The 130,611-nt window shown below is 33.9% G+C and overlaps 14 protein-coding genes across 23 annotated transcripts; 11 read left to right on the top strand and 3 right to left on the bottom strand.

Moving 5' to 3' along the window:
• The first annotated feature begins 10,112 nt into the window (after positions 1-10,112).
• LOC110728958 lies at positions 10,113-12,851 on the top strand. The gene is made up of 3 exons (XM_021908634.1): positions 10,113-11,230; positions 11,331-11,520; positions 11,899-12,851. Exons 1-3 carry the CDS (start codon positions 10,880-10,882, stop codon positions 12,477-12,479), a joined length of 1,122 nt encoding a protein of 373 aa, XP_021764326.1. The 5' UTR covers positions 10,113-10,879; the 3' UTR covers positions 12,480-12,851.
• Positions 12,852-22,960: 10,109 nt separating this feature from the next.
• Positions 22,961-34,112, top strand: LOC110728957 (guanylate-binding protein 5-like). The gene is made up of 17 exons (XM_021908633.1): positions 22,961-24,570; positions 27,594-27,696; positions 27,919-27,988; positions 28,083-28,121; positions 28,223-28,340; positions 28,427-28,484; positions 28,676-28,740; positions 28,928-28,934; positions 29,277-29,337; positions 29,661-29,720; positions 29,837-29,856; positions 29,952-30,017; positions 30,573-30,740; positions 31,211-31,468; positions 32,035-32,247; positions 32,929-33,200; positions 33,702-34,112. The coding sequence occupies exons 1-17, from the start codon at positions 24,479-24,481 to the stop codon at positions 33,841-33,843; spliced, it is 1,812 nt and encodes a 603-aa protein (XP_021764325.1). The 5' UTR covers positions 22,961-24,478; the 3' UTR covers positions 33,844-34,112.
• A 610-nt stretch (positions 34,113-34,722) lies between these two features.
• On the bottom strand, positions 34,723-35,718 carry LOC110729035 (protein ELC-like). The gene has a single exon (XM_021908735.1). It carries the CDS (start codon positions 35,716-35,718, stop codon positions 34,723-34,725), a length of 996 nt encoding a protein of 331 aa, XP_021764427.1.
• Positions 35,719-36,836: 1,118 nt separating this feature from the next.
• LOC110728956 (histone acetyltransferase GCN5-like) lies at positions 36,837-45,840 on the top strand. Of its 2 annotated transcripts, none has more exons than XM_021908632.1 (13): positions 36,837-37,570; positions 39,016-39,080; positions 39,191-39,271; positions 39,511-39,582; positions 40,073-40,241; positions 41,481-41,524; positions 41,702-41,801; positions 42,558-42,626; positions 43,367-43,418; positions 44,119-44,237; positions 44,947-45,040; positions 45,278-45,419; positions 45,507-45,840. In XM_021908632.1, exons 1-13 carry the CDS (start codon positions 36,941-36,943, stop codon positions 45,565-45,567), a joined length of 1,698 nt encoding a protein of 565 aa, XP_021764324.1. In that variant the 5' UTR covers positions 36,837-36,940; the 3' UTR covers positions 45,568-45,840. The 2 variants fall into 2 exon arrangements, with proteins under 2 accessions (XP_021764324.1, XP_021764323.1); XM_021908631.1 differs by having other exon boundaries at positions 43,364-43,418.
• A 599-nt stretch (positions 45,841-46,439) lies between these two features.
• On the top strand, positions 46,440-50,041 carry LOC110728955 (V-type proton ATPase subunit F). The gene is made up of 5 exons (XM_021908630.1): positions 46,440-46,661; positions 46,930-47,020; positions 47,739-47,820; positions 48,553-48,635; positions 49,673-50,041. Exons 2-5 carry the CDS (start codon positions 46,958-46,960, stop codon positions 49,832-49,834), a joined length of 390 nt encoding a protein of 129 aa, XP_021764322.1. The 5' UTR covers positions 46,440-46,661; positions 46,930-46,957; the 3' UTR covers positions 49,835-50,041.
• Positions 50,042-50,649: 608 nt separating this feature from the next.
• On the bottom strand, positions 50,650-54,963 carry LOC110728954 (tryptophan synthase alpha chain-like). The gene is made up of 9 exons (XM_021908629.1): positions 54,681-54,963; positions 53,317-53,463; positions 53,177-53,242; positions 52,966-53,074; positions 52,468-52,544; positions 51,690-51,767; positions 51,478-51,555; positions 51,187-51,246; positions 50,650-51,100 (listed from the first exon to the last, which is right to left on the bottom strand). The coding sequence occupies exons 1-9, from the start codon at positions 54,879-54,881 to the stop codon at positions 50,966-50,968; spliced, it is 951 nt and encodes a 316-aa protein (XP_021764321.1). The 5' UTR covers positions 54,882-54,963; the 3' UTR covers positions 50,650-50,965.
• Positions 54,964-56,115: 1,152 nt separating this feature from the next.
• On the top strand, positions 56,116-67,337 carry LOC110728952 (sec-independent protein translocase protein TatB-like). 8 transcript variants are annotated; one of them, XR_002512794.1, is made up of 8 exons: positions 56,116-56,321; positions 56,422-56,543; positions 57,256-57,391; positions 57,477-57,604; positions 57,693-57,891; positions 57,992-58,105; positions 66,375-66,710; positions 66,833-67,337. XR_002512794.1 is itself a non-coding variant. In XM_021908627.1 (7 exons), the coding sequence occupies exons 1-6, from the start codon at positions 56,261-56,263 to the stop codon at positions 58,099-58,101; spliced, it is 756 nt and encodes a 251-aa protein (XP_021764319.1). In that variant the 5' UTR covers positions 56,116-56,260; the 3' UTR covers positions 66,496-67,337. The 8 variants fall into 8 exon arrangements, 7 of the variants coding, with proteins under 7 accessions (XP_021764319.1, XP_021764315.1, XP_021764320.1 ...); XM_021908627.1 differs by having other exon boundaries at positions 57,992-58,101; positions 66,496-67,337; XM_021908623.1 differs by having other exon boundaries at positions 57,992-58,101; positions 66,375-67,337.
• Positions 67,338-69,435: 2,098 nt separating this feature from the next.
• LOC110728951 (transcription factor UNE12-like) lies at positions 69,436-75,070 on the top strand. Its single transcript, XM_021908620.1, has 6 exons — positions 69,436-69,923; positions 70,338-70,457; positions 70,828-70,893; positions 71,536-71,601; positions 72,170-72,247; positions 72,407-75,070. Exons 1-6 carry the CDS (start codon positions 69,576-69,578, stop codon positions 72,635-72,637), a joined length of 909 nt encoding a protein of 302 aa, XP_021764312.1. The 5' UTR covers positions 69,436-69,575; the 3' UTR covers positions 72,638-75,070.
• A 5,145-nt stretch (positions 75,071-80,215) lies between these two features.
• LOC110728897 lies at positions 80,216-81,548 on the top strand. The gene is made up of 2 exons (XM_021908565.1): positions 80,216-80,458; positions 80,543-81,548. Exons 1-2 carry the CDS (start codon positions 80,327-80,329, stop codon positions 80,921-80,923), a joined length of 513 nt encoding a protein of 170 aa, XP_021764257.1. The 5' UTR covers positions 80,216-80,326; the 3' UTR covers positions 80,924-81,548.
• A 7,136-nt stretch (positions 81,549-88,684) lies between these two features.
• On the top strand, positions 88,685-89,826 carry LOC110728896. Of its 2 annotated transcripts, XR_002512786.1 has the most exons (4): positions 88,685-89,069; positions 89,168-89,239; positions 89,390-89,622; positions 89,719-89,826. XR_002512786.1 is itself a non-coding variant. In XM_021908563.1 (3 exons), exons 1-3 carry the CDS (start codon positions 88,736-88,738, stop codon positions 89,485-89,487), a joined length of 504 nt encoding a protein of 167 aa, XP_021764255.1. In that variant the 5' UTR covers positions 88,685-88,735; the 3' UTR covers positions 89,488-89,826. The 2 variants fall into 2 exon arrangements, 1 of the variants encoding a protein (XP_021764255.1); XM_021908563.1 differs by having other exon boundaries at positions 89,390-89,826.
• Positions 89,825-92,007, top strand: LOC110729034. Its single transcript, XM_021908734.1, has 5 exons — positions 89,825-90,749; positions 90,831-90,990; positions 91,103-91,231; positions 91,578-91,778; positions 91,894-92,007. Exons 1-5 carry the CDS (start codon positions 90,598-90,600, stop codon positions 92,005-92,007), a joined length of 756 nt encoding a protein of 251 aa, XP_021764426.1. The 5' UTR covers positions 89,825-90,597.
• A 7,574-nt stretch (positions 92,008-99,581) lies between these two features.
• Positions 99,582-105,367, top strand: LOC110728950 (NADH dehydrogenase [ubiquinone] flavoprotein 2, mitochondrial-like). The gene is made up of 10 exons (XM_021908619.1): positions 99,582-99,764; positions 99,881-99,913; positions 100,038-100,103; positions 101,600-101,716; positions 102,666-102,743; positions 102,828-102,933; positions 103,033-103,079; positions 103,184-103,261; positions 103,351-103,416; positions 104,891-105,367. Exons 1-10 carry the CDS (start codon positions 99,699-99,701, stop codon positions 104,996-104,998), a joined length of 765 nt encoding a protein of 254 aa, XP_021764311.1. The 5' UTR covers positions 99,582-99,698; the 3' UTR covers positions 104,999-105,367.
• A 1,325-nt stretch (positions 105,368-106,692) lies between these two features.
• On the top strand, positions 106,693-113,189 carry LOC110728949 (protein OSB2, chloroplastic-like). Its single transcript, XM_021908618.1, has 5 exons — positions 106,693-107,183; positions 109,245-109,383; positions 109,475-109,559; positions 109,666-109,772; positions 112,684-113,189. The coding sequence occupies exons 1-5, from the start codon at positions 106,828-106,830 to the stop codon at positions 112,858-112,860; spliced, it is 864 nt and encodes a 287-aa protein (XP_021764310.1). The 5' UTR covers positions 106,693-106,827; the 3' UTR covers positions 112,861-113,189.
• Positions 113,190-115,143: 1,954 nt separating this feature from the next.
• Positions 115,144-117,257, bottom strand: LOC110728948 (auxin-induced protein 22D-like). The gene is made up of 2 exons (XM_021908617.1): positions 116,079-117,257; positions 115,144-115,953 (listed from the first exon to the last, which is right to left on the bottom strand). The coding sequence occupies exons 1-2, from the start codon at positions 116,297-116,299 to the stop codon at positions 115,578-115,580; spliced, it is 597 nt and encodes a 198-aa protein (XP_021764309.1). The 5' UTR covers positions 116,300-117,257; the 3' UTR covers positions 115,144-115,577.
• Positions 117,258-130,611: the final 13,354 nt, after the last annotated feature.

Raw genomic sequence — 130,611 nt, 5'->3', positions numbered from 1 at the left:
ATAAAGCTTAAATAACTTTTACTTATATCAGGATAACTTATATATACTGAATAACTTTAATTCATTATAGGGTAACTTTTAATCATTGTAAGGTAACTTTAGAGCACATGTATACTATTTTATTTTACATCCGATTTTTTTTTTTTTTTTTAAATGTTTGTCAACAAAATATGCCAAACAACAACACTATAGATAAGATAAGTTCAAACACTCACAAATTCAAATAACATTTAGATAATTTTAGATAAGTCAACATTTTATTTTTTTTGGACATATGCTTAATTGAACAAAAAAAATACAAACAATTAGTGTTCAACACAAAACTTAAAGAGTGACATATCTTAACCTAATTTAAGCAATGCAACTAAAATTATCGTTATTATATCCAAATGAACAAGGTCATTTCCATATTCCAATTACACCAGAACTAGTTAGCTTTTGTAAGATAACAAAACTATGTTTATCATATCCTATAATCCAATTGTATTATGAAAATGTTCCATATATCTAGTTCGTGTAGCATGTACTGTAGTAGGTTTTAGCATGTATATTTATGATCATACCCAAATTAACACTCTTTACATACGGAGTACTTGTATAAAATGCCTACCATTAAATTAGTGTGAAACAACTTCACGCACATTAAATAAATTGGTTTAAACGTGTGCTCCATACACTTAATCCTGTTTCCTGTAACCCAGCACCATTGGAACTATGCCTTCCACCCCTTTTTTAATCTCAAAGTCGTGTGGTTTTCTTGCCCACGGAATTCATCAATCTCCTAAAGTAGGTTTCTTCATCGTAACATTTGATGTCCTTTTCATGATAATATAGTTGCCCATGAAAAGAATTGTACCACTATACCCTATACGTGACTAACGTGATCTTTTTGAAACTTGATAGTTACAATGCATCTATAAAAATTTTTGTTTCAATAAAAACGCGTTATATTATTTTTTTTCTTCAGAAAAAAAAAATGTACTGTAACATTATCATTTTTAATACTTCGTATATATTTTATATTTTTCTTGATTATACATTTTATTTATCTCGGGATGAAATTTATACTCATTGCTTTTATGTTTCTTATGTTTCTTGAAATTTGTGTGAGAAGTAATTTAGCTGCAATTAAATAATAAAATTATGAGTAAAATTATTATAATAATAATAATTTATTAAAAAAAAAAAAAAAACTAATTGATGCTTAATAACAGATGGGTCCGGTCCGGAATCATCAAAATGTAAGTTGCTTTCACTAAATTTATTCGTCATAATCGTCAACTTAATTTTATTTTGCACTCATTACAACTCTAAAGTCTTACTAATTCTCAAGAGTTCTTACCGTTGATGCTTCATAATTACTTTATTTTACCTTGTGCTACACATTACACTTTAAGGATTTTAACTTTTTTTTTTTATTTTTCAAGTACTCTACATCTTTTTTTTTTTTTTTTAAATGACCTATTCTTTACTTTGTTTTTTCTATATGTTTGTTTACATATTATAGTTACCGAGTTAGCCCCGCACATAATTCATTGTAATATTGTTTTATTTGGTCAATAGTTCTCTCTATTCTCGTCATATTACTCATATGAGTCCACTTTTATATTTTTTATATGAGTTTAAACTTTAAATTTATGTTTATTAGAAACTTTAAATTAGGGTCTGTTCTCATACGTTAAAATTCAGTTCAGCTCTTAATTTCCTTCTCTTATAAAATATTCATTTCATTTCAGCTCAGTCAATGAGAACATGTCCTTACATTACTGAATGACAACGAATAGAGTACAAAAATGAGCAATTTTTATGATTTTATGTTTATGCGTGTATTAATTTGGATAAGAAAGAGTGCAAGCTAGAAAAAGCTAATTTTGTCACGAAATTTCTTGTTGATGTAACTTGTCTCTAATCCTAAAAATAAAAAAAGAAAAAAATGCTTTACAGAAAGGGATAAAGAGATGGGTCAGAGAAGTGGGCCTAATAGCAATAGGGAAATGTAATGAGTGAATGGGCCACTTCAGGATTAAAGTAGGCCCATTAGACTATAATGGCATCAGTTTCTTAGCTTTTCCTTATTTTGGGAGTATTTCTTTTTCTTTTTTATTTTGTTATCTTTTATGCTATTCTTTCTTTTTCCATGTTCTTGCTCCCACTTTTGAGTGAAATTGTTGGGAAAAAGTAGACATAGATCATTTGCTTATTGATCATAAGGTAACCCAATAGTTTGATATCATCATTAATCTAGATTTAGTAATTGAGTAGCACAAAATATTAAGAAATTTAATGCACATTATTATAACTTGATTTTGGCACAAACAAAGAAATAACAACTTTGTTAATTTTGTGTTTAATACACTGTTTATTTACTTCATGGTATGACACTAGTTTCATGCAAGGAACCAATTAAGGTAATTAGAATGTTACATTAATTGCATTGCTTCTAAGGTACTTAGAAGCTTCCCTCCTTCCTAATTAATTAAAGTGATAACTAATAGATGAAGATCTACATTAATACATGCATTTGGTGATGAGATTGCATAACCTTATTCTATTCATTTCCAAGCACGTTTATCCTTTTTTTTTTAAAAAAAAAAAGGTACTATATTAATAATAACAGTGTTTATATGACAACATTATACACTACACGTTTGGAAGGGGTAATAAGAAACAAAGTCTACACATCTTCAAAAAAGATGAGTGACCTAACCAATTGATCATTATTCTTGGTCTTAATCTCAAACCTCAACACTCCCAATTCATATTCATTCTACCCTTCTTAGTTTATACTTCAATTAATTAGGAAGGTGGGAAATACCGGGGAAAGCATGCAATGGATTGATATGGTACCACAGTAATATCAAATAGAAATAATAACTAATAAGAATGTTGTGTATTGTTAACTATTGATAAAATGTTTACTCTTTTTCAAAAGATAGACATTACATGTCACATGATCCTAAAAAAAATAGTGATAAATATTTGTTAACTATTTGCGACACTATTAATTCAAATGTTTAGGTCAGCAGTTAAGCATAACATAGATTATTATAATTTGATCATACTTGTCTTGTTTGAGCTTAAATTTGCATTATTAAGGGCCCGTTCTCTTACGTTGAAATTCAGTTCAGTTCAGCTCAGTTCCTAATGTCCTTCTCTTATAAAATGTTCAGTTCAGTTCAGCTCAGTTCAGTTCAGTTCAGCTCAGCTCAATTCAGTTCAGTTCAGCTGAGTTCAGTCAATGAGAATATGCCCTAACATTTGTTTAAAGACTTTTCTTCGATTGGGATACATATAAATTTCCTAGCTTGAATCTTGATTAGTCGAACTCGATCTAAATTATCAGGTGGGGTATCTTGAACAAAGCAAATCATTTCATGTACTCCCTCCGTCCCCAAAATTTCGATCCTTTTGGCCTAATTTTGTCTCAAAATGATCGTGCCATTTGCATTAAAATATCCACCAATTTACAACAATATTTGTGTAAAATTAGCTTTCCCATATAAAATCTTGTTTTTTCATGTATTTTTAATACTTTATCTCTCTACTTTTTTACAAACTCTATGTAACTTTTATCTTTACAATATGTTTTTATTTATTTTTATTTAAGTTTCTTAATAATCGCGAAATAAACCCAAAAGGATCAAAATTTTGGGGATATGGAGGGAGTAACATTTTAATTGTTGTACGGAGTAATAATATTTATTCACCAAAGTTGTACATAAACACATCAATTCATCTTTCTCCAAAAAAAAAAAAGAAAAAAAAAGAAAAAAAAACAATTCACGAACGACAAAATACATTGATTAATATTGCCTGAACCAAACTGATCATACATTCATACATATCATGAAAGTAAAAAAAAAAATCAATCATGTCTAGATTATATTATAGCAGACAATATAACACATGCCAACTCAAATGTATCTTTGAATAATAATCAGTATTAACATAATTATGTATCCATTTGAAATTTAGTAATGTATATACTATAATATAGTATGTCTTTGAATCCAATAATCCCTAACTAACCAAGATACATGTACAATTCCCTTGCCCCCTATATTGGGTTCAATAAGGATTGTATCAAAATAATAATTGGGCACAAAAAGAAATTATAGGGCAGTTGATCACCCACTTATGCAATGCAGTTGCCATTCATGTTTAAAGGTCCCACACCAAAATTTAGACTTCTCCTCCACTACCCTAAGCTTTGTTTTTTCTTCTTTGTTTTATATATACTCTCTCTGTTTCTTAAAAAATTGACTTATTTGAATTTTTTACGGTATTTAATATACATTTTTTTTTATTCCGAATATGTTTAATTAATCAATTATATTAGGTAAAAATTATAAAATATTTAAAAATTAAATATATACATTAGATACACCTAGTTAGGTTAGATTTTATATATTTATTTATAAGAAATGCTCAAAGTTATGTTATTATTTTTTTAAAAAAAAAAATAGTAATAAGTCCAAAACTCTTATGAATGGATGAAGTGGTATATATTGTGATTTATTTTCCCTTTTTCTTGATACATTTTAATTGACATGAAATTTAGTCTAATAAGGAAAAACATTATTGGAGGGGACCCAGCTAGTGGCTAACATCAAGCATCATATCCAGTTCTACTTCAACTGTAGTGACTTGATTGCAAAGGCAACATCTGCCTTTTTGAATCCTGGGATATACATTTTGCAGTCCTTGTGTGATTAACAAGGCAATACTTTTTTTTTTTAACAATTTTTTTACCAAAAAAAAAAAAAAAGGAAAAAAAAGAGAGAGGGAGAGAGAGTTCAATATGAAAGGGTAATTTACACACACAAAATTGATTTGATAAATAATTAATTATGAAGGATACTACTATTAGATTAATATTCGGTCTTTGGGTGAATGATTACTACGGAGTAGTTAGAAATGTCTTTTATTTTTCAATGATAAATGTGAAAGGGTCATTTAAACACCAAAATATAAAATTTTATAGTCGCCTTGATTGATTAGATGACACCCAAAGAAACGTTATTTCCTAATACATTATGTTATGGATCATAAATTCATAAGTAGAAATTCTTTGCTAAGCTATTTTGGTCATATATGCACATTTAATTTCTATTTATATTATGCACTCTCCATAAAAGATGGAGATGGGCAAAAATGGAAGGTAGGACCCTTCAATATAGTATTAGATATTTAAGCATTTTACATGATTAAACACCATATTACAAGTTTATTACATGGATGGGAAATATATTATCTCTTACACTACAATACGTATGCAACAGAACGAGAAAATCTAAATTGATTTTTCGTGATTGCAATAGTATTATTCTTTTTTGGAAGAAGAAAGGAAAAAAAAAAACATATTCCGCAAATTATAACTTATAAGAATGCACAACATTCTTCTTATAGCTTAGCATATACATATCCTACAAGAACAAGGTTACACTTTATGTGGACCATAAATCATAACGTTATCCTCTTAGTAACTTGCTCACTTAGTTTAGAATGCAATTCCATTATTACATTTATAATTCCTCTTTTGCATACAAATACTCAGAATGATGGAGTTTTCATACTCAGAGCTACTACATTTTATTTGTATACCAAATACTCAAACACCTTATGTATATCCGTAGTCAATAAGATTGTAATCTCATTTGTTCGGGATTTTACACATAAGATATTTAAAAAGAAAGTTAATTGGAACAATATGATAATTAAGGATCTATTTTGTTCAGTTTCTAATTTCTTTCTCTCATAAACGATTTATTTCAGCTCCAATCAGTTCATTTCATTTGTTTTCGTTAAATTGAAAACAGGTCCTAATTTTGATTTTAGCAAAATGAGTACAGTTGGACGAGCTAGCTAGATATTGTTTAAAACATCAGCAATCAAATAATAATGAGTCATCTTCGTAATGATCTGGCTTACCATAAGATAACATTTGAGCCACATAATCCCTATCTTAAACATGGACCCTACATAAACATTATTAATAATTAAATTTAGCTCTCGTATATAATTACTACCAACCACAAATTATTGGACTAAGGTTTATCCAATAGGAAAAGAGTGTGTATGTGGAGGAGTAGAGAGAGAAAGTTAATTATAATGGGCCGAACAAATTTTACTCCTACGGCCCATTAAGCGAGACATATTAATGAGCCCATGGGCCCCTAAAGTGGGCTCCCTTTTTCTTTCTTTTGAAAAATAGAGTATAAATCTATACTTAGTATTTAAAAACAAAAACCATCATCCTTATAATGCCATATGTACATTTCATTTTTTTTCTTCAATGCCACATGTCACCTCATTGAATCTTTTTTTTTTTAATCCCTTTTCTCATATGAAAAAAAAAACTTTATTTCAATACATGTATAATGATTGAAGGTTGTTTGGTTCACTTCCCTCCAGTTTAATTAATACTACAATTGCATTTAATTTTCACCTCTTTTTCTCCTCTATAAACTATTCATTTGCTAATATAAATATGTTATAAAATAATTATATATATTGTATACCTATAAATAAACCGTGCATTGCACAGGCCAGAAAGCTAGTTAATCTTAACAAAACCAAAAAACAAATTGATGCTACAGAATATACGATTACACGTCAGCTATCCTGTTTTGACCAAGAAGTTTTAGCTGTATTAGGTTGACTGACATACTTTTAACTTCGTAAATTTTATTTTTTTTTTTAATTTTTTTTTTTGGAATGGATTTAGGATTTTAGGATATGATGACTAAATTTTGGACCATTTCCAGGTTGGTCAATTGGTCAAACTAGATAATACGGTGCTTAGTTATTTTATAGGTTTGCAAATTTGTAAAATATACTGTAAAATATTACTCCCTCTGTTTTTGAATACTTGCTCCATTTTTTCATGTGCGGAATTTTAGGAGAAATTGAAGAAGGTAATAAAATATAGAAGTAGTGAGCTTGGTGGAAGAATATAAAATTGTTCCACGTAAAAAACCAAAAGTAGTTGAGAGAATTGAAGGAGAGAGAATATGGAATCAATATTATTGGGTCCACTTAATGAGAGAAATTAATTAAATATTGTAAAAGTTTTCCAATTAAGGAAATGGAGCAAGTATTTAAAAACGGCCGAAAAAGAAAAGTGGAGCAAGTATTTAAAAATGGAGGGAGTAGTATGTTCTTCTTTGTAAATTTGACTCATATAACGTGGCCCAATGCCATATAGTATATTTTTTTGGACAATATATACACATACTAGTATAATATTTGAGCTTTTTATGTTTCAATACAACAATACATGTACAACTAATTTAATTATAGAGAGAATTTTAATGTGATTACTGATAATATGACAATAACTCTAAATAAAAACTTATAATATGGAAATAAATCAAGGAAAAATGGTTATAAGGTGTACTTAAAAGTAAGTGGAGTTAATAGGGTTATTAAGAGTTTAAGACTCATTATGTGAGACAAATTTGGGTAATTTAATAATGACAAAGGTGGCGGAAGTACTTAGTAGAGTAAATGTGATTACCTCCGTTAAAAAGAGAGACATTTCAACATAAAACAAGGAGATATGTGGCTATTTTAGAAAATAGGTAAATAAATTGCAATCACATTCAAAACGAAAATGAGAAAGTTTAAACTTAAAATACACACACAAAAAAAAGCCTCATTAATGGAATGGATTATTACGTTTGGATGTTTAAGAGTTATAGGTTCGAATCGCAATCTCTTACTCTAACTTAACTTTACCAGATTTAACGGCTTTGGAGTCAAATTAATGTGACAAATGTGCGGTAACTATGGAATGACGGAAAATGTACATTGTCGTGTCGAATTGCTAAAAGACAAATAACAAAAATACTATACCAGAAACAAAATATGTATATCGTCATTTGTTAGTATTTTCCATAGTATCCTCAACTTCTCAACTCGCTTTTCAAACAAACTCTCATTGACATCACAACAATACTTGATTTCTTCTAACTCAATCCCACTCTTTTTTCGTTATTTTCTCGTTCAAGGCCTACTTTTAACTCGAGTGCAACAACAATACATAAATCCAACCTCCATAGTTTACGTAAATAAAAATACATCTCAAAGCAAAAAAAACGAAAATAGTTTTCTAATTTTGGTATATATTGGATATTAAGCAATTTTTGTTTGTTCTATTGTGACAATTTATCTAAAAGATTATTCTTTAAATTCCCCCCCCCCAATTTTCTAACCTTCCAACCCTTCAATTTTAGACATTACTTTTCAACTTTAAGGGCGTGTTCGGCGCTAGCTTTTGAGTAGCTTTTAGGTAGCTTTTAGTGGTTTGACCAAGTCCAAACAACTACTCAACAAAAAAAGTGAGTGTTTGGCAAAGTAATGGTTCAAGTAGCTTTTAGTGGTGGAGGTAGCTTTTATTAAAAGCTAGGATTATTAGCTTTTGAAGTTAGAGGTAGCTTTTGAAGTAGCTTTTGAAAATTTAATGTATAGTTTTAAAAATAAAATATTGATTCTTAAATGTAACAGCTAGTCAACCACTACTTTACCGAACAATCATACCTAAATTATCTTTTTTCACAGCTAACAGCTTGTTGACAGCTAACAGCTATCTCCACAGCTCACAGCTATCTCCACAGCTACAACTACCTTCACAGCTACATTTTGCCGAACATGCCCTAATAATAAAAGTCAAATACGAATCAAGCAATAAAAAACGGTTTCAAAAAAAAATTTAAGTCTGAAATAAATTATGAAAGAAGTATTGTATTATCCATTTTTCTATGTCTCCACTTATTTATTGAACTAAATTTATTGTCTCTAGCAAAAATCTATTACAACTTGAAAAACAACAATTTAGATATGTTTTTTTGGATAGAAATACATTTTATTTTAGCACATCAAATTTATATACTTTCTATTTTTTTTAACGATTATGAAAATAAACATTTAATATACTTCCCTTTTTAGTATTAATTAAGTTGGAAATTTATCGACAATTCACGAGTAAATTGATGTAATAAATGTTTATTTATTGCCAATTTTTAATTTTTAACTTTTTATGGAGTACAGTATTATGTTTTCCCTTTTTTTAATCACTATTATTAGATTTCTTACCCTAATTCTTATATAATCCACCTTGAAAATTTTTTAATTTCAAAAAAAAAAAAAAAAAAAGGAAAGATCACCTTCTACTCTTATTAAATTATCACAACGTTGTGTTAAAAAAAAATGTCACAATGTTTGGGCCGGTTCTCATACCATTATTTTCAGTTCAGCTCTTATAGTTCAGTTCAGTTCAGTTCAGTTTAATTCAGCTCATTATTTTCTTCTCTTTCAGTTCTGGTCTAATAAATTAAATTCAGTTTAGTTAACAGAAGTCGAGAACATACCCTAAATTTTGTAATTATTTTCAATTCAGCTCTAATAGTTCAGTTCAGTTCAATTCAATTCAGCTCATTATTTCCTTCTCTTTCAGTTCTGATCTAATAAATTAAATTCAGTTTAGTTAACAGAAGTGGAGAACATACCCTAAATTTTGTAATTGTTGAGTGAATGTTGATCATAGTGGGACTTACCGATGTCATGTCACTTACACACTCCTTTTCAAAAATAAATAAAATAATTAAAAGTTGTCATATCACAATTTCACTCACAAAAATATAAAAAAGTTACAATCAACCCTCGAAATTACGATCGCACCCATCCTATAACTTTACCTTCCTAGACGAACTCCTGTCCACTTTCACCTCTCAATCACAAATTTCTCTAGGGGTAATTTCGACATTTCATCCCTCCAAACCCTACTTACATACATCCGCCACGTGGCACAGACAGTTTTGAAACTCCCCGCATTACGAGGGGGTTTGTAAAAAATAAAAATAAAATAAAAACACAAAAAAGGGGTTATTACAACATTGCACCAACTTCTTCCAAAGAAAAAACTAACAAAGGGTAGTTTGGTAATTTAACCACCTATGAAGCGTAACCAACACTAGACGTGGCTGTAAACGGTCGTACACTCGTACCACGAAAACACAAATATCCCCCCGATCCACAGCACGTAACATTCAGCTACGGAAATTCCGAACCTAATTCAACCCACCTGCCACGTAGGATGAACACGTGGCACATGGTCAATCCTAGTCAGCATTACTCCTATAAAACTCACATAGCCTCCATTGTCTCCTCTTTATCCTTCTTCACACATAAACACTCTCACCCTCTCTCTTCCTTTTTAAACAGATGAACTAAAACCACCAAACTCTAAAAATTTAAAGAAAAATTAAAAAAAAAAACTTCCATTTTTTTTCCACATTTTCTCTCTCCTCCATGAAAATTCAGTCTAACCGCTTCACCTTACTCTGAGAAATAATGGCAGCGAATTCGTGTGAGTTTGAATTTGAACACTGATTTTTCTTTTTTCTTTTTTTTTTTTTTGATTTTTTTTTTTCTGATTAAGAAAAAAAGGTTGAGTTTACTAAGCAGAGTTTACAAGTTATTCCATGCTTTACCTCGCAAATCACAAGGTGTTGAAGCATTTCTAGGGTATAATTTAAGCTTAATCTTTCTCGGATTCCGTGAATTATATATATAATTATAATTATAATTGTAATCAATATAATTAATATTTAGGATAAAAAAAAAGTTGGTAATCGGTTTGTTGGAAGATGCGAGAAATGGCGATGAAGCGCGATTTAAAGATTATCTACATCAATTGATATTCGAGAAAAAAAAAAGCGGAAAATCGAGCTGAAATTCGTGTTTTTTGGGAGGTTAAAATGACAAAAATGGAGTACCGAGGAATTGAGAAAAGCGAAGCTTCATCAGAGTTAGTGTAAACAAAGAGGAGAGAGAATTTTCAAGGTTTTTGGTGTGGAATTTGATCATCGATTTCATCATGCCGTTAACGATGAAGATTCAGCCGATTGACGCCGGCGCCGGCGAAATTCCGATGGCGGAGCCGGCAAAGCAGCCGATGGTGAAGTCGCGGCTTAAACGGCTGTTCAGGATCTCGGTTTCTGAGCCGACTGTTCCGGTGGCATCGTCGGAGATGTTTGAGCCGAGTTCAGTTTGTTTAGCTAAGATGGTTCAGAATTTCATCGAGGAGAGCAACGAGAAACCCTCGCAATCGTCTGCGGTTAGGTGTGGGAGGAACCGGTGTAATTGCTTTAACGGCAACGGAAGTGACGGGTCCGATGGTGAGTCGGATAACACTGTGTCCTCCGCCGATGTCTGTGACTTTCTCAAGGTAACTGATTGTGTGTGTATTCGATTGTCGTCTCTTCGTTTTTTAATCGTTTCGATTGGAACTAATTGTGGTGGTGGTTGTTGTTGGTTGTCGAGTGCAGAGTTTGGTGGTGTGCGCGAGTGTGAATGAGAGGAATGTGTTGGCTGATACGGCCAAGATTGTGGCGGAGAAGAAGACATGCAAGAGAAAAGATGAGCTTAGGAAGATTGTAATTGAAGGTTTAATGGCGCTTGGGTATGATGCTGCAATTTGCAAATCTAAATGGGAGAAATCCCCCTCTTTTCCAGCTGGTAATTTAATTTCCTCTCAATTCAATTAAATTTTAGCTTAATTTGGTAGTTTATTTGTTCTAATTGGCCTGATTATATTCCAAATTTGATGTCTGAATGCGAAATATGGAAGTTTTAGTTCTTGATTATTATTATTATTATTAGCAATTTGGAAATTTCCCGTGTTAATAGTAGTATTATACTGTAGTATAAAGATTAGATTGTAATTCTCTACATTTCTGCCTATATTATAGTGATTTCTGTTTTAGGATGATTTATGATATTGGTCTCTAAATTTATGCCTGAAAATCAGTGATTTCTGTTTAATTGGGGTTGTATAAATTAAATAATTTGCAAATAAAATGAATTGATTGAAGTTTTGGGGAATTTGTGGAACAGGGGAATATGAGTATGTGGATGTGATTGTAGGAGGAGAGAGACTGATAATCGACATAGACTTCAGGTCAGAATTTGAGGTTGCAAGATCAACCAAGACCTACAAATCAATCCTTCAGACACTCCCTCACATCTTTGTGGGAAAATCCGACCGCCTTTCGAAGATTATTTGTATTCTCTCTGAAGCTGCTAAACAAAGCCTTAAGAAGAAGGGTATGCACATCCCTCCTTGGAGAAAAGCTGATTATGTTCAGGCTAAGTGGCTGTCTCCACCCACCCGAATCGCCCCCGCCTCGACCACTACCACTGTCACCGCTACTCCGCCCCCAAGCCCACTCTCCCCTGCTAGCTTTGTCATCAATTCCGATGGGCCGAGCCCTAATAGGGCCGCGGAGTCTGATCACCACCAAGCTGATGAGTCAGAGCAGAGCCGGAGCTCGCCACCATCGGAGTCGGTGTTCGAGATGTCCGAGAGCTCAGGTGAGGAGGATGTCAAGGAGAAAAGGAACAATAATCCCAAGAAAGCCCCTGAACTTGAGGTTGTCATCACTGGTTTAGCTTCTATCATGGAGGAGAAACCATAGAGAATGAAACAAGATGAAATTTTGATCCTTTTTTTTTTGTTTCTATATTATCCCTTTTTTGGTCCAAATTTTCTTTTTTGAGGGAGTTAGTTTTTTGGGTAATTACTATTAAGAAGATGCAAAAGTTTATAGAGGGGATTATGTTTAACTACTACTTACTACTACTAGCAACAACTATTACTACTACTTGATAAGTGAATTGCATGGGTGGGTGGTAGCTTTTGACCTCTAGCTCTCTCTCCCTTCAATCCCTTCTGGTTTTTTGTTGTAAGGGTTATATTATATTACAATCTCTACCTACTGATATGAATCATATCAATAATATACAAAAAAGCAGCAAATATATTGTCATATATATTATTACACCTTCAATCTTTTTTGTTCATTCGATCTAATTTTTGATTATATACGCCTTTGATCTCGTTTTCCATCATTCGATATCTGTTTATTCAATTCGTTCTCGCTGTTCTCTATTTGTTCAATTGACTCGTAATGTTCGATTGTGTTGGTATGTATACCTTTGCTGTTTGTTAATGTTAAGGGTGTGAAGCTTAATTATCTGATTTGCAGTAGCTTAAGACAATTTGAGAATACAGCAAAGACAAAAGGGAGAAGAAGAAAAAGGGGAAGGAAAGTAAAAGAAAGGTGAGAATTCTGAATTCAGCTTTATTTTTGTTGTTTAGCAACTTCTATATCCTCTTTTCAGGCTAGTTTAATATTTTAATTAAATTACTTTCTTGGTAAGCTGGGAAGTGGAGAATCTAGTGAGAAAATTGAATTGAACCCTCGTGCTATCTCGATTATTGTGGGTGAGAGACTGAAGGTGGTGTGAGAAAATTTATGTTCATCACACTATTTGAACATTATTATAAAAAAAAAATAAACATTATTTTATATCTGTTACTGTTCTTTATTATTTCAATTATAAATTAATCTTAATTTTGGATAAGATCAAATAATTTTTAAAGTACATTAGAAACTAGTACTTCTAATTAGTTTTCAGTACAGATTCTGGGTTTGATCAGATAAATTTGACTTGATTTTTTTTTTTTTAATGTTTGACTAATTCTTCTCTGTTATGTTTTTTCATGTGAACACTTATAATAATATGGGGTTTTTGTTCTTTTTGTGTTTCTTAGCTTGTTACTGGGTAGGTTGTGAGTTTGATCTTTTACCTTCTTTATAAAGATGAAAAAAAAAAGATGGTTCTTTACTCTTTAGGGAAGCCTCCCACATTCAGTCAATCTAAGCTCTCTCTTTTTGTGGTTGTATGATTCTTAACTTGTAGCAATAAAAAGGCGGTGTTTAGCCTCGTTTTAATTCTGCTCGACTAGTCCAGAACTTTCTCGAGTCCATAATCAACAATTGAACGACATAGACTCGAATATTATTAGGATTATTATGTGGTGGAGGACTGGAGGTGGTGATGTTTAGATAACATGAATAATCTTGGTTATGGTTAAGCAATCCTTTTTCTTGATGTTTAAATATGTTCAAAATGTGTCTCCTTTGTGATGGGATGCCTGGTGAAACGTTATTCTCTACAAGTAAAAATAGGGATTTAAATGGTTTCAGGAGAAAGAGAAATTATTATTATTATGATAGGATTTATTTTTATCAACTTTTTTTTAGGCTGACAAATGGAGTATATTTGGTCACCAGGAGGAACAAACAGGAGGAGCCCACTATTTGTGACCCATTGTACACGCAAAGAGTTAATAGTCGGTGGGATCCATTTCCTTTTCTTTTCCTGTATTATTTTTACTCGAACCTTCATTATTTGTTTTATTTTTCACCTTTACCCCTTTTTTCAAATAAAGTTAATGTTACAGGAATATTTTTTTTTTTTTTTTTTTTACCACACTAGACCAAGGGCCTGTTCTCAATGACTGAGTTGAACTGAACTGAAATGAATATTTTATAAGAGAAGGAAATTAGGAACTGAACTGAACTGAATTTCAACGTATGAGAATAGGCTCCAATTCAATCAATTTTATGGTTGAAATTCACAATCGATTTGTATACTTTATCAACAACTGTAATTTCTTTGATCTGTTTTGTTTTACGTATAGGTAGAAGGGACCGTATATGATACGTTCGTATATAGTAAATGTGAGAGTAAAGTAGTGATCTCTATACAATATTAATAATTTATAGTATGGGACAAACAGAAATGAAAAGGGTATGGTTTTTTTTTTCTTTATTTGCTTTTATTAAATTAATTAATATTATATTGGTGAGGTGGGGTCGGAGTGGAGGGGTCACCAAATTTGGTTGTTTACTCAAATTTGAAGGAAGGGTCTATTTGAAATTGTACATAATTATAATTCCTGTGCTTCACTTTCAGGCTCTTTTACCTTTAGCTTTGGTCTTTTATGTGAACCTATCATCAAGGGTTGTTGCGCATAAAGTTTGCATAAGGTGTTTGCTTGTTAACGGCTACATTCCCCTGTTTTTTCTCTACCTTTTATTCTTTGAAGGTGATATTATTATAAACCTATCTACATGCTAAATATCTCAACTAATTAAGTTGGGTTAGATAATTGTTTTGAAGGTAATTTACTCTAATTAATTGGTTTGAGTCCTAATTAAGAGTCTCCGCTACTCTTTCTAATGATGGAAATTCGACTATAATTAGGAATTGCACCAAAATTAAACTTACCAAATGTGTCAAAAACTTGAATTACATATGCAGTTTTTTGATGAATTTTGTCGAAAAGGCTTTTACTTTAATGAGTAAAACACACAAACTATGTGCGATACTTTGAAGCACAAGTGATGGCTTCAAGTAATTACTCAAAGTCAATTTAATTATATTTCACTAAATGCACTAAGATTACAATTTAAAGCGAGTTAGAAACTTGCTGAGACTAATCAAACCTTTTAGGCATGTATTACAAATTTAAGCATTGATATAGCCGAACTTCATTAAGAAATGTTTGTCTAATTATAGGAGTTTCACCGATCTACATACATACCTAGTTCCTTTGTGTAACCTTTTTATTTTCACTCTCTAGAAGAAATATGGCCGTTCTATTTCATATTACTCCGTATCTCTTTATTGATTAAGTTCCTAAATCAAACTTATCTGAATCTATTTGTCATCATACGAACATAGATATCGTTGTAAACTAAATTGAACTTAATAATCGCTAATCACCTTGAATAGAAATTCTACTGAGCAGTGTTTTGTTATTAGTTTATGTGGATAATTGGCGAGCCACTAGTAACAAGACCTTCTTCAGAGAATCGAGCTAATGTAAACCCTTTTCCAATCCACATCTAGTGAATGTTCGCATTGTTTTCCTTATCATTCATGTAACCACAATATATAGTTACGTTGAGCATTGTTAACTTTCGAAACTTATCTTAACGTTACTTATTTTTAGAATATGAGATAATGATTAACCATGAATAGTTACAGACTGTCGTCTTCTTTTAAGACAATAACTCCGTTTTACCTTCCTTGTTTGACCTCAAAATTATCGTTGATTTGCAACAAAATCCGCAACTTGATTTGCCTCACGGTTATACATACTAGAGGTTGTTGATATCATAATATTGCACCAGGAATACTTTGCCTTAACATGCAAACTATAGACTCATAGCAGCACTGCATAAATTAAAAACTACACATAACTTCATCACACCACTGCACTCTTCCATCAACTCTGAAATTTATTGTAAGGAAATCGATCAGTAAATGTTCTTGTGTTACAAGTTACAACTTTCATGAATTTGAGTAAGCTTAGCTATTAGTAGTCTGATTATATATTCATACACCTCGTACTTAGGAGGGTCCACATTAATCAGGAAAAAATTAAGAATATCTTGGAAATTGAAGCTTAGTATATTTATGAATATTAGAACTGGTTGAACAATCATTGCATTTTTTTTTGGGGTTAAATAATCTAATTTGGTGATGTTCAATTTTTTTTCACCAAATTTTTTGAAAGCTATATACTTGTCTTTTTGTTATGGCTGAGTAAGTTGATTAAATTTGTGACGTAAGAAAGAGGTATAAATACAGAGTTAGTGGTTTTGGTTTATTCAGAAATTGGAGTTGTATATTATTGGCAGGAAAAACTAATCAATTTTACTCTCTTATTTAAGAAATTATTAAACCATTTTTATGTGAAGAAAGCAATGTTTCACCTAACTTTCTGACATTTATTTCTCAGACTTGGTAGTTTATCAATAATCTTGCCCCTGTCAACAAATTTAATTGCTTCTTGCCTGTCAGAATCCTTATTATTTCTGATTTATTTTTTTTATTTTAATTTCCAGTGTATGTATAATCCCTTTTACAGAAGGAATTCGACTTCAGATCTTGTGTGTAATACGGCTTGATTAGACTTTAACCAACTAAGGTAGTTGGAATTTACCAGAGATTAGTGAGCTTGGTTGACCTACATTGTTTTTAACAGTATATATTGTATTGATTTGTTAGAGATTATTATTGTTTTAGTATTGTCTGAGGAGTAAAAGTTTAATGTATGATTTTTAAAATACAAGGGATGTACAGAAAGTCAATAGATTCAGATGGTTGCATTGTCAAATCTAATTTGTACATTTTGTGCATTATTCTCACTAACTAACTACTTAACTGACATTTAAAGGGTTGAAAAAAATGATTAGAGAGAGGAGGTTATTGTAGTATCAAGTAAGGAATGATAATATATTAATAAATAGTGTTTATCTTGATCACTTGAAATTTAGGTGTACTATATGACCAACTTGTGGTTGTGGATGATCAAGCTCGGCTTAAGGCCAGTTTTAGTCGAGTTTAGACCAAGCCGAGCTCTTATAATTTATGAGATTCTTTAATGAAAAATCAAATTATGGATTGTAGATCAAAAACTAACAGAAAATTTATTGTAAAACAACTTTTTGTACTTATTTTGAAATTGGAAGAACTTTATTATAGTTTGATGTATGCTTTAATTGTGTTTGTTTTTCTACATTCTTTGTTGACTCTTAAAGCGAGTTAAGCTCGTAAGACTTAGCTTGAGTTTGAGTCTTCCTGAAGTTAAGTATATTTGGAATAATTGAGTTTTGATTAAGTAGCTATAAAATATAGAATTGATAATGGGTCATGAACTTGGTAAGTTAATAACAATATGACCTAGTTGAATAACCATGCTTTACTTTCAATTACCATTCATTAAGTGAACTCATCACTCTTCCATTAATTTTTTGTTGGTGGGTGTCAATGTACATTTTGGTTTAATTCATTCAAAATGATTAGCTAGATTGATTCTATTGTAGTAATTTCTCAAGTTGTTTACTTATTTATTTTTTAGGGATTTTACTCGATCGATCATAGGCTATCGTACGTGATATGATAAACTTGATCTGAAAGTAGGTTGAATGGCAAATCAAGATTACTTATCTTAGTTTCTTCCAATCTTCCTGACGTTATTATCAATCAATAAATGGCGGAAATGCAATTAGATCATAATCAAGTAATTAAATCTAATAAAGCTAATTATTCAACTATTATAATAGTCATGCAACTACCCTGAGTAAAGACTCTAAGGAGGGACACATATTTTGAGAGATAATATCTAAGAGAGTAGTTATTCCAATGTAAAGGGACTATTATTGTTTTGACCAAATTATATTTGATTATTAATTACAAGTTTATGCAAGACATAACACCATGCTTCATGTGTATGAAGCATTGAACAGATTATCGAGTGTTTAATGTACACCTAATTGTATGTAAGACCGTTTTAATTTAATACATACTCATCCGTAAAGTTATAATGAATTATATATATATATCGTGAGATTTGTCGTCTTATACGAGGATACGAGGTGATGTCGTTGAGAGGGGGTGGTTCTATACTCGTGAATTGTGATGTTGAAGGGGTTTCCTCTTTAGAGAAAACTGCCAAAGACACGAGAATTTCATCATCCTACCTCGGCTCTTAGTGCAGGTAAACATGCACTATATTTAGGTCTAAAGTATTTCATATAACATGCATTTTTGGACCACCTCTTCTTCTTCGTATGACGACATATATATCATGAGTTAGATAAGGTTTTAATGAGATAATATTTGTTTCTTCTTCATACTGTTAGTTAGGTAGAATAACATTATGTTGAACATTGTGTCATTGTTTGCTTGGAAAATTGTAGTTATGGCGTTTCCTTTAACTTTGGCTGACTTCTCGTCGCCTTTTTTTAATTTTTTTTATTATTATTATTATATTTGAATCGACATCTTTTAAAGATAAATCTAATTCATATTCATATTAGACTCATTAAAAGTGAGTGGATAAGAGAATTCTCACTTTAAATAGCTTTGACGTGATTTAATCTTGTAAACTTCAAGTCTATAAGTCTGATCCATCTCACCGGACTGTTAGCTTGTATACTTCTTGTATTTGATTAGAGGCTATACACTTTATATATAAATAATTATAATTTATAAATACGAAGTATTAAAGAGGGTGAAGTCAGAAAATTTGACTAACTATCCGTCGAAAGGTTGTATTGGATATATTGACTTGAATATACAATTATACATCCATATTATTGACTTTTATGACATGTATATGGTGGGAGAAAAAAGAAAAGCAAAATTACTCTTCCAAACTAACAAATTAAGAGCCAACTTGAAAACAATATATATCTATATTTCTTATAGTAATCTCGACTTACTTGTGTTAGTAATCAATCATTAAGATATTATTAATCGTAATTTAATTTTCTAATGGTTAAAGGCGATCAATTCCCTAACATTATGTAGTACTCGCAGTTGTTTAAGGCTTCAAATTTCAGTTAAATATAATAATATTCCTCAAGTAATATCGAATTGAGATTAATTTAATCAATGAGGTATCGTACGGAGTATTATATTTTATGTTTATTTAATGCTAATTGATGTTGACCTAAATAATTTTGAGCTAAGTATTAATTAAATTCTTATTGAGGATCAATAATCAAAATCTATATGGTATCACTGATGACACTATGATCACAGTAAAATCTCATTTATCCTTTTACTCGTTACTTTCTATTCATTTGAAGCTCCATCATATCAACAATAGTTGTAGTCCGAATTTTTGTATATCCTCCGTTTTATAAACTTCTTAATATTTTGACTATAATGTGATTAGAATGCGGTGTAATATTATGAAATGAAGGGTCGAAAGGAATATACGGTGGTAGTTGAATAAGTTGAGACATGAGTATACATTGTAGGAGGTGGATAAGAGACCTCCTTATTAATATCCTAAAATATTATTCTGAAATTTGTTCATTTTAATGCTAATAATACTTGTATAAGAGAATGTTAATACGAAGTAGTTAGTTACTTAGGACCTGTTCTCATTGACTGAACTCAGCTGAACTTAACTGAACTGAACTGAGCTGAAATGAATATTTTATAAGAGAAGGAAATTAAGAGATGAACTGAACTGAGATGAGCTAAGCTGAACTGAAATTCAAGACCCTTAGTTGTATTGTAGTGCAGTGCGTAGGTTATTAATTTTTCCAAAAATGAGTGACGTTCATCTTCAGTCTTGAGTTGGGATATGTACCAAACAAGAGTGCAAAAGCATAATGCATTCACGTGCAACTATATCTGTTACCATCTACAAGTACCGTAATATTCGCCAACTGTGTAACCAACTACTAGTATATTATTTAATTTATACTACTCGTATCACCAATGTATATACTATATACCATATAATAAAGTATTCTACAAATATAAAATGATGAAAAATATATTAAAAAAAAAAAAAAAAAAAACACTGCATTATAAAATAATGAAGTGAGGTAAAATAAAATTATAGGTGTAGTCACATTTTCAGCATGCATGGGATGGTAGTCTCGGTTAAAAATAAAAAAGACAGGTGCTAAATAAAATAAAATTAAAAAAACCAAAAAAAAAATAAAAAAAATAAAAAAAGGTGTAAAAGGCTGACAAAAATGATGTTAAAGTCGTAAGGCATTAACATTGATCACTCAATTTTAAAGGCATTGCTGCCTAACAAAAGTCATGCTATGATTAAAGATTACCTTCAAGTCTTCAACTAATGTCAATTTTCTAAGGTAAAAGTTTTAAAAAGTTTACGGTAAAAATTATATAGGGTTTTCACTGTTGTTTTGATTAAGTAGTTTTAGAAAATGGTACTCAAATACTTTACGTGTCCACTCTTGTTCTTTTAAACAACTAATTTAGAAAAAGCATGATACACACCGTATTCATGGAAAAACATGCAAATCGAAATAGAAGGAAAAAAAAAACATGTTTAATATAAGCAAATAAAAAATCTTATCTAACTTTATTTGTAAATTAAGGTACGGAGTATTTATATAAGACTATAAGTTAATCAATGAAGACATAATGCAATGACATATGGTATAAATAAATGAGCGTAAATATTTGATCAAGTTATTTAAGTAGTATGGAACACGAAGATATAAGATATGATCTTTTTTATTTTTATCTATATACTCATTCATTTTAGATATATAGTACGTGACTATACTCTTTCAAACAAAGTGCAATTTTGTCCAAAAAAAAAAGGTGCAATTGTGATGTAATATGTATGAATGTATGATGATGAATGATGAAATGTTGCAAACAAGTACTCTTCAACACTTAATTTAATTGCAGATAGTATAAGTCATTCTTAAAATTACGAATGATAATTCTTACTTGTATTAACTAAGGGCATGTTCTGATTTACTGTATTGAGCTGAACTAAACTGAATATTTGAGAGAGAGAAATTAAGAATTGAATTGAAGTTGAACTGAACTAAAAATTAGATGAAGAGAACAGACCCTAAAAGTAAAAGTAGCATAATTTATTATAGATTTATCTCAAGTTACGATCATTGCTTATTTTGCTTGGGTATATTAGACAACATAGACACATAGTTACCCCAAAACTGGCCATAAAGCCCACATTCTTATCAGCACTATAATTCCAAATAAATACATGGAACAGTTTTGGGCTTTCGATTAGGCCGAGCTTAATGAGTTAATAGGCTGAACGACATTCTGAGTTTTGGGCTACTAAAATCATATAGGCCTACTAACCTTCTGACACTTTAAGACACCAAGCTCTTTAATCAGGCATTCAAGTATTCAACATGGAGTACATAATTTTTTGGGTAATTTTAAAATAACCACCCAAAAATGTAATCATTTTCGAACTAATCACCCGTTTAATTTTTTATTTTAAATTACCACCCCTTAAATTAAATAAATACTCAGATTACCACCCACTTCAAAAATCCGGTGCATATTCCGTCTGTAGGCCCCACCTAACACTTATTTTGATCTTTTTGACTGATTTTCCTCCCGATTTTCCTCTTTAAAAACGCTCTCTATACTTTAATTTACATTCCCTTCACCAAATTTTACCAAATTTCAAAGAGAAAAATGTGAATTGAAGTTAGGAGAGCGTTTTTAAAGAGAAAAATCGGGGAAAAAATTAGTCAAAAGGGTCAAAATAAGCTTAGGTGGGGCCCATAGACGGATTATCCACCAGTTTTTTGAATTGGGTGGTAATCCAAGCATTTATTTAATTTAAGGGGTGGTAATTTAAAATAAAAAATTAAACGGGTGGTTATTTTGAAAATGGTTACATTTTTTGGTGGTAATTTAAAAATTTTCCTAATTTTTTTGGGTGCAAATGTGCAATATTCAAGATATACGAAGTACTTTGTATTACATTTGTAAATTGTAATGATGTATTAAAGTAGGCTATATCTTTAATCAAGTTTTAATTTAAAAAGTATGTGGAGTTGATATTTTGTAAATAGTACTATCAGAATAACAAATAGTACTATCAAAATAACAAATGATATTGCCTTGAGATATATTATTCTAATATATCTTTAGTCAATGTAGATAAATTAGTTTCCATGTTTTATAGCCTAGTATATTGTTCATAGTTAGCTCTTTCCTTATTGTTAGCTTAATTAGTGCCTTATGTTAAGGCTGTAATTTGTATATTGGCTATGAAGTGAATGCAATACTCACGGAATTATTTCCTTTATGGTATCAGATTTCCTAGGTTAACTTCCGCTAAATCATTACTAGTAATTAGTGGTTAGCTGGTTAATATAGTTGATTGTATTAATTGGTTTTGATTAGTTTGTTGTAAATAGCTGATTGTGTAAAAGGGTTTGGTAAATAATTGTTTGTTGTTAGCTATTTTAGTTTAGGGTTTTTCTATACAGTGAACCTGAGGTATTGACTTTTCCAAGCTGTGCCCACCCATTTTAATAATTTCACGTTGTACCCCCAAGTTACCTTTAGTGTCTACAATGTAACCCTACCTTAATCTTTCCGTTAACTTAAGTTAACATTCCGTTAACTTCAAAATAAATAAATAAATAATAATTAAAAAAAAAACAAAACAAAACCCCAAACACCTCTCTCTCCTCCCTCACAACTACCCACCAGCCACCACTACACCTCCAACCGTGCCACCACCGCACCTCCAGCCGCACCATCGCCGCACCCCAGCCGCACCACCGAGCCGCGCTCTTCTCTCCTCGACCCACCCCCGCGCGCGTCACCCTCCTCTCTCCTTCTTTCTCAACCGAGCCGCGACCGCACCACCAATCGTTCTTCATGCCCAGATTCGACCAATTGAACCATATATATATAAATGTGGGTTTGAGCACAAAATTGTCTTCTTTGCTCTCCTTTCTCAACACCTCTGTGCTAGTGTACTACCCCGTTAAGACCCCTCAAATTCCTTCAATTTGATGTGTCGGAGCAATAAGGAATTGGGGTACCTTTAAGACCCCTCTCTCCCTCCTTCACTCTATTTCAAGCTTGTGTAAACAGTTAAAAAAAAAAAAAAAAAAAAAACAGGATCAGTTTTAAGTCTTAATGCAAGATTATAGATCGACGCTTTTGGGGTGCGGCGGTGGCGGCTGGAGGTGCGGCTGGAGGGGTAGTGGTGGCTGGTGGGTAGTTGTGAGGGAGGTAAGAGGTGTTTGGTTTTTTTTTTTTTTATTTATTGGAAAGTTAACGGAGGATTAGGGTAGGGTTACATCGTAGACACTAAAGGTACCTTGGGGGTACAGTGTAGAATTTTGAAAATGGGTGGGCACTGGTTGGAAAAGTCAATACCTCAGGGGCACTATATACTTATTTAGTGCTAAAAAAGCTAATTTCAAAAAGCAATTTACCTAGAAAACAAAGTTAACTTTTTAAAATGGTCAAACCTCTAATAGTGTTTAATAAGCTAAAAGCTTTTTAAGTAACTCTTTACCAAACAAGGCCATTATACCGCTACATGTCAAATTCACATCAAGCGGCTTTGTTGCCTACATAAACACTTTCAAATCGCAGCATAAAAAAAGAATGCTCCTTCAATAAGGTCATTAGGCAAATGCTCACTTACACGAATTCATGATCAAGTCAACATGTTTCAAAAGATGAACTTATTGAAATTAGAAAGTCTCCTCTTCTTAAGCTCCATTGACCAACATCACTATCCAATAGATTCAAGCCACGTATAACAATTTACGTTATAAGTCTTATAACCAACATGAATCACCTAAAATACCCCTATCATTCTCCCAATTTACCCCATGGCCCAATCACCTCCAATGGCTCAAAATCTTCAAATCTCAAAGCTCGTTCTTCTCAAAACACTCTCTCTCCTCTTCTTAAGATCTCCAACATTCTCACTCGAAATAAATAATAAACTTATTAATCATTTTTTTCTTGAAAATATTTTATATTTTAATTCGGAAAATTTGTGGACGGAAACCTTAAACCGCCCGAAAGAGGAGAAGAAGAGGTGCAAGGCAAGGATTCTAAGCGTAATAAAACTTAACCCAATTTAAGCAATTTTGAGGGATTTTGATTTGATGCCAAATAATCCAATTGGGTTTTCTGGGGTTGTTATAATTATCAATTCAAATGATGGGTTCTTGATTTCAATTTGATACAACCCGACCCGACCCACCTGGGATCTTACAGCATCTGGGTTACATTTGAATCAAGAACAATGGTGAAGATTTGGAGTTGGGTTTTGCTTATTTCGATTCTTTTATCGGTTTTTGCAATTGGGTCTTCTTCAATTGATGATTTCCATCAAGCGTATGTTATAACTTCTCTCTTTCATCAAGTTTATAGCTTTCTTTTTTGGTCAATCAAGGTTTATGTTTTTTAGGTAGTTTTAAATTTTACTGAAATTTATCATGTGTATTTGTTTATAATTTCTGCTTTAATTGTGGATTTGAGTGATTTAGTATTAATTGCATGTATATCAGTATATGTTAATATGTATGCTCAAATTGAGTAAATTTCTATACATGACATAACTTATGTCACATTTTGTGTGAGCTACATACATTATACGTTTATTGTGCAACCGTGGGCAGGGCCGTGTGTGTCGAGAAATGACCGGCAAGACGGTACCTTGCTGGAGCAATGCCGGTGAAATTGATTAGGGTGTGGTCTTATAGGTTCTACCAAGAACTTAGTTTTTTGTATTGAAAAGAGAATTGGAACAAGTAACAGAGTTAGAGAGGAAGTGTGATCGTTTATAAGATTCAAGATACCACATTAGTTGTTATAGTTTGAGCATCAAAAAGGCAAAAACAGAAATAGAGGGGATTTTAAAGTTGTTAAACTTTGTTTTGACATACTAATTTTAGCAATTTGAACTACTTTTGTTTTTACTGATTGGAACAAAGAACTGGCATTTGACCTAATTGAAGAATATCAAACTTCAAATTCCACTGGACAGAAGATGAACAATAGTCGAATATTTTACTCGACTTGAGTTGAGTGTGTTTGTGCGTATCTTTTGACGAGTATCTTTTATAAATCGTGAAGATTATTGAAGTTATAAAATGAAACTCGATTAAGAAAGATTTTTTCTTTCTATTTCAGTTGTGTTCTGTTAGCACATAATTTCTGCTATGTATTATGCAGCTTCAGTATTCTGTGGTGGCTGCTACATGCATTCCACCTGATTTATACAATAGGTAGAGACTGGGTAGACTACAACTCTAATATTTCGGACCCTTTAAGATATACATCAGATAAAGACAAGCAAGAAAACCATTGATCACGTGACAGCATTGCAAGTTAAGAATGTCACATGATCCTAGGAGAATCGAGATAATTTCCTACAGACTAGTGCACCATATTAAGGTGTATACTGAGACATGTTCTCTATACTATATGTGTCACCGATTTGGAAAATTTTCTCTCCCTCTGACTTCAGAAAATTGTTACATATAATATGTTGGAAAATTAGAAACTAGTCATTACGTAAGGCAATGGTTTATAATAGGATGCCTTTACATATATAATTATATTGAGTGATGGAGTGAATGTGAGAGTAGTTCAATTAATTATGAAGGAAATCTATAAGTTTACAGCTTGTGCAGAAGAATTCTCATTTTCATACCTGTGTACAGTTATTACTATTTAATCGTAGAATAGGTCCTTTTATATGTTTGAAAGACTTTGAGTGACAAAGGAACTGAGGTAAATGGAAACTTGTTTAAGAGATGCTGCAGAATTGTCAAGAAGTTTCTGTTATATAATCATTAGCAAACAGTGATATAAACAGTAAGAGGCAGCTCTGCACATGGTGAAGTTGATGATTAATTGATTTACCTATTGGACCTCTTTGTAATGAGCACTTCACGCGATAAATAATCCAATCCTTCAGTGGTATAACAATTTGTTTGCTTCTCTACCCTTTCATGCAAACCTGTAAGATGAATAAGCTTTTTTCCTTAGCTACAGTATAATATTGTTCAAAAGTTGCTCTTTGAAAATGAGAATGCCAGTCATGCTGCCTGTAATTTAGATACTTGTCCTGTTTTCTCTTGGCAATCAGCGAGTAGTTAAGATTATGTCAGAGTGCATGCCAATAAGTAATGCAGGTCCTCAAAAGTTTGTGAAATTTTATGAATGAATTATTGCGTGGATCCCTCCCTTTAGGTGCATATGAGCTTCAACAATAGGGTTTTTTCTTTTAATCTTGAACCAGGGGTCATCTTTTTACTGTTGCTATTATGTCTTTGCAATCATGAAAGCAAAATTTTCTCATTCAGAACATAGGTTTCAGTACTTCTGATACTCTTATGTAGCTGTTTTGTATCTCCTAAATATATCCTTTAGTTGATACACTATTATGACTGTCATAACCATAATTTGGAATTTAGTACTTAAGTCTCAAACTAGTTTTCATAGGCGAAGAGGAGTATATTAACTTCCATGATGGGCTTGCTATCAGATTGTGTAGGGGAAATCCACAAACCTATGCTGTTTTACAGCATGATTTAGCATTGTAGACCATTAGTCATAGGTAGGGGCATACAAATGTCCATGAAGGACTTGTTATCTTATTATGTAGAGGAAGGTTAAAAAACTTATGCTGTTCTACAGCAAGATTGAGCTATGTAGACCATTAGTCATAGGTAAGACATAAAGCTGCATGGATGTGAATCATGTGATGTTGCTCCTGAATTACTCTCTCTCTCTCCTTCCTTTTTTTTGGAGTGGGAGACTGGGGGTAATGGGTAGGGGAGTGTTGGGTAGTGTCATTGTTTTGGAAGTGCGGGTATGTTTTTTCTTCATTGCTAATTGAACTGAAGATTTCAATTATCAAATTTACCATCGATTCGATTTGATTCAGCTGCTCAGCTTTAATAGATTGGTCATTGCTCATTTATCTTTGTATCGAGTCTTTGAAATATGCAAAATTGGCTATAATGGCTATAATGCTTTTATTTAACTAGTCAGGAATGAGCTATTTTAGTTCTAACATTTAGGGTACCGCTCATGAGATTTTGATATGTGCTACCCTTATCCTACGTGGTTGACAATTCACTTCTTATGTAGGATGTGCATTTTATTTTGGGGATCTTTGTTTGATGGTAGTTTACTCCATGAAAATATATGTCTGTTTGAGCCTAATATTAGTTCACTCCATACGAATATATGCTTGTTGACCCACATTTGCTCCTTTTGAATTTCTTTTATCTTTCACTGCATTTTTTTGTTTATTTGTTTGTGTGGGTGCTGCCCAGGAAGAGTGTTTTTGTGATTGAGGAATGTCATGATGGTGACAATACTGACATTGGTCTCTGTTTATACAGGTTTCCCATTGTAGAACCTGATCCTGGTCATACAAAATTACGCCTTTCAATGGAGGGATTGGAGGCCATTAAGAGAATAACAACACCAATTTCCGCTGTTGCTGTAAGCTAATGTTGTTATTTTAAATATTTCTTTCAACTTAGCCTCCATCTGTTCTCTGATACTGCTCGTTATCTATTTTGATTTTTTTTTTTCCTCCTACGTCAAGATGGTGTAGATAAAAATTAATTTTTAGCATTTCCTGTACAGAGATTATTGATGCTAAGCTTCTTGCCTATGTAGATTTACGTGCTTCTCTTGACTTCATTGTGGTTATATTTGTAGGTGATTGGACCCTATAGATCTGGCAAATCTTTTCTACTTAATCAGCTCCTGTCACTTTCTTGTAATGAAGGTGATGTGCTAATATACTTTAAAAAGTTGCTGCGAAAGTATAATAGCTTGAATTTTTCCTAATCATAATCACTTTTATAACTATTTTTTAACAGGTTTTGGGGTTGGACACATGCGAGATACTAAAACCAAAGGTATGATTTAATAAGTTAGAATTTTACTCTTTTGGAAATTTCATGATATTTATTGATTTCTACTATGAATTTTTTGTTTTTCCTGAAATTTCACTATGCAGGAATATGGGTGTGGGGAATGCCGGTGGAAATGATGGTTGATGGTGTCAAGACATCTGTACTCTACCTTGATACAGAGGGATTTGAAAGCATTGGTAAATCAAATGTTTATGATGACCGGTAAATATTGCTCTTTAATTAACTTTGAATCTGGAATTCATTTGTGAGTAAGTTTTTGTAAAGTCTTTCTGATGTTTCTTCCACAGGATTTTTGCTCTGGCTACTGTAATGAGTTCTGTACTTATCTATAACTTGCCTGAGACGGTTTGTTTTCTCTACCTGTATCACTCTTTTCTCTTTTCCTTATTATTGTGTATTTTCTATTTATTTATATTTCTTGTAGAAGTTAAAGATGAACTCTTTCTTTCGTTGACCCTGCCTACACAATGACGTATGTCATATGTGATCTTATGATGTACTTGTGCTGCAGAGTGATTGGTGTTTACTTGTTTCAGGTGCGTGAAGCAGATATATCACGACTTTCTTTTGCTGTTGAGCTTGCTGAAGAATTTTATGGAAGGTTAAGAATTTTGATTTACACATTATTTGTTTATAAACTGTTTCTCCATTATTTAATAGACTGCTTGTGAACGAGAATATTTATTTTTTTAAATCAACCTTTCTCCATTAATAAAAATTGTTAGCACTAACTTTATTTTTTTTCTATTTTTTTTTGGCCCATGTATGTCTTCTTACACACAAAGCAGAGTAAAGGTATGCTCTCCTTTTCAAGTTCCGATTTTTTGAATGATAAATATTATTTCCGCGTTTTATGTTATATTGTACCATTTTGACTTTTGAACTATTCACATACCCTTTTTGACCATATTCTTCCATATGCTTTAAGTTTTTTCTAGTCTATGAAAACAAAATTGAACATGTACCATGTAATCGGATTTTTTTCAAATGTATAAATTCAAATTAATAACCTTTTACAATTATTACTAAAAGATAGGTAAAGATAAAAGTTGTGCATTTTCCAATTGTGAAAGTCAAAATGATACAATTATAGTGGACTGAAATTTTTGCTATGATTTAATTGGCTCGTTTTTGTAGGGTGAAGATGTAGCTTTTGAACCTGCTAAGCTTCTATGGCTAATACAACGTGATTTCCTACGTAAGTTATAAGTTCTTAAAGCTTTTAATATTGATTGCTTTCAGATGGGGAATTAACGGTTATCTAACAATTTAAAACATGCAATTAATGATTTTGGACAATCAAGGGTCTCTATTGCTGCTTGAGGTCCCACAGCCTTTGAAAATGAGTTTCCAAAAAAAAAAAAAAAAAAAAAAAAAAAACTTTGGACAAGGTTAACTTCCTATAAAGTTTAGGCCCTACTGTAGTTGTTATTTTAGTTGTAAGGGATTTGATGATTTTATTTTTACAACAAGGATGATATTGAGTCATGTTAAGAACTAATTCTTATTGGTGCTTTACAGAAGGGAAATCTGTTCAAGAAATGGTAAATGAAGCTCTTAGGCGTATCCCCAATCAAAATGGTTTGTCTAGTTCCTAGTTGCACCTGTCTATTAAGTTAATGAGTTAATCTAGAGTCTTGTTACTTCTCCCTACGGGTATTCTGACTATGGGTTTTGCTGTTAACCTGTCCGCTCAGATGACAAAGATATTGAGCAGGTATGCATGCTTAACTGGATTAAATGAATACTTCCATGATAACTTACTGATGACTACCTGAAGGAGAGGACTCACTGTTGAATTTTATCTATCAGGTTAACCAGATCCGTGAATCATTGGGTGTTATGGGTGACAGCAGCACAGCTTTCAGCTTACCACAGGTGTTTATTTATTTATTTATTTATTTATTTATTTTTTATTTATTTTTATTTTTAGTTTAGTAAATATTTGCATCAAGTTTCGTATTCAGACTTTCCTTTGTTTCCTTTATTTAGTAGTCAATATAAGTGACCATAGCACCATACTCCTGAATGATCAGTATCCAAGGCGTTTGCACTCAAATAAGGCAAATTACTCAAGCAGTTGAGCATGCATCGGTTTTTAGTAACCTTTTGTCAGTCATGAATGTTTGTTTATGACTTTATGTATATATTTGCATCGGTTTTTTTGTAGTCAGCCCCTGTTCTGCTGCCTTTGTGGTTCAATAGTCGATATAGTTGACCTTATCATCAAGCATTATATAAATTAGACAATTTGTGTGGGAACTCTTAAAGCTATATCTGCCTGCTGGTTGTATGCTGATATTTTCTCACTCCTTTTATCCATCCTTCTACACATTTATCATATTATGAATAGCTCATTGGATTTTAGTAAGGAAATTTTTAATTCTATGACTGGCTGATTCTAATAAATATTAATGTTTGGATTTTAAACAGCCTCATCTACAGAGAACAAGACTCTGTGATATGAATGACACTGAACTTGATCCTGGCTATGTGAAAAAGAGGGACCAGATGAAGGAGCTTGTTGCTTCTATTGTTCGACCAAAAATTGTGCAGGGTAAAATGCTAAATGGGAAGGAGTTTGTTTCTTTTTTGGAACAGGTGCCTTCTGTACTCCACTTAAAATGTAATTTTTGTGATCAATTTTGGGACTGTTTCTTGCAGTGCTCCAAGACTTTAAAACCAAATTCAGAATGTAGGATAGTGACCATGTCAGCTGGAGGATGATTGGATGTCTAGACTCTAGATGCCTGGCAACATAATTAATATTTTGCCATGTCTCACTGATCTTCAAACCTAATATTCAATTTTCTCCCATATCTTTGTATCATATTACGTAAACTGAATGGTACTTTTTTGGCCTTTGTCCTAGTAACCTGTGTGCACGTGCATGTTCATGTGTGTACTATGTGTTATGATTGCCTGGAAGCTATAATAAGAATGACCACCTTTACATGTCTATACTAGAGAGGAGAGGTTGAGTGGGGTTGATATGGAAGATGTTAATATCAGCTTGTGTGATGCTCCTTTTTGACTTGGCGTTCTGAAAAACTATTCTTTTGGTGTTTCAGATTATTGAAGCTTTGAACAAAGGAGAAATCCCTTCCACTGGATCTCTTGTTGAGGTTTTTAATAAGAAAATTGTTGAGAGGTGTTTGAAGTTATACAATGAAAAGATGTCTATCTTGAAATTGCCTCTCTCTGAGGATTCGTTGAAAATAGCCCATGAAGATTCTAGAGATGCTTCCATGAAAGTTTTTGATCAACAGCATTTCGGCCGTAATCATGCTAAGAAATCAGTTGATCAATTGGATGAAGAAATTAAGAAGGTACATTTATCCAGCTGAACTATTAACATAGCATCAGTTACCAGTAGAAACTTTGAAAGCCTTTGTAACTTGGTTATGGCGTTTTCAAACTGCACATGAATAGTTTCTACCTTTGGAATACTATCTTGATATCTTGATGACCATTTTTCCAACAAAATTGTGTTAAAAACCTAGTACTAGTAATGTAGTAAATATCACACTCCTTAATCTGCAAAGGGCTGTGACATTGAAAAAAATGCCAGTTGTCTTTTATTTGATTTCTTGGTTGCTCCAGAAGCAGTGTTGTACAGCTTTGTTTACTAGAATGCATCATGATAATTCACTTCATTCTTCTTCTTACTGTTTATTCTTTCCTTTTATTCCCACTCAACTAGAAAGGGAAGAATGAAAAAAGTATGAAGCCTGAAGTATATAATAAGATTTTTAGGTTATATGTTGTTTTAATCAAATTTTTTGATGCAGTATCTTTCATCTGTGCTGTATTATCTGCATTTTGCATTTCTCACTACAGGCTAGAATGATATCGGGCATTGGACCGAGGATGAGTGTTGCTATTTATGTTGTAGGTGTTTGAGAATTATGTAATGGCAAATAAATATGAATCAACAAAACTTTGTGAGATGCTGTATACAACTTGTGAGGACAAGATGGACCAGCTTCAGGTGCTCAGACTTCCGTCTATGGCCAAATTCAATGCAGGATTTCTCAAGTGCAATGAGAGTTTTGAACAACTGTGTGTTGGACCTTCAAAAGTCAATTATGAACAACGGATGATGAAGGTTATGTTTCATGATTTACTATGTTCCACTCTAGATGTCAATGCCTACTTGCGTGATTTAGCTTCATCTTCCTGCCTGCCTGTATACTTTGGCAAATTAATTATTACATATTGCTAAAGAGAAATCATTTAGTTTTCTTTAGAATTTTCTTTGCATATTGGTTCGCTTTGTTATTTTTGAAAGGTCTGCTGCTGTAAAACCTTTTGTAGGTTATAGTTTCTCTGTTCCTTTGAGTTAGCTACAGTTACTAAATGCACAAACAATTAAGGAGGGTAAGAAGGAGAGTGTGTTAAGTGCACCATGTGTAAGAAAAAGTAGGTTAGATAGTATTGTATGTAAAAGAGTGTTTTAAGTGTGGGCTGAGGTCGGGGTTGGTGGCAAGTACAACTTTACATCAGTAGCTTTATAAGACAAATATCTGAGTAGTATAATGGGTTAAATAAGCTTCGTTTATTTCACTTGAGCTCCCGTTGCCTGAACTTGTTGACTCTAATTTGAACTTGCGTGTAATTATCCAAACTTTGTTTTGTGTTGTGCATTTGGTATTCCTTCTGTACTTACCTGAACTTAAGTCTCCCGCAAATTTTTACTTTCTTTTTTGAAATGTGATGGAACAAAGTCTGTCTTCCAAGTCCCGTTTCACTGGCTGATTAGTAATACCTGTGCAATGTTATTCTGCAGATGATGGGAAAGTCGCGTTCTCTATTTATTAAGGAATACAACAACAGACTTTTTAATTGGTTGGTTGCCTTTTCTTTGGTGATGGTGGTGGTTGGGCGATTTATCATAAAGTTCTTTTTACTAGAGATTGGTGCATGGATCATGTTCATTTTCTTGGAGACATATACGAGGATGTTCTGGTCAGCAGAATCTCTATATTACAATCCCGCATGGCATATCATTGTAGGCACTTGGGAAACAGTTGTTTACAGCCCGATCATTGATTTGGACAGGTACTTTAACATACTGTCACTTATATGACAGAATTTTTGGTCTTCTTCTATGTCTGTTTTAGCCTGAATTCCCCCAAAAGTTTCCAGCAATTTACCGATAACAAATGTTCTGATTGATTCTTTAGCTGAACGTTCAGACTGCCTCTCAGATGGCAATTTCATTGATTCACCAGTCTGTAGAAACCTTGTACAAAGTGAAAATAGAACCAGCATATTGGGTAAAATCTATTTAAGAGTCTGAGGATTACTTAAATTGTGATACGCTCGTCCCATCTCAGGTTTTTATTCCAAAACTATGCCACTCCAAATCAGTAAAATTCCAAAACACCCGTTTATGTCAGAAGTATGAAAATTTGACCCTGATGTTATATGTTCTTCTTGCTTGTTTCTGAGAAGAGTGTGTCACTATTCGTTACTCAAAATCATCTTATGTACTATCTTCTTTGATCTAATAAATTTTTACAAGTTCCTGTTCTCATTTGGTTCTTTATGTTTGACCAGGTGGGCAATTCCCTTGTGTGTTTTCGTGGCTCTATTTATACTCTACTGGCGGTGTTATGGGAGGAAGAAGAACTCCTCTAGGTGGTTGTTACCTTTGTACAACAATCAAAAAAGTAGTACAAATCGATCAAGAACAGATTAGTTATACCCATACTATGTATACCGTTAAGATTCTCTTGATTTGTTCGTTTGGGTGAGCCTTTGATTTTTCATATATAGAGCTCTCTCAGTAAACTGGGATTTTGGGGTGCTTCATGGACCCTTTAAATTACCATAGTGGCATAGTCTATAAACAGGTATCAGGATCAGACGTTAGGCACTGTCGGCTTCGATTGTGTTTATTTCAATTGTAGCATACCACCCCATATGTATGATTATCAAAATTAATGAAAATGTTCTTTTTGGACTACAGCTCCTTTGTTTTTTTTTTCCTTCCTAATCACAGACTTTACATTATCATGCATTTGAAGAGTTCAATGATGCTCAGTTTCTGTTGTCACTATATTATGGTAGATATACTACGTATATGTGTTTGAGAGGTACAAAACCCAGCGCCCTATCTCAGCCATTCTCAGGCCTCACAGCATAAGGGTGATTGATGAGGTTCTAACACCTGTGATGGGTGTTGGCGGATCTTGGAGTAGAGGAGCTAGCCACTTGTCCAACTTGTGGCGCTTGACAAGCTGCTCCAACCCCGAGCGATCCAGTTGCTTACATCCTAATGTAGTGATATGGGAGTTAGCAACGAGTGAAAAAACTGGATGGTCATTGGCTCGTGTCTGTTCGACATTATTTATAGTTACATTTAATTGATCAGGTGATATATACTTGGCAAACCCGTTAACCACTAACATATTCTCAGTTTCTAACAATTGTGCACACAATTTTGCAACCCATCAATCAACCATACAACTCTATATGTTTGTTTTTCCAAAGAACATTACTACATGCTGGAATTTTGGAAAGGGATGAAACAATAATATTCATTGTGAAGCCAAAATTTACAAAACAATGATGAAATTTAGGAACTGGATGTTTTTAACTCGAAAAACATAGCTCTGTGAAAAAATTGTTCTCTAGCTACCACCCTAACTTGCTTCATGTACACATCTAAACTTATCACACCTTGTTCAAGAGCCTCGTCCAAAGCGTATAGCACATCGTCTAATGCCTTGCTTGCAGCCTTACACTCTACCATCATCTTCGACTTGGCGCCAACTATTTGAACATCAGCAGTTGAAGAAGCATTCTGGGTGTTTCTCAACCAATCTGACAGCTTATCATTATACTCTTCCACTTCTGCCACACTTTTTTCAAGATTGTCGCGTTCATTTTTAAGAATACTAATATTACCATCTATAACATCTCCTCTTTCTTTCAGCTTCACTTGGGTGTTAGACTCTCTCTCGATATCATTTTGAACTTGAACATCCAAGGCAGCCAAATCATCAGAAATCTTCCTGACAAGATCATCTATGATAGTCTCTTTCACATCTAAATCATCATAAAACTTCGCGTCTAGATCATCTTGGATTGTCGCTTTCAATGTAGTCTTGGGCAGGCTAGGATGCTCAAGTTGAAAAAGGTCTGCAAGGTTGTGTACAAGATCACATAGATTACTCTTTTTTTGGTCCCAATCTAATAAGTAAGGTGTTGTAACAACACCAGAAGGATCAACAAATGGATGGTTTTCGCGAATTGGACAATCCGGGTTAGATGGGATAAAGATCATAGGAGACACCAAAGGGTAATTTTCATGAAGCCAAATAATGAGAGGAACATCAGGTAAGAAATCCGAGACATGAAGAAAACCATTAACGTTCAAAAGATTCATAGAAGTACCATCAAAATGATCAAATTTGTTAGTTGATGGTATAAAACAGGGGAAATCTTGGAAAAGTTTAAGAAAATGTTTTCGGATTACCCATTTTTGGAGAGGATCTTTGTATGAGAGTTCAAATGAGCTACTTTCAAAGAGAGCAGTGTCTATAAACTCCATTGAAGATGTTGATTTCATGGCTTAAAATACATAAAAATATGGTTTTATGATATAATATATAGTTTCAGAAGCAAATGTTCAAGGGGTTCATAATATTATGGACTGCCAAATTTTATAAACAATCTTAAGGGCTAAGATTATACCAAGTCATCTACCATTTAGTAGTATTAAACTAAGTGGCCTGGACCAAGATAACAACCAGCTTAAGTTATAGTCTTTTTTTAATTTTCATTAATCAAGAATTAAGATTTGTTTACACGCTTATCCATTGATTGTGAGTGCAAGGATTAAGGAAGAATAAAGATAGCGTCTCATGTAATATTTAGGGACATTTCCTCCTAATTTCTATACCATCGGAATATACTAAAATTATACTTTCGTAATTTTTTTTTTATTTTTTATTTTTATAGTGGGTTTAATAATAAGATAGAATCGATAATTTGATTCTGATATTGACTTCAGATTTTTTCTTCAATGATACGGAGTATGACTAAGTAGTTGCATTATCTGATTTACGGAATAACTAACTAGTTTTAAGTACGAACTATAAGTAGGGCCTGTTCTCATTGGCTGCATTGAGCTGAATTGAACTGACCCTGAAGTGAATTGAAATGAATATTTTATAAGAGAAGAAAATTAGGAGCTGAATTTAATTGAACTGAGCTGAACTGAGCTGAGCTGAACTGAATTTCAACGTATGAGAACAAGCCTGTAATCACTTGACATTTAAATACTATCTGGTTAAAGATAGACAAGTGTCAAAACATGATTAATTACTCACTTCGTATTCTCATATACACGTATTATAATGCAAAAACTAGTATTGGGCCCGGGCGATGCCCCATAATCTAATTTAACTGATTAATTGTATTATATATTTGTATAAAACTATTACGTAATACATAACCACCAGTAATCACTTGACATTTAAATATTTTGCGGTTAAAGATAGATAAGTGTCAAAACACGAATACTCACTTTGTATTCTCATATACATATTCTAATATAGAGTACAAAGTTTTGGCCAATAATTATATCATTAAATATCTCTAAAACAAAATAGATTACGTAAATAGTCTAAAAAGTCAAAATGTTTTACTGGATACATCAATTTTTTTAGACGGATAAAGACATAAAAGTACACAACTCAAGTCCACACCTCCGCATTACCGTGAGTTGAAATCAGATTATTCCCTTCACGGCTTCGCGTCACATCGGCTAGTCTGCCTACTGATTAGCGATGGACTCGCACCCATCTCACCTGAATCCCACCACCGCCGCTGCCGGAGCTCGTTCCCGGAGCTCACACTCGCACTCGCAATCCCAATCTCCTTCCCACTCCTCCGCCTCCGTCTCCGCCGCAACCTCCTCTCTCCACCACCACCCTCACCACAACAAACGCAAGCGGCCTCCTCCTCCCACCACCACCACCAACGACGCTCCTCCTCCTTCCTCCTTCCTCTCCGCCGACACCACCGACGATCTCGATTCCATCTCCGCCGCTACTCCCGCCGATAACTCCTCCGATGACGCCGCCGCCGCTACTCCCGCCTACAACGACGACGATGATGACGACGATAACGATAACTTTCATCCCAATGATTCCTCCTCTATTCGTACCTTTACTGCCGCTCGCCTCGACGGTGCGCCAAGGAGTACTAAGCTTAGCAAGGTTGATGGTGCTTCTGTTAAGGTTGAGGTTTCTGATTCTGCGAAAGATGGCGCGAATTCTGGTGGTGGTGCTGTTCCTGTTGGTCCTGCTAATGCGAGTGGTGTGACGGTGAAGGAAGATCCTGTTAAGAGTATTTTTACGGAGAATATTCAGACTAGTGGTGCTTATAGTGCTCGAGAAGAAGGTTTGAAGCGCGAGGTATATTTGATAATTTTATCATCATTTTCGTTAATTGCTGCAATTTTGATTAATGTATTGGAAGATTAGTTGATTGATTGGGGTGATACAGCATTTTTTATGTGTACATTTTGTTAATTTCATGGCTCGAATTGAGTTATTTCATCCAGTTAGGTTATTCTGCTGTTTAAATTGGATTCATAGTTCATTGTTGCAGAATTTGGGAGCTGCATAAAAAAAAAAAATAAAAAAAAAATGTAGAGGAGATATAATTTACCTAGTCTTTTAACAAACTACAATGATGCTGTTGTAATGTTCGTTTCGATGGCTAATTGAACATATTTGTGGGCGCTAATGGAATGTAATTCTGGTTGAACTTCGTGGAACTAGAGGGCATCCACTTGGCGATCTTATGATGAGTATGAGCAATTAGTTAGTACTCGGTACGAAGTAACTCTGTATGATATAATAAGGTTTACTAAATGTTGGTTAAATGCTGAAAGAGATTTGCTTTAGGTGTGACTGATGTTTTGTTTGGCAATTTAGATTTGTTTGGTTCTAAATCAGTATGGATTTATCAATTAAGGTTCAATAGAAACTCAACTGTACTTATTCAAGTGTTCGTATTGCTCTCATTTGTTTTTCCAATAAATAAGTTCCTTGAAACGTTATTTAGTCAGATAGGCATTGTGATTGCTTAATGAACTGTAACTCTTCTTGTTAGCTTTTTTCAGGGTTTATTTTTAATTCTTAATATTCAGGTAGCATTGTTCTTATTGTAATATTATAAGGGGTAAGGACTTTGTGCAATCATATATTAGTGTGCATAATCTGCATATTGCTTTCACTCACAAACTTGTTTACTTAATTGAACCACACTTATCTTTACTTATTAGCGCTGTACATTATGTAGAATTGTTAGCTTAAACCCAAACATATGTGAACTTATTAGTGCAGAACTGAATATATAATGTCTTTAAATGAAGATTGAGCATACTGAACTGGGTTTATCTTGTTATCCACAGAATGATTTAGTAACCTTGAATATTAACTTTTAAGCAGTGAACTGAACTTTATTAGCTGCTACTGAACATATTCTTAAAACTAATTTAAATTTGGCTGCATAATATTGTTTTTCTGTATGTGCAGTACCCTTATCCCTATCTGGTTGTATAAGAAAGGCTTAACCTCATTCATTATGTACAGTAGTTTAAGTCATTACTTTTAATGATCTGTTTTAGGTTGTATACCAAATTATTACTAAAAACTGCCTATGGTTTTGGAAAATATACCTGTTTGGCTGTATCTAATAACCTTAATAAATAGTTAGGTCATGCTACACCAGCAAAGAAACATACGGACTGTTATTTCTGTAGAAAACTGGTGTTTACATTGGTCTTGATATTCAAGCTTTACTTCTCTGGATGACTTTTCATCTTTTTTATGAGGAAATCTGAATCTTGCAGGAGGAGACTGGAAAACTTAGATTCTTATGTCTTTCAAATGATGGAGTTGATGAGCATATGGTTTGGTATCTTAATATTACTCACTGGACGCTTATATGAACAAATGTTTTCATTTGTTGCTGTAAAGAAATGATGTGATGACCAATTGTTGAAATTTTTGTTTTTGGTTATTCAGGCTGATAGGGCTGAAAAATATATTTGCTAGGCAACTTCCTAACATGCCAAAGGAATACATTGTTCGTCTTGTTATGGACAGGTATGTCCATATGCGTGATGTTTGCAGAGTTAATTGCAAATTTATAAATGCTCCTACAAATTTTCTATCCATAAAAGTCATAAATCTTTCTGCAAAAGATCCCTGTTCTGTTTAGAGAGAGATTGTTAAAGGAAAAGGGTGAGGGAGTGGATATATTGCAAATGTGCATTTTTATTCCAGACCTTACCAAGTTGCTGATGCTTTCTAGGACATCCATTATTGTGCTGAAATTTTTGCAGAAGCCATAAATCTGTGATGGTAATCAGACGTTCGACTGTTGTTGGTGGCATCACTTACCGTCCATACAAGAGGTATATGCTAGGTTCAGGTTATTTAATTATCTTCTATTCTGGGTCATGACATCATGTTCTTTATGAGAAAATGGATGATGGAGGAGAAACCAAAAACTTGCCTTGATTTTGTTACTTTGCTGTGAACATAACTTTATTCTGGTGTGATGCTGTATACAGAGTTCAACAAGTTCTACTTCAGTGTACATCTGAATGTTACATAAATTTTTTTTGTGAGAGAAAATTTATTACAATTTTTTGTAAGATATTGGTGCTGTGTAACTAGGTAGATTTGTTTGACAGATTTGTTGTTGTCTCAAAGGACCTTCATTGTGCTATTTTGAACTCTATTAGCATGACCTATCTATATTAGGTGCACTGATGCAAGTTCTTACAATATTCTCAATTTCCTTCTTTTGCTTTGTTGTGTGTGCAAACTGCAAAATCACCTTCTGCATAGGTGATTGGTTCATTTATAGCTTCTGACTGTTTTGTCTATGGTATGTTACAGCCAAAAATTTGGGGAGATAGCGTTCTGTGCTATTACTGCGGATGAACAAGTAAAAGGCTATGGCACTAGACTTATGAATCACCTAAAACAGCATGCACGCGATGTTGATGGTTTAAGTCATTTTCTCACTTACGCAGACAATAATGCTGTTGGTTATTTCATCAAACAGGTACAGCTATCATCGATGATTGTTTTAGTGGCGTTATTGATTGAATTAGATTTAATGGTTATCCTGATCTTAGAAAACAGCAAAAGGTTCCTCCACATATGCCTTATTACTTTCATCATAAAGAATGATTTGGATCAAACTGGCTAGAGCTCTGTTCTCCTCAGATTATTGTAAATAATTTTCAGTAAGAACAAGTTTGTTTTCAGCAAATTGAATTGTGGAAAAGTGTATAATACAAGTTAGGGAAGACTTGAGCAAAAATAAGTTTAGTTTGGCAAAAATTAGTTTTTTTTTTTTTTTTTTTTTTTTTTTTTTTTGCAATAAGCCTATAATAAGTTTAGTTCAGCAAAAATAAGCTAAGAAGAGCCTAAGTTGGAGCCTGGAGGAATAAGGTACTCTAAATATGCCTCTTGTCATTCCATGTGTATGGTTTGTTCTAATGTCAAGTGGAGTAGTTTAACATCCAAATGGTACATGAAAAATTAGAAATTATGATGGGTTCTGGGTCTTCTTAATTTCTTGTATAGACCAATTTGATATAAATGAAGCTGGATGTATCTTTTAAGTATCTAATATTGTTTTCTTATCTAGCCTGTCGAGTAGTGTCATTAATGATTCTTGTGTTTCTATAGCCTGAGATTTGGACCTCTGAAATTGTGTTTGTGTGATTTTTTGTTGAGACTAGTGTCACTGGGGTAAACTAAGGTAAACCTGCAGATGAATGATGAACCAGCTTTCCAATGCAGGATTTTTGTTTTTCTATGGATCAAAAGTAAAGAACCTATATTTCATGTGACTTAGCCTTATACTGAAATTTATTATTTTAATTGGAGAAAAAATGTTGGTGCTTATATCACTTTAAAGATAGCTTGCCATAAATACATATGGTGAAGCTTGTGTCGGACAATAAAATTCCCAACACTGATCAACACCAACAGGTGCTAACTTTGCAAGGTGATATAAAACACCAAATTCTTATCCCTTTTCTCATGAGAACAAAACACAAAATCAAACCTAGAACAAGAAGAACCTCATACTGAACTTGAATTTGTGATTATAATATGGGCCTCAGCTGAAGAATTGGATTCACACTCTTGTTTGATTTAAAATTCTTTTTTTTTTTCCTCTGGCACTTTTCAACTGGCTGATACTGCATTTTTCTGTATTTCATCTTTTTTCTTTCTTCTTTTATTTTCCTTGGAATAGTAGCTGACATTGTTCCAATTTTATATTCTGTAGGGGTTTACTAAAGAAATCTCCTTGGAGAAGGACATATGGCATGGGTAAGTTTTTCAAGCTGCACCACTTGTATGTATGAGAGTTGGGAAACAAAGTTTTATAAGTAAATAAATTTTGTTCACCATCTTCCTTGTATCTCTGTCTTCTACTTTTGTGGATTGATTGGCTAATTTGTTTGGTATTTTATTTATACCTTTATGTATTATTGTGTCATCCTTAAGGTACATTAAAGATTATGATGGAGGAATCCTTATGGAATGCAAAATGGATCCTAAGCTTCCGTATACAGATTTGTCAATCATGATCCATCGTCAGAGACAGGTAACAAGCTTCAAACCTGCATATGTAGCTTTGGCACATTAACTCCTTCACCTCTTATGTTGTTTTCTGGTATATAATTATTTGACAATGCCGTAAGGCTATAAGCAACTATATAAGCTCTCCATGCCAACATTTCTCTGGTATGATGTTAAGGAGCAATTAGGATTTTATTTCTCATACAGGCATGTATTTATAGGCGATAGGTTTGCTCATTTTTGTAGCCTCAGCAAAGCTTAATCTACAACTAGTTAGGTATGTGGTAATCATATTTGTGAATAGGGAAAAAGGTGTATAAAGTTATTGTTGGTAACAAGAATGAAAGTTATCATTCTTATTTCTGTATTTGGTATACACGTATTAGAAAAGGGGATGGAGTGAATAAGTACCAATAACATTTGCATTAAGTAATGATTTAATATGGAAACTGTAGTCCCATGATTCCCACCCCCACTTTCTGAAATCTAGCCCTTCATTTGGTGATAATACTGGTTGGAGTTGATTCCTCTCCATCCCCTAGCCATTTTCCTCTCCCTTGTATAAAGCATATATTTTGCTGGAATCAATCCCTTGTTAGAGTAGTTTCTAGTTTCCTACTCCTGACTCCTCATTTCTGCATACGAAATTAGCCATAAAGTACTTTCCTCGGCTGGAAAATTGCCTGTGTTAGTTTGGGTTATATTAATTTAGTTTGACAGTTCTTATTCTGTTGGAACACCACATTTTTTTTTAAATAACCTCATTGTCTGGGTGATGCAGGCCATTGATGAGAAAATCCGAGAGCTCTCTAATTGTCATACTATCTACCCTGGGATTGATTTTCAGAAGGTAATTACAACTCCAGCTTTTAAAAGACATGATTGCACTTAAGTGATGTTAGTCTTCGAGCCTTGGCAAATTATGCAAGGCAAAGTCACATGCCTTGGTGAAGCGAGGCGCATGTTTCCTTTAATTATGAAATGCTATTTTATCAAGATCATTTTACTCAATCAATGTGTGACTGACTAAATTAGCAATAGAAGTCACTTTTTTTTCGTAATTTTTAGGACAAAAACGATGCATTTAGAATCACGGTTTTCCTTGTTATCACATCACTGCACAAGGGTAACTGAGATGAAAATCTAATCAGGTGTGCAGAGGCACACTACTTAATCTCAATGAGCTTCTAGGCTTCCTAAAGGCAATCATTTTTTGCTTATCATGACACTTTCTAATGACCTGCCGGAGAGGTCTAGCCTATACTATTGCCGTTCTGGCATTAAAAGATTCTGAGTTTTAAAGTTATTGAGCTGTGAAGGCGTGAGTGATTATTCTCAGTTCATGTTTTTTAGGAATTGTTCAAAGGCATTATTCTCATGGCATAAAATGAAAGAGAAAATGGAGTTTGTTGCTTATTTTGGAGACAACATTGATTTTTTTTTTTTTAAATCATTTACTTGGTTCTTAATTGTGTGTAAACATGGAACTATAAGAGACAGCTTATTTCAAAAAATTATTTTTTCAAGTGCTGTACAATCTTTAAGATTACACTCAGAATTTATCTAACTGTTTAGTATATTGTTCAGAAGGAGGCTGGTATCCCCAAAAAAGTCTTCAAAGTCGAGGACATTCCAGGATTGAGTAAGTAGAGTCAATCTTTTCTGCATTTGTGATGCATATCTCTAAACATTACGTTTTCACAACTCTTATGATTGATGTATAATATTCTCTGATGAATTTCCTTTCTTTGAGTGTTTTGGATTCTTCTTTCAACCTACTAATTGTAAATTGTTTTGCATTGATGACCTAAATATATCAGATAATATGGGGTTATATCAACCAGTCATCCATTGTTTTCTCATATGCCCTCCATAGTTATTTATGCTCTTTTCTACCAATCAATGTCTAGTTTCAAGCCAATCAGAAGTATTTGGGATTTGTACATTATACGATTTTTGTTATAGTGTGTAATCAAAACGTACATATGGAGTGCTGGCTTTCTGGTTGGCTTGAAACTTGGTATTGATTTCATATGCTGAGCCTATGTTTTGTGTTTGTGCTGGTAGTTGAATTTTGGGGTTCATGTTGCTTCTTTCTTTGTCCTTGCTTATATTCTTCAGTGTGTGAGTTGCATATTGTATACACCCACTATTTGGGGAGAATTAAAGCATTTTAAAACTAAAAACATAATCTTTCAGAAGACAAAACCTCAGCACCACTTGTAGAGTTTCTATGTTATCAGGTCTAGTAGATTTACTTTTGCAGTGATAATGTTACTAATAAAACTACACGCACACATATCGTAATTGATAATTGATCTTGTTAATATATGTTATTATAGGAGAGGCTGGGTGGACACCTGAGCAATATGGACATTCAAGGTTTAAACCTTCAATTGCTTCTGGGGACAATGCCTCATATCAGAAATCTCTTACTGCGTTCATGCGCTCACTGTTGAAGGTTAGTTTCTCTGCTTGTGCATTTTTTTGCTTTCTCTGTAGCAGTGTTTGTAAAGGTTCAAGGCACTTGGGTCCTTGAGCTTTAGGTGCAATGCACGGGCATGAGGTTCACGTTTAAATTATTACAGATTCTATGCTGAAAAATTGGTTGCAGACCTTGGACTTTAGGTTGAGCTTTTGTTTGTTGCAATGTGCTTTTGTATGGCTTGATGAAAATACCCGTTTAGGACCATTTCTAAGTGCTTGGGCACCAGCGCAAGGAATGCCTTTTCAAAGATTATTCTGTAGTGTTGGAGTTGAACTGTCAAGCTCCTGCTTGGAATGAAAAGCATAATTTCAGCTTCAGCTGCCTTGAAGCTACTATGCAGCTATGCTGTGGACATAGACATCTATATCTGAAACTGCTAAAAAATGTTTTTGACTATTAAGAAACTATGATATGGTTGTGAATTTGTGATGTATGCTATACCTTTGCCATGATTAACTCTTGATGCTTACAATATTGCTAAAGCCTTGCATAAATAGTAATGAATATGTTATATTTAAATAGTTATACACGTGACCATCCTAATACCAGGCCATATAAGGAACCAGTTCCTTAAATTTTAATCTGAATGCAGTGTAACGTCCACTCCCTGGTTTAATTATACTTGAATAACACTGAAGCACTGAGTAGTTTGTGATGATATATTTTCCTCTCCTTAACACAGTCTATGCAAGACCATCCTGATGCTTGGCCATTTAAGGAACCGGTTGATGCTCGTGACGTGCCTGATTATTACGATATCATCAAGAATCCCATGGGTATGAGCAATTTCTACATACTTCTTTTGGCATTCTAGTAATCTTTTGTTTCCAGTTGAATTAGCTGGGTGACTTGCATTGTTGTGTGTTTCGACCAAACTGAAATTATTTCATTGCTATTTATAAATTCTTTAAGTTCCTTTTATCAGTAATTCAACACTGAGCAACTGGTGGATTTTACTTGTGATGTATATAGGCTTTAATGAATAATGCTATATCACAAATTTTATGATGCAGACCTGAAAACAATGTCAAAGAGGGTGGATTCAGAAATGTATTATGTGACATTTGAGATGTTTGTTGCTGATTCCCGGAGAATGTTTGAGAATGCACGTACCTATAACTCCCCAGAAACCATTTACTATAAATGTGCAACCAGGCATGTTTTTATCTGTTTAACATCATTTTCAACTTTAGTACACTATGATCTCCGCTGGAATGTTTGTTTATCTGGTTTATTTTTCAGGCTGGAGGCACATTTCACAAGTAAAGCAAATTTGCAAGCTGGAGTCCCATTTCTCAAGTAAAGTTCAGGCAACTGTGTAATATGATCCAAAGACGCGGCCTTAATAATGTGTATATATGCGAGATGGACATTAGTTAGAAACCCTAGATGACATACCAATCGCAGCTGTTGATGGACAATCGAACTTGTATACCATTGATATCATTGTTAAATTAGAATCCGATTGTTAAATTAGATATTGATGAATCTCATATTAGAAGCAGTTTATTTATGAAAAATAATTGATTGTCACTTTGTAAGTGTTGTCAATTAATTTGTTGGTTTTACCTCTCAATGCTTGCTGATTTCGATAAGCTCCTATCGTCCATTAGCTTGTAAATTGTAGATCATCAGCTCATCTGCATGACAGCACTATTTATTGTTTTGTCAATTTTGATTGCCTTGCAATTTACCAATGCTAGGGCTAGAAAGAGATCTTGGCAAAAGCAATTTACTCTCCCGTCCAAAATAAATAGCTACATTATACATAATAACTCGGTTATCTTTAATTGTTGTGCATGCCCAACGCTGCGTCTTTGCAATTAAAAGAGAAAAGAGGTACTCGTATTGGGTTGTTGGAAAAAAAGATGTCACATCATAGGTTGTTGGAAAAAAAGATGTCACATCATTGAAATCAATTATAATCATGATTAGACTTTCTAATACGCCATTACCTAATTAATATGGATACGTATGTAAAATTGGATTGCGAATTGTACACTACGTGAGTGACATGAGTTACATCACGTGACAACTAATTTCAAACTGGAGTAGGCTTCCGAATAAGATAATAGCGGTTTTGGCCTTTTGGGCCTTGACAAGGGTGTAGAGCCAACATAAAACTGATCCATATATCATTTACCGGAGGATATTAATGATCAACACATTAATAAACTTAAGAAAATAAATATTATAAAAATAAAAAATAAAAAATAAAAAAAAAATCAAGAAGAGACAAGTAGTCCGTAGTAGTAATCTGTTTATATGCCCCAGATCTATCTATCTCTGTTGCTCTGTCTAAATTTCGTTCGAAAGAGAATCAGTGTTCATCATTCAAGGTCAATTTTACTCCCGAATTCCAACAAAATTCCACTCTAATCTGAGCAATTATCCCAGGTTTATCTCTCCACAATTCTTCAATTTTTATCAGTTTAATCTACATTGCGCAATTTTTTTTTTAAAATTTTAAAATTTCGATTCGATTGATTTAATAAAATTGCAATTGATGCCTAAAATGTCTTGTTATTGATGTTGATTGATTTGTAATTCCTTCGATTTTATGCTCTTTGTTAGTCTTTGAAATTTTATTAGGTTTTTGATGATGATATGAGTTGTATTGATTGAATCTCATGAAATTGAAGTATTATCTTTCTTTGATTTGCAGAAATTTTGATTGTTGACCTTGTTTGACCATGTCGAACAAACCTCAAATCCCTAATAAGAATTCTGCACTCATTGCTGTTATTGCTGATGAGGTACGTTTTTTTTTTTTTTTTTTTTTTTTTTTTTTTTTTTTTTTTCCCCCTTTGTAATTTAGGTTATGGAGGTGTAAATTTAGTATTGATGGTGTAATTTTGCAGCTAAACATTTTAGAAAGATGAAAATTTGGGTTGAATGAGCATGTCAAATTGAATTTGTATATGCTTTAGCTTCAATCTTAGTGATCAGTGCTCAATGTGATATCGAGGGTAACTTGATGATACAATGGCGTGTTTTTCCGAAGCGTTGGCGGGATTGTGTTACTGTTATCTTAATAATTGCAACTCAGATGCTAATTAGATGGCCTATAAGAATTATGAATTTATGATCCTTCATATTTTATCGCTGATTGATGATGCAAGTTTGGTTAAGCTTTGTTTTATATCCTCGATTAGAGTTTTTTTAATAATCATCAACTTTTTTATTGGAATTTTGTTGATTTTGAAACAAGAAATTTACATAATATAAGAGAGCCTAGATTTTGATCAAACTTGAATGTATTCCAAGTTCGAGCTATTTGGGATGCTTCCAAATTTCTATATAAGAGACACACTGCATGGACTAATATAAAATCATGCTCTTGGCCTCTTGGGGTTGAAGCCTGTGGAGGGAAGTTGCTTACATCATGACAACATCAAACTCTCGCAATAGTGAGATTTATGTTGGATTGTTGATGTTCTTTATAAGCTTATCTTATTAATTCCTTACATGTAGGACACCATTACTGGCTTTTTGCTTGCTGGAGTTGGTAACGTTGATATCAGGAGGAAGACAAATTACCTGATTGTGGACAATAGTAAGTGCCTGAATCTTCAAAATGATATAATGCTTGTAGTCTAGTACTTTAGTGTGCGACAGTTGTAATCTCTTCTACCCTTTTCCAAGCACTGAAAAATTTTGTACCTTTGTTGAATATCAACTTGACTTGCATCTACTAGCCTTTTTTCAATGCAAGAAATAGTGATAAATTCTATCTTATTGGTGAGTTGTATTCTATGTAAGCTAAAAAGAAAAAAAAAAGGGTGTTTTGTCTTTTCACCTTTGATGCCTTGATTTGAAAGTGTTGACCTTTACTGTAAACTTGTAAACGAGGCCTCGATGTGAAAAGAACAAAATGATAAAGAAAAGAAATTTTCGGTTGTTTAAAATGTAATCATGCAATGTATTGATTCTTGTTTCCTATCATATGCTAAGCCTTTTTCATATTATAAGAATAGTAAGATGTGGTTGTGTCAGTATACGATATTATAACAAAATTTTCTCAATGGTTTTAGCTTTGCGCTTAATCTATTTATTTGTGGTATACTTTTGTCCCAGCTTATGACTACTCTACATTCAACCACTGTATAAGACAGGAGCTTGTGCTCCTGAACCCCAGGGCGAGCCAGATTCTATAGACATTTTATAATTTTCGTATATTAAAATTGAGTTTTTTAAGCTGCTAATCTTACTCTTGGTAAACTTTTTTTATACGAAGTAATTTGGTACTGTTATGTGTTATCTCATTGACCCTGTTTATCTTACTTAGAAACAACGGTAAAACAAATTGAAGAAGCATTTAAGGAGTTCACAGCAAGGGAGGACATAGCAATCGTATTGATCAGCCAATATGTAAGTTTCATTTGCTGATTTAAGTTATATTTATCTTTATTTGTCTTATTGTGATTGTTGTTATAGTAGATGCTCACTTGACTGTTCTATTGACTGATTGACTTGTAAATGAAGTTGCATATTCTCTTCCCATTAATTACTAATTAGAGTCTCTGAGTTTAGTTAACTTAAGTGTTACGTATTAGGGGGGAAGAGGGGGGGGGGGGGATATGAGACAAGCCCCAGCTATGGATTTAATCAAAGAAGTCTATTATGTAAATGCTCTTTCCCCCTCGTTCAGTGTCTCTGCTGCTGCCCATGCACAATCGGACCGTTAACCCCCTAGCCCCCTCGGGGGGGGGGGGGACCTTGCCCGTGCCGAAGACGAGCTCGTCTTCAGCTGATGCTGCCCAGCCAAGGCCTAGGCGCTGCTGCTTAAGCCAAGGCATGGGAGCTGGGTACTTCTGCCCAAGTCAAGGCACGCCATGGCTTAGGCAAGGAGCACGGCATGAGGACAAAGCATAAAAACACCGCATACTAAAAAAAATACACCTATTTTTGGCAATTGAGGGTAGCATGTTGGCTTGCCTTAGGGTGAAGGCAACAATTGCCAAGGCAAGGCAACATAACTTCGCAAGGCTAGGCAAAACAAGGCATCTCAAAATATGATAACGTGGGGTCGATCAATTCCCGACACCAAATAGGCCTCTTGGGGCCCTTTGGGGACCCTTGGAAGCACTTCAATTCATAACCTTGTTGAATAAAAAATATGTTATCTGAAGACCTAATTTAAAAAGTATAATACACGAAATCAGACCATTTTTAGGACCCTGAAGTGATGGTAAGGGAGGCATCTGAGATCATTTAATGTTCTTTGGAATCTTACACAACCACTCTGCCACAACTACTCTCCCATCTTGTTATGAATTGCTTCTATCTGATCCTCTTTGGTTGGTTTTTCCTTTGTTTTGATTATGTTTAAGCATTCGGGTTTGTCCCCCCTCCCCCCTCTCTCTGATTTTGGTTGCCCATAATAAGCTCCATTTGCCCTGTTGCAGATTGCAAATATGATTAGATTCCTTGTTGATAGCTACAACAAACCAATTCCAGCAATTTTGGAGATCCCATCTAAGGACCATCCCTACGATGCTGCTCATGACTCAGTTCTTTCACGGGTGAAGTACCTCTTCTCCGCTGAATCAGCATCCAGCAGATTTTAGACAGATGTTTGTCTAAATATTGAATGCTTTGAGTTTGTAGAACTGTTCACATTTTGAGTTGATATTCCATTCTTATGTTCTCAGAATAAAGAGTGTAATTAAGTTATTACATTTGTATGTTAACCTTAAACGAGTTTGTTTCTGAACCAAACATGAATTCAGCAATTCCATATTTTATGCTCCATTCAGTATTGGTAACCATGTTTTTATCTGTTTCAATTGTCTAATCAACCAATACATACAAGCTTTGCTTTTCGAGGGAGTGCATCGTTCAATGTATGCACTGAATGGTAATGCAGGACACATTGAAGTGGATTGTGATGCATGAGAGATTTGTTTTGGTCTATTAATTTAGAATTTGGCATTACATACAATTTGGGATTACCCTTTGCCAAAAAAAAAAAAAAAAAAAAAAAAAGGCATAGGTATATTCTTACCTCTACCAAAAATAAAAAACTGTGTCACTCAAAGAACCAATTTTTCTGACAAATTTATAAAGTAATTCGTGTCAAGTTTTGCAGAATTTTGTACTGTACTGAACTATTAAAAGACTACAAAAGGTATTAAGTATTATTACTGGTGTAAGTCACTTTATAAATTATAATCCGTGTGGAATTCTTGGCTAAGAGTAGAGTAGTAAAAAGCCATAAAGGTTTTTTTTTTTTTTTTTTTTTTTTTTAACTGTAGATCAAAGTGTTTAAGATTACATATTGAAAAATCTTAGTACAGCAATAATTCTCACAGCACAGTTCAGTACCAAAAGGTTTAACTTGATAAACTTTAGAAAGCAGCTCGACTTTTTGAGACAATCTAAATTACAGAAATAAAAAAGAATGGCTGAATATTCACCAAAAAGAGTATTCGTAATAAATTGAGTTATCATTTCCACTGAAGCTCAAAATGTAGGATTCTCCTACTAAAACGGAACAGTATGGCTCACAAATACTTGCTAGTTATTACAGGAGCCTTATTGTATGATTGATCTATCATTATTGTAATTGCGAGACATTCTCAAACAAACAGCCAGACTAAACTCTACACACATGATCACTCTACTTGAAAGGGCAGCGCTACATGTACTAGGATGCAGGTAACAATAATGATGTTTCAAGCGGTTTTTTCTAACCACTCTCAAATGAGGGCAGACTTTAAAGTCTTGGTAAACTTCTCGAGTTCTTTCAACCCTTCTTCAGGTGAACTGGCTTCGCCCAACAGCCTCACGATGGCACTTCCAACAATCACACCATCAGCCCCCCATCCAGCCACCTACGGCTCCCCAAAAAAAAAAATCAGACCATCATTAACAACAAGCAGTCCAAGATCATATCAAGCAGGTTATTAGAAAAATTCACCTGTTTTACGTGCTCAGGTTTCGAGATACCAAAGCCGACAGCCACAGGCTTACTAGTAGCCTAAGTACAAAGAGGGAAAGAGTCAGATAAACAAATATTTTGCAAATTTTATTACATGGAGGTAGTGATTTTGTCATATTTTGATTTAAAACATGTACTCTGTAGTAGATAATCAGATACAATAATATTCAGAAATGGACCTACAGTGTGCCAGATTAAAAATATCAAATAAAAACAAATTATGATGCAGTTGCATGAGCAACAAATTGCATATTTCACAAATGAACACACCTCTTTTATATCACCAAGTAGCTCTTCAACTCGTGCACCAACATCTGCTCGAGCTCCAGTAACTCCAACTTGGCTGACCTGCTCATGAAGAGCTTATTCAGCACAAAACAGCAAGATTTGTCTAGAAGACATAAGCAAGCACCACGTCCCGCATCAACAGTTAAATTCCAATCACAAATGATGTATTACATATAATCAAGAAGAGATCTTACAAGATAGACAAAGCCTTCTGAAGCATCAACAATTGCCTTCATTCTATCTTTAGGGGTGGTTGGTGTAGTCAACAAGACCTAAACCATGAATACAAGAAGTCAGAACAGGTCAGAAGGTAAACATTGTTGATGAACACTTCAATCATATTTCTCCTTACCCATCAAACAAGGCGGAGGAAAAAAACAGACAAACTCAAAAAAAAAAAAAAAAAAAAAAGAATTTATTGTAACTTGCCTCTTATCATTATCATGATTGTCCCATCAAATGTATTGCAATATTCAGCAACAAATATCACAATACTCTTACCTATTTTTGTTTAATTTTCTTTAATTATCATTACTACACATCAATTATTCTTGACCTGATTTTATTCCTAACAATCTTATTCATTTAAAAGCATAGCAAAAAGTTAGTGGCTTTCCTTAGTTTGCTTAAACAAGGTGATTATCTGTCTACTGGCTCGCTACCAATAGCCTTTTCAAACACAATACCAAAAACAATTTTATGTATATACATAATCTATTGAGAGCACTAGATTACACCTGGCCATCCGGGTTATAATGAATCATGTTTTAATTATCATGTAGTTCTCCTGTAGAGTTATAAGAAGCTTTCATCATAAATATTATGAGGAAGTATACTTTTTTGGTTTTGGCCAGCTTTCTAGATACAGCATAACCTCGCAATTTTGTTCCTGCTAATACTTACGTTACTAGCAACTGTATAAAAAAAAAAAACAATTTCCAAAATATGGAGTGGTCAAATGAAGAAGCCTACCAATTCGATTCCATGCTTCAGAGCTTCCCTTCTTAGGATTTCTGTCTCCTCCAAGGGAACATCTGGTACCACCAACCCTATAAGGATAGATATTGGACATGAACATAATGTTATCGTACACCAAGAAAACAAGCTCAGTGGCTCAAATTTTTATTAACAAGATGGATGAATATCAAATGAGATTGGCAGCAACAAATTAACCTCATAGAGAATAAATTTACACTTATTTCCTGTGCAACTAACAATCAGCATCTAATGTATTTTCTCCTTTACTGTTAATAGTTTGTTGATTCTATCTATGGAGTACAACCTTTCCTCTTAAGTAATTTTCCTCTAAACAAAAGTAAGTCTATCTGTGGCCTTCATCTACAACAAATAGAATTTGGCAACACTGGTTGTAGTTGAAATTGTCAACTCGCTTCAGTAGTTCAGAATTCTTTAAAGAAATGACAGTAGCTCTAAAACATGGAAGTTATGACATCAAAATTAAAACCATACCATGGACACCAACATCTTTGATAGTAGACATAAACTTCTCAACACCACGTTTCAGTATGGGATTGTAATATGTAAATAATGCAATTGGACAAGAAAGTTGTGGTATGACCTGGTTAGGGAGAGCAGAAGATTAGAAATAATAGAATTACCAATGTGAAACACTGTTCAGATTAAAAATAAAATTAAAAAAAATGAGACAGCGGGATCTTACATTCCGCAGCATGGAGAGAATGTTATCATAATTGGTTCCCTTCAACAAGGCACGCGTAGCAGCAGCCTACAATGACATACCTACATTCAAATTCTGAAATGATTGGCAACAGAATTCACAATAACAAAATTCTAAATTACCTGAATAACAGGACCATCTGCCAAAGGATCAGAGTATGGTACACCCAGTTCTATAATATCTGAACCACAAGAGTCGAGCACTTTCAGAGCTTCTGCTGTGGTTGACAAATCAGGATCACCAGCTGTGATGTAAGGGATTAATGCCACCTATGTAATACATACATATTTAACAAGAGTTAGGACTTAACAGACTTAGAAAGGGAAATAATCCTTAGTACTGTTACTCAATCATTTGATTCATATCCCCTCCATTTCCGTCAACATACAACAAGATTGCAATCACAGAAGCTAATCCTCAAGAGAGATGCTTCAAGCAAACAATAGTATGCAACAAAGATCAGCATAACAGCAATATATATCATCCAAAAGCACAAAAGAGAGGATGAAATCCTAATGTTTAATGCAGCAGAGGACAACACAAAGAAACGTACCCACATAACTTACTTAGAAGCCACAATAACTGAACAAGATAGTACTGATTACTGAACACATGTGTAAATAAATGGCATGATTTTCAAATATTACAAATTGCCCATCAGGGTTGTGATGAACACAAAAGATGTAATTCATCATTTCCAACAACCATTTCTACTCAAAAAACTAATCAATCAAACCCCAATAATAGAGGTAAGTATGACGCATAGAGCAATCACATTGAAAACTCATCTATCCGTTCATTTCACCAGGAAAATTACGAAGACATGAACACAAACCTTTGACACAAATGTTTGCAAATAAATATTCAGCATTGACAAAACGCAAACACACTACACAACTATCCAAGTAAAATATATTCAATTACACAGACACTCACAGTCTCACAATCAGATACGACAATCAACAAGAGTACAGGACCTATAATAGTTTCCTCCAATTTGACAACATCAGACCATATGAATAACAGCAAACATCATGACATCAAAGGAAAATTATAAGTTTTATAATCCCATCAAAATCCCTTTAAAACTAAGACATTTGGAAGAAGAGGGCCATATATATTTTCCAATTTCTCCTCTTCTATGCCTCCCTAAATATTACTCACATGCATTGTAAAGTGTAAATCACATACATTTTATAAATTCATATAATCACCCAAAGCAATCGAATAATTAATAATTAACAAGAAACAAAACCTTTCCGATTCATAAAAATCAAAAAAAAAAAATAGAAAAAAAAAAAAAAAAAGGTTAAGACTTTTTTCAAAAATCTAGTTGAAATTTGTGGCAAATTTCTTGAATTTAAAGTACCCAAATGCAGAATTAGTCAAATAACAACAACCCCAATTGTTGAAACCATTCGTTCAACGAGATTAATACCCAGATTCATAAAACGATGATAAAATCGAAGGAGAGAAAGAAGATTACTTTGTTTTGCTGCTTCAATCGATTGAAAGTCTCAGAAAGTCCGACAACTGGTTGAGCGGAGGTAGCTAGGGAAGCCATTGTCACGAAAGTTTTCTTTGCCGACACGTTTCGGAATCTGAGTGAGGATGAAGGAGAAGGGAAGGGTTGCGTTTCGAAACGTTTGTGTTGCAGAAAACAAGTAGCTTTGAAAGCTATAGCCATTTGAATGAGTTCTTATCTAAGGGAAACGCTCACTCTCTCTCACTTCTGGTTTGCTGCTTTGAACAAGGGCTTATATATTCAGTTTTAATGTTATGGAACAAAATATAATTACTCCAATTAATCAAGGGGCTGTTTGGTTGAACTTTCCATGGTTTTATTTGCTTCGGTTGGTCTATTTAAGGATCCGTTGTGATTTACTGAACTGAATAGAGTGGAGTTGAAATGAACTAAAATGAATTGTTAATTAGAGAAGGAAATTAGAAATCGAACTAATTGGAGCTGAATTGAAGTGAAATTAAGCTGAAGAGAACATACGCTAAGTATGAAATCTCATATTTATGGGATTCTAACTCCACCCAAATCCCTTAGAATCTCATACTCCCCACCCCCCCTCTCCCAAGATTCATAATTCTTACTATTATTCAAGTATGAGAATCCATTTCATGTATCAACCAAACAACTTTAGATTGGTATGAGATATAGAATTTATACCAATCCATTCCAACTTAGTGAACCAAACGACCTCTTAGTATTCCCTCCGTTTCAAGTTATGTGCAACAAGGTGTGCTTTCTCTGTTTCAAGTATTGTTGTTGCATGTTTCCTAATACGGATTACAAAAATTATTTCCAATTTAGCCCTATAGGGAAATATTGAAGATAAATTAACATTTATTACACCGATCTGTGTGTGATTTTGACATGAACTTCCAACTTAATTCCATTTTTAAAAGTATATTTAATGCTTATATATTCCCTAACCATTAACAATTTTTGTACTACGTATTAGGAAACGTGCAATAAAATTTGTATAGGGAAACGTGCACACAACCACTTCCATGACCCTTGATTAATTAATTATCCCCTCTTTCTCTCTCGTTTTGTTTATCAACCATTAATAATTTTTGTATTGGGAAAATAATTTAATTTCAGTTAAATAATATAAATAAACAAAAATAAATAAGGTAAACGCTACTCGTAAAAATTAAGAACGCTAATTTTCAGGTTTTCCATCGAGTCCGAGTAGCAAGCAAGCGAGCCAACACATGACTATCCAAACACCCAAGACTAAGCCTTTTTCTGTTCGCCTTAATTTTAGTTCAGTTTAATTCCTAATTTCTTTCTCTCATGAACAATTCATTTCAGTTCTATTTAGTTAAGTTAGTTCAGCCCTAATCATTTCAGTTCAGTAAATCGGAACAGGGTTAAAGGGAGTGGGCGTAGCCTCTCGTCCTATCTCTTCTTCTGTTTAGAAAATCCTGAGCACCACTGTGCAAGCCTCCAAACCCACCACGGTGCAGCCTCAAATATGCTAGATTAGTCTATTCTCTCTCGGCTCCTCACATCAACAACTCTGCTGCATGTAACGCCAGTAATCAATCATGCTGGGATTATCATATGGTGAAATTTTCGTTATTCTTGGAGCAACTGCTGCTCTTATCGGTTTGTATCCCCTGATTTTTATGCATTTTTGAGATTTTCAATCAATTTTATTGTGAAAGTTTTGATTTTGCGCAATTTTATTCGATTTTACAATCAACAGGGCCTAAGGATCTTCCACTCATTGCAAGAACTGCCGGTCGATTAGCTGGCCGAGCTATTGGTTATGTTCAATTAGCTCGTGGTCAATTCGAAAATGTCATGCAACAAACTCAATTTCGTCAGGTCTCTTTCAATTTATATACATTATATTATTGTTAATATGATTCATGGATTCTTATTGTTGTAGAAATGTTGAAGGTTTTGAAACTTATTTTCTGGGATTGAGTTGATTTTCTCTGTATTGGGGAATTCTTGTTGTAAATTGGGTAAATATTGATGTTTTTTGTATTGGGTAATCTTTTCTAGGTCAATTTGAATCAGAAGTGAGATTTTTCTGGTATTTTAGGGTCTTGAACATGGGTTTTCGATTTTTGGCCCCAAAACTTGAATCAACATTCTAAAATCAACCCAAAAAAGATTTGTGATCTCGAAATTGACCCACAACCTACCAAATCTGTATTTGATATTACCTGACTGGATATGCTTAAACTGGTTGATCCTGTATTAAGGGTTTGAATTCATTTTTCTTGTAATTTGATGATTTACCTATAATGAGTTAACTTATTAATTTGCTTATCTTTTAGCGTGTGATGTAAAAAGCGTTGATTGAATGGAAACTTGCTTATTCTGAGCTTTATATGCTGCTTGATGTGTGTGTTTGAGGTAGTTAAGGTTGCATTTTGCTAATAATGCTGGTCTCTTGTAGTTTGGTCTATTAATGCTCCGGTGTTTGTATAAATAGTTGTTCAGATGTTCTCTTGGGAGTCAATGGTATTATGGCTGACACCTATTAACTTCAAGTGCTCTAATCTATTTTGCTCAACTTGTTTTCCAGGTAAATAAAGAACTGCAAGATACAATGGCACAGCTAGAAGCTATTCGCTATGAAATTCGCAGCATTTCTGTCATGAACCCTGGTCCATTGACACGAAGACTGATGGATAATCCTGACCAAGATAATACGAACTCAGGTATTAATTGATATTATGGCTATTATGAATGGTGTCCCATTGTTTGTACCACGAATACAATGTAAACTGCTGTATTGTTTTATAGGGGCTACTGCCAATACTGGGCCTCAAAATATCAGTGAAGAGAGCACTGCTCCTAGGCAACACCTGGTCCAACCTCAACAAATCCAACAACAGCTGCACAGCTTTAAGACAGAGACTAGTGTGTTTAAGGTTTCATAGCTGAGCAAGTTACTTTTTGCAACAACATTATGCATTTATGCATGTAGGATGGAAAACTTATTGAGATTTTGTTCTCCAGGAACATGGCTCAGTGGCTTCTGGAACATCTAATTTGTATAGTCAGGCAACAGCTTATGCTAAGTTGGCAGAAACCCCTGCAGTAAAATCTGGGACAATAGAAGGTAGTGTCAGTATGGACACAGTTGATGACAGACCTGGCCTTCTGTCAGTCCTTCCTGTATCTGCTGAAAGTGCAGGTTTACTGCCAAATCGTCAAGGTATGATTTGATGTCATCAACTTATTTTCGTAAATCTTTGCTAAAACTGCTGAGTGATTTACTGGAATCAACGGAGACTGATTTTTGTGTCATGGATTAGGTGAAGTAACAGGTTCTGATATTGTTCTAGAAGCAGTATTAGAGGCAGAAGTTGCTCGCAATGCCAAAGAATTTTTCTCCCAGCCACAGAATGAGATCAAATTTGAATAAGTTAGTAAGTTCCCTTCCACCCTTGTCTATGCTTGGAGTCTAGTTATGTTAGATTTCTAGCAAACATGTTGTCATACATTACTAGTTGCTAATTCCACACATTTTACCTTGGTAGCAATATTCAGTTCTGAAAATTTGAACAAAAGTTTCCAATACTACATATTCTGTTGACTGTTTTCTGCAATTGTGACTGTAGGATTGTGTTTGAACTAGTTGTGAACAAAAGTTTCCAATACTACATATTCTGTTGACTGTTTTCTGCAACTGTGACTGTAGGATTGTGTTTGAACTAGTTGCTTGTAGGATTGTCTTGGAGTAACAAGTGATACACCAACTTAAAGGATTATTTATCTAGTCTACATGACTACGTGGACCTTTGCAGATTAAACATAGTTTAAAACTTTTGAATGACTAGTATTGTGATTAGAGCTGTCAAAAGTTGACCCAACCCGAAATACCGACTCAAACCCGATTATTAACCGACCCATTGGAACCCGAAAAAATGGAGACCGAAACCCGACCTTACACCAACCCTAGACCTGAGTTGACCAGAGTATGTGAGACCCGAACCCGAACATGAAGGAGATGACCCGACCCGAATGTAACCCGTAAATTATTGATCTGAACCGAACTTGATTTGAACCGAAATTGACCCAAACCCCTTTTAACCCGTCAAAACCCGAATTTCACCCGACTTGTTACTAACCTGACCTGCCGACCCGTTCATAACCCGACCCGAAATCAACCTGACTTGTTATTGACATGACCCAAATTCAACCCGACTTGTTATTTACCCGACTGAATTTTACCAGACCTATTACTAACCCGACCAAAAATTCAACCCAATCTGTTACTAACCCGACTCGAAATCAACACGACTTGTTATTGACCGGATCTAAATTCAACATAAATTGTTCTTGACCCGATTTCAAATCATCTTAAATGCAATTTAGACCACCATATTATTGTTGATCAAAGCATTTTGTCTAGGGAGACCATGTCGGTACATACCAGCAAAAGAAAGGAGCATCATCCTTAAATTTAAGAGTTAAATATAGTATATATTTGTTGTATGGTCAAAGGAGATAATTATCTTTTTAAATTATAGACTATAGTTCCCTAGTATATTGCCATATATATTATAGACAAAGGAAATAATTAGCTTGATAAAATGATAATTATCTATTTATAGTTAGTTGAACCCGAATATGACCTCACTTGGAAATGACCCAACCTGATTGTAACCCGCAAATTATTGACTTGAACATAATCCGACTTGAATCCGAGAATGACCTGACTTGAAAATGACCCAACTTGATTATAACCCGCAAATTATTGACTTGAACTGAACCCCACTTGAACCCGAGAATGACCCGACTTAAAAATGAACCGACCCGATTATAACCAGCAAATTATTGACTTGAACCAAACCCAACTCAAACCCGAGAATGACCCGACCTGATTATAACCCGTAAATTATTGACTTGAACCAAACCCGGCTCAAACCCGAGAATGACCCGACCTGATATTAACCCTTAAATTATTGACTTGAACCGAACCCGACTCGAACCCTAGAATTACCCTAATCCGTTTTAACCCGTTTTAACCCGAATCAAACCTGACCTATTGCTCACCCGACCCGAATGTAATCCGACCTGTTATTAACCCTACCCAAACCTGATACGAAGTATGACTTGACGTGGCCCAACTAAAGCATGACCCAACCTAAACCCTACTCGCATAGGTTATGAAATTAATCCGAATTGACCCGACCCGCATAGGTTATAGAATTAATATGAATTGACCCGACCCGAGTTGACCTGACCTACTCTTACCGACCCAAAACCGACCCGTCTACCCGAAGTGATAGTTCCATGCGAAACCTCCAAAATTTCTCAAAATGCGTAGATATTAGTCTTGAATTTCGGAATTTTTTAACTTTTTTTCACCCGGAAATATAAATTGCCGAAATGTTTAACATGATCCCTAATACCCTCCGGGAGTCCAATTGGGTGGGTGGAGCCATCCAATTTGCCTTTAAACGGCCAATTTACCGGTTTACAACTTGCGCTGATTTCATTAACTTAAATCTACCACAAACATTTATGACAACATATAATGATCATATATGGTTCAAAACGGCATTATATGACCCCGATATGTATCCCCTATAATCTATAGGCTTTTCGACACCGGGCCTCGAATCCTCCAAAATTTCTCAAAAAGCGTGGATATTAGTCTTCAATTTTAGAATTTTTTACTTTATTTCGCCTGAAAATAAAAATTGCCGAAATGTTTACTATGGTCCCTAATATTCTCCGGGAATCCAATTGGTGGGTTGAACTATCTAATTTGCCTTTAAACAACCAATTTACCGGTTTATAATTTGCACGAGTTCATTAAATCAAGCCTACCATGAGCGTTTATGACAACATATAATGATCATAAATGGTTCCAAACGACATTATATGACCATGAGATGTATCCCCTAAAATTTAGAGGCTTTTCGACACTGGGCCTCGAAACTTGCAAAATTTCTCAAAAACGTGGATCTTAGCTTTCGATTTTGGAATTTTTTGACTTTTTTTCGCCCGAAAATAAAAATTGCCGACATGTTTACCATGGTCGCTTATACCCTCTGGGAGTCCAATTGGGTGGGTGGAACCATCCAATTTGCCTTTAAACGACAAATTTACCGAATTACAACTTGTACCGATTTAATTAATTCAAGCCTACCACGAACATTTATGACAACACATATTGATCATGTATGGTTCCATACGACATTATATGACCCCGAGATGTATCCCCTAAAATCACAAGCCTTTTGAACACCAGGTCTCAAAATTTCAAAAATTTGTCAAAAAGCGTGGATATTAGCCTTTAATTTTGGAATTTTTTAACTTTTATTCGCCCGGAAATATAAATTACCGAAATGTGGTCCCTAATACCCTCCGGGAGTCTAATTAAGTAGGTAGAACCAACCAATTTGCCTTTAAACGGCCAATTTACCGATTTACAACTTGCACCGATTTCATTAATTAAAGCCTACCACGAACATTTATGACAACATATAATGATAATATATGGTTCCAAACAGCATTATATGACCCTGAGGTTTATCCCCTAAAATCTCGAGTCTTTTCGTCAAGGCGCTACGAAACCTCCAAAATTTCTCAAAATGCATGGATATTAGACTTCAATTTTGGATTTTTTTGACTTTTTTTCGCACGAAATAAAAATTGACAAAATGTTTACCATAGTCCTTAATACCCTCCAAGAGTCCAATTAGGGGGGTGGAACCATCCAATTTGTCTCTAAACGACCAATTTACCAGTTTCCAACTTACGTCAATTTCATTAACTCAAGTCTACCACGAACATTTATGACAACAAATAATGATCATATATTGTTCCAAACGGCATTATATGACCCCGAGATATATCTTCTAGAATTTCAAGACTTTTCGACATCGGGCCCCGAAACCTCAAAAATTTCTCAAAAAGTGTGGATATTAGCCTTCAATTTTGGAATTTTTTTGACTTTTTTATGTCCGAAAATTAAAATTGCCGAATTGTTTACCATGGTCCCTAATACCCTCTGGGAGTCAAATTGGGTGGATGGAACCATCCAATTTGCCTTTAAACGGCCAATTTACAGAAATACAACTTGCACCGATTTCATTAACTCAAACCTACCACAAACATTTATGACAACATATATTGAGTATATATGATTCCAAACGGCATTATATGACTCCGAGATGTATCCCTTAAATTTTCGAGGCTTTTTAATTTCGGGCCTTGAAATCTCCAAAATTTCTCAAAAAACGTGGATATTAGCCTTCAATTTTGGAATTTTTCGACTTTTTTTCGCCCGGAAATAAAATTGTCAAAATGTTACCATGGTCACTAATACCCTCCGGGAGTCCAATTGGGTGGGTAGAACCATCCAATTTTCCTTTAAACGGCCAATTTACCGATTTATAACTTGCACCGATTTCATTAACTCAAGCCTAACACGAACATTTATGAAAACATATAATGATCATATATGGTTCCAAACGTCATTATATGACCCCGAGATGTATTCCCTAAAATCTCAAGGCCTTTCAACACCGTGATCCGAAACCTCCAAAATTTCTTAAAAAGTGTGGATATAAGCCTTCAATTTTTGAATTTTTTGTCTTTTTTTTTCGCCCGCAAATAAAAATTGCCGAAATTTTACCATGATTCCGAATACCCTCCGGGAGTCCAATTGGGTGGGTTGAACTATCTAATTTGCCTTTAAACGACCAATTTACCGGTTTACAATTTGCACGATTTCATTAAATCAAGCCTACCACAAACATTTATGACAATATATAATGATCATAAATGGTTCCAAAAGGCATTATATGACCACGAGATGTATCTCCTTAAATCAAAGGCTTTCCAACACCGGACCTCGAAACCTGCAAAATTTCTCAAAAACGTGGATCTTAGCCTTCAATTTTTGAATTTTTTTGACTTTTTTCGCCCGAAAACAAAAATTGTCGAAATGTTTACCATGGTCCCTATTACCCTCCTGTAGTCTAATTGGGTGGGTGGAACCATCCAATTTTCCTTTAAACGGCTAATTTACTGGTTTACAACTTGTACTGATTTCATTAACTCAAGTTTACCACGAACATCTATGACAACAAATAATAATCATATATGGTTCCAAACAACATTATATGATCATAAGAAGCATTCCCTAGAATCTCAAGGCTTTTCGATACCGGGCCCTGAAATTTCCAAAATTTCTCAAAAAGCGTGGATATTAGCCTTTATTTTTGGAATTTTAAGACTTTTTTCACCCAGATATAATAATTATTGAAATGTTTACCATGATTCCTAATATCCTTCAGGAGTCCAATTGGATGGGTGGAACCATCCAATTTGCCTTTAAACGGGCTATTTACCGGTTTATACCTTGCACCAATTTCTCAAAATTTCTCAAAAATCTCAAACCTTCAATTTTGGAATGTTTTTACTTTTTTCTGCCCGGATTTAAAAATTGCCAAAATTTTTACCATGGTCCCTAATACCCTCCGGGAGTCCAATTGGGTGGGATTAACTATCCAATTTGCCTTTAAACGGCCACTTTATTGGTTTACAACTTGCACCGATTTCATTAAATCAAGCCTACCACGAACATTTATGACAACATATAATGATCATAAATGGCTCCAAACGGCATTATATGACCCCGAGATGTATCCCCTAGAATTTCAAGAATTTTTTACACCGGGCCCCCGAATCCTCCAAAATTTCTCAAAAATCTTGGATATTAGCCTTCAATTTTGTAATTTTTGACTTTTTTTTGCCCGTAAATAAAAATTGCTGAAATATTTACCATGATCTCTAATACTATCCGGGAGTCCCATTGGGTGGGTGGAACCATCCAATTTGACTTTAAACTACCAATATACAACTTGCAACGATTTCATTAACTCAAGCCTACCACCAACAAATAATGATCATATATGGTTCCAAACAGCATTAAATGACCCCAAAATGTATCCACTAGAATTTCAAGACTTTTCGACACCGGGCTCCGAAACCATCAAAATTTCTCAAAAAGCGTGGATATAATCTTCAATTTTGTAGTTTTTTTTACTTTTTTCCGCCCGGATGTAAAAAATTGCCGAAATGTTTACCATAGTTCCTAATATTCTCTAGAAGTCCGATTGGGTTGGTGGAACCATCCAATTTGCCTTTAAACGACCAATTTACCGGTTTACAACTTGCACGGATTTCATTAACTCAAGCATACTACGAACATTTATATTTATGACAACATATAATGATCATATATGGTTCCAAACGACATTATATGACTCTGAGATGTATCCCCTAAAATATTAAGACTTTTCTACATTGGTCCCCGAAACCTCCAAATATTTTCAAAAAACGTGGAAACTAGCCTTTAATTTTGGAATTTTTTGACTTTTTCGCCCGGAAATAAAAATTTCCGAATTGTTTACCATTGTCCCTAATACATTCCAGGAGTCCAATTGGGTGTGTGGAACCATCAATTTGCTGTTAAACGGCCAATTTACCAGTTTACAACTTGGACCGATTTCATTAATTCAAGCCTACCACGAACATTTATGACAACAAATAATGGTCATATATGGTTCATAATGGCATTATATGACCCCAAGATGTATCCCATAGAATTTCAAGACTTTTCGACCCGAAACCTCCAAAATTTCTCAAAAAGCGTGGATATTAGCCTTTAATTTTGGAATTTTTTGACTTTTATTTGCCCGGAAATAAAATTGCCGAAATGTTTACCATGGTCCTTAATACCCGACGAGAGTCCAATTGGGTGTGTGGAACCATCCAATTTGCTGTTATACGTTTACCGGTATACAACTTGCACCGATTTACTAATTTACAACGGCCAATTTAATTAACTTGCACCGGACCCGACTTGAACCGAAATGGACCCTAACCCATTTTAACCTGTCAAAACTCGAATTTAACCCAACCCGTTCCTAACCCGACCTGAATTCAGCCCAACCTGTTCGTAACCCGACCTGAATTTAACCCAACCTGTTATAAACCCGACCCGAAATCAACCCGACTTGTTTTTTACCTGACCCAAATTCAACCCGACTTGTTATTGACCCGACCCGAATTTTACCAAATCTATTACTTACCCGATCCAAAAATTCAACCCGATCTGTTACTAACCCGACTCAAAATTAACACTTCTTGTTATTGACCCGACCTAAATTCAACGCAATTTGTTCTTGACCCAATTTCAAATCACCTTAAATGCAATTTAGACCACCTTATTATTGTTGATCAAAGCATTTTGTCTAGGGAGACCAAGTCGGTCCAGGCTTGCAAAAGAAAGGAGCATCATCCTCAAATTTAAGAGTTAAATATACTATATATTTGTTGTATGGTCAAAGAAGATAATTATCTTCCTAAATTATAGACTATAGTTCCCTAGTATATTATCATATATATTATAGTCAAAGGAAGTAATTAGTTTGATAAAAATGAGAATTATCTATTTATAGTTAGTTGAACCCGAATATGACCTGACTTAGAAATGACCCGACCTGATTGTAACCTGCAAATTATTGACTTAGAACATAACCCGACTTGAATCCGAGAATGATCCGACTTGGAAATGAACTAACCTATTATAACTCGCAAATTATTGACTTGAACCGAACCCGACTTGAACCCGAGAATGACCCGACTTGAAAATGACCCGACCTGATTACAATCCGCAAATTATTGATTTGAACTGAACCAGACTCAAACCCGAGAATGACCCGACCTGATTCTAACCCGCAAATTATTAACTTGAACCGAACCCGACTCAAACCCGAGAAATACCCTAACCCGATTTAACCCGAATTATACTCGGCCTATTGTTCACCCGACCCGAATGTAACCCGATAAGAAGTATGACCCGACTCAAGCATGACCCAACCCAAACCCGACCTGCATAAGTTATGGAATTAATCCGAGTTGACCCGACCCACTCTTACCCGACCCAAACCCGACCCGTTTACCCGAATTGACAACTCTAATTGTGATCTTTGCCTGGTACCTCTAGAAAAGACCGAAAGAGGTCATTGCTAAACAAATTCAGCTTCTCAAATAGTTGCCATTATATAGAATTGAATGAACTGATTTTTCACTGGTGTATACTTGTATCAGAGCCCATTCAAATTTCAATCAGTTGACTATCATCACCAATTTTTCTTCAGACTTGTGCTAATTCTCTTTGAATCTTATAGTTGCTGAAAGAGTGTGGAGAATGACATAGCTTGTAATATTGAGGGGCAAGTTGAATTGGTGCAGAAATTAGGCTTATGTTGGATAGCTGGGATTAAATGTGTTTAAATTCTGGAGGTTTTCATTCCTGGATAAGTTCCCTCTTTCCTTGATTATTTTATGTGGGTTGTACATGGGTTCATTGATTCATAATATTTCATTCATCTTAAAAGGGACGGGGGTAAAGATGGGGAAGACTTGGGTGCTTATTGTTGTTCTATGTAATGTAGCTGATATAGAAGCAGCTATGAATCGATATTTTTTTTTTGGGGTGGGGGGGGGGGGGGGGGGGGGGGGGGGTGGGGGGAGGGGCAATGTAGGCAGTTGTACTATGATTTAGTGGCTTGGATAATAATCCCAGTTACAGGAATTTTCTATCAATAGAGCTAATTAGAGATAGGAGGGGTTATGTAGAGTATTGATGAGTGCTTTTTTAGCATGCAGGTTGCTGATTGGAAGAGAATCAAGCCCATTAAAAGCTTGAATACCGTTCATTTTGCTGCAATTCAAGTTTATTTATCGAAATTCCTGCTCTCCTAACATTCTTGCATTAATTTCATAGCAGAAGCTTAGTGCTGCTTAGCTGGAGAAAGGATTTATCAGAGGGACACCGTTTGCACTCTTGCTGAAGTTTTGAGAAAGAAAACTCTAATGCATAAAACCGTTTGCATATTTACCCTGAAAACATTATATTGATTGAGAAGTTGAGAGCTGATAGGCCATACTTGAACTATCAACATTTAATGTACTAACAAGGTCGTCGGATGATTTCTTACATTTGTAAGTTCTTTTTCAGCTCTTTGGGTTTACATTCAGTTATGCCTCCAAATCTTGGTCAAGAGAGCCATTGGTTGCCAGAGTTGATCCAGAAGTATATTAATTTTGGGGTATATCTATCGCAGGAATTACCTGTGATTCCTGTATGCGCATGCAATTTTTGCTGTGGTAATTTCATCTTACTATATTACTCAAGAAAATTTCAAGGTTGGCTAGAGCCGAAGTTTAAAAGTCTGGTTCGTGCAACGCAACCTTGATTGATGATCCTTCTAGGACTTTCCACATTCAAGGTTGAAATCTTCAGTATATTTTGGCAAGGGGAAAATGACTCGAGTCTTGACTTAGGTGAGAACTGCATATGTTGCTGGCATTTTTCCAATTATTACAAGGTATGGTATCAGTGTTGCTACATAATATATCAAAAGAAAGCAGCAAATCTTGTATGAAACGTCTCACAATAACTTGCAGCGAAGTCAAGGTAACATATTACTCCCGCGTATACATTTACAAGGGTTTGAGCTATTAGCCTATTACATTAGTGTGATGAAACTGTATATTCTCAAATCATTCATGTAATGGATGCTATTGAGCTAAAGAATTTTAGAGTTTATGCATGGAAGTCAATTGTTGCAAAAACACCTTGTTTTACGACATCTAACTGATTCTAACATCAACTTATATATACGAATACTCGTATATACAAGCACTTGGTATATAATACGGAGTACCTCTATATTTGCCATTTTAGATTGAAAAACACATGGAATGAATGATCTATGTCCAAAAAAAAGAGATGGAGCCGTAGAAAATATGAATATAGCGAAATGATGACACTTCTGACAATCATCTGATAGATACTTACCCCGTGACACATTTTTGTCAACTTCTTTTTTACCCATTTGCCGCACGCGTAGTTGCCTTTTTATATACAAGTATTTTATTTTATTACACATTATTATTAGAAATATTATATTTTTTACAAAAAAAAAAAAAAAAAAAAAAAAAAGGAAAAAAAAAGTGAACTTTCTTTAAATAAAACGGCTTGCTCCACTAATACTAGTAGGTAATATTGTACTTATTTTAATAATTATATATTAAATTATTAAGGTGATCAACTCCCACGGGAGATGACTTCTTTGAAAGTTAGGATTTTGGTTATTTTAGGATTTGAAACCTAACTCCCATTTGACAAGTGATTGACATTATGTATTTTTTTAAAGTTGGGGAAGTCATAAAGGCAACGAGCTTGAATTTACTTTGATTATGACATTGGATCTATGGTTCTAATTGAGTTGAGAAAAAGGAGTGTAATCTTCCTCAATCGTTTGATCGAAATCGTGTCTAAGTATGGTGCTAGAGTACGGTTGATTGCCTTCTAATTGAAAGCTACTTTAGATTTTTTCGGGTAGTAAAAGCATGAGATGAATTAATTGTACCTTAAATTTTTTGTGATGCTTTACATTTGGTAAAGTTGATTGGCATTTTTGTTCTCCTTAGGGATACTATGCTCTTAATTCAAATTAAAGGGATTATTTATTGGTCAATCTCTCGTATAGTGACAAGTATTCAACAAGTATTTTGATCATTCACAAAATAGTGCGTTGCACTAGCTTCTCTTACTCAAACTTACATGAGCTATCTCACAATCCTTATTATGTCATCTATATCTATAGCATCCAGTTGCCTTATATCTATAACATCTTCAAACTCGCCTTAACAATATCAATTATCAATCATCCACTCATGTCAATATCTGCACCTCCTCGGTGAATGACAATTTCACTACTATGCTTGTGTTGTGGAATTGTGGCATTTTCAAACTCACTTTGATGATAACAAGCACTTTTTGACTATGGTATTTTGCAATATGTGTTGTTGGTTACTTTAATTATTTCAAATTCAAGTTAAATAGTTTGACTCGACCATTTTGCCAATTGTTTAATCCTAAGGTTGCTATTTGCTTATCATTTCTTTAATGACAAATGATGAATATTGTTAAATAAATAAAAAAAAGTGAATAGAATTCTAGACAACCCTGTAAAATAATAAAACTTTGCAAAATACCTAAAAAAAACTCACATTCTAAATTTCAAACAACCACTCATATGTTGTTTGGATATGTTTGTCTCTTACCTATTATTACAATTCCCTTATAATTTGATTCATTGAACCAAGTACAAGAATTAAAACTCTCTAACATTAGTTTACCCTTTTCACAAAAATAATTCCATAGATACTTAAACGAAGCTCAGATTCATAATTGAAAACTATCAAGTATTAGGTAGTACAAAAAATACTCTATATCTGGTCCGTTTCTACAAATTTATCTTGTTTTAACATGTTTTATTAGACAATCACCGTCTAAATAAGAATAACTTTTAGAGACAAATAAAGTACAACAGTTTTAAGCTTTATCAACGGACTAGATTCATCCTCAAAGGTTTAATTAGTTCATACAACCCTACAAAATATGACATGGCATAATTCAATTAGTGCTCCTAAACTCTATCATCCATCCCATGATTAAGACCTAAACAAAGTTAGATAATCCTAAACAACTCCAAAACAACACGTTATTATATATTTATACAATTATCATAATTATTTCTCCCCCCATTTTTATTTCTTTACAGCCGCCCAAAAATAAAATTATTTTTAAAAAAAAACCCCACTTTTTTATTTTAATAACCATATTTAAAAAATAAATAAAAAAAAGTCTACCAAACACCCAAAAATTCATCATTTCTTTTTTTTTTTTTTTCTTTTCTTCTTTCTCTCTCTTACTACTACTTAACAAAAAGAACCCAAACACTCTTTCCCTTCATTCTTTCTTCTTCAAAATTCTTGCTTTCTTCATCTTCTTCTTCAATGGCGAACAACCCAGATACTCCTAACCAAGATTTCCTCGAACAGCTTCTTGAGATGCAGACTTACGCCGCCGCAGCTGCCGCCGCCGCTGCCGCCGGTGACCCTAATTTGGCGGGAACTGATGTGAATTTGGGCCCCGGAGCTCCGATGATGCTCCAATTAAGCTCCGGCCCAGGTGGGTTTCATGGGCCATCCGTTTTTCCGTTGGGCTTGAGCTTGGACCAGGCTGGTAAGCCCAATTCTGGGTTTATGAAACATGACGAGGGTTCTAGTAGTGCTAATAAGCGTTTTCGTGATGACCCTCAACATCATCTTGTTGATACTTCTGCTAATTCTGCTCATAAGAATGTAAGTTTTTAATTTTATTTTTATAAATATATATTTTCTTGTTCTTTTTATTCCATATTTTTGCTGAATTTTGGAATAATACATGTTTGAAAGTGTATAATTATGTTTGAAAGTGTATAATTGTGTAACAGTTTTGATATATCAGAAATTCAGTGTATGTTATGTATGTGTTAAATTTTGGATTAGGGAGTTTGGAGGTTGAATTTTGGGGAAGAAGGGTGTTAATTAAATGGGTTTGTGGAAAATAATGGATAAGAATTATTAATGAATATGATATTGGGTAAAGTTACAACATATGATTGTTGCTGAGTTAAATGAAGGGTGTGAGCAAAGGCTGAAGCTTTACATTGTTTAATTAAAGTTGCTATCTTTATGTTGAGTTGTTGAGTATGTGTTTGGTGTGGAACTTTATAGGTATACCATGGCCAGCCAATGTCGAATCCTGTTCCCGTGGCGCCGCATCAACCTGCTGTTCGTCCGAGAGTACGAGCGAGGCGAGGACAGGCTACTGATCCACACAGTATTGCTGAGAGGGTAAGATTTCAGTTAAGTTGGTGTTAGAAAAGAAGTTTTGGTTATGAGCATGACTATCTGTCAAATTTATCTCATTGGTATAGTTTTTGATGTACTTGAGAGTCTAAATGCAACTCTTCCTTCCATCATCAATAGGAGAGAAGAGGTTGCGTCTTTGAATTTCATGTGGATCTTCTTAGACTTCCATATGTCGGTTTATGTTCTAGCGAATTGGTTATATACAGACTTTGTGAATATAATGCTCATCTTGCTTCTGGCTCAAATTATGTCTTGGATAAGAGAAATTATTCAGGGATGTTATCAAGTGTTGTATGTTTGAACCACTTCAGATGAAAATTATGCCTGACATCCTCAATTTCTTTCTGAACAGTTGCGTAGAGAGCGAATTGCTGAAAGAATCAGGGCATTGCAAGAGCTTGTTCCAAGTGTCAACAAGGTCAGTTTGCTTTTTTTTTTTTCCCCCTCCAGAATAACACGGACTGTTTGGTGCTAAGATGTCTCCCCCTTGTCATATGCAGATAAAGTATGCCTTAGCTTTTTTTTTTAGACATGGCAGATAGTTTGGCTGATTTGGTTGAACCTGTAACATAATCTTGGAATTACAAATCTTTGATACAATACACTCCTCGTGTGATAAGCATCTTGTGTTGTTATATATTGGAATCGAGTTCTGTTACTATGACACCACTTTTGAGGTCTAAAGGTCATTTTATGTGGCTTCATGGACATTATCACAATACAGAAGGGTTTAGGTGCAATTATGCCCTTTACAAATGGTTACACCCTAATCTTCTCAAGATCTTTATATTCCCAATCTAGTTTCATCCTTCATCGTGTTCATAGGTCTCACATTGGTGCAAATTAAGGGTTTGATCTAATGTAGTTCCATCAAACAGAGTTTCCACCACCCTTCATTTTGAATGGCAGCATATTACACTATATTGCAATTCATTGAAAAATACCATGCCTGCAAGCATTACTAATTCAATGTCCTACCTATATAGTTGCATTTTTACCGTTGAAAAGAGTTCATTTATGTCAGGTTGTAATCCGTGCATCATTACATTTGTTTTTGCAGACAGACAGAGCTGCTATGCTTGATGAAATCGTGGATTATGTGAAATTCTTGAGGTTGCAAGTCAAGGTAACCTTATGTTTGAGTTGGGATTTGTTTTGCTCATTCTTTGTCTCATGATGGAAGCAGCTGCTTCCTGGTGGAAGATTTATTCAGCTGCTTAGCATAATGCTAGCATCATAATTTTAATCCAAAAATAATATATTGGTCTCTTTTCCCCAGTAGTTAGCATCCAGTGAGTTGCTCCATTCATTATGCTGATTCGATTGACACATGGACCCATACTAATAGCCCGAAATTATTGAGCAAATAATGCCCTATGATCCTAGTACGGTCTTTCATCATTTTATATCATGACTTCATGATACAGTTATCCATAATTCTTACATTAGACCCTCAATCATGACTCCCTATATTTAGGCTCTCAATTTAATAAGTATCTATAACCCAGAGTCCCAGACACTATAATTAAATGATTATAATTAGATTGTTGTTATTATATTGTAACCTGTCCTGCTATTTTTAAATTGATTGTTTTCCTCTTTACTTCAAGGAGACACTTGCCCTCAATTATATTAGTGTAGTTGTTTTAAATTAAAGTTAGTATGAATGCTGATAATTAACCATTGATTGTCAGGTTTTGAGCATGAGTAGATTGGGTGGAGCTGGTGCAGTGGTGCCACTCGTTACAGACATGCCAATATCATCTGTTGAGGTATTATTAAAAAAAACTTAAAAGAACAGTCATATTATATCGTTTCTGGTACGAGAAAACGAAAAGGCAATAGTTTGACATATCTCATCTCAGGTCACATGATATAGTTTCAGACATTCCATTAACGTCGTTTTCTTGTACGCTTTATTTTCCCAACAGGAAGAAGGTGGGGAAGGTGGGCGAGGTCAACCCGTGTGGGAAAAATGGTCGAATGACGGAACTGAAAGACAAGTTGCAAAGCTCATGGAAGAGAATGTTGGGGCCGCAATGCAATTCCTTCAATCCAAGGCACTTTGCATCATGCCTATCTCACTTGCATCCGCAATCTACCACACTCAGCCGCCAGATGCAGGGTCACTTGTGAAGCCCGAGTCAAACCCACCTTCATAAATCTCCATATCAGAAGGTGATTTTCCTCAGTTTCCTTCATCTTAACTCGCTAATCTGATCTTGGGTCCTACTCTATATAGCTGTCGAAATCCAACCTCTCCACATAAATCAGTTCAATCATCTCATCTTTGAATTTGATATCAAAGTCAGATGCCATAGTGCCCAACCTTTTTTTTTATTAGTTTTGTCAACAAATAGGGACTAATATCATGGCTGAAAAATTGGAAGCACACCTCTAACATTAGTCTTTGTTGAGTTCAAGTAAAGGCAAGAAATTGGGGAAAATCGTCAAAGCTTAACTTGATTTTCTGAATTTTGAATTCTAATATGGTGGGGATGAAGAGTTAGTGGTGGATGACAAAAGCACTTTATGTAATATTATGTTAGTGGAGGGTTGTCAATTTTTTTTTCCTCTTTGTTAGTGGGTGGTGGGACCTTGATAAAGGAATGGATGAGTACATATATCTTTTGTAATATGTTATGTATTTTTCTTATCAGGAAAGGATGCAGATTTTAGAAAGGATAATGTTTAGTTGTCCAGAATAGCTTCTTTTATTGTATAGTTCAATTCATATCATTTAATTATGTTTTATGTTTTGATCTTTATTTAGGAGGGTGGTTGGCCTTATGTTTTATAAAGTCAGCTGACAAATTTGATCTCTTTTTAGCCCCATCCCCTGAATAATTATATGCCTGTAGAATCAGTTTTTTTTTTTTTTTCCTTTCTTTTTTGTTTGGGGGGAACCCATTTGCTTACTTTGCAGCTTAGGTGGGTATTTCATTTGTCGTCATATTTTGCTGCCAAAGTAGCTGTTGATTTATCTTACCAACCTCTCTTGAAAGGAGTCTAGGTAGGTGTACATACTAGGGGATACCCCCGAGTCGCTTTCTTAAGCACTATGAGTTTACTCTTTTGTTTTCTTATGTGAAGTGGGGTGGTTGGGTTTTATGACTTTTATCTCCAGCCACTCTAGTAGTTAGAGAGCCTGAGCGAGTGAGGGTTATAAGCTATTGGAGGGGTTGAGGAAAAAGGAACATCCACCAAAAGCATCTTACTCAGAGCTAGATTAGATATGAGATGGTTTATCATTAGTATTCTGAAATCAAGGAGTATATGTTTTAGTGTGTTGCTATAAATCAGTGTGAAATGGTTTTGTTTTAAGTCTAGCTAGTCACAAACCCATACTTGAAGCGCTATAATATTGAGGGGTGGTGTGATCACTTTGCTTCCACAATCGAGTCAGCTAAGACACACTATGAGTTTAATAATTTGCTTTCCTATGTAAGGGTAGCTGGTTGGTTGGTTATTGTCTTTGTATCAAGCCAGTCTAGTATTGTTTTTTGAGGGAGGCTAAGTGGCTGCTTAAGGTCTTTTAGTGATCTCAATGTGTGCGCATATGATGGGGTACTTTTGGTAGAGTAAGCTCCCTACTTCCCTCCCATCAAGCTAGCTTGTTTCTGACCTAAGGCTGAAATTGGGAACCAGTGACTTGAGAGAAGGGGTTCGGCCTAAGGCCTGGGGGGTGCTTTGTGAAGCAGGTTATGGTTATTAACTTACACAGCCCAAGAAATTGGCCTTGATAGGTAATAATCGAGAGAGCATAATAAGTTTATAAGACTAACACAGGATATCATCTCTACAACATATATTTGACAGTGTATATATGTAACCAAATATAAACATTGTATAATCTGCATCTATTCGAGTGAAGTCACATGAATAAATACTCCACAACCATGTTATAAACCAGGGCTAGACTGATGTATGGAGCAGGGCTGTCTCGCATAAAAAGCTGGGCTAACTGAGTTAACCTTGTTAATCTGTGTTTGATCGATTGTTGGAGACTTGGATGATGTTCCAGTCTGTGATCTGGTCCGTTGGCCACCTCAAGTATACTTCCCTTTGATCCTCTCGGGTTGAAGCACATGCTTTCTTTACAACTTCAACGAAAAAGCCAGGCAATGTGCTTACTAATTGTAGTTGAAGAATGCCGTGCCAATAATCGTATGATGGTGATTATATCGGAAAACTCTTAGAAGATGAATGAAATACAAAGTATGAACTTTTTCAAACTTGGATTACATGACAATTTGAACAATGGGTATAGTTAAGCTATAAACTTGGCACAAAGTGGACACGACCCCTGCTGGAGGATGATGAGTACAAGTACACAAACAACTATGAACTGTGAAGATCAACTTCATAGTAGATCAAGATTACAAAAATTACCAACATATTATAGCATGTGTATAGATAAAAGAAAGATCAAACAAATAAAATCAAGTTGGACGCTTCAAGTATGTAACTCTATACCCGATAGGAGAACAGATTGTAACGGTTAGATCCCTTTTTCATCAGATAAGAGGAATTAGGGTTGTATAAATTACAATAAACCATTTTTGTTTATCATGGAGATTAACTTGGGCCGCTTCCTCCTATTATAATTGTATGATAGTGATTAGCTAATCATGTTAGAAATTAAAAGCAGAGGTGTCAAAATCACACCCGATCAGATTCGATCATCTGAAACTAGTAAAAGAAGAGCAGTTACAAGCTTGAGAATAAATCATCATACCCCTCTTTGCAATTTGTATATATGGTGGATAACAAAACACGATACTAGCATTCTTATTGTAAACTCTTGTCATACCCCCTCTCTCGTCTAGTGAGATTTGTTTTCTTGATTGAGGCGACTGAATATAAAAGGTCTCGACAAGCATCAATTCATGAACGTAGGTAAACTTGTGTTTCCGGGATCATTGTAGTCAAACACTCTAACTTAAGGCTTCCAAGAATGTAACTTATATACGGGATGTTACACCCAACTATATCATTTAGTTGTTCTTGCTTACTAGCTCCTTCTAATGGCTGTAAACGGGCATAACAACCATTGTTCGTCAAACTTTGAGCTTGTGGAGACTGCCCCCCTAGCAGCCGGATACATAAAAATGTACTCCACAGGGCTGTCTGGTGTAAAAAGCTGGGCTAACCTTGTTGATTTATTGTTTGATCAATTGATGATGTTTCAGTCGTGTATGTGGTCCATTATCAACCTCAAATATAATTCTCATTGATCCTGAAGCACATGCTTTCTATACAACTTCCACGAAATCGCCTGGCAATGTGCCTTCTAATTGCAGTTGAAGAATGCGCCAATAATCGGATGATAGTAATTACGTTGGAAAACCCTCCAAGAATGCAAAGTGTCAACTTTTTCAATGGGCATAGTTAAGCTATAAATAGAGGATGATGAGTACTTGTACACAAACAACTACGAATTATGAACATCAACTTCACCTGAAAGTAGGAGATCAAGAATACAAAACTGACCAATATTTTGTAATATTAACAGTAAGATCAGAAAAATGAAATCAAGTTGGATGCTTCAACTACGTAACTCTGTCCACAGGAGAACAAATAGTAATGGCTAGATCCTTTTTCCATCAGATTAGAGGAGTTAGGGTTGTATAAATTTCAATATGCCAAATTATGCACTACATTAATTAAGATGCTTTAACTCAACTAATTTTATTTTTTAATTATAATTTTATTAATCAACTTTTGATAAAGAATATGTGTGACTGCTTTTATTATGGAACAGTTTTTCTTAATATTATTGAAATGAAAATTAATATTCATTTTGCATCAACTATAAAACAAATTCTTAAAATATCGTTCACGTAAGATCAATTATAAACAAAATTTTCTTTATTTTATTTTGGTTTGGAAAACTGTCAATATCATTAGCGGCTTTATATTCAAACTGCTAACAGCGGCATTAGCGGTTATAAGGATCATTTTTTTAGAAATATATTAAAGAGACCTGTTAAATAAAAAGTCGGGTCTCTTTTGACTTATAGTGTTTACTACCTCCACTTACCTTGTGTGGTGAGCTTGTCGTTTAGTTAGTAATGTTTTAAATTTTTACTAATGAATGGTATCTTAATTGAATTCCGCATATTGCAAATAGAACCGCTATTATCATTAGTAGCTTTAAGCTAAACCAATGTTTAAAAAAACAGTTAATTAAGTCTGATCTTACGTGGACAATACTATGAGAATTTATTTTTACACATAAGCAATATTTTATTTTAGCCTTAGCAATATTAGCAAATCGTTCAACATTATATTATGGGGAGATTATTTTAAGTTTAGGGCCAACAGCCAATATTTAATAACTACAATATTCCATAATATTATTAAAACACATAGAGAATACATATTATTGTCATATATCACCCTTCCTTCATTATGGGAAGCCACTAGGGGTGAAAGTTCGGTTTTCGGTTTGGTTTTTGGCTCAAACCGAAACCGAACCACCATATTTCGGTTTCTTGATTTTGCAAACCACACCGCACCACTTTCTCTTTGAAACCGAACCGAACCAAACCACCTAAATTTCGGTTTTCTTAAAAAAAACCAAACCGCACCGAATTTTCCTATCAAGCATCATGAACATCAAATTTTGCAAAAAAAACCGAACCGAACCAAACCAATTAAAACCGAACCAAACAAAACCAAACCAATCCAGGGTATTAATTATTACCATCCCACCTTATCACCACCAATACCCACCTACCACCCATCACCCTGACCACCTAAAACCCACCCACCACCCACCCTAACCTACCAAAACCACCGAAACTCACCACCCATCCCCCAAAACCACCCGAAACCCACCCGCCATCCACCCTAACCCATCAAAAACCACCCGAAACCCACTCATCATGCATCAACCCGAATCCATCAAAAACCACCCCTCCACCCACCAAAAACTGAAGAAACCCACCATCCATCCTGACCACCCGAAACCCACCCAAAACTACCTACCACCACCACAATTCAATCATACACCACCATAAAAATAAAAAACTCAAACCAAATTAAAAGAAAGAAAAAGAGGACATACCTCACATTCCACCGAAAAACCTCGAATTTGGGTTTTAAAGGTCAAATTTGACCATGAAAACACTAGATCTAGTGTTTTCATGGTCGAATTTGACATGAAAACCTTTAGAATGTGAACACTGGTGCCCAGGTGGTCGTCCTTGCCTCCTTGGTCGTACTGTCGAAGAGGAGAAGAGAGTGAAAGTGGAGAAGAGATCGAAGAGGAGAGAGAAAGGACAGAGTAGAGAACTAGAGATTGGAGAAGATAAGAAGAGGAAAGGAGAAAGAGAGAACCGAGAGGGAGAAAGCTCACAAATGGAGAAAAGAGAAGAGGATTAGAGGAGAGAGAAAGGGCGGAAAGAGAAGAGGAGAGAGTGAGAGGCTGAGAACAGTGATTAGGGTTTTTTTTTTGCCTTATATAGTATGGGCCGAAATTCGGTTCGGTTTCGGTTTCTCATTTCCCGAAACCGAAACCGAACCATACAATTTCGGTTTCTTGATTTTACAAACCGAAACCGAACCACTCAAGAAAAAAACCGAACCATATTCCTAATTCGGTTCGGTTTTCGGTTCGGTTTGATTTTAAACCAAATTTGTTTCACCCCTAGAAGCCACCACCATAAATGACATGACAAGTTTATAAAACCTTATTAAATACTATTATGGGAAGTTAGTTATATGAGATTTAGTTTTATTCGTTTCGATGAGTACATTATTAAAATCAAACTTTTACAATATTTTCTAGGGAGAGATTAAAGATATTTGCGATCAAAAATTTGCATCCATATATGTACAAAAATAATTATTACTTTGTTTTTTTTTTTTAGAGAAGATAGTTATTGGTTTTTAAAAATAATTTAAATTTAAATTATTCTCTATTCATTGTTTATACCTATATGTCAAAATTCTTCAATCTTATTGGTCACTTTTGCTTAGGTGGCGAGTAAATTTTTTAATTCTAAAATAAATTATTAATCTAATTTTTCATTGTACAAAATAATACTTTTTTTTTATGTGGCGCGCTAAATGCTCTCGAAAAATGCCTACTTTATTTACATATATATTAGATTAGATTATTATTGTTATATTATTATTTTAATCTTAGGCAAATTAATGATTTTTTTTTTAAAAAAAAAGGATAAAGTATAGTTTGAAGGGAAAATAACGAGGAGGAAGCGATAGATTTGCTACGCTTTCTTTCTTCAAAATTTTCTTAAAAAAAAAAAAAAAAAAAAAAAAAAAAAAAAAAAAAAGAGAGAGAAGGAGAAGGGCAAAGATGGAGGTGATGAGGGTAGGTTGGTGCAGTAGCAGTTTGAATCGCAAGGTGCGTGCGAAGCGGTTGCCTGGTGGATCGATAAAAAAAAAGATGAATTGAATGGCAAACAAATTTTGGATTCCAGGTTAGGTATCGATTCATGAATTACGGTGAAATTGATTTTTGTTTATGTTTAGACAACAAGTATTTTCCCCAACATTCCATTTGCGGAATTCCTGGTACCTGCCCTTACAACTTGAGACCTGCCACTGCCACTGCACTTCCCTCCCAGAATTCCTGGTAATTTTTTATCAAATAAAGAGAATGCCTATATCATCTACGTACTAATCTTTGTTTTCTTAAATTCTTGGTTTGAAGCCATAAAGAAGAAATATGCAATCATGGCTCTCAACATATGTAACACCCGTTGTTCGTTAAACTATGAGCTTGTGGAGACTGGCCCCCTAGCAGCCGGATACATGTCAACATCCCCTATTTTCCATTTTAACTTCAAGGCTAAGGAGAAGGATGCTCCAGTGCACACTTTTTTCTCTGAAATTACCAAAGATAATACAAGTGTTGTTACTTGTCACAAATACATTGACATGGGGCCAACCCACTTACTACCAGGTTACATATTCATAATTATACTGCCGTTGGTTTCTACTTTCTACGGTCTTGATGTTGTTTATTTTTATTTTTACAAGGGTTGTCGTTACCATTACGATATTACTCACATTATACTCATCTTTGTTACACCATTTTTTGCAGAGAAAGCTGATACTCTTGGATGTCTCTATTGTTACTCTCACAATATTCATCATCCTGATTATGATAAGTCATTTCGAAGAGGGGTTGAGCATCTTTATCCAACCTTGTGTTCCCAACTCCAAGAGATTAGAACATACATTGCAGAGGGGTATGATGATTTATTCTCAACCTTGTAACTGCTCTTCTTTTACTAGTTTCGTATACTACATGCTGATTGAGTTATAGATATGCAGATTTGTCCTTAATCTGACGGAAGTCGGGTGTTGATCACATCAACTTGATGTAGGTACCTGCCCTTATAGCTTGAGACCTGCCACTGTAGTCATTCCCGGTATTTTTTTGCTTCAATTGGTCAACAAAATCCGTTATTGTTTGATTACATTACTAGGACGTTTTTCCAAAGTGAGCCAATTTTGGCAAATATTAACCAAAATGGTTGTGTGGCAAAAGTATTTACCAAACTAAGATTCCAGGCATAAAACGCTGACTCGGTCAGCGTTTTATGCCTGAGTTTTTTTTAAAAAAAAATCAACCTAAAAACGCTGTCTAGGACAGCGTCTTTGTTGTTGACCTTTTTTTTTAAAAAATTTTGTAATTGCCTTTTATTTATAAAAATGTTATATCAAAGACGCTGTCCCAGACAGCGTTTTTAGGTTGATTTTTTTTTTACCACATTAACCGTCGGGGAAAGACGGAGACAAACTGGGCACTAGAGCATTGGCAGTATCTTCAGCTATGGGAGCAGCGGTTGGGTCATGTCGTTCAGGGTTATCCCATGCAGGGCGTTATGGATCATGACGATCCGTACATGGTGTGGTACAGGCTTATCACACGCCGTTTCATCAACCCCAGCTACACACCACCGTTCACCCATTACCACCCGGCACATGACGTCATTAGCGGATATGTGAGTTTCTTTTACTATACTTATCATCCTCATTTTTTAACTCTTTTAAATATCATGTACTTGACTGATCGATGATTACTACAGGCGGCGGATATGGTGGCGATGTATGATGCACTGTCCCTCGCCCTTACAGACGGACCCACCAGAGCCCAGGTCCAGCGGATGCGAGATATGTCCGCGACTTCCTTACGCAGACATGGTCACGGTCATCTCATCCAACAGCGGGATGGTGATGATGGTCACTCCATCCATTCGCGGTTCGACCCCGGCCAGAGTAGCAGTGGAGGTGATCCTACGTCGCACACAGAGGCAGAGGAGTACATCTTCCACAGTTCTGCACCCTTCAGAACCCAGGAGGACGCATCGTCCAGCCAGCTCACTCCCCCCCCCCCCCCCGCGCCGGAACCCATTCACCACCATTCACCATTACACTCGGCGTCGTCCAAGACGAAGGGACGACAGTGAGGCTAGGGAAGGGTTACACCAAATTGATGAGTAGTGAACGTATTGTATCATTGTTTTGTCCTTTTTCCTGGAATGCTGTATATAACGATTGCATTATCAATATAAGACATGCTGGTTGAATGAATCTGTTTGTGTTTTGAAGTTTTGTTTGCTTATTTATCCAAATCGGATTTATGTCAGTCAAAATAGATCCTTCAGGGCTAATGTACATTAAACAACAGACATTTGGAATCCATAGTCGAAAATGGGGAAGAAAGGATGGCCCGTGGTGGTTAATGTGGTTGTTCATGGTGGTTTTAGTGTTGTTGGTTGTGGTGGGTGGTTATCGACGGTTGTTGAATGGTTGGGGTTGGTGGTGGAGCTGGTTGAAGTGTTGTTGGAGGTCAAAAGTGGTGGCAGATGGTGGTCGATGGTGGGGGTTGTTGGTGGATTGTGGTGGCAAGAATCATAGCAGGGGGTGGTGGGTGGGGGCAGAAGAAAGTGGCAGATCAGTGGCAAAAGGCTGATTCTGCTGCTGTTTTGCACACCAGCAGAGAAACGCTGTCCCAGACAGCGTTTTAGGTTGAAAATAAGACGCTGTCTGAGACAGCGTTTTAGGTACAAGGAAGTTTGTACATAAAGCGCTGTCTGGACAGCGTCTTTGGTATAACTGTTTTTGTTTTTTAAAAACATTTTTATAAATAAAAGGCAATTACAAAAATTTAAAAAAAAAAGGTGAACAACAAAGACGTTGTCCCAGACAGCGTTTTTAGGTTGATTTTTTTAAAAAAAAAAAACCCAGGCATAAAACGCTGACCGAGACAGCGTTTTAGCCTGGAAGCTTAGTTTGGTAAATACTTTTGCCACGCAACCATTTTGGTTAATATTTGCCAAAATTGGCTCACTTTGGAAAAACGTCCACATTACCTTGTATTGTATAGTGGATAACAAAACATGATACTAATTCTCTGCTGATATACATTTAGGGGTCGTTTGGTTCACACGAGGTAATCGGAATGGAATGAACAAAGGGAAAGACAAGGAATGGAATGAAAATACCTAAAATTTTGTATGTTGTTTGTTTTGAAAACAAAGGGAATGAAACCCACCATTCCCACCACCACCTGAAAGCTTCGCTCTCCAACGTTTTCAGCCACCAAACCACTCGCCTCCTTTCTCCGGTCAGCCCCGCGGCCCCCGCCCCTCGCAAAACCTCCCGAAAAACTTTTCCCCGAAAAAACCCAAGAAAGTAAAAACCAATGAGAGAGGTGCGACAACCTCCGGTGAGGGTTGAGGGAGGTGCGACAACCTCTGACGAGGGTTGAGGGAGGTGCGAATAAGGGCAGCGTGTTCCGATGAGGGGTCTATGAAGATTTTCAATCGAAATTGAACTTCAATCAATTGAAAGAGGGGCAACGATTTGGGAGGAGCAACAACCTCCGACGAGGGTTGACGGAGGTATGAACATAGGCAGCATGTTCCGACGAAGGGTCTACGAAGATTTTCAAGGTCAGCGAGTGGTGTAGGAGGACGACCAACAACCAGGGGATTGTTTTTGCGGGGGAGGGGACAGGAGGCGAGGGTCGGGGCAACGGGGTTGGGGGAGGGGCGGCGAGGGTCGGGGGCGAAGGTGGTTGGGTTTTCCAGTGGTGTGGGTACATAAGAAGGTGGTGATGTGGTGGTGTGGTGGTGGTGGGGAATGGGAATGGAAATACCTAGGGGGTGGGGAATGGACTTAGAAGAATTTGGGGTAATGGAGGGGGTAAAGGGAATGGGAAAAAACGACTAACAAACAGCAACAAAGGGAATTAGGGGGGTTGATTCCCTTTCCCTTTGATGAATACCCCCAACCAAACGGCCCCTTAATCTAATGATCAGTGATAACTTTGGTCAGTGTGATAATATTATCTGATACTGATTCTGAAGACGAAGGTTTTGACAAAGGACCTGAATACAGAAGGAAGAAATATGCAATCATGGCTGTAAACACGTATAACAACCATTTATCGTCAAACTTTGAGCTTGTGGAGACTGGCCCCCTAGCAGCCGGATACATTTCAACATCCCGTATTTTCCATTTTAAATGCAAGGCTAAGGAGAAAGATAATCCTGATGCTCCATTGCACACTTTTTTTTCTCTGAAATCATCAACGATAACAGAAGTGTTGTAATTATTTGTCACAAATTTATTGGAATCATCAACTACCTCTTTACCAAGATTTTTTTTGTTTCCAAACGCTAATCTTAGGCTAAAGAAAGCTGAAAAGGAAGAAGCATTGTTCATTCCTAAGTTCTCGTGAGTCAAGTATTTACCCAACATGAGCACTAAAAATTTGGCTATGGAAGATGTAGCATTGTAGCCTTGCAATATTTTAATGAAACTGAAGTGTTTTCATTTGATTAACTTTTCTTCTTCTGCTATTTATTTCCATGTGTTGTATTATCTTCTTTTTTGTAATACGATCATTATGACTCATATTATCCTACTTTTTTGTTTGGTTATTGTTACAAATTTAAGGGTGTAAATTAAAATTTGAGCTTGTGAATAAAGGTCCTATTGCAGCATCGAGGATTAACTTAGGGCTTATTAGGCATCTCAATTTCAAGGGGTGGTTGTGTGGTGGTGGGCTGATGAGATTGTTTCCCTTTATTTTTAAAGCAAACAACATAGAAAATATTAGGTATTTTCATTTCACTCTTTTTCATTCCCTTTGTTCATTCCATTCTATTTACCCAAGGTGAACCAAATGACCTCTGAATATTCTACGTGTGGGTTGATTGTAGATATTTTATCCATGTTCATAGCCTAGTTTCATACAGTACTATAAATTCGAATAACCCTAATAATCTGGGTTTTGGGTCTTATGGGTAATAGGCCCAATTTAATTTAATTTGTATAATATTGTTATTCAAAAGACCCTAAAATCTTTAATTGTTTATGGCTAGACTCTAGTTTAGTCATTTATCCCTACACCCCCCCTAAACGACGCCGTACCACTACCCCCACACATTCCAGTAACTTCCCACTACCCCACCCATATATATATATATAATTAAAAAAAATAATTCAAATAATCACATTTTTCTTTCTCATCCTCTTTCTCCAATTTCTCACTCAACCTCCATTTTCTCTCTCTACTCCATTTTCGTACATGCAATTAGCAAGTAAAATTGTCTAAAATGTCCGACATAAGAGACGAAATTGCACAATCTCGACAAATTTCAACAACAACAAACCAAAAATCTAATGAGTAAGTATGTTTTACATGTTTAGTGTAAAATTAATTGAAAATTGCGAAACAAAACCCTAATTTTTTGGTATTTTTTCTTTTTGATGATGCTTTAGAAAAAAAATTGAAAATACTAGAGTTCCAGAACAATCAAAGTAAGTATTACTATTTTTTTTGGAATTATAAGCATAAATTTATTTAAATTTGCTCATATTTAAACAAGTTACTGTTTAATTTCAAAATAAACATAATTTTCCTCTATTTCTGAGACGATAATAAAAATTTAAACAAGTTACTGTTAATATTGGAATGTATGCATAATTTTGATTAAATGATCAACCAAAAAAAAATAAAGTATAGTATTGTGAAATATAATGAACAAATACAAAACAGTATATGTTCAAATTGGATTGTGTGCATATATGTGTGCATATATATGTATACATATGTTCAAATTTGTATATTATGTGTACAGCATGCAATTTATGTTTGTTTCTAAATTGTTCATTTCTAAATTTATGTGTATACATTTACTGACATATTAATTGTTCATTTCTAAATTCCATTTTGTACAAATAGAAAACATATACTTTATTCATCTGTGTAGTAAAATGAACATTTACAAAACACTATATTGTCAAAATTCATATTATGTTATATATATATCCATATATGTGTATACAAATGTTCATTGCTACAACTATATTGATCATTTATATGAACTATTCTGTACATTTGTCTAACATAGAAACATCATGTCAATTTTTATGATTTACAATATTAATTTACATTGTAGTGATGTACCATTTAAAGTGATACACTTGATGCAATTTGACAATGGAATGTTCAATCCTTATCCTATAATTCATGAGAGAAAAGAATGTTCTGAAATAGACAACAAATTGGATAGAAATGAAGTTATAAAAAAGCGGGAACCCTATTTATTAGGAGACAACCTACATCCCAAGTAAGTTGATATACTTACAAATATTCATATATGTAATATTTAATGTACAATCATTTACTTCAATACTTAATCTCATAATTGAAATAATTTGTAAAATTTTAGTGAACCAAAAAAGTTGAAAGTGAAATTTATAATGTCAAGATCAAGGCCAGAGAAAAATCAATCAATAAGGTATAAATACTTAATAAAAATTCAATAATTAATTTTTATACAGTTACATAATCATACTTTTATGTATTAACATTCGAAAAATTTCAGTGAACAAGAGAAGGAAACTTCAAAAATAGATGATGCATCAAAAAATCAAGGGTATATTCTACCTCAATGTGTTTAATGTTCATTTATTTCTTAGTTGTCATACATAATCTAATGATTTGCATTCTCAGAAAAAAAAAACAACTGAAGAGGAAGCAAAAACTGATCACCTACAACAAGAAAAGGTTGGATCAGAATTAGTGAATACAGGGTATTTGATTCCCATAATGTTCATTTTCATATTACTTAATAAACATTTTTAATTATTTGAAATTAATTGATTTTCAGAAATCAATCACCTAAGAAACACACAAGAGAGGTTGAACAACTACAACCAAAAAAGGATGCAGCAGGGTATTTTCAGAAATCAACTAATGTTCATTTTCATATTAGTTGATAAACATTTTTAATCATTTTCAATATTTAATTTTCAGAAATCAATCAACTGAAGATGAGCCTCCAAAAGAGGCTACAACAAAGGATCAGCCTACACAACAAGTGAAGGCTATAGCAGAGGATGAGCCTCCAGCAGAGGAAGAGCCTCCAAAAGAGGATGAGCCTCCAGCAACAGTTGAAGAAACACATTCATACATAATGCAAAAGTATGAAGATATATAACTTATTAAATGTTTCTATTCCACATTTACAATATTATTGATCATAAATTATCTGTTGCCAGGAAAAAATTAAAAGTGTCAACTCAAGGAATACTAAAAAAACTGACAAAAAACTGGAAAACTGCTCCTGTTAGCAAGGTCATTGCTGCTAAAAAGGCCCCTGCTACAACTGTTGATACTGCTGGAAAAGCCACTGCTGCTGAAATGGCCCCAGCTACAACTACTGAAAAGTCCTCTGCTGCAGAAAAATCCCATGCAGCAAGTTCTGCAAATGCACAACAGAAGGCCCCTGCTGAAATTAAAAAAATCCTATTAGGTAATGTACATAATTGTTAAATTAAATATTAATTTTTTTTAATCAATAACACTTATACTGAAAATGTTCATTTACCAATTTGTAAATGATCTAAATGTATAGGTGGTGAAGAAATTGAGATTGAGGATGAAACGGAAGAAGAATTGGAAAGACAAGAAGAATTGCAAAGGGATGAGGAGTTGACAAGAATATTGAGAGGTATAAAACATGTTGAAGAGTTAAATTTGTCTCAAAAGAGTGAAGAATCTTCACAAAATTCAAAGCAACCAAGAAGGATAATGGTTGCAAGGAAAAATCAAAAGAAAAAAGAATTGGAAGAAAATCAGAAAAAACAGGAATATGAACAATCACCAGCAAGAAGAACAAGAAGTAAATCACGAGGTAAATAAAATGTACAATTTCTAATATAACAATGATCATATTAAATAAAATATTACAACTATATTAATATTTATATAAAAATGTTTATTTGCAGATGTTAAGTTGCCTGGCATATCATCTATAGCAACAGCTGCTGCAGCAATTGCTGAAAACCTACCAGCAGCAACAACACCCAAAAAACCTGAGCGTCCAAGGGCTGCAACTGCAGTTGCAGAGAAACCTGTTGAGAAAACAGGGCGTACAAGGGCTGCAGTTATTGGGAAAGCAGGCCAAAAAGGTAAAAGAACATATCTAAAACAATAAATGTTCAATTACAATCTTACACTTTTAAAATGTTTATTTTACTTAATGTAATTGATCAAATAATTAGGTGGTCAGAAAAGACCTGCTGCATCAGCCAAAAGTTCTGCAAAAAAAAAGAAAAGTCATAGATCAAGTGCCTTATGATGAACCATCAGAGGATGAAGAACAAGAAGAAGACCCTGCAACAAGTTCTGCTCCTGTAGAAAAGAAAATTCTTAAAAAAAGTAGAACAAAAAGGTAATGTACATATCAATAAAGTTAAATGTTCAAATACAAACTAGCAATTTACACTTTCATATATATATGTTCATTTTACATATTATAATTGATCAAATGTTTAGGTGGCCAGAAGAGGCCTTCTGCATCAGCTAAAGGCCCTTTGAAGAAAACAAAAGTCATTGAAGAACAATCAAAGGAGGAAAATGAAGAAGATGATAAAAGTAATACTGATAGTGGATCAGACAGTGAGGATCCAGCTTTTGATGCTGAAAAAGAAGAAGATGAAGAAAGTGAGGAGGTGGAAGTAGTTCAAGAAAAGAAAACAACATTGAAAAAACCAAAAGCTGAAGAAAAAAGAATGGTTCTGTATGAGAGGGAACCAATAAAAAAGATTGTGAAGAGGAAAACTGAATTTTCAGTGGCTAAAAAAAAAGAAGAGGAGGAAGAAAAGAATGAAGAGGAAGTTGGAAGTTCGACAAGAGGAGGCCATGTCAAATTCATGCATTGGGTTAAGAAAATGAGTGATACACAGAAGAAATTAGTGCATGAAATAGGACTGGGGCCGTTGTTGGATATAGAACTTCCTCAGCTTGACAAACAATTCAGCCATTGGGTTTTAGATAGCTTTGAAGTCAGTAGTTGTAGTTTTGAGCTGCCTAAAGGTGAGAAAATTGAAATTGAGGTGGAGGATGTGAGAATTGTATATGGTTTGCCAATGGGAGACATTCCCATTGTTGAAGCCAAATCAGACAGAGCAAGTGAAGATTTTGGTGTATTTATAAAAAAATTGGAGGTCAAAATGGCAAGGCAAAACACCATCTGTAAACCAAATTATTGCTCAATATACAAGTGATAAATTCAAAAACCAAAGGCCAGCAGAAGAAGATTTTCTCACCAACTTTTTGGTAGTTGCTGTGAATTGTTTGATGAAGTGTATTTCAAACAACCAATGCCATTTCAAGTTTCTGTTTTCTATGATGGACAAAGAAAAAATAAAAAACTTGAATTGGTGTCAGTACGTGTTTGACTCTCTCATCAGTTGCCATGTGACATGGAGAAAGAGTGGAGGAAAAGGATTCTACAATGGACCACTGCAATTTCTGATGGTAAGTTTACAACACACAATAGTAAATTATAAAATGTTCATTTTAGTAACAATGAATGTTCATTAACAAATTGTTAAATATCGATTTCGTCTAAAATTTTAATCTTTTATATTAATTGTTCATTTGTATTATATTATATGTTCATTTATAGTAATGGGTTTTGGTGCAGCTGTTCTACTTTGACAAAGTTCAAAGATTGAACAAAAAACAACCAAGAACAATTCCAATAATTTCTTGTTGGAAAAGGGATATGTCACTTGAAAGGATAAAAACAGAAAATGATTTGAACTATGGATATGGAAAAGTCCTTCCAAGAATAGAAGAAAAGCTACAATCCTAAGGTACAAAATGATCATTTATAAATTATGAAATGTTCAATATCAAAACACATAATGTCTTATATGATTTTTCTTATATGTTCTATAAATGACAGGTCTTTATGAATGAATTTGCATCAATGGTACAAGAAGTTGGTGCATCTTTGGCAAGACTTTCTACCAAATTGGTTAAGGCAAAAGAGCTCTTCCCTGGGAATCAGTTGGTCAAGAAGGTAGATGAATTGTTGGGAAAGATGGCAAGAGAACAATCAATTCTCAGCCAAGATGAAGAAATATTTGGATCAGAGGATTTTTTGAATGCCATAGCTCAAATTGAGAAGGAACTGATGGAGGCAAGTGAAGCAGAAAAAAAGAAAATAGGAAATGAGAAGGAATATGATATAAGGAAGGCATTCAGTTTGGGTTGCAACTTAACTCCCCCAACTCCAACAACTGGTAAATATGCTTAATTAAAAACTGTCATTAATTTGAATATCCTTACTTAAAGAGTATAATATAATTAAAGAATTAAAATTTAATTTATTTGAACACAGAAGCACAGATTAATGTTGCAGCCACAACTTCAACAACAACTGATGCAAATGTTTCTTCTAAGCCAGAAGAGGGTAAAGCTTTAATATCTATGTACAATTATGAAAAGTATAATGTTCATTTATAAAATAAAAGTTTGTTTAGTCTAAATATTCAAAAAAGTATATATTCAGAATAACAAATGTTCATTTACATTAACAATTTCATATATTTTAAATCAACAGAAAGAGTTGGAGGTTCAAATTCTGAAGAACCACAAGATGGAGGAAATTCAAAAAAAGGTAAAAAGTTCACTTATATAGTATTAAATGAACATTTGTGATTGTAAGATATTCTTCTTTAATGATACTAAGTCTATATATGTGTGAATGCAAATTAATACAAAAAGCATTAAACAAAGGTGAAGGTTCAAAATCTGAAGCATTAGAAGAAAATGTTGAAGGAAATTCAAAGAGTGGTACAATGTTCACATATTACAAATAAATGATCAAATTATTAAGTATAATGTTCATTTCTAGTTATATTAAATTTTTTTCATGTATTTTGTTTGCAGCATCTGATTCAAAAGTTGGTGATCCCAAGACACCAACTGAAAATAGGGAAGCTGCTGGAGATATTTCTACAATCTTGAAATCTCCAGCATGTTCAAGTATGGAAGATATCCTTGATGAATCAAACAAGAAAGGAGGAAGCATGGGGTAAACATGGAAGACCTATCTTGTTAGAAAATATATAATTTTGAATGGACATGTAGAATAAATTTGGTTATAAAGTGTAATTATTTTGGACAGTTTTTGTTTATGAAGTTAGTAATGGATATGTATTATAAAATCAGAAGGGAATATTTTGCTTTAGGGTAGGAATGCACAATTTAAGATATGTAAATTATGTATTTTAATTTAAATGTTTTAGTAATATTTTAAGTGTTTATTGTTCAAAAAAGGAGAATAATGTTTTTTTTATATTAATTACTCTTCATTACTAACCATGATTAATATTTCAGAGCAGACAAGAAGAAACAGATATATGCTTCAAATGTGAAGGAAAGGTAAATGATTATTCCACATATACATGTTCTTTTACATTAAACTGAATAATCATTTATACTATATTTACATTCAGTGAGACAAAAAAGGATTCAAAAGAAATTGAAACAGAGAAGATTCAAATTTCCAAAAACACAACAGGACAAAGGTAAATGGTCTTTACATGTGTATAGATTTATAATGTTCATTATCAATATACTAAATGATCATTCATAATTCAATATTTATTCAGTGACAGAGAGAAGACTTTGGAAAGAAAAAAAATCAAGAGAAGCTGAGAAGGCAAAAACTGAGATTGCAAAGGAAAAAAGAGATAAGGTATTACTATTTGTTCTTTATATAAATTATTTGTTCATTATTAAAAAAATTCATATTTGTATTAATATATGGTCACATTAACTAGGCCACAAAGGGAAATCCCAAATGTTCCTCTTGCTTTCCGATCTCCATACATGGTCAAGTACAAGGATTTGTTCAAAGATGAAGACACAATGAACAAACTTGTAACAGACTATGCTTATAGTGGAAAAGATCAAAGGTATACATCACTTACTTCATTAAAACTTTAACATTATGTTTGTTGTAAACTCATAAAATTTAAAAAATTGATATTTTGCAGTGAGCTACTATACTATGATGGAGTGAATTCGATCAATAGGGAAGAGATGAAAACTCTTGAAGGGGATACATTAGTAGTTAACAATGTGATCGATTCATGGGCAGTACTTCTGAATCAAAAAAGGTCAAAGAACAAGTTATACTTTTCAACATTTCCACATGTAAGTCTTTATTGAAATTACACATGTATACATTGGTGTACTAAAATGATCAATTCACTTATACTAGATGATCATTATGAATATTAAAATGATCCTTGTGCATTATTTGCAGCAAATTATGTATGCAAATACAGTGTGTCCTGAAGGATCATCAATGGAGCTTAGAATTGCATACTTCAAAGAAAGAATAACAAATGAATTGAGGTTATACAAAATCAAGAGTGCAATTGGATATCAACAGGTATTAATGAACAATATGGAATTATAATATGTTCATTTACATTAATGTGTATATATAATAATATTGTGTACTATGTACAGATTTTTTTTCCAGTGGCCATATATGCACATTTCTATCTTCTATGCATTGATCATATCAATGAGACAATGCATATAATTGACAACAGGAAACTGCCAAAATATCAAACAATTGCAACAAAGTATGAAAACCAACCCCAATGGTGGTAAGTATATTGTTTAATAGATATATAAATGATCAATTTGTTTATACAAAATGATCAATATTGAAAATTAAAATGATCAATATTAATATGATCCTTTGATTTTTTTTTCTGTATATGTTGCAGTTAAAAGGATATGCAGAATATTTGAAAGGGTTGGGGTATGAAGATGCAGATTCTATTGAGAAATATAAGGTGGTTTTGCAAAAAATGAAGTGGAGGAGCAACGAAGATTACACCAACTGTGGAGTTTACATTATGAAACATATGGAAACTTTCACTGCTGATCCCAATGAAGAATGGGTTTGTGACCTAAAACCAAACAATGTAAGTAAATTTCAACAAAACAAAAAAATATACTTCATGATCACTTTATAATACATAATGATCATTTATATCCCATTAATGTTCATGTTTATAATAAATTATTTTCTTGGAACAGGTGAACCAAATCAGAAAAATCAGAGTACAATACACTGCTGAACTAATGCTGAATGAAGGAAACAGGCAGTCACAAAACAATAGAAGAGCAGCAAGAAGGTTTGCAAAAGCTTAATACAATATGTTCATATATAGACATATATATGATCATACTTGCTTTCAGTATTTGTATGGACATAAGTTTTTGTTGTTGTTCAAGTAAAGACAAAATTTATTATCTTTTTAATATTTACAAATAGTAAAGTGTTACATTATAATTGCCAGTTTTAAATCATCTAATATAATTATTCCAATTTAATAATGGTTCTTACTATTTAAAATAGTATATGATCACTTCCAAAAGCAAAAATAATCATTTATAGAACATTTAAGAATAGTTTGAAAAAAAAAAGATTCAAATTACTTAATAAATCAAAATATAAAAAACTTAAAGCACTTGAATCTCTATAAAGTTGAGACAACTAAAAATGTTGATAGTTAAACACCAAAACATAATTGCATATTGATTTACTCTCTTATTTACCATTTGTAGCCAATCACTTAGCCACACTAGTATCAAAAAACGCTAATAACCTATCATATTTGGTTGAAATCTGTGGAGAACCTCTTTGAGTACTTCTTGAAACAGTAGGAGATCCTTGAACATTCATTGAAACACTAGGAGAAAGTAGAACATTCCTTGAAACACTAGGAGAAACTTGCACATTCCTTGAATTTCCTTGAGTACTTCTTGGAACATTAGGAACATCATGCACATTTCTTGAAATACTAGAATCAACTTGAACATTCCAAAAAAAGCCTTGAGTACTTCTTGGAAAATTAGAAGGAGCTTGAACTTTCTTCGGAACACTAGAACGAACTTGAACATTTCTTGGAGCTTTTGGAGGATTTTGAACAATGCTAGAAACTTTAGAAGGAGCTTGAGCATTGATTTGAGCATGCACAACTGTGGGAAATTGTACATTTCTTGGTTTCTTTGGTGGCAATTGAGAACTTGTTGGAAAATTATCAACATCATGAGCAATTGCAGCTGTTTTACCCTAATGATCAAAATTAAAATAATTAATGATCAAATTCAAAATTCATAATGACCTTATACAAAATTAAAAGGTAGATGATTAATATTTCACCTTAACAATAGAAGATATGTCAGGATCAACAGTAACGTTTGATTGCATAGAGCTATATCCATATTCCTATAATAAAATGAAAATTATAAAAACATTATAATCACAACTTAAACTACTAAAATGAACAACTACAATTACATACATAATCATTTACATAATACCTGTTCAAAGTCATTTGAAACACTATCATCTGAAGGGATATCTTCTACAACGGCAGTCTTTTTATTACAAACCTTGAAAAAAAATTAAAAGTAAAAATGTTTAATATTCCAAAGAATTTGATAAAAACAGATAAAAAAAAAAGAAAATAAGTTTTTACGTGAGCACTTGGATCTTCAATCACAATTAACTCATTAGGATCAGCCAAAGAATTAGCATAAGATATAGGACACCCATTCTCGTCCAATTCCTAAGGCAAAACAAAAATGTTCAATTCTTGAACATAAATGATCAATAACAAAAACATAAATGTGCATTATTACCTGAACTACTCCTTGACCTTTAGATCTTTTATAAGGAGTGTATACTGACTTTTTCTTCAACCACTGACCCCTGGCTTTGTTATAAGCCTTCTCTAAATTACTCTTAGGCCTATAATTCCTCTCTCCAATAGGTCTTGATTTTGCCGGATTCTTAACTTCATGATCAACAATTTCAATACCTTCAACCAGTTCATTAAAATCAATAGTACCAGTAACACTCTCAATCTTTTCTTTTAAAAGATTGAAATAACATTCAACCTCTGCTCTAGCATTCAAAGAGTGTTGACAACTTGTTACCAACTTAACAAATTTCCTTAGTGTTTGTGTCCTCCAAACACTTGTAGATACTACATTGGTTTTCATTGTAGGTTCATCAAGGCCATGACTACACATAGCAGCCTTAGTCCACCTCTTACATATATAGTCATCTGGAATCTTATGAACACAATTCATATGATAAATTCGAAGAGCATGACAACAAAGCAAACCCATTTCACTAAACAACATGCATGTACAACATATTGCATGTGTTTCTTTATTAAAAACAACCTCGTGCTTGATCATATCTTTCCCAGGTCTCCACAAATGATAATAATATTCAGGAAAATTCACACCAGCATCCTTATGATCACAAGCAGTACCCTTAATGAACTCTTCCTCAAAAAGCACATAAGCTTGAATAGTATACAATGATCTAGCATGAACAAGAATCCCAATGTATGCAAAAGCCAAATGACGATTACCTCTGATTGTATTATAATCTCTCCTTTTTTCTTTGCTTCTCCACTCTTGAACCACATCGAGAAACACTTGATAGAAATCACATAGACCTTGTGTCTTGTTAAGCCTTTGAGAAACTGATTTGTTAGTTGTCTCACTACGTTGAGATGAAAGCACACCTCCTAACCAAAATTTCTTTGAAAAAGCTGGACACCACATCTCTTTGATTTTATACAAATCATTCAACCAATCAACATTTGCACAGTCATATTTCAACAACATTCTGTAAATGAAACATGATCATTAAGCATAACAGCTATGATCATTATAAATAAACATTTATAAAAAACTAAATGTTCATTTCTGTAAAAATTATTTAAGAAGCTAAACAAGTATAAAGCAGAAGTACCTTTTCCAATAATGCTCAAATTCTGGTGGAGTTTCACAATACTTCAGTAAATAACCAAATAAATCAGTGAAACCATCCAAAGCTCTCAACGCCCCAATGTGTTTCTTAGAATTTTGTTCAATATGCCACACACATAATCTATGATGAACACCTTTGGGGAAAATATTTCTTATCCCAGCTGCAATTGCTTGAGCTTGATCAGTCATAATAGTAATAAGACTTCTCCTTCCCATAGAAGTTAGAAAAGTATCAAATAACCACTCAAATGATTCTGTTCTTTCATTAAGTATAAATCCCATGCCAAACATCACAATATTTGCATGATGATTCATACCCACAAATGGCGCACAAATCATACCATATTTGTTAGTCCTATAAGTAGTATCAAAAACTAACAAATCACCAAAGTAATGATAATCTCTCATCATCCTTCCATCTCTCCAAAAGAAATTAACCAATGCACCATTTTCATCTTGTTCAAAATCATAATAGAAATCTGCTTCATCAATTTGTCTCTTAGCAAAAAATTTGATTAGTTGATTGATGTCACCTCCCCCAAGTTTAGCTGTCTTTTCAACAGAAATAGCATTATAAGCATTAGGAGCTGTAAAACAAAGGTTAGGAGACCCTCCAACCTCCTTCTTCAAAGCTCTCAAAGAATCAGAAACTTTAACTCCACTCAATCTAAGTGTAGAAATGAAATTAATATGTTCCTTAGAAATATCCCTTTGAGACCTTATTAAATGTCTCTTGTCAACAGGAATCATTTCATGATTATGAACCATCTCATGTCTTGTACATGTATATACACCTGAACGGTCAATACTAAACTGCACAAAAGCTAAGCAACCAGTCCTTATGTTAAGTCTCTCATACAGCCTATTATTCCTGCACTTATCATCTTTAAAACCCTCATTTGTACAAACAAATCTTTTCATAGAGAATGAATCATCTCTTCGCCTCTTACTTTTTCCAATTCTAATTCCAAAGCCCTTTCTAAATGCATATTCATTAAACATTTCATAAGCCACATCTTCAGAAGGAAATTGTTTCCCATAAAATTCAGAACTAGCTGCTTCCTCAAATAAAATAGCATTCTTTTTTTCCACTGCAATATTAAAATGTAACAAATGAACACAAATAATAGCAATAATGTACAATAACCACATGTAAACTGTTAATGATCATTTATCATTACATAAATGAACATATATCAAAATGATAATAAAACATATAAATGAACATTTATGATTACATAGATAAATGTAAATTACAGTAATTACACCTATGTTAACGTAAATGTAAATATAATATAACATACATGAGCATTAATTGAATGTCAAATTTTATAAAACTATAGACAATCATTAAAATGCAGAAAACTGGAAAAAACATCAATCGAATAACAACATTACAAAGAAAAACAATAAAATCACAACAATACATCCTAAACTATAAATTAAAATAATCATAAATAAAAATGAAATCAAATATTATAATCGACCATAATTTTGATTTTAATTCATACAATAAGCAATAACAATTAGCTAAACAATAAAATCAAAAATTATAATTGAGCATTATATAAACTATAGTTCATACAATTAGCAAAACTATGAAATCAAAAATCAAAATCGAACTATTACACGCGAAAAATAGAGCATAATCAAAATCGAATGATTGAGGAAAAAATTACTCACATTGTTTCGAAAACGAGTCGACTAAACCAACTCCAGCAGAAAAAATAGAATCACAATCACGATCAAAAGCAATTAAGCTAGAATCACTGTCACGATCAAACGCAATTGAGCTAGAAATTTCCATGGAAGAAGAGAGAGAAAAATTGGGGGAAAAATAAAAAATGCAGGAGAGAGAAAATGAAATAAGTAAAATATGAGATAAATAAAATGGAAATTAGGTTAAGAAAATCATTATATAGTTGCTTGAATAGAAAGTTAACAAAAATGAAAAAAGATGAAGAAAAAAAAATGGCAGAATGGTTCAATATAAAACGACGTAGTAGCATGGGGGTGTAGGAGAAGTTGGCTACCCTAGAGTCTAGGCAAAAATTTGTATAAAATCTTAGTTGAGGGTTTTATGGGTAATATTGTTATTCTTGAAATTTTGTAGGGTAAAATTATTCTTGAAATTTTTTTATTCTTGAAATTTTTTTATTCTTAAAATATTTAACGAGTGTAAATTTAATATACTTTTGTTTTTTCTCCAATTAGAAAGTTGTGTCGTTTATGTCACATGGGCTCTAATTTAATTTCAAATCAATCTCATGAGTTTTGTTGAATAATATCGAGAATGTGCCTCAATTATCCATCCACCACATCTTACTTCTATGGCGATCGTTAGATGTTAAGAAGGTGGAAAATTTTCTGGTGAGGTTTTAAAACGACGGAATATTGTGATTTGATGTTGTTGGTCAAAAGCCAAAAGAGGTACAACAATTAATATGTATAAAAGTTATGAATAATTAGAATGTCAATTTCATTATTTCTTTATGAATATTTAATATGTATACAAGTTTAATGTTTTACAATACGGTAATGTGTTGTGTGAGATAAGAATTACAGATGATGATATAGATAAAATTGCTTACATGGGTGATGGTGCACCTATCCAGGTGATTGTAAATATACTTAAATATGATAGTGTTACTAGTTTTTAAATATTTTCATGTAATTTGTTAATTAATTTATAAATAATTTTATATTTATGGGTAAATCTGGGTAATTTTATGGAAATCATTAGATGTTAAGAGCCAAAAGAGGTACAAATTTTAATTTAATTAATATGTATAAAAGTTATGAATAATTAGAATGTCAATTTTATTATTTCTTTTTCAAAATTGTTGAAAACAGAACGCATTAAACCCAAATTTTATGTTTTACGATGCGGTGATATATTGTGTAAGATGAAAATTACAGATGGATTCGATGATATAGACAAAATTGTTTACATAGGTGATGATATACCTACATAACAATCATGAATAGTGTCACTAGTTTTTAAATATTTTTATGTAATTTGTTAATTAATTTAAAAATTATAAATAGTTTGTTAGTTTATAATGGTTTTATATACTTATTTATTTTGTGCATGTCTTTTATTCGAGTCATTCCAAACCATTTTTCCCTCCAATTTAAAATTCAAAAGAGAAAATAGATGTTTTGGTTTTCAAATTCGTTGTCGCTCACGATTTCATTATTTTGAAATCGTATCAGAAAATTTTCTATTATCTTTACTTTTAATGATTACTAAACAAATAACATGTGTTCACTGGATAATTTCGACATCATGGTTAGTCAATAAATTCGAATATTATAAATTTTGAACATTTGGTAAAAATAATTTGAATTGAAATCGATAGGATTAGTTTTTACAATTCATTTTCGTCAATACTTAAAGATAATTTGTCGAATCTTTAAAAAAATGTAAAAAAATATTATGAAATTATACACAAATTACAAAAATTTAACTAATGCTAACTAATGAAAAAATTTAGTTAACGATTAATAGCAAATTCAAGGAAATCTACATAAATTTTAGGTTGTTCAAAAATATAATTTACCTTTCTTCCATATCAGTTCATCGATTTGCAGATGGAAGAGAATATGTTGATGAGAAATTGAAAGAGGAAATGAAAAAAAAATTAATTGTCAGCTATTTTTTTTTAGTTGTTGGGAAAGAAATTAATAAAGAAAGTGAAAATGTATAATAGGTCGTTTTAACTAGAAAAAAATAGCGAAAAGTAAGCGTATATGGGTCGGTGGTCCAGCTAGGACCAAGATTCACAATAAACTTATTGTAGAATTTGTTGTTGCACCGTACACCCTGATAATAGTAATTATCTGGGTGCATCGTACACCCAGGTGTACATAACATACTCTCGACTTATTGATGAAGAGGTTTGAAACTTTGAATACTCTCTTATAAAAAGAAAAATTGTCGAAATTTTTTTTTAAAGCAACATTTTGGTTTAGAAAAGACCTTTTAAAAATTTCTTGGCAATTTATAACCTAATTATAATTTTTTTAAAGAGAACCAAGGACTGCTTTACGACGTTGACTAGACTATTTCGTGCGTTGACTCCCTTGTGAACCCTGTACATGTTTATCTCCGTTGTTTGGTGAATAGCGCGACACCAAGTATTCGATATTTTTCCTAAGAAAAATGAGATAATGGAAAGGGGGAATGGAGATGAAAATGGAATGGATAGTAGGGTTTCAAGAGGTTTTTGAGGTTTGCAACACAAGTTTTGCCATTTTTGTGTTAAAATTAGGATTTTTGTGCTTCTCTTAGCGATGCCAAAACTTGATGTCAATTTTTTTATTGAATGCCGATATATGTGATATTCGCGGTTTTTTTTGGTGAATTTTCTTTTTGATGCATTAAGGAGAATATACAAGTTTCGCAACATGAGATACATTGTATTTTTCTCAAGGGAGTATGTTTTCGTCAAACAAGGAGGATTATTGTGTCATTTCAACAAATGAGAAGATTCACAACATTGACCCATATACCCAGTGTTCTCTCCTAAAAAAAATAAAGTAAAAGATATTCTAACAATGGATGTTGAGAAATTCTTAACAATGGAGGAAAAAGCTCACAAACGACAAACACTTACCATTTGGAGTTAACCATGTCCTTAATACAAATCCAATACACAACTTTAACTATTTATTTTTCCAACTATATATTTGGAGTATGATTTTCTTAATAAAAAAAAGTAAGATAGGTTGATAATGTACCTTGAGATCAACTAACAGGTAAATATCGGTTATTTTTACGTATATTCTCTGTTTCAAATTAATTGACACGTTTTAACTCACAAACTCTAATTTGATTAGCTTATGACGACAATTTTTTCCCCAGCCCAACTCAAACACAAGTCCACAATTCTCAACTGGGCCAAGTATGTGGCAACCACACTCACCTCGTTGCTCAATTGCGCATCATCTGTATTCACTACACAAAACCATCGTTCTCTTTCTCTCTCTCTCTTTCCTCCCAAATCTCCATTGTTGAAGCTTCCATTTTCTCTCTCCTCCCAAAAATGTTCGCTCGTAGGGCAGCCCAACGGCTGCTGGAGATCCGTCAAGTTTTCCGTCAATCTCCTCAGGTTACTGCTAATTCCTCCATTTTTATCGTCGATTTTTGTTTTCTCTCTCCTCCATTTTCTACCAATCAAACGAAACGTCTGAATAATTTTCTCTCTCCTATTGTTATTTTTTGCAGGTTTCTCGATCCTTCTCATCTGCGCTCAACTACGTAAGTTCTTGATTTGTCATTTTTTCGGGTTGACCCGTTTACTTGAATTGCATTTTTTTGAGCTAAGTTTAATTATTTAGGTTTGTACTGGATTTTAATTTGTTTCATTTGATATGATTGACAGCACATTGATACACCGGATAACAATCCTAACAATCAATGGAAGTTCACTGAAACAAACAATCAAAAGGTGAATAATTTTTTTTATTTTGTGTTAATTTAACTTGAATTTCAACAATTTAGCTAATTTTATGCATTTTTCTGTTTCAATTTGGTGTTTATGAATGTAATTAATTATTCATATATGGAGTATGATTTAAAAGTTAATTGGTATTAAGTGTTAGTTTCATGTAATATATTGCAAGTATTTACCAAGCTCATAATTAGTGTATATGATTGTACAATTTGTATGCATAGGATAATTTGATTTAGCTTATGAAGATAATTTTTTTCCACGAGTAATTCCGTAGCCAATTTTTACCCTGAGATGAGATACATTATGTACAATAGGCCAACGATCAATTATGGCATTGAGGTGTAGATGACATTGTATTCATCAAGGGATATAATGTTTACAAACTTAATGAACATGTAAAAACTATCGGACAACAAATTGAATACTTTAGTGCAGTCATCAAAGGTGTGAATGTGTTAAATTATAACACAAATGTACCCTAGTTGGCTGTAGCTCATTGTTATTATGAGAGCCCTTGAAAGTATGATATGCAAACCTTGGATCTAAGAAACATATGCTCTTATCCCTTGCCAACGAGAATGTAAAACGTATCCCCGAGAAGTTTGGACTATTCAAAATGTCAGGTTATGAATGCAAAAGATATTCTGATACCTAGAGACCTGTAGTTTATGATGAAGGGTTTGGCTCCAGAACTTAACCATTATTTTGTCTATGAACATTGGAAATTTGGGATGTTAGAATTCCTATGTCTTGTCCATCTTCCGTTGAAATTGGATCATCTCTCCATCCAACTACTTGAGGTGTTGATAAGACGTCTAACAGAATCTCATCCCTCGTATAAGGAGTTGTGTGTTCACATCAGTCTTTCAACATTATGTCATTCTGTTTGTACGAATATTTGCTTCAATCTTTCTCTATCCTCTCTACTAGGTGGTCTACCTGTTATTGATCTTTATTGCTTGCATTTATCTTTATGTTGCCCTACTCCCTCACCTCCCCCTTTTCTGTTATTTTGCACTCTTCTTCCAGTTTCCTTTACCTAACTATTTATAATGGGGTGTTCTTGTACCACTCTTAGCGCTACTGTTTCAGTTGTTTACCTTTTAGAAATTGTCTCTATACTACTTGGAAAGTTCTGACTAAAGTGTCATCTGCATAATACTATCTCAGAATATTGTCATTTGCATAAGCACTGTAAGATGGCTGTTTTTGCATCAGTTTTAACCTTAAACTCCTTTTCTGATTATCTATTAATTTTCATGTCAGATATGCTTTTAATTGTTTCCATGTAAACTTGAATTCTATTGTTGATGCCTTTAGTTTTAATTAATTAGAACAATTAACATTACAACAATGACAGGCTATTTTCTCGAAATGTCTACATATCTAAACCTGTGCAGCGATTATATGTTTCAAGCTTTAATGGTGGCAAGTTATTTTAGCAGTGTTAGAGATGAGTTACGTTTATGACTTTTTAAATTTGATTGCAGGTGAAAGAAATATTGTCTTTCTACCCATCCAACTACAAGCAGTCTGCTGTCATTCCTTTGCTAGATCTTGCACAACAACAGCATGGAGGTTGGCTACCTGTTTCTGCTATGAATGAGGTATGCCTACAAAATGTCTTGCTTATGGTTTTGTTCTAAATATAATTTAATAATTTTCAAAAGATTTACTTATTTTGTTTAGAATATAATTTGGAGATTGTGATGGTAAGGAGGATTGAAGTGGTGCTAGAGTCATATAACATGGATGCAGTGATCTATAATGTATTGGATTGAATAATTTTCTTACATACTACTTGGCTACAAGCCTACAGTGCTGAAGTGAACTTGATTTGAAGATTTTGAACACATAACCATCACCCTCTCCCGTGGCCTCACCCAAAAAAGATGTTATTCACTATTAGGCTTGTTGCACTAATGTAGCCTCAATACTATATTTATATATTCTATGCTAGGAACTAGGGATATTTTTTATGCTCAAAGTCATGGATAATAAAATTTTGGAATTAAGAAGTAAAGTGTTTTAACATGTAATTGGAGTGTCAAATTTTGATATGCTGATATGGATATGGCCTCAGTTAAGTTACATGCTGTTCCTTGGGTTCTTCTTAAGTTATTGAATTGATTTTTCATTTTTGGAATAGAGATTGTTGGTTGAGGTTTCAGCAAATAACACTTATTCCATATATATATCCTGGGTATTTAATTCATTGAATATTTTGTAGCACAGTGTCTTGAATTGTGCACCAGATATCATAATTTTTTAGCATGCATGCTCTTTAGTCTTTACTGTCTATAGGGGAAATTAGTAAAGCTATGATGACTACCATTTGTTTTTAGTTTGCCAGAGCTGTGACTGACTCCTGACTCTGTCGGTGTATTTTGAAAATTTACATCAATGTAGCAATCTGAGGAACACTTGGTTGTTCTTTCTACAAATATAAAGACACAACTGAATAATATCTCTAGCAATTTCTTTTGGAATAAGTAATTAGCTTCCTCGCATGAATGGATGAAATTAAGAGAGTGATTGCTGTTGTGTATTATGCAGGTGGCCAGGATTATAGAAGTCGCTCCTATCCGTGTATATGAGGTTGCAACTTTCTACTCGATGTTCAATCGAAGCAAGGTTTGAAATTAATGATTGGTTGATTTCCAATTGTATTATGGGATACTTTCCTCTTGCTTCATCAAATAATTGTCATTTATTCAGGTTGGAAAATATCATCTTTTGGTTTGTGGAACAACACCTTGTATGATCCGTGGTTCACGAGAAATTGAAGAAGCCTTATTGAATCATCTGGGGGTGAAGCGAAATGGTTAGTCGTGTGTATCTTTTTCTTAAAAGGTTTCTTAAAGACCCTCGATGATGAGATCAGGAATTGTTTCATAGTTTTTGTTTGTATTCTCATCTGCAGAAGTGACAAAGGATGGTCTTTTCTCTGTTGGAGAAATGGAGTGCATGGTGAATGCTTCCTCATTTTTCTGATTGTTTGATGCAGTTTATTGCACTTCTCTGACTTTGATTCTATATGAAGTAAGAAGTCACCTTGTGCTTTATATTAACAGGGATGTTGTGTGAATGCTCCTATGATAACCATTGCCGACTACTCCAATGGATCTGAAGGATATACCTACAACTACATTGTAAGGCTGCCTTTCTCACTGTTAAGTCATCAATTAAACAAGTTAAGGCATATCTGGAAATTTATGTTTATGTCCTCTGTCAAATGCAGGAGGATGTCACTCCAAAGCGTGTTGTAGAAATTGTTGAAATGCTGAAGAGGGGAGAGAAGCCACCTGTAAGTCTACTCAGCTGACTTCTTTTTTTTTTCCCTTTCTCAATAAACCCCTGGACTACTGCTTTGAAGTTTTGTTTGTTTACTCTTATCATATAGCAAGGCTTATTTAGTGGACAATTAGGCAGAAGCTGATACTGTGAATTCTCTATTATTTAATATATCTTATGCTGTTATGCATGAAAAATGGAAGTGAATCATTTATAAATTTAGTCAGAATTTCGGAAAAAGTAGTAAGAGGCCAGATACAATCCTGGTCAAGCTGTCAATTTAGTTTGACATCCTAATTGTAGCATGACAAAGCTACATGTTCTTTCTGGTAGTCAATGTAAAAGAGAAAAAAGGATCTTCTGGAATCATATTTTTTATCCTAATAAGTTCTACGCTTGCAATATGTTTCTGTACAATCCTGATGAAATTATGATTGTGAGTAGCTCACTGTTACTCTATTACTCTAACTAGTTAGCCTCTATCCTCTACCTGTTTCTACCCATGTACCTAGGGTAACTTTCAGAGCTCAAAAACTCTCCCTGCAAGGCTGTAATTGCTGTATGGGAGTTTCTCATTCCATCTAATAGCTACAGCTAGTAGACCAAGTCTTTTCATGTCTAGAAACATCCCCGAGCTTTTTAATGGATAGCTACTGAAATAGTCTCATTACACGCTCCACAGCCCTAGGGTATGCAGTCTCTGTCATTCTTTATCATGTGTTATTTGATGTTGAAAGTGCTCTCAATCTCCTCCCTGATGCTGCAATTTTTGTTCATCACTGTTTTGTATTGCTGCCAACGCTTCATGTCATTGATCTTGATGCTCCTTTGATTTTGTTTTCTATGCTTCACTTCAGTGCTGGATATGAATGTTAATCTTTGGCATAATATTTTAATGAATTTGTTTTAATACGATCTTTTGTCGGTCTTCACAAACCAAAAACAACAATACATGAAAACACTACTAATATGCTCATGTCTTAGCGCCCATTATGGATTACAATAGTTATTTTGTATTTCAATACATATGCTAGAAATAGTAGCAACTACAATAACTACAGTATATATTTACAAGGGCTGTGTGATTCTGAATTCTGCACAACTGTTAACTTCCGTTTAATTACAGTTACACCCCTGAAAATACCAGTTATGTTAGAAAACATTGCTTGCCATTCCCTGAAGACCTTTTAAAATACATGGTTGTGAAACTTTTGTACTTATAGATGCACCCAAAAACACTTGATGATACTTAGGGTTGGACACAAAAATGAAAGGAGAAATATTTTTCTAACTTTGATGTTGCCTTGAAGAGCATTTTTCATTTGTATCTGCTGTTCTTCCTTTATGCTGACTCTGTATAATGCATTTCTAACTTGACCCTCCTGTTAATCCTTCTCTGTAATTTTTTTAAATATTATAGAGTGATGGGTGTCAAATAGATCCATGTAAATGCAATGCACTGCTCTTACTCTGATTTTCTGTTTCAGCCTGGCACCCAAAATCCAAACCGATTCAAATGTGCTCCAGAAGGAGGAAATAAAACATTGTTAGGTGAACCAAAGCCGCCTCCATGCAGGGATCTTGATGCTTGCTAAGGTGGCAGCTGCAGGACGATGCTTCAAATAACGCGATGTTTATTTCAACTATACACCATGTTGCTCTGAAGAGCTTGTAGCAATTTTTTTGTACTGATGCCATCGCTGTTTCCATTTTCACATATCTGGTGCTTTATTTTAGTTGTGATTTTAGGTGGCAGATTGTTGTACGGATGAGCTCTTGCTGACCTGCATGAGCCCCGTGTTTGGAAGAACATAATAATCCTCGTTACTCTGTATGTACTTCTGGTATTACATGTGGAAAAAGCTTTCAGTTGAATAGTGAATGTTTGGAGCTTGTTGTACTTCACCCTGTATTTGACTTGGTAACATGCATTACAACATTGCCAAACATTGATATTACCTTTACCCCTTCCATCAATTTTATATAGTTTATGAGGGTGGAGAAAAGAGTAGGGAGGAGGCATAAAGCTTAACGTTACGTTTCGCACTTAGGATGCGTGTATACACAAGTACAAGATTATCTATCTCTTAACTAAACTTTAGTGATAGCTGATAAGAATCCCAACCTTGGGCATGAAAGCTATTAGCTTATAACCTTATACCAATTGGGACGCTAAACATGTATACCTTGTTATTGTGGGTACTATTGTACTAGATAGTGGATGGATTTTTCCAATTTGATAACAATGAACAACTTTTGTATTCCCCTGGGTGTCATAGAGGTAGGTGCACCCAATGTAGCTTTTTTTTTGTTCATTTTGGGACCTCTTAGAGTCTTAGGGCTTGTTTGGTTGACATAATAAAACATGGGAATTGAAACTTCCTAGGAATTACAGATTTTATATGTTGTTTGGTTGGCAAAAATTTGGTGATATGGGGGAAGTGGAACTTCTTAGGAATTTTGAGTTCCTACAAAATGTAGGAATTCACTTACCTAACCCCCCTAGGTAAGTAGAAATTCCCTTGGGAAGTAACTTTCCTCATTGTTAACCAAACAATTTTTGGAAAATCCCATGAATTTGATTATAGGAATTAAATTCCCATATATTTGCAATTCATGGGAAATTCTAATTCCCTTGTGAACCAAACGACACCTTAGTTAGGGTTTATCTTTTTAAGTTTTTCACTAGAAAATTAGGGTTTGTCTTTCTAAGTTTACTAAGAACAAAAAAAATCTAGGAGGTCTCAAAAGGTGAAAAGCAACACCTTTTGTATTCACTTGGGTGCACATAGAGTTCAACTTCCTAGTAGAGATCTACCTGATTCCGTCACTGTTAAGAGTTGCGCTTGATAGGGGTGTCCACTATTCGGAGTAAAATCAAAATCCAATTTTTATCTATCTAATCAAATTAACTAGTTTTAATTTTGTTTTTTTTAAATTCTGTTTGGTTGGGAGTTAATTTGGCTCTGTTTTGTTTCTCCTAAATATTCAATCTTGGAGTAATTTATGTATTTTTTATTTTACTTTTTTGTTTGTTGATAAAAATTCGTGTTGCTAGCTCTATTTCGTTTTTTTGAATCGTAGTAGAAAGCGCTACCCGCTACCTGAAGTATCGATTTCTATTTCTAAAAACCGCCACATCAAGTAGCGACTTCTCTCTTCACCAATAAAAAAATAACGGTTTATTTTCCACTTGCTTACGTGGACTGAATTTAGGGAATTTATGAAAAAATGACCGCAATTTGGAAATTAAATCTTTTGATAACATTATATAGGGAAAGGGCTTATAAATAAATAATCGCTTTCACAATCACAAAAATCCCACAAATACCGCCTATACGGCATTGAAGGAAACAATCGTCCCCAAGCTTTGGCGCCGAGACAAACACAAAAAAACACAGAAAGCCAAATATTCAACACAAAAATGGCAACATTAACAACAACTTTGTGTTGCAAACTTCAAAATCCTTTGAAAACCCTAATACCCATTTCATGTTCATCTCCATTAACCCCTTCAATTATCTCATTTTCTCTGAGGCAAAATATCAAACACTTGGTGTGCAAGACATTGCCGCGATGTTCATTGGACAACCGAGACTCCTACGAGTCTTCTGGAACATACCCACGACCCTCGGACATTCAGTGGAAGAAAGAACTCTGTAATTCTGTTCAACTTATTGGCATTGTTGCATTGCCTGTTCAATTTAATCAACTTAGCTCTGGCAAAGTTGTTGCTTCTACCCGTCTTGCTGTTCGGAAATCTCCCACTGATACTAGTTGGTACTTTTAAATTTCGCATCTTTGTTTGATTATTATTTCAATTTGCTTATTATATGGTTTGGTTTAATGAATTTTATTGTATTGCTCTAATGATAGCCGTTGAGTTCTTGTAATTTGGTGTATTTATGGTCAGTGGGCAATTGGGATAGTGCTGGAATTTGGGAATTGTTTATACTTGATTGAGCATGTGATCGAAATTCGTATGATTCCGTTGTTGTGTATATTTAATGCCGGGACAAGAGTCACTAGACAGATTGTGTATTTGTGTGAGGGAACAACTAAATTGAGAATGTGTTTGTAGTTGGTGTTTAGTTCCTAAAGGTTTTGAGATTTAGACATGACTTTGATTTTGGCCCTTTCAATTTATGTTATATTTAGGGTGTAATTTGAAGGGACCAAATTTTTTTGTAGGAATACTTTGTTGAGAATAAAGAGTGTAATTACCATAGACACTTATAAATTTTCAAATGAAATGCTTGGTGCTTATTAGAGTTTGAGTATTTCTTTATGGAACCTTTGGGAGCCGGATATGAGGTGTTGGTGACAGTAGTTGGAGAAGAGATGTTGGTGACTTAATGGGTCAAATTGGCATTCGTAGAGTATAGTGGTTATGGACATGGATTGTGCGACTTCTCTAGATTTTGAATAGAATTATCTAGACGTGATAAAACGGAAATAGTATTCATGTAACAAGGGAAAAGAAGGTTTGGATATTTCGGTTGATTTGTCATGTATAAAAGCAATAGCTTTGGCAGCTGTAATTGTAGGTAAGGCAAATCTATGTTTGAATTCCAATGTGTTTGCATTTTATTTTTTTATTTTATTTGTTTAAAGAATGCTTGAATTTATATGAAGCTTTTTAAGCATAGTCCCTTGCTCATATCCATGGCAGTGCTTGTCCAGCTCCAAACATATTAATTTCTTTATATACTCCCATCACAATGTCTTACCACTTCAAAAATGGGATTGAATGGTAATGGGAATTTAGGAACAAACACTCTTTGTTTGGGGATGTTGACATTGGCATTTGCATGTAACTTCCTTTATAAACACTGTACTATATTAAGTCATCACTATTCCCGCCTACCAATCGGGTGATGAAATTATCCTCAAGATTGCACTCATGTTTCTCTTGGATTCTTGAGATCATGTCTCCCTTCAAGTCAAGGTTACTGATGTAGGCATGCTATGATCTGATGGGGCTTAGTTGGTCACAGTAGGGGTACTATGCCAGTATAATTGTTTGCTGCATTGCTCCATCAATAGAATACCCTTGCAATATGAAAAGCGATAGGAGTTGAGAGTAAAGTTGGCACTTTGGAGGTTCTGAGTATTGCTGTGAGTTCAGAGCAAAATATAAAGGCTCATGGAGATTTAGAGGAACACACATGTCAGAGAGAGATTTCTGGGATTTCCATGCGCACACTAATGGGTGCTCTAGATATGTAAAGAGAGTTAGATTTATAAGTGTGGCTAAACTCTCCAGCTAATAGCTAAGAGCTTTTGGGTTGACATGGGATTTGGCTAATTCATTGTCCATCTTTGTCAAATGCAATTGGATTCTGAAGATTACTTTCAGTTTGTGTAGTAAAGTAAACTAGGGATGTTATTGGTTGCACTGACTCAATAATTTCCAGGTTGTTTAATGATTCGTTGTATACTTGTACTCTCTTAGGGGACTTTGTGTTTCTGATGATTACCCTTTTCTTTATTTAAAATCTTTTAGTAAAATATGCGTGTTTCAGCTAGAAATTTGCATTAGCTACTTTTTGTCTTAGTTACTGCCAAAATTCAGCTATGTGTACTGTGTAGTTTGCCATTGATTGCATGTCAAAAATACTTCTTGCACCTCTTGCCAGAACCAAGACCCTTATAAAAGACTACACTTTGGGTAAATGGAAAAGTGAATTGTATGTTCAGCATTTGATTTGATTTAATCCCACTCATGGGATTAAGGCATTGATTGGTTTGATTCGTCAAATGCAAACTAAAACCTTTTGTGGTAAAAGTATTAGTCTCTTTTTTGACTGATGAAGTAAGTCAATTGTACTTGTGTTGTAGGATCAATTTGACATTTTGGGAAGATCTGGCACATGTAGCTCATCAGCATTTGGAGAAAGGTCAGCAGATATATGTCTCTGGCCGTCTGGTGTCAGATACTGTTGAAAGTGAAGATGGGAAACAACAGACTTACTACAAGGTTAGTTATGTATGATTATAATTCTTGCACCTTGCTTCATAGCTTTGTATATGGTTTTCTAATATGCAGACTCATAATTTATGATTCTCAGGTAGTTGTTCAGCAACTAAACTTTGTTGAAAGGAACTCTTCTTCTCCAGTGGTCTTATATGATGGCAGCCCTGGTTCAACAACAGGTGATTAATTTATTTAGCACAGTTGCATGGGCATGATTTTGGAATTATCTTTTTTATTTTGAATGTTTCAGCTGACATGATATTTTATTTTATTTTTTCCCTACAGTTGGGAAGTTTGACAACTCTGCTTCAACTAATAAGCTTTCCACTCAAGAGCTATGGCAAGCATTTTTTGCCAATCCAACAGAATGGTGGGACAATAGGAAGAATAAGGTAGTCCATTGAGCTATGTGTTGTTTTCTGGTTGCTTTCATTGCTAGGTCAAATATGAACGCTCTTAAGGACAGAGAGGGAGTATTATATTGGAAAGGCCTTAGAGAAATGAGTTCAAATCTTCTAAAACCTTGCCTCTAAATTCCTATTGTGAACATATGGTGGTGGTATAAAGGCATGAGTTAAGAGAGCCATTAACATGACTCTAAAAGCATAGTTTTTGATTTCTGAATGAGAACTTGCATTTCTGTGCAAAAATATCTCTTATGTGTGCACTCTGAGCTTTTTGATTCATCTTTGATCCAATTTTGGGAGTGGTTTTGGAATGTGGTTTACTGATGTAGTTAGCAATTTTAGTGTCTTCCTTCCAACAAAAACTCGAATAGGCAAATTATTATTGAAAATAATCACCTTAGTGCTTATTAAAGGACCACATATGTTTTGCATTGTAGCCTTTTAAGTTAGGCTCCGTTTAAGCCGATTTTATGACTAGTGATGTTCATTTTCTCATTGCTGACTTGATAGTCTTTTTCCTAAAGTTCTATTGAGAGAATCCCCGAAATAGTCACAATAATTATTGCATACATTTGAGCATCTGAATTGACACTAGGATCTTCAAAGTCTCATAGGCATTGAGTTGCAGTGCGGGTGCTTTTGCTGGTTGGGGTGTAAGGACCAGTGTTTTAAGTCACCTTTCCTAAGGTGGCTTTGAGTTGCCATGACAGGGGCTTAAGCAACACATGGTGCCTGCTCTTTAATTTTTTTCTAAAATATACGATTAGCATCTTGAGCGTCTCGTGGGTGTGGGCTATTTCTGTAGGATAGCTTCACAAAGTGCTATATTGGATGTGGTGTCTTGTTGTGGTTTTGATAGGCATGTGGGGCCTTCAGTGAAAGCTTGTTATTAATATACGTAGGTTTTTATCAAGATTTCGTTGGAAGCGCTGACATGTCCAAAATGGTGATTGGTTTTACTCCATAAAATAGACTTTTCCTTGGTTAATTGCTTGCTTGATGTCATCTAGGGTCATATGGTCACTTCACCAACTTTGGGAATCTTTGTCAAGCTCCACTTGGGAACAACTTTTAGGGTCTCCTGAGTATTGAGTTAGCTGTTCAGAAGGAGGGGGATGGCAGAGGGGAAAGAGGAGGGGCGGTTTGGGGGGGGGATCTGTGTAAAGACTAATCTATTGGTTTGATGGCTACTAGAGGGGTAGAGCCACCGGCAATCTGTAGGACTGCCGTTTGTTATCTCGAATTCGTGATTGCTAATGCCTAACAGAGCCATTTGATACCTCAAGGGTCTTCTATTGTTCTTAAATACTTAGTGAAATTTGTGAATTATGTTTTCCCCCTTCAGTTTGTAGCAGTGTTACTGGACAATAGTGATATGGGTTTAATGATGTATGTTTAAGGCCATCTATGATTATCCTGACCATTAGGGGATACTCACTTTAGGAGAAAGTCCATTGCATCTTAACATATAAAGACGTGATTCAAAACTTAAGAAGTACGAAATTAACTTTATAGAAGGCAGTTTAGGTCATCTATTTTTCTCATGCCCATCTTTTGACCTTAGGTGGCATTAAGACCCTTTACCCAGATTTGTGAATTTTTCTTCAACTTTTAAAAGGGCATGACAAGTGTGAGTTATAGCCTTCGAAATTGGATTCACCATGAATAAATTTGTAGCTTTGATTGCTATTTGGGATTCTATAATCTATAGTGAGTGCAAATCTGCAATCCTCCCGATTTCAGGTGTTATTTGGGTGCTGACTTGGTTTTGCAGCATGGGTAATATGCTTCACTATTCATTGTGATATTCCTTGCATGAAAACTTGATATTACTTGAAATTCATAGTGTACATATTGATTTCTTGAAAAGGTAATTATCCTATGTATATAACTTGTGGCAGGGTCTCACCAATGGAGTGCTAAACTGCTAATTCTCCACTAAATCTTCTGTAACTTGGGTTTTGTAATTTTGTTCCATTTCTTGAAAAACCATTATCTGAAATTTTGTAAATTAAGTGAAGTTATTGGAACTTGTGTGAATTTTTTCAAAAATTATTTAGTTGTGAATTGAACTTTGATGGTTCATACCCGGGCTTATTGGAGCTTATCAGAAATTAATGTAACTTTTTTGGACTTTTTTTTATATTAAAGTGAATGAACAAAGTGCTGGATGTTGGATTACACGATCATGACGAGCCTCACGTTGCTAACACCTCATCTGAGATTCATGGCTCATGTTATTGTCCATTCTCTGAGTGCCTTTTTTTTTTTTGGGTGTGTGTGTGTGTGTTTGTTTTTGGAGCTTAAGGTTCTTTCCAAAAAAATCATTTTGACAAAATGTGTAAACCCTTAACAAGGTCTCAGGGGTGCAAGTTATGTAACTTTCAATATTGATTTTACTGAAGCTAATTTTAGATTCATTGGCATTTGCAATGTTAAGCTCTTAATGATGAAAGCCTTCCCTTTATAATTATATTGAACTACAAAGTATAAGAAATTTTTATGATACTTAAGTGTGATGGTCTTTTTAAAAAATAAACAGTTTTGAGTTTATATTTACATTACTGAATCAGTTTGTTTCCAATTTAGTTGGACGTTATCTAACTTATCTTAGACACTGCAGTAGTTCAGTGAGTACATTGTTTTAGTAATATACAAGTATCAATTTTGTCATTTTACATTTCTGGATTGTCCACCGTGCACTTTTGTTTAGTGTTCTGTTTTGTTGAAAGTTTTCTTTATGGGTCTCTTGGATTATTTCCGTGATAGTTTCAGCTAGTAGAAGGTTTAGTCATTTAATTCCTGCCTATATGGATTCTGCCCTTGTTGGGATGGTGCTGGTTTAATTTGGATTTGTTCAATTCCTCACTTGTTGCTGCTGATATCTGTTATGCAGAAAACTCCCAAATATCCTGATTTCAAGCACAAAGACACTGGCGAAGCTCTGTGGGTGGATGCCAGGTATAATCCTCCATGGGTGAAATCTCAATTGGAAATATTGGATTCGAGAATGCAATCTTTTCAAAAGCAGGAAGACTCAAGTTTTTCCAGTTATTTCAATGGTGGTTACTAGATGCTGTGACATCTTTGCTGCTATTGGATCACTTCTGTATAATTACATGCTCATTTATTGTCCATTTCTGCCCCTTTGTAGGTTGATTTATGAACTTTGAGCTTAGCACCTTTCTATTGTACAGTATGTTATGGTATTAGTGTGTGTGTGTGTGTGTTTTTTTTTTTTTTTTTCGTAGCCTTTTAGTGTAATGTACATTTTGCCCGGAGTCTATCTTTATGTGAACTTGTTATCACTAATCTATTCTGAAAAAAATCTTGTTGAGTTGTGATGAATTTTGTGCAGCATTTAATACCAGTATTTTTTTTTTCACTTGACTTTTGGTTGAATACAAACATTGTGGAAGATCAAGTTGCTGTCAAAAGTTGATGGATACCCAAATAATATCACATGATAATATTGTATATTGTTGGCAGGATGCTAACATGTCTAAATGGTAAAGAATATAAACCCTCAATGACATTTTTCTACTCACCCTTTTTTCAGGATATGATTTCATTTTTCCTATTCATAGTTTTACTGGTTTAATTACCGAGACAGTGATTTGTTTCTTTGGTTGTTCTAATGACATGGTTGATCCTCTATTTCCCTTAAAGCCTTCTTTATTAAGTAGGAGAGTAATTCTCTGGTCTGTCATAGCTTAGCGTTCGACATGCTTTTCTGACTTCTGAGCTGTGTTTCTTAGTGACTTGAACCTACTTAACAAAGAAGGGGGGAAATCAGTTGGTCACACTAAATTTTTGCCCAGAAATGAGTGTAACTGCGGATAACTGGATCTCTTTGTCTGTTACTTTCGTCTGGCAATAATCAAACCCTTGTATTTATGGTGAGCCACTGAATCTGTCTAAGGTCGGGTCGATGTACTGACAGTTTGGTTTTCAGTTAGCTTTTAATGGTTTTATAAAGCCCTGTTGTGCGTCCCTAAGCTTTAAGGGTAGTTTGACCAACTAATCTCACATTCACATACACTGTACTTTTCTTCATTATACTTTATCATCAATGTTTGAAGGATTAGTGTTGGCTTCCTTGTGAACAAAGTACCTTTTAAGAAGGGTCAACCCTATAATCACTCTTAATTATTTTCAGATCTAGTTTTGATTTGCAGTTGAAGTCATTTTGTGTTAATGAAGTAATATGTCACCGTACAACTTGCAATGTTCCTGCCTATTTTTTGCACTGCACATGGATAACAAGTAAGTTAATGGTGGAAATGGCTACAAAATCTTTTAGCAGTGAGTGTAATGAACTTAGTCTGGTTTGATCATAAATTACGCTAGTTTAGCAAATTATCCTCTGTAACGATTTCATGTAACTGGGATTTAGTTATGATAACTGATCGTAAATCCACTATACGGTCCATGAACTTTATGATGACATTTTATGTTACAGTTTAGGGCAGTTTGAATATTGTCTCTTTAGGTCATGTTTGATACTTTTTCTTACAGTACGTTGTGGCAATGGCAGCGCCAGCAATTTCTTAATATTGGAATAATGATGATACCTCTTTTATGATGATACCTCTTTTATATTGAAGACATAGGATAATAATGGCAAGTGCTACGGCTAGTCCCTTGCTACGTCTGTGACGGAACTTCCTGCTTCTGCTTATCAGTAGCAATTTGGTTGAATAGATGACTGCATGAACCTTCATCTAGCTTCTTTCTAATAGTGTATAGTTCTAGGGGCTCTTTAGTATGACTAAATGTAGTCTGAGATAAGTGTGATATGTGCTACTTGGACTTGAAACAAGAACTGAACAGTAGATTTGTACAGATGCAGGTAATAAACATCTGTTGCTAAGGCTTTCTCATTCTTACTTCTGATGTTCTGGTCTAATTGAAGTGATCCTAGTGTCATGTTACACTCAGGGGGTGAAGTAGAAAGAACTTAGAACTAGACACTCTACTTTGGAATGAAGAGTCTGTGTAACTTAGACTACGATTTTTACTATGATTAATTCAAAAAACCCTTGCCTCTACAGATGTCTGAACTCAATGAACATTGGGGATATGATTCTATGGATTTGTTTCCGACTTCCAAATATATCTGTGTTGTGGCCAAATTTAGCTAAATTTTCTTCAATCTCATGTTTCCTTTTTCTGTGAGATGATGTTCATGACATGGTTGCTTTTTAATATTAGAAAGTCTAAACTTTTCAGGTGCTGGATCTTAATTTGTTGAAATAATTTTGTTTCTACGAAAATCAAAGAAAGTAAATTCTGAGGATATCTGAATTCTGAAATGCAAGTATTGCTATAGGAAATGGAGGAACACTTTAGAACATAAAGAGTATATATCATGTCAACAATGTCATTGTTACTTTTGGCTTTTTTCTGTCATATCTATATTTCTTGCATTTGTACAATTGAATCTTAGGCAAATACATATATATCCAAAGTATAAAAAACAGTACAGGTTTTGACTTTTGTTATCAGTTTGTTGCTGCAAAACCAGAATGAAACTCAAAACCATCCAAGAAGGTCACAAGAAACCAAAATAGAAAACAAAATGAAAAAAAAAAGGGAAGAAAAAAAAAAGAAGAAAAATCTGATCTGACAATTCCCTGTATGTGTTCCTAAGCCTCTCTTTCAGAAAGACACAAAGTAAAAAAAAAAAAACCTCGAGCAGAAGCTTTTTTTTTGTTTGTTTGATAATCTGCTGATTCTATATGTTGTGAGTTTTAAAGATTGATAATCTGCTCATGTATTTGTTTTTTTTTATAGACATCCAAGTCCCTTCGCTTCTGAAGACTTCATGATCCGAAGCCTTTTGCAGGAGGTGATGAACATCTCCCATGGTACATCTCCAACCAGCATCCAGTCACCGTCCTTGTCTTCGTAGGTGGGTGCTACATCAGATCCATTATATCCGTCTCTTTCAGAATATTGTCCGATACAGATCTTGAACATACTTTCCATAGCCTTTAACAGCTCTGGATAACTCTGGTACATCTTCAGGTCAATCTTCCTCAGGTATGGAGCTCCGTCCATGCTTACTTTCACAAACATCCCGGATGCATCAGACTCGCTTTTCTTGGTCTGAAGGGTGTTCTTTCTGTATGAACGGATTGGTGGCCATCCAACAATTTGTGCCCTGCAAATTTTATGATGAAACACGTTTAGTTTTCGATTCATTTCGTGTTATTATTATTGTTTGATTGATTATTAGTCTGCATTTTGTTATTTTTTTTTAGGTGTGATTTATGAATCAGAACTTACTTGGAAGGAGGGGGGCAATCTTCATTTCTAGCATCAGAAACACTAGAATTGTTTGTTGAAGAGGAATCCGCAGGAAGTTGATCAGGTGATGATCTCTTGATACTTCTAGCCACATTATTAGAGTTAGATTGATTTTCAGGCTCTTTGCTCCCTGGTAATCCTAACCTGAGCTCAGTTGCTTCGAGATGGAGGTCATTTTCGTATGTCTCAGACCTTGCCATTGTTTCTTGATCGATGATATTCTTAGAACTAAAATCAGATCAATCCTTGTTAGAGAAACGAAAGACTCCGAGTTTGGTTTGTTGGTTGATGAACTGTTTGATCAATATGAATATGACAGTTGCTAATGATCAGAGAAGAAAACTCCTTTAGGCTATTTCAAAGCTTGAGAGAATGAAATATGTGCTGAGTTGTGATGAGGAGATAGGAAGAGGAGGAATACTATTATATAAAAGAGATTGATTAGGCAAGGGAGACAGAATAAAACACACATCTAAGTCGGAATTTATTCTGCTTTCTAAGGGGAATTATTTATTTAGCCATCCACACTAGAAAAGCTAATCCGGGGCCACGCGCCTCGTGTGGACCGTCTGATCACAAGGGTCGGTGGGGAAGACCCTTAGATGGATGACCCAAACCCAAAGCACAAGCAGTGTTATATGATCTTTAGTCCTGTGGGGTTTAGTTTATGGTTAAGGGTCTTCTTTTGTGTTTACCTTTGTTTATGGGCACAATATAAAACAGCTAATGGGTGTTGGGATATTGCATTGTGGTGAGGAGACAGTGGAGGGACAAAGAACAATCCAATTAGTCTAGAAGACTGTGGACCCAGTTTCGAATCAACGGGCGATATGGATCCTTGATTAGATTTTAGAGCCGTTGGATCACGAGGAGAGAGACACCGAGACCTTGCTCACCATGTGATCAAAGTCCCCACATGGATGATGATGGATGTTGCAATTGCATACCAATGTTGAGAGCATGACCATGTGGTTTAGAGGTTATGTTTATATTAAGGGACCTCTTCTTTGGGTAATACTATTGATTATTGATTTTTCTTGTTTTGCCCTTGACATGTGGGGTTTCAGTTTAGGTGATACCCTAATTTATTGCAGTTTGCTAACTCATCAGACATTTTAGACTTTGACTTATTATTGCAGTCTCAATTATTATCATCATATTCTACTGTTATATGTTAGCCTGTTATTTAACTCATTGAACCTGTGTTTTTATTCCTGTTTCTGGGTGAATTCCAGTCAAATTTGCTTAGCACCCTTTTGTTGAACATCTTTTTGAATTCAATCGATTTCGTTAATTATTAGCCAAATGTATAAAGAAGGTTCCTACGAACTTTCTCATGTTTCATTCTGCTAAATTTGCTAGATTTTCAGTTTCAGGTGCCTTCAATTAACTATTACAAGTTTTGAGATAATTATTTGATATAGGAAGTTTCATCTGCATAATCCCCTTTTCTTTCCTAGTGGAAGTTGTATATATGACTCATAACTAGTTATAACTTACTGATATTTTAGTAACTGCTCTAGTTCTTAACATATTCAACTGTCATATCCTGCAAGGCCTGTAACGATGTTCTTCGTTGGACCAAGCTAGAACTCGACATGTCATTTTCGGAATCTGATACTCTTACTATATATAATTATTGTAAATCTTGGATTTTAGATTATGTAGTTGAGCAGTTGAGCTGATAAACTATCACTCCTAAGGGTGTGACTATTGGGCTTGACATGATGGTATATAATCTGATTTTGAACCGACCTGAACGAGCTGATTTTAGTTACTCCTGTGTTTTAAATAGTTAAATTACAAATAGACTTAAACCGAACTGATTACCAAATTACGTTACTCGTTACCTGAACAAGACCCTACCGGACTTAATTATTAACATGAAACGACTTTTTCATTGGCTAAAACTGTGAAAACTTTCCAAAAAGTTGTGATTTTTTAGTAGTTTCCAAAATTTTATTTTAGTGAATCTTGTTCATATGTGATCAATCTGTTGTGGTCCTAGATCAGGCTGCAATGTAATAAATCCCTGAAAATCAACTATTGTGCACATTTTCTACTAATAAAGATTTGCCACTACATTTTTCTTATATGATTATTGCTGGTACTTGTCACAACAAATGCTGAGATTTTCACGGGCAACTACCCTTCTTTCAACATCCTTTTGCTAATTATATCTTGATGTTGAAGTTTCTCTACCCAGATTTTCAGATTGATTTGTGGCTAAAAAGCGCGTAAATGGTTCTTTTCATTGATTCGACGAAGAAGATACGTACATTAAAGATTATCATCCAGGATTGTAGCTGGAAATTCTTCCATCAAAATCAGTTTTGTTGTCCCAGATTAGCAAGTTGCTAATCTTTACCTTAAGATTTTGCTTAATATTCTTAATTATTAATTAATTGCAAGTGGAATAAAATTTAATAATACTAATAAGTCTTATTCTTATTGCTGAAGAAGCAGAAAGCATCACATTTATTGATCCTAAGTTTTCCTGCCATACATATATTTGATTTCCCAGCAACAAAATCTTATAATTATCAAGATAAGGATGATTAATACTTTATTTTTTTGTCAAATATGTAAAAATTAAAATCTTATCAAGAAGATTGGTGATTAATTTAATTAAAATGAATTTTCCTAGGGACAAAAAAAATATGGTTTGGGGTTACACATAATTAGCTGTGATCTCTTATTTTTGGCTGTGATGTTTTTTGGCAGATATTTCTCACAATATCTGTACAAGTTCAAACTTGAGGATGAGAGTCATGAGACATGTTCCACCTTGCCAGCGACGTACCATTTACTACTTGATTACGAAATATCGTGACACATTGACATGTACTTACTATTATGTAGTTTCGCTACTCATGCATGGTGCCCAACTTTTTGTATCCTTACGTTGAATGAGACGAGGACGAAAACCTCTTTCATATGTAACCGAATGATCATTGTGAATTATTTAAACTTATAAACGGGAGATCGGAGAAAGGGTTCTGACACAAAAATGGTTGGAAGCGTTTAATAATGAATGATCCACTTAGATTGTTTTATAATTGGGCTAATATTCTAGATAAGTATTGGTTAAAGTTGATTCTCGAAAACCTTAAAAATTTTGTAACGACAATCTTAATCACGCAAAAAAAGTAGATCGATTCTAGTACATACAAGTCAACAAAGTCATCTCTAATTAATCCGTACGTAATAGTAATATGGAAATTCCACCAAATGTTCATATGGAAGCAACTTTAAATTCAAAAAAATGGAGCAACGTACAAGTTGGTATGGGAGACCAAGAAAAGGCAAGCAGATGCAAACCAAGATTGTCTATTATAATCCTAACACAACTTTTAGGGGTGTTACCCACATAGGGCTTGTGCACATTCATAAATAGATATGTAAACATGGGCTAAAGAAGATTAGATAAGCAATTGTAATTGATCGGACATGTTTGAGGTGTCATTGTCTTAGACTTCAAAAGATATGTCTTATTAATATTTCATGAATATTTTTATACTCAAAAAGAAAAAGAAAAATGCTGAATATATAAAATCTTATTCTATGGTGCTAAAACTAAAACCACAAAACAATTGAGGTCCACTTTTTTTTTTTTTATATTATTATTATTATTATTATTATTATTATTATTATTAAGTTTTTGGCCTTTATTTTCCCATACTTATATATTTTCTTTTTAATTCAAATCCCATACTTATCTTTGATTGTATTGAAAGCAATGTTTTTATATTTATAGTTTTATAAAAGGGAAAATATAGGCACATTTTTTTTAGTACAAAGGGGTAATTATATTTTTTTGTTGAAACATAAAATATTTTGTGAATTTTTTTTTATGAATAATATAATGCTAGGTGATTGAAATTTAGATTAAGATTAAATTAATTATCAATTTAGGGTTTTCCTTATATTTTAGCATGACGATTGTATATATATTACTCCACTTATGACGTGTTTATGTATCAACACTCAAATAAAACAAATATTCAGTCAAATTAGACTAACAAAAAAAGATCAAATCAAATTAGACTACATTAAAAGTTACAAAATTCAGATCATTACACATGATTTTTTGCAAAGATTATATGCTCTCAATTTTATTTACATATTCAATTTCTTATGTAAAAAAACATTATTGCTCAACTACATTTGTTCTTTATAATTCTGATATTGATTTGATTAAATACTGCAAGAATTTTTGAAAATTCAAAGTGCAATTTTTTTTTTTAATGTCAATGGTACTTTATATTTAAATTCCCACCAAAAATGGAGCCCCCACATAGTTTTGGAAGCATAATATGATGTTCCCTAAAGTTTCTTTCAATATTATTGCTAATGTTCCCAAAAGCCTGCCATCACCCTCGTCTTGACCGTACGTCCTTTTTGGACCCATCTTCTATTCCGTAAATCCAACCGTAAAAATGATTATTTTCTCTTTCTAATTTTCTGATTAAACATTTTTTTTGTTAATTTAATTAGTAACATGAAGATCTAGACATAACATGTGGATATTTGAGTAATAAGGTACTCTATTATAGTTTTGGTACGTATGATTATTAATATTAGCTTTGAGCTAGTAAAATGAAGTTGCATTAATAATGTTTGATATATATATATATATATATATATATATATATATATATATATATATATATATATATATATATGAATATATGATTTACACTGAAGTACTTTGATCAATAGTGATTTTTTGGTTAAATTTAATTTGGAGTGTAGTTTTACATAATACGAAGGATAAAGAATAATTGTTAATTCTATTACACTTCATATATTCGAGTGTGCTGAATACATGTGTGAAGAAAAGTGTATTGACATACAATTGAAAACATTAAAGCCTTTTACAATATGATAAATATAACAAACAAAATTTTTAAATATTTTCATAACTTATGAATGCTTATTTTATAATGTGATTTTTTTAGGATAAAGAGAATCATATAGTAGCAATTATGCTTAAAAAACGACATATAGTAACGATTATGCATGCACCTATGACCTATCAAAAACTGAATTTGGTCATAGTTCTAATGGAAGTGAGACATTATCTTAGGGCCCAACAAAAAGAGAAGAAAAAACGTTACAAAGAAAATTACGCAAAATAAGGAAGACAAAATGAGAGAGAAGGTAATTTTTGACTTGAAAAAAAGAGGTCTAAAGACGTGCTATGAAAATGGAGACAAGTAAGCAAAAACAAGGACATAAATTGGGGAAAAGTAAATGGAATTTACTGCTTGAATCAAATCCCTATGTCCATGCCCTCAATGCTTCTAGAACATCAAAAAAAAAAAAAAACAAATAGAGAAATTGCAATTTGTTTTTGTATTACACCTTATAATTTGGTTTTTTAGAGCAAATATTATATTAACTTTTTTTTTGAATAGTCATATTATAATAACTTTAATACTTAATAAAGTAATAAACACATTTATCACACCTAATATGGATTTTATTGTATTGTTTTTACCAGGGCCGTAGCAATGATTTTAGGGGCCCTGTTCTAATATTAAAATGGGGCCTTAATAATTTTATTTTTAATACAAGCAACACACAACTTTCCTATAAATTACAAATGAAATTTCTTTTGTATAACAATTATATATTTGATTACCCGAAATCAAATTTCCCTATATTGTACTTATTTTAATTCTCGTCATTTTAATTAGGTTTTAAAGATTTCAACTTTCACAAATACAAAAAAGTACAAAAAAAAAAACCTTTAGTGACAACAATTACACCATTAATTTAAAACTAATACATTTAGACATAATAATTAAATAAATTAATTGACATTATCAAAACTAGAAAAATTAAAGAAATTAAAATAAAATTAAAAAACATAAAAAAAAATTACCTTAAATCAAATGCAGGTTGGCAAAAGGAGGAATCATTTAATCAATAATTCACAAAGCAATACGACTGATTTGACCACAAGAGTTATGTATTTAATTTTCTCAAAAAAAAGAGTTATGTATTTAATTCCCAATTCATTTTTTGTTTAATTATGTATGATTTGAGAATTAGATGGTTGAAGATAAGTATATAACCCATATATATATATACACACACGAATTGAAGTATAACCTTCCAATAAAAATAATCTTGGAAAATAAAAAATTGCTCATTGCCAATATTACGGTTGAAGAATCGTTTGAGTTTGGTTGAATTTTTTTTTAGTATTGAGAATTCTTAAACAGAGAAATAGACAATACCATTTTCCATGAAATTGTATTCAGGTAATTATTATGTTAATACTAATTTAAATTGATGGAAGAATATAGAAAGTTGTAGAATTTAATTTTGTAACTTGAATTAAGAGAGGAAAAATAGTGTGGGAATTGGAAAATGTTAATATGCTAAACGTAGGGCGTTAGCAACAAGACTTTTGCTAATATATCTTTTATTTTTAAAAAAAATAGGGGAAAAATGGGCCCTCAAAAAATTGGGGGCCCTGTGCAAGGGCACTCCCCCTTCTACGGCCCTGGTTTTTACTTTGTATATTGTACTAGGGTTTACTTTTAGGGGGAATTAACGAGTACATTTATGTGAAAGGGAAATTTAATATGTAATGCACTGTATACTACATTAGCACATGTATGTTCTTGATCTTGCTAGGGAATAAATTTGGTGCTAATGAGAGTAACTACTCATTCGTACCCAAGATGATCATGTACATACACGTTTTGCAGTTGTGAAAACTGAAAATTAAAAAGCTTATACTTGTAGTACCCCATATGTCACGACTTGCAAGCAACAAAGTGAATTAAATTCATGTTTCATATAAGACACATTTTAGACAAGGTTGATAGATTTTAATACATGAAATGTTCATAGTTCCACAATAATAATAATAAATAATAATAAAATAATAATAATAATAATAATAATAATAATAATAATAATAATAATAATAATAATAGAAATTTATAATTATGTTCGGCTTTTGAAGTAGGTGCACAAACCTGCATTGTAAGTAATGGAGTAGGATGGTGTCCTTATTATATCTATTTGTAATTTTTTTCTTGTAAAATTAACCCCTTATTTACCATAATGAAACTATTTCACTCTTTTTTCCGATTCAAGCATTGTTCAAGTTTTAGAGTAATGTTTTCAACCAAACTATTCATACATAGACATTAGGTTAACAAAAAAAAATGACCAATTTAATAGTATTCGAAATTATTATCTCCATAATCATATTTTTGCAAGTTAATGTTTGCACATCAGTTATTTAGTTATCGACTTAAAAATGTAAATAAATAACACAAAATTGTTAGAATGTTAGATAGATCTTCTTGTATAAGGTTGTATCGAGGCACTAAAACACATGCATATGTGTCCAAAAACAGGGTAATATATGTAGTGACAATCACATTATCCATTAGTATTTGGGTAATATGTGATAAATCTATTCAATAAATTAAAGGCCTACAAAACTTAATGGAAATAAAGACCGCAATGAGAAGGACTAAAGTACATAATTTGAAAGCCACTTTTTGGTAAAAAAAAGGATTAAAGCTATTCCTTATTCTTATTGGAAGCAAAAAGCCAAGACTTGTCTGTATTTTATGCTCAATCATAGTTGAATGGAGCTAAAAAGTTGAGACAAACCATGTTCAGAAATTTAAACTAAATAAAAGGCTATATATTGGAGGGCAGGCAGGCTAGCCTTTTTAGATAGTAACTTCTCTGTAATAAACACTATTGTACTCCGTAATAAACATTGTTGTATGAGCGTTTTTGGTTAAACTGTTACTAATAAAACTGAACAAAAGTAAAATACTCGTATGTTACATTACTACTTTCTCCCCCTTACTCAAATATCTGTTTAGGGCTTTTTTTAAGTTAGTTTGAAACCTCTTTTAATATGTATTTCAGTTACGGAGTACTTTTTTTATTCTCTTTTCTATCTCATGTCCATATACATGTACAAAAAGACTAACCCATCATGTACTACACCTTTGGCCTTTTTGTTCGATTTGAACCTTCATATAAAGTGATTTTTAGATATTTTTATTTTGATAGCAGGTAAAAGAAAAGGGCCTTATCGAACCAAATTTTTTTATAGATTAACTCAGTCGAAAGTAATAATGTAATTTAAAAAAAAAAAACGAGAAATGTAGTGTACAGGGTACGTAGTGTAGAAGTCCATTTTTTAAAATAGTATATTTTCCATAATATAAAAACCAAAGTGAATAAGATGATCCATGCTGATCGACCATCAATGTCAGTGTTGTTGTAAACAACACCACGTACGTGTGGAGTAATAAATGATGAAAGTGAGATGTGGGAACTTTCCACACGTGGGATAGTGGGCCCAACAAGTTCTTGGACTCTTTGAAGAAAATTATGGGTCATAGGCCCACAGCCCATATGGGAAGGCCCTAACAATGTTTTTATTTTTATCTAATGAAAAAGATGGATTATTGATGGTATATTATGTTATATGGCCTTATTAGCCATTCATGTATCCCTAAGCTATGCTATGGTCTTTATATATGCATGGCCAACCACCACGTGTCATGGACTTTGATTGGTCATTTGTTATGTCATTGAGATGTTCAATGTAACTTACATTTATATCATAGATATATAGTACTTCTATTTCATTTTCTTATGTTATATTGGGCTTTTGATATAATCAAATTGTACTACTATATAACATGATTTGAGAAAGGCATTGGTGGTAGCATCTTGCAATCTAAAGACAATCTCATGTTGCTTATGTTATCATTTTTAAAAAGCAAAAATTGCTTATTTCATCCTCCAAAGATTTAGTCTAGCTAATTTAATTTAATCATCTTTGATTATGAACAAGTTGCATAGTGTATTCATCTTTGATTATTATCATCTTATACAATATGATACTTTATTCAGTATGTCAAGAGGAGAAAACATATTTTTGCTGAAAAGTAACTCGATCATTATTGTTTATTTGTCAAACTTAATTTATTCTTAGCTTGTTGATCATTTTCTCAACATAGCTTAATTGTTTTGTTGCTCAATTTAACCTATTATTGTTGAAAAAAACTTTTTAATATTAGCTATATCAAAATAATCCAATTTGCCTAATTCATCACTAAATTATTTTTTGGTTTTTAGAGAGCCACAAATATAAAGGAGAAATCGATCACATGATCTTATGGAGCAAAAGGAAAACTCTAACCATTTGAATTATCCTTCCCTCTCTCATCACTAAATTAATAACTCTAACATGCATTTTGAGAATTAGAAGAGGAGTGCACAGGTATGGAATTAGTTTCCTCTTTTGTAAAACCATGCATATAAATAAAATTTATAAATATAAATACTTGGCAGAAGTATATAATATAATAGTGAGCCATTGACCAAAAAATTAAAAAAATAAATAAAATAAGAGGCAGTATCATTAACGAACGCAACTACCAACTATAAATTGCACCGTCAACCAACAGCATTGTTTGTGCAATGATGGAATCTCTGGCCGCAATATCTTTATTCTTTTAACAATATATTAATTACTTAATTAACTAATTATCTATTTATTTATTTAGTAATTAATTAATCTAGCTCGGCTGTTTCCACTTTAATTTGATGTGTTCACACATCTAAAAAACTGTAAAATCATTACATTTGCCTCCCTAAATAATTTAATACGAGTAAATTGTAATCTCTTTTGCAAGAAATATCGATCAAATAAATAATTTTCTGACAAGTGAGACATTTTTTATAAAATCATTCTTTTTTATTTTATTTTATTTTTGCACTCGTATAAAAAGAGATGTAGATGTTGTTATATTGTGCAATGTAGCAGGCTTATGACATAATTGGTCAGCCTCTGTAATGTGAAATACGGAGTGTACTTATTATAACGGAATATTAGACCATTTTTATTGGTGAGATTCAATTTAGGTCTCAAAAATCTTTTGCAAATTTCATCTCCAATAATGATGAATGGTAAGTGTAATACTCAATTCGATTTAATTATCTTACTTTTAGAGATTGACTCAAAAGTCCATTGGTGAGATACTCTATGAGTCTGGACCAAAAAATAATTTCGAAGCACACCACCCATTAATTCACTATTATTTTATAAAGGAAAATTTGATTAAAAACATTAACAAATCTTGTAAAAAAAATCTACAAATTTAACCTACAATTGCTCTCATTTTTACTATTTCATCAAATAAGGGTCTCTTTTAACAACATTCTCTCCTATTGAGCCCCTATTTGAATCCCATTGGATATCCTTTTCGGTTTTTTAAATATATTTTTTATTATTATTTTGTACATCAATTAATTTTAATTTTCTATTAAATTTGCCACCAAAAAATGTAGAATACTCTATTATACTTGTATATTTGTATTTTAAAATGAAATTTATATATTTAATTAACATTGTGACCCATGCAATGCAAGGATTACATAAAGTAAAATCGGGCTACAATTAATTTATTTTTAAATAGTTTTATAATTTTCTTTGAAAAATAGTAAGGAATTAAGGAGAAGAAAGTTGAACATCATAACAATGAGATATATTCATTAAAACTACCAAGTTATGGAGAATATGAAAAAACCGCCACATAAAGATTAAATAATCAACGATAAAACTATATTTACAAAAAAGGGGGCGGGGATGATGCTTGTGGCCTAGGTTGAGTTTTATATACTACGTACGGTAAAAGAGTTCCTAAAAAAGTTTATGTGTCACATGACACTCGATCTCCTCATTTAATCGAATGTTTTATTTCATTTGTTAAAAAGCATGCATGGATTATACAAGATTTGAACCCTTAACTCAAAATTCATTGTAAAATGTTAGCCATTTATCTATTGTCATATTACATGTTATCACACCAAAATTAAACATAAATAAAGATTTGAATCATGACTTTTTTTTGTGTGTGAAGGAGAGTGGCAAGCTTCTAAACAAAGAAAAACAAAGCACACTAAAAAAACAAAAACAAAAAAAAAAACAACCGCAGCTAGCCAACTGAGGTAGCCTTATTCAGTGGCAGCGCCACTCCTCTAAAATCCTCCAATAAAACCCTATGAATTATGACATTAATTTAATGATCTGAAATAGGGCTGTCAATTCGGGTAAATGGGGTGGTTTGGGTCAGGTAAGAGTGGGTCGGGTCAACTCGGGTCCCGTCAATTCAAATTAATTCCATAACCTATATATGCGGGTCAGATTTGAGTAGGGTCATGCTTGAGTCGGGTCACATCGGGTCATACTTCGTATCGGGATTGGGTCGGGTTTAAGTCGGGTTAATAACAGGTTGGGTTACATTCGGGCCGGGTGAACAATAGGTCGGGTTTTCACGAGTTAAAACGGGTTAGGGTCATTCTCGGGTTCGAGTCGGGCTCGGTTCAAGTCAATAATTTGCGGGTTAGAATCAGGTCGAGTCATTCTCGGGTTTGAGTCGGGTTCGGTTTAAGTCAATAATTTGCGAATTAAATCAGGTCGGGTCATTTTCAAGTCGGGTCATTCTCGGGTTCAAGTCGGGTTCGGTATAAATCAATAATTTGCGGTTTATAATCAGGTTGGGTCATTTCCAAGTCGGGTCATTCTCGGATTCAAGTCGGGTTATGTTCAAGTCAAAAATTTGCAGGTTATAATCAGGTCGGGTCATTTTCAAGTCAAGTCATATTCGGGTTCAACTAACTATAAATAGATAATTATTATTTTTATCAAGCTAATTATTTCCTTTGACTATAATATATATATCAATATACCAGGGAACTATAGTCTATAATTTAGGAAGATAATTATCTCCTTTGACCATACAACAAATATAGACTATATTTAACTCTTAAATTCAAGGATGATGCTTCTTTCTTTTGCTGGCCTGGACCGACTTGGTCTCCCAAGACAAAATGCTTTGATCAATAATAATAAGGTGGTCTAAATTGCATTTAAAGTGATTTGAAATCGGGTTAGGAACGATTATTTGGGTTGAATTTAGGTCGGGTCAATAACAAGTCGTGTTAATTTCGAGTCGGGTTAGTAACAGATCGGGTTGAATTTTTGGGTTGGGTAAGTAATAGGTATGGTAAAATTCGGGTCGGGTCAATAACAAGTCGGTTTGAATTTGGGTCAGGTCAATAAAAAGTCAAGTTGATTTTTTGGTCAGGTTTGTAACATGTTGGGTTGAATTCGGGTCGGGTTAGGAACAGGTTGGGTTGAATTCAGGTCAGGTTAGTAACAAGTCGAGTTAAATTCGGGTTTTGACAGGTTAAAACGGGTTTGGATCAAATTTGATTCAAGTCGGGTTCGGTGCAAGTTAATTAAATTGGCCGTTGTAAACCAATAAATCGGTCCAAGTTGTAAACCGGTAAATTGGCCGTATAAAAGCAAATTGAATGGTTCCACACACCCAATTAGTCTCCTGGAAGGTATAAGGGACCATGGTAAACATTTCGACAAATTTTAATTCTGAGAGAAAGAAGTAAAAAAAATTCCAAAATTGAAGGCTATCCACGCTTTTTGAGAAATTTTGGAGGTTTCGGGGCTCGGTGTCGAAAAGTCTTGAAATCCTATGGGATACATCTCGGGGTCATATAATGCCGTTTGGAACCATATATGAATATTATTTGTTGTCATAAATGTTCGTGGTAGGCTTAAAACACTGAAATATGTGCAAGTTGTAATCTGGTAAATTGGTCGTTTAAAGGCAAATTAGATGGGTCCACCCACCCAATTAGACTCCCGGATGGAATTAGGGACCATGGTAAACATTTCGGCAATTTTTATTTTCGGGCGAAAAAAATTCAAAAATTTTCAAAATTGAAGGTTAATAATATCAACGTTTTTTGACAAATTTTGGAGGTTTCGGGGCCACGTGTTGAAAAGTATAAATATTTTAGGGGATACATCTCGGGGTCATATAATGCCGTTTGTAACCATATATGATCATTATATGTTGTCATAAGTGTTCGTAGTAGACTTGAGTTAATGAAATCCGTGCAAGTTGTAAACCGGTAATCAAATTGGCCGTTTAAAGGCAAATTGGATGGTTCCACCAACCCAATTGGACTCCCGAAGGGTATTAAGAACAATGGTAAAAATTTCGGTAATTTTTATTTCCGGGTGAAAAAAAGTAAAAAAAAAATCCAAAATTAAAGACTAATATCCACCCTTTTTGAGAAATTTTGAACGTTTCGGGGCTCGATGTCAAAAAGTCTTGAAATTTTGGGGGAAACATATCAGGATCATATAATGTTATTTGGAACCATATATGATCAGTATTTATTGTCATAAATATTGGTGGTAGGCTTGAGTTAATGAAATCGATGCAAGTTATAAACCAGTAAGTTGGTTGTTTAAAGGCAAATTCGATGATTCCACCCACCCAATGAGACTCCCGGACGATATTAGGGACCATGGTAAACATTTCGGCAATTTTTATTATCGGGCGAAATAAAAAGTTAAATATTTCTAAATAGAAGGCTAATATCCACGCTTTTTGAGAAATTTTGGAAGATTCAGGGCCCGGTGTCAAAAAGTCTTGAAATTCTAGGGGATACATCTCGAGGTCATTTAATGTCGTTAGGAACCATATATGATCATTATTTGTTGTCATAAATGTTTGTGGTAGAGTTGAGCTAATGAAATCGGTGCAACTTATAAACCGGTAAATTGGCCGTTTTAAGGCAAATTGGATGGTTCCACCCACCCAATTGCACTCCTGGAGGGTATTTGGAACCATGGTAAAAATTTCGGCAATTTTTATTTCCAGGCGAAAAAATGTCAAAAAATTCCAAAATTGAAGACTAATATCCACACTTTTTGAGAAATTTTGGACGTTTCGGGGCCTAGTATCGAAAAGTCTTGAAATTTTAGGGGATTCATCTCGGGGTCATATAATGCTGTTTGGAACCATATATGATCATTATTTGTTGTCATAAATGTTCGTGGTAGGCTAGAGTTAATGTAATCGGTGCAATTTGTAAACTGGGAAATTGGTCGTTTAAAGGCAAATTGGATGGTTTCACCCTCCTAATGGGACTCCCGGACGGTATTAGGGACCATGGTAAGCATTTCGGAAATTTTTATTTCCGGACGAAAAAAAAAGTCAAAAATTTCTAAATTGAAGGCTAATATCCATGCGTTTTGAGAAATTTTGGAGGATTCAGGGCCCGGTGTCGAAAAGTCTTGAAATTCTAGGGGATATATCTCGGGGTAATTTAATGCCAGTAGGAACCATATATGATCATTATTTGTTGTCATAAATGTTCGTGGTAGGCTTGAGTTAATGAAATCGGTGAAAGTTATAAATAGGTAAATTGGTCGTTTAAAGGCAAATTGGATGGTTCCACCAACCCAATTTCACTCCCGGAGGATATTAGGGACCATGGTAAACATTTTGGCAATTTTTATTTCCGGGCGAAAAAAAATTCAAAATTTCCAAAATTGAAGACTAATATCCATGTTTTTTGAGAAATTTTGGACTTTTCCGGGCACGGTGTCGAAAAGTCTTGAAATTATAGGGGA

The sequence above is a fragment of the Chenopodium quinoa genome, unplaced genomic scaffold (genome assembly GCF_001683475.1).
Source record: "Chenopodium quinoa cultivar QQ74 unplaced genomic scaffold, ASM168347v1, whole genome shotgun sequence".
Lineage (NCBI taxonomy): Eukaryota > Viridiplantae > Streptophyta > Magnoliopsida > Caryophyllales > Amaranthaceae > Chenopodium > Chenopodium quinoa.
Note: the sequence above shows the minus strand (reverse complement) of the source record. Positions and strands in the feature narration are given on the sequence as shown.

What these genes read in the sequence shown, in the direction of transcription:
- LOC110728951 (XM_021908620.1), top strand. Translation starts at nt 69,576, where the DNA reads ATGGCGAACAACCCAGATACTCCTAACCAAGATTTCCTCGAACAGCTT. An exon ending in CACACAGTATTGCTGAGAGG is followed by an intron (nt 70,458 to 70,827) that starts GTAAGATTTCAG and finishes CTTTCTGAACAG; the next exon opens with TTGCGTAGAGAGCGAATTGC. An exon ending in TCTTGAGGTTGCAAGTCAAG is followed by an intron (nt 71,602 to 72,169) that starts GTAACCTTATGT and finishes ATTGATTGTCAG; the next exon opens with GTTTTGAGCATGAGTAGATT.
- LOC110728956 (XM_021908631.1), top strand. Translation starts at nt 36,941, where the DNA reads ATGGACTCGCACCCATCTCACCTGAATCCCACCACCGCCGCTGCCGGA. An exon ending in GTTCGTCTTGTTATGGACAG is followed by an intron (nt 39,272 to 39,510) that starts GTATGTCCATAT and finishes AAATTTTTGCAG; the next exon opens with AAGCCATAAATCTGTGATGG. An exon ending in GAGAAGGACATATGGCATGG is followed by an intron (nt 41,525 to 41,701) that starts GTAAGTTTTTCA and finishes GTCATCCTTAAG; the next exon opens with GTACATTAAAGATTATGATG.
- LOC110728958 (XM_021908634.1), top strand. Translation starts at nt 10,880, where the DNA reads ATGCCGTTAACGATGAAGATTCAGCCGATTGACGCCGGCGCCGGCGAA. An exon ending in ATGTCTGTGACTTTCTCAAG is followed by an intron (nt 11,231 to 11,330) that starts GTAACTGATTGT and finishes TGTCGAGTGCAG; the next exon opens with AGTTTGGTGGTGTGCGCGAG. An exon ending in ATCCCCCTCTTTTCCAGCTG is followed by an intron (nt 11,521 to 11,898) that starts GTAATTTAATTT and finishes TTTGTGGAACAG; the next exon opens with GGGAATATGAGTATGTGGAT.
- LOC110728948 (XM_021908617.1), bottom strand. Translation starts at nt 116,299, where the DNA reads ATGGCAAGGTCTGAGACATACGAAAATGACCTCCATCTCGAAGCAACT. An exon ending in GATTGCCCCCCTCCTTCCAA is followed by an intron (nt 115,954 to 116,078) that starts GTAAGTTCTGAT and finishes TAAAATTTGCAG; the next exon opens with GGCACAAATTGTTGGATGGC.
- LOC110729034 (XM_021908734.1), top strand. Translation starts at nt 90,598, where the DNA reads ATGGTCACATTAACTAGGCCACAAAGGGAAATCCCAAATGTTCCTCTT. An exon ending in ACTTTTCAACATTTCCACAT is followed by an intron (nt 90,991 to 91,102) that starts GTAAGTCTTTAT and finishes CATTATTTGCAG; the next exon opens with CAAATTATGTATGCAAATAC. An exon ending in GTGCAATTGGATATCAACAG is followed by an intron (nt 91,232 to 91,577) that starts GTATTAATGAAC and finishes TATATGTTGCAG; the next exon opens with TTAAAAGGATATGCAGAATA.
- LOC110728955 (XM_021908630.1), top strand. Translation starts at nt 46,958, where the DNA reads ATGTCGAACAAACCTCAAATCCCTAATAAGAATTCTGCACTCATTGCT. An exon ending in TTACCTGATTGTGGACAATA is followed by an intron (nt 47,821 to 48,552) that starts GTAAGTGCCTGA and finishes TATCTTACTTAG; the next exon opens with AAACAACGGTAAAACAAATT. An exon ending in TCGTATTGATCAGCCAATAT is followed by an intron (nt 48,636 to 49,672) that starts GTAAGTTTCATT and finishes GCCCTGTTGCAG; the next exon opens with ATTGCAAATATGATTAGATT.
- LOC110728957 (XM_021908633.1), top strand. Translation starts at nt 24,479, where the DNA reads ATGGTGAAGATTTGGAGTTGGGTTTTGCTTATTTCGATTCTTTTATCG. An exon ending in GTCACTTTCTTGTAATGAAG is followed by an intron (nt 27,989 to 28,082) that starts GTGATGTGCTAA and finishes ATTTTTTAACAG; the next exon opens with GTTTTGGGGTTGGACACATG. An exon ending in CCGATCATTGATTTGGACAG is followed by an intron (nt 33,201 to 33,701) that starts GTACTTTAACAT and finishes ATGTTTGACCAG; the next exon opens with GTGGGCAATTCCCTTGTGTG.
- LOC110728950 (XM_021908619.1), top strand. Translation starts at nt 99,699, where the DNA reads ATGTTCGCTCGTAGGGCAGCCCAACGGCTGCTGGAGATCCGTCAAGTT. An exon ending in TCTCATCTGCGCTCAACTAC is followed by an intron (nt 99,914 to 100,037) that starts GTAAGTTCTTGA and finishes TATGATTGACAG; the next exon opens with CACATTGATACACCGGATAA. An exon ending in CTGTTTCTGCTATGAATGAG is followed by an intron (nt 101,717 to 102,665) that starts GTATGCCTACAA and finishes TGTATTATGCAG; the next exon opens with GTGGCCAGGATTATAGAAGT.
- LOC110729035 (XM_021908735.1), bottom strand. Translation starts at nt 35,718, where the DNA reads ATGAAATCAACATCTTCAATGGAGTTTATAGACACTGCTCTCTTTGAA.
- LOC110728949 (XM_021908618.1), top strand. Translation starts at nt 106,828, where the DNA reads ATGGCAACATTAACAACAACTTTGTGTTGCAAACTTCAAAATCCTTTG. An exon ending in AACAACAGACTTACTACAAG is followed by an intron (nt 109,384 to 109,474) that starts GTTAGTTATGTA and finishes TATGATTCTCAG; the next exon opens with GTAGTTGTTCAGCAACTAAA. An exon ending in GGGACAATAGGAAGAATAAG is followed by an intron (nt 109,773 to 112,683) that starts GTAGTCCATTGA and finishes TCTGTTATGCAG; the next exon opens with AAAACTCCCAAATATCCTGA.
- LOC110728896 (XM_021908563.1), top strand. Translation starts at nt 88,736, where the DNA reads ATGAATGAATTTGCATCAATGGTACAAGAAGTTGGTGCATCTTTGGCA. An exon ending in TCCCCCAACTCCAACAACTG is followed by an intron (nt 89,070 to 89,167) that starts GTAAATATGCTT and finishes ATTTGAACACAG; the next exon opens with AAGCACAGATTAATGTTGCA. An exon ending in TTCTTCTAAGCCAGAAGAGG is followed by an intron (nt 89,240 to 89,389) that starts GTAAAGCTTTAA and finishes TTAAATCAACAG; the next exon opens with AAAGAGTTGGAGGTTCAAAT.
- LOC110728954 (XM_021908629.1), bottom strand. Translation starts at nt 54,881, where the DNA reads ATGGCTATAGCTTTCAAAGCTACTTGTTTTCTGCAACACAAACGTTTC. An exon ending in CAGATGGTCCTGTTATTCAG is followed by an intron (nt 53,243 to 53,316) that starts GTAATTTAGAAT and finishes ATGTCATTGTAG; the next exon opens with GCTGCTGCTACGCGTGCCTT. An exon ending in AACCTGAGCACGTAAAACAG is followed by an intron (nt 51,101 to 51,186) that starts GTGAATTTTTCT and finishes GGGGAGCCGTAG; the next exon opens with GTGGCTGGATGGGGGGCTGA.
- LOC110728952 (XM_021908627.1), top strand. Translation starts at nt 56,261, where the DNA reads ATGCTGGGATTATCATATGGTGAAATTTTCGTTATTCTTGGAGCAACT. An exon ending in AGCAACTGCTGCTCTTATCG is followed by an intron (nt 56,322 to 56,421) that starts GTTTGTATCCCC and finishes TACAATCAACAG; the next exon opens with GGCCTAAGGATCTTCCACTC. An exon ending in CCAAGATAATACGAACTCAG is followed by an intron (nt 57,392 to 57,476) that starts GTATTAATTGAT and finishes ATTGTTTTATAG; the next exon opens with GGGCTACTGCCAATACTGGG.
- LOC110728897 (XM_021908565.1), top strand. Translation starts at nt 80,327, where the DNA reads ATGCAGGGCGTTATGGATCATGACGATCCGTACATGGTGTGGTACAGG. An exon ending in ATGACGTCATTAGCGGATAT is followed by an intron (nt 80,459 to 80,542) that starts GTGAGTTTCTTT and finishes TGATTACTACAG; the next exon opens with GCGGCGGATATGGTGGCGAT.